A 120,539-nucleotide genomic window follows, 5' to 3' on the forward strand; every position below is an offset into this window, starting at 1 on the left:
CCAAAAGAAATCTGATGAGGTTCGACAAGGATGAGTGCAGAGTTCTGGACTTAGGAAGGAAGACTCCAATACGCTGCTGCAGCCTCGTACCACTTAGCCTCGTGCCTCTTAGCCTCGTACCACTTAGCCTCGTGCTAAGCAGCATTTCTGCAGAAAAGGACCTGGGGATTACAGTGAATGAGAAGCTGGATATGAGTTAGCAGTGTGCCCTTGTTGCCAAGAAGGCCAACGGCATATTGGGCTGTATTAGTAGGGGCATTGCCAGCAGATCGAGGGAAGTGATTATTCCCCTCTATTTGGCACTGGTGAGGCCACCCCTGGAGTATTGTACCCCATTTTGGTCCCCCACTACAGAAGGGATATGGACAAATTGGAGAGAGTCCAGCGGAGGGCAATTAAAATGATTAGGCGGCGGGGCCCATGACTTATGAGGAGAGGCTGAGGGAACTGGGGTTATTTAATCTGCAGAAGAGAAAGGTGAGGGGGGATTTGATAGCAGCCTTCAATTACGTGAAGGGGGGTTCCAAAGAGGATGGATCTAGACTGTTCTCAGTGGTGGCAGATGACAGAACAAGGAGCAATGGTCTCAAGTTGCAGTGGTGGAGGTCTAGGTTGGATATTATTTCACTAGGAGGGTGGTGAAGCACTGGAATGGGTTACCTAGGGCGGTGGTAGAATCTCCATCCTTAGAGGTTTTTAAGCTCCAGCTTGACAAAGCCCTGGCTGGGATGATTTAGTTGGGGATTGGTCCTGCTTTGAGCAGGGGGTTGGACTAGATGGCCTCCTGAGATCTCTTCCAACCCTAATATTCTATGGTTCTATGATTGATCCAGCTCAGCTCTGCTGATGAGATCCTACAAGTTCCTATGTGGCTGAGCTGCTCTGTAACCGTGCAGACTGCATCCAGCTCTCCCTCTCTCGGTACCTGGGGCTGCGCCATCTCAGGACTCTAATTTCTTTGGGTGAATATAGCTCTGGTCCAGGGCAGCCTGTGGGCCGAATCTGCTGCTTAGACTGGGCTGCATCTGCTGCTTATTCAGGAAATGCACTTAGGTCAGTGCTGGCTTCAGTGGGCGCTGGGCCATTGGATAGCACTTTTCATTGTCAGTGCACTCTATGGACATGAGCTAATGAGTCTACACAGCCTCCTGGGGAGGGGACACAGAGCTGTATTCCCCTGGACAGCTGTGGAGACTGAGGCAAAGGCAGGAGAAGACCCCACAAGTCCTGGGCGTGTCTCCCCAGCCTGGCACCTCCTGCTGTCATTTACAAAGCTATGCTGGCCTGGTAGCATTTCACCCCACTCTGCCCAGGGTGAATGACAAGAGAGAGCCCAGGCAGGGAGTCTAGCCTGTTCTAAAAGTTCTTATCCCGCGCTTGTCACCAGAGCATCTGAGCACCTTCCAGTCATGCACTGGGCAACATGACTGACATCTGTGGGGTGGAGCCCAGAGCTCAGTGCACTACCTTGGGGTTAACACATGTGTGGGTGAGCAGAGATTCGGCCCCTAACTCGCTTTAGTGGCATCATGAACGAGGCCAGCTGGGGCTGAGTGTTAGCTCCTCCCCGATGCTCCACGCTCACTCACTAGGCCAGCGTAAGGGGTCTCCGGGCCAGCTTGGCTGCAGCACAGGGACTCAGAGCCAGGCCCAGAGTGCCCAAAGCCCAGGAGTCTCACCCTAGATCTCCAGGAGAATCCCCATTTGCTGGGCAGTTTGGTGCAGTTTACCTCCTACAGCTCTCTATGTAGGCAAAGCAGGATTCCCCATTGTTCTTGATGGAGGAGGGGATTCTCCATTGTTCCCTGTGGCTGGGGATGAGTGTGACCCAGGTGCCCTATGTTGGCAGCAGATGGGTACACAGTTCCAAGTCTATCCCCAGGCACATGCCTAGACATGCCCAGACAGGCATATTTCCCCTGTGATAGCCATCCAGGGATGATGGAAGGTCCCTAGAAGGCTGGGGTGGGGGGTGGGAGGCACAAGTGCCCAAACTGTGGCCCCACCCCCATGGCACCCCTTCCCCCTGAGGCCCCACCCCTTCTACCAAGCCCCTGCCCTTGCACCACCCATTCCCCTTGTGGCCTCGCCTTCATGCCACCCCCTTCTCCCTGAGGCCCTGCCCCCGTGCCACCTCTTCCCCCTGAGACCCCACTCCCTGCTTGCTCCTCTCTGCCCCCTCCCTCCCGTCGCTGCCCCCTCCCTCCCGTCGCTCGCCCTTAAGAAGCGGGAGGGCATAGCCATGTCCTGCTGGCCACCCCGTTCCAGTGCTCCTGTCACCATCTTCACAGTATTTCACCGAAGGGGGCTATGATGAGCAGTCTCTGCTGGGTGCCACGGTTATTGCGGGATGGATGTTCGGGATGTCAGAGTTATGTAACATGCAGGATTTTGTGTACAAAGCTGCTGGAGGGGAAGCAGGGCACACAGGGTGGTTCTCAGAGCTCATGAGGGGGGAAAACAATTGACAGCTTTTGCCCCAGCCCCACCCAGTATTTATAGTTTAGACAAGGCACGGGCTCAGGCTGATGCAAAACACAGAAAAGCCCAAGCAGCCATTGGACAGTGGGGAGCATCGGGGTGAGCTGAAGTCAACGAAACGTCCTAGTTATGACAAGAGACAAAAGGGCTGGAACTGTATGAAAGGAGAAAGAAAGGCACAAGAGGGGATTCTTATGGAGGCAACCCTCTGCCAGCAGGGATGTCTTGTGAAAAGTGGATCCAGCTCTCTCAACTAGACAAGGTCTGTATGGACTGACCAGAAGTCAAGGGGCTGGGTGTGATGAAGTGGGGTGTATAGACAGGTTAGAGGGACCAGTGCATGGGGAAAGAGCAAAACTCTGGGGTAACTCTTGCCAGAGATTTAGCCACACATTCTCTCTGCTCTGCCCCAAGGACTCGCTCAGGGAGCCAAAAGGCTGGGGGTGCAAATTGCCAGCCTGAGGAGGGAAGAGCTGGGCTTGCAGAGTCTGAAGTGGGGCACTTGTGGTGCCAGCAGTTGGTAGTTTTGGGCAAATTTTCCCTGGTCGGGAGAGACAAGGCTCCCTGGTGCTAAAAGGACCGGTAGCAATTCACCATGTAACCCTGAAAGGATCATGGTGATGAGCTGGGAAATCTGTACAGTTTATTAATTCTGGGTAACATGGTTACATTGTTGCTATGAATAATGCTGTATTGTGGACTGGCCTGCTGACAATGTGTATTCACCTTGGGCTGACAGGACCTAGCCCATACCTCCTAAACTAGGGACAAGGGAGATTAATGACTGTGCTTTGACTGGACAGTAGATATGCTAGAAAGAGTAATTACATCAGAAAAAAGAAAAGGAGTACTTGTGGCACCTTAGGGATGGAACCAGTTTTCTCTAACTTCCTTCAACAGGGAGCCGAGGGTTTGCAGAGTGGAAAGGTCCCAGCAGAAGAACAAGGACACCTAGGTAGTGATGCTAGCCTGTAAAAAAAGGACTCACAGGAGAAGGAAGGAGCTGGGGGAGCAGGCTGTGTGTTTCAGAACCCAAGCTGTGCACTGCAGCAGAAGGTCCCTGGATGCCCCAGAGGACTCTGCCCCCAAAGAATGCTCTGGAGTGCCGTGGAAACGGAGACAGGAAAATACATAGAGGGTTTGTTCCTTTTGTCTAGATCTGTGTATTTCTCATGTGATTAAGTACAGAGCAATGGGGTTAGAATCCTGTGCAAAATGTCTGTGTGTTACAGCAGTCACATGCCCCTTGAAGAGATGACCCAGCAGGCTCATACCTGCGGGTGGAGTTCTGGGAGAGGGTGTTGTGTCACCGAAGCACCTCTGTAGTCACACTCTACACACTATTGTAATAATCTTTGTACAGAATATGCCTTGTGAGGTGTCATTTGAAAATTAATAACACATTGATCATCAATATTCTTGTGTGATGTATATACATGGTGGGTAGTAAGAGTTATGGATATATACTAGAATTATGACTAAAGCGTGTTTAAACTAGGCATGTCGGGGAGCTGCAGTAGACAAAGGAATGTGTTGTCCCCATCTGGGAGTTATTTCCTAAGTACTTTGAAAGACAATGAGAATGTATTCACATGTCATGTAAACAGACCCTTCAAGCTAACAAGGGGTGGAGGAGACAGCATGGCGTCTACACCCAGCAGGAGAGAGAAGCTTGGTCTAGGTTTTACTTTTCAAAGAATCCACTGCAAAAGTTTACGGGTCTATAAAGACAGGGATGGGGTGTGTGTGTGTGTGTGAACCTCAAGTGATAAGCAATTGAATCAATGATATTGTATTGCAGAAGTGCACAGCATGAGGTCTTTTCTGAAAGCCAATGACACACTGGTGATTACTATCGTGAAGTATCTGTAGTAAACACCATAGGAGGAAATACAGATACTTCATGATATTATGTTTTCAGGTCTGTGAACAAATGGGGAGACAGGAGGGAATGTCACAGCTATTTACCTGTCTCCTATGTTAATTAAGCATGGTGGACTCAAAGCAATGGAAGCCCCGTTTACATACAGGGGGGAACGGGGAGCCCACATGAGGTCAGCCTGTGTCTTGAAACAAGCTCATTGAACTTAGGAAGATATAAGCAAGGACAGAAGCCATCTTTGGCATCCATCATTAGACCGAGACAAACAAGGAGCTCCAACAAGTTGAGAAAGAGGGGTCCTTCAACCAAGGAGGGGTGTTTAAAGTCTCTGGGATCTTAATATTGGTGAGAAACCACCTGGAACCAAGTCTGTATCTTACTAGATTAAGTTTTAGACTCTTAAATGCTGTTTCATTGTTATTTGCTTGTAACGCCTTATATCTTTACTCCTTTAATTTGGCATCACTTAACCTGTGTCCAATTGTTCATATATTTGTTCTGTTTTTACTATAAGCCATCACAGTGCTGCATGTAAAGAGAAAGGTGTAGTTACCCCAGTTAAGTTAACAAGCCGGTGGGTTTTGTGTCTTTACAGGAACAAATGAACCTTATTATATCTCTGAACTGTACAGGAGAGGGCAGGACATTACAGAGCACATGGTTTGGGGAAAATTCAGCACTGGGGTCCCCTTGCAGGGTGTAACCAAAGCTGGTGGAAGCCAGAGTGGCGCTATAGACAGGCTGCGGGGGTCAGAGCAGCTGACCTAGGACTGTCTAGTACACAGACGCTGGCTCAGGGTGTGACCTGCATGCTGTTTGGCTAGTTGTGACTGTCCCAGGTTGGGAGATATCTCAGCAAAGCACTGTGAGGCACCCAAGGTTGCACAGCAAGTGGTGACACAGCCCCGCACTGATCTGGATTGCTCCCAAACCCCATCACAGGTGTGTTTAAGCAACAGGGGTTCATCTGAGGATCCAGCCCTGGGCTGGCAGGGGCCATGTGGTTGCAGCTCTCAGGAGCGGGTGCTAGATAGAAGATTTGTGCCCCAGGAGTGTGCCCTGAGACTGGGGCAATCCCTGGACTCTGTTCAGACTGGGGTTGTGTGTGTGTAAAACACACCAAGCAGTGGCCAAGACGGGGCGCTCAACTACAGCTGTGATGCGGGTGAGGGAGCCTCTCCGTTGTCCTCCACAGGGGAGGGAAGGGGGGCCCTTAATTGTTCTCTGTGGAGGGAGGGAGACTCTCTGTGGGGACTGCTGAGCACTTTGGTCCTTTCCAAACGTCCAGTCACTAGAGGGCAATATAACCACACAGCTGATGAGTTCAGTCCCCTCCAGCAGGGGACACCCCCTGACACACATGCTGATCCAAACACACCAGGTGGGGCTGACTGGGAGCTTGAGAGACAAGGATCCTGCTCTGCCTGCATCGCACACACCTTGCACACCCACCCCAGCGGCTGCATGCTCACACACTCAACCTCTGCTCCAGGCTTTGCACCACACGTGCCTCTGTGAGTTGTCTCATCAGATTTATTGCTCCTGGGACCCCCTTCCCACCCCCCATCAGCTCTTTAGCACCATAATGGGCCCACGCGTCTCCTCTCGTTGCCATGGAAAGTGCCCAGCCCTGCTCGGCAGCTACCCTGGGGCTGTTGGGAGCCGGCCACTCACTCACTGCTGCACAGCCTTCTTCCCGGTCTCCACCAGCTGGGTGAGGAGGTCCATGAATTCGGTGTGCAGCCGCTTGGCGATAGGCGAAAACTGCTCATTGGCCTGCTCCAGATAGGCCCTAGGGTTGAAGACACCCGATTCCTTAGACAGGCAGGACTTGGCTGGGGAGACGCAGCAGCTGGGGCCCTGCCTGCCTACTGGGCATGGGGACTGCACTCTATTCCATGTGGGGAAACTGAGGCACAGAGGGGGCCTGTGTTCTGCTCAGGTTCACACAGGACTCATTAGCTCCTGGCCCCCTGCTCAGCCTCAGACCATGCTGTGTGCAGCGGACTGGGCTGGAAGTGATCCTCACTGCAGCCTTGGACTCTGCCACTGCGGCTGTTCTCTCCTTCCCATCCCACCTGCCCTGCCTTGCTACTATGGGCTGGGGTGGCATGTCAGAGGCTCTGGAGCAGGAGCAGGGGCAATCTGTTCTCCCAGCACTGTAGCGTCTCAGTACTGAGGCTCCCCGGCTGCGTGTGTGCACCCAGCAGACTCTGCCCATTCTGCACTCCCCACTGCCCCTCTTCCTCCAGGTCCTCCCACCCCCGGGCGGCAGCACCCCCCTCCACACTCCCCATGGCAGCCCGTACTTTGCCTGGGTCTTTATCTCCTCGGCCTTCACCTTCTCTGGCAACTGTTTGCTCAAGTATTCAGACACCGTCTGGAAATACTGGGAGAAGACATCCGAGAGGCTGGAGCTTGGGGTTTCTGCGTCGCGCATCACCACAGCACCTGGGCGGCCCGGAGAGCTGGGTTAGGCCCCTGCCTCATGCAAACTGTGGGGCTGGGGCGATCCGTCAGCCCCATGGAGTCCAGGAGGTAATCCGTAAGCCCCATGGTGGGCGGGGAGTGAGGAGATTCCCTCAGCCCCAGGGGGAAGGGCCCCAAAGATTGTGCCCAGTTCCCTGCGTTAACCCACTAGGCCACACCCATTCCCAGAGCTGGGAATGGAGCCCAGGAGTCCTGACTCTCTCTGCTACCCTCTAAGCTAGCCCCTCCCTCGCTGAAGAGGCTGGCACTGGGTGGCAAGAGGGATGAGATCGGGAGCATACAGGGAAGAGCCTCACTCGCCAGTGAATCTGGCTCCTGCGGAGCACGCGGTATGGCCCATAGGGAGCTGCTGAGGGCTGGAGGTGCGGGACCAGCCCACAATGATCCCGGGGCCAGTGCGGCCAGACCATGCCGGGGGTGGGGAGCAAAGCCCTGGCGAGGCTCTTACCTTCCAAGCTGCACACACAGAGCAGCACCATGGCCAAGACCAAGACCTTCATTGTGACAGGCGCTGCACTCCGGGACCTGCAGGGCAGAGGGGGCTGGGAATCAGCAACTGCCCCAGCCAGTCCCCTTGTCTCTGGCTCACCAGTTGCCAGTCATGCCCCCAGGAAGGGCCTGATTAAGGATAGGGGCCGATCGTGGCTAATTACCCCATTAACAAGGAGACTAGTCACAGGAGCCCAGGAAGGCCATGCGAGGGGGTGGGGGCAGGGAGGCACACCCCCTTTAAGGAAAAGCCAGGAACGCTGGCTGGCCGCACAGGTACTGTGGAGTGCGAGGCGGAGGGGAATGCGGGGCGTAACGGCCAGGCAGAAGGGCTCTGAGTAGGCTGTGTGCAGGGGAACCCCCTCACACGGGCACCGCTGAGAGCTGTAGGGGAGGGGGACAGGCTGCCGACTCCTCTAGCGTGACACTGGCCCTCTGCCCTGGAACTCAGCTTGGCCAGGCCTTGGGGGGCTCTGCACAGCCGATCCCTGCCTCCCCACCTGCCTAGGCCGAGTCCCTGGGGGAAGCAGAGGGCAAGCGGGCACTTACCTCACCCTGCCAGCCAGCCCCGTCCGACCGGGTCCTGTCCACACTACAGTGCCCACCTGTGCTCATGAGGGACAGCATTCCCACCTCTGCCAGGGGAGGGCACTGGGCCAGAGCCTGGATGGTGTAAGTGTCCCTAACCCCATCAATGCTCCCAAGGGGGTGGGTTGAACACACTCCTGAGTCTCCCCGCCCCCTAAGGAACATTTCCAGGGCAATTTGTGTTCATAAAATAAATCACTAATTCCCTTCTCCCACTGCCACTGCTGCCCTGCCATGGCCGGGTGGGGCCAGCGCGGAGCTAGGGGAGCTAGACCCAGGGGAGCTGAGCAGCCTTGGGGAAGGGGAGGCAAAGGAGCTGCGTGCCCCGTGATCAGTGCCAGCGGCCCAGGGAGCAGCACATGGAAAGACACTAGGAAGAGGAAGGAAATAATTCAAGGATCTGTGATGTCAGCTGCCCTGCCCAGGCACGTCCCTCCCTGGTCCGCTCTCCCTGCCCCTTCCCCCTGCTGCCCTCTTCTTCCCTGGTCAGCTCGGCTGCAGCCCTGCATATCCCCAAGCACCCCACTGTCCTGCTCTGCCATGTCCCTGGTCTCCTATGCTTCCACCCCATTTCTCAGCTCCCCACTGCCCCCATCTCTTCCCCCACCAACCTTTGGGCTAGGCCCCCATGCATTTCCAGAGGGCAGGAAGGGCTCCAACAGGGGATGTCTCTGACTCTTGCTCCCCTGGGCCCCCTGGACAGGAGGGTGGGATTTGTCTGGCTTCCCCTGCCTTGGAATGGATCCCTGGCTCAGGCTCTGCCCTGCAGCCTGCGGAGCCCTTGTTGGCTGCAGCCGTGCAGCTGGGGTGGTTGGGGGCAGGGGATCTGAGTCCTCTGAGAGGCCTAGAGAGGGGCATGAGTATCTCAGCCTCATCTTGTGCCTCCCCACCCCTGGGCCAGCTCCAGGGTGGCTCTCGCTGTTGGGTGAAAGAAGTGGCACCAACCACCCAACCAATCCAGTCCTGGGGCAGGATCAGAACCAGCGCCCTGGGGTAGAGGATCTCTCATGTCCATGAGCCAGCCGGGCTCTGACAAGGCAGGCAGGAGGCAGCTCTCAACCACACAGGGCGGGTGAATCTCAGTTAAAAAATCCAACATTAATTCAAAATCTCAAACAAGCTCATTCTTTCTGTGTAACCCCGCCCCCGCCCCGCCCCCGCCTGGCTCTGCAGACAGACTGCCGGGCTGCTCACCTGAGGCCTGGGCTAGAAACTGGTCAGGAACAGCGGGTGCCTTGGCTGGGGCTGCAGGTGCTTATATCCCCCGTCCCGCTGGGCCAGCCTGCGCTGCCCACTCATTGGTCCTCTGACCGGGGGTTCGCTGCTGTGCTGGGGTGGGGAATGTGCTGATGCCGTGCTGTACAATCACTAACTGGCAAATCCCTGGTAAACAGGCCGGGGCTAAGGGTCGCGCTGTGGGGGTGTGCTGGCCAGTGCACAGTGCATGGGGCCAGCCGGACAAACACCGGTGTCACCAGGCAGGGTCTGAGGCACTGGCTAGGGTCTGCTGGGCGCCTTGGGCAGTGCTGCTATGGGCACTGAAGCAGCACGCTCTGCCCCTTTAAGGGGTAGTGGTGCCCGGAGCCAGCAGTCACTGTCCCGCTAAATCCCTGCTTTAAGGAAACATGTTTAGGGGAGCAGCAGACTAGCTGGGGAATGGGGCCAGGTGTTAATCAGGGAGCTGGTTAAAGCTTGGCTGTGGGGTGACCCTAGGAGCAGGGAGCCCCTGGAAGCAGGTCTGGAGCCTGGCTGTGGGTGGGCTGGGGAAGCAGACCCATTGCACAGGCCCAGGGTGGTGAAATCCTGGCACAGGGGGAAGGGTTTGGGCCTGGAGGGGCGGGGGACAAAGGAGATGGTATCTTTATACAGACTTGATAAATTGGGCCCCAGGCAGGGGAACGTGCTAGGAAGGTGGCTGTGAATGAGATACAGGGCAGGAGCAAGGCAGTGGCATGCCAGGCTGTGCCACAAAGGACGTGCTCTGGGGGGGTACCCACTTCGCTGGCATTGTCTCTTCCCCCCATAGTGCCTACACATTAGTAAAGGGGATTGCACAGTGGATCTGCTGCAGGGAGTCAGAGTTGAGCACAGCCCTGGATGTGTCTGACCAAGAGTGAGCTCTGGGGCTGGCCTCACCATAAGGTGGAGCAGGTATCAGGCTTCAGGACAGGTCACTGCAAGGGTCAGGAAGGAATCCCTGACCTGCTCCCCCCTCCTCTTCCCCCCGCCCCAGGTAACACTGTACATCTGGCCAGGTGTATTCGGTGCTAGGGGAGGAATTGGCCATCACGGGTAAAAGCTCTAGATTAGCTGGAGCAGATGGGCTGCCCCAGGAAGCAGATGGGGCAGGCTGGGTGGGACCCAGGGCCGAGCTGGTAAGACTCACTGCTATCTCCTATTCCCCTGTGAATGGGGGTCCTGGAGAGGGCAAGTGTGGGGCTAGTGGAGCTGGACAGGGCAGTGACTCAGCCCTGCCTGTCATGTGCCCCACAAGGAGAGCATTAACCCTTACAGCCTGTGTGGGGCACACAGGCCAGCGAGCAGGGAGGGATTCCAGCTGCTGGGGCCTCGATCCAGGAAGGAGGCTGGAGCCAGCCTGCCTCCCTAACCCTCACTAGCACCTCCTACCAGAGCCACCAGACCACAGGGTCAGCCAGCTCCTAGGGGCTTAGCCAGCATTTGCCATGGGAAAGGGTCCCAGTGCTTAGCAGGAGAGCACGGGGCTGGAGCCCCCCCGGGGGTGTCTGATCTGTGGGGCTGTGGCTGCTGGTGGCCAAGGTTTGCTAGCTGACCTGGAGCCCTGTAGGGGAAAGCTGGGTGCAGGCTGCGGGGAGAAGTCTCCTGCTCCCTGCATGCCACAAGCCCCTGCTCTCCCTCAGAGCTGTCCTGCCTGGACTAGTCCAGCGCACCCCCACTACCTGTGCGCCCAGGGGCAGTTCTGAGCCACAGGGTGAAGGCCAGTGTGGCTTAATCTTATCATTCACTGACTGTTAACCTCCAACATGTCAGGATGAGTCAGCGGGGGCGGCCGGGGTGGGGGGGAGGAAGAGGGGGGAGGATTGGCCCCATGGGACATTCCAGGTTAAGCTGCACAGTGCAGGAGGGTGTAAGAGCACTCATTGCTCTCCAGCTCCTGTCCTTGGAGGATCTCAAAGCCCTCGAGCAGCATTTATTTATCCAGCCCACAGCCCCTGGGGAAACTGAGGCACAGAGCCAAGATGTGACCTGCCCGAGAGGACCAGGAGCAGCACTCCCCCTCCTGTGCCTAACCACTCCACAGAGCACCTAGGAGGGGCTTTCACCTGCCCCTGCCACAGGCCAGTGCCCAGCCACGTGAGGAGCCAGGCTGGGCGGGCCCATGGCAGATGCTCCCCGGTGCAGCCAGCGGAGCGGGAGGCAGCTGTAAGGTTTCCCTGACTCAGACAAAGCTCCTCAGTCAGTAGCAGCAGAAAGTGGCTTGCTGGCTCTCTCCTGTTGTCACATGGCAGGTACCTGGAGCTGGCCCAGTACTAGGGGCCCTGGGGCTTTCCCGGCCACGGGATTATGGGGAGACAAGACCTTGGGTCAGCCAGCAACAGGGCTAGCAAATCCCTGAGCCCAGAAGGGCAAGGCAGATGCGCAGCCCTCGCTTTCCCAAGCGTGCGGCCCTCTGCGGGGGCTGGGTGGAGCCCAGAGCCCTCGAAGTGCAGTGCTACACTTGGCATGTGCCAGGGCAGCCCGGGTGGGGGGAAGGCTCGGCTGGTGTGGGGCCTTGGAGGGGGGGAATGGCCTAGTTTGGCAGCCCCCCTTCAGGTCGGGTGTGGGCTGGGGTTCTGCGCCTGGCCTGGTGGACAGCGCTAGGGCACAAGTTGAGCCCCCCATGCCACTTTGCCTACAGATGCACAGACCCCAACCCAGAGGTGCTGAACCGTTTGCTTTTCCACTGGAGCTTGCGATGGCCATGGGTTTGGCTCACTGCCTGGGTTTGGCCCGATGTTGGCAGGATGACTGGGCGCTTGGGGGATGCACACAGGGTCACCTGCTCAGATCAGGATCTCGCTGACGTCTGTGTGAAGCTGGAGTCACCTTCTGGCACTGATACAGCTCCTGGGGATTCCCCCAGCTGTAACCATGAGCAGAGGCCAGGCCAGGATCCCATCCAGGCCCGGAGGATGTGTGTATAGACAAACCCCTGGGAGATGCTCACTGCAGTGTCTGGAGCGCCTAACTGGGCAGCCTCGTGGCCTCTGTGGGTGGCACCATCATGTTCCTCATCCCTCTCCTCCAGCCATTTGCTCAGACGTGTTGCAGACTGTTAGAGGAGACGCACACTGTGTTCTCACCTACGTGTTGCATCTTTCTTGCTCTGGTTTTCCTTCATTTTAAAATGAAAATCATTGGTGGGTGAAAATCTACTGCTCACTCCTTATGTATAGAGGAGTCCCAGTCAAAGAAAGAGCCTGCAGCATTCCCCGCCCCTGTCCCATTGGGCCCAGTTAGAGTTACCCAGATCAACTTAGCACCAGCATTTCCTGACTTAACCCCTGGCGCCTGTAACCCAAGCATTGCCCTGGGGACAGGTTTGGTATCTCATACAGAATGTGGTCGCAAACAGCTCTATTCCATACCAGCTCTACTCTGTGTTGGCACAGCCCCTCTCCCTGCCCTCTGGGTTAGCGTTATACAGACAAAACTGCACAGGATCATTTCAGGGGACAAGACAGGATGTCACGTTTATTATAATAACACAATTTGATTTAAGACCAATAACTAATATCTAATTACCTACACACCCACCCCCCCCAAATGTTCTGCAGCTGCTAGATAGTTACCAGTCCTGAATGTAGCTTGAGTTTGTGGCTTGGGTTATCATAGAATCATAGAATATCAGGGTTGGAAGGGACCTCAGGAGGTCATCGAGTCCAACCCCCTGCTCGAAGCAGGACCAATCCCCCATTTTTCATAGCTTGTGGCGGCTAACTGGCCAGGAAAGCCGGGAACAAGGAAGGGCTGGGTCTCTGTGGGGCATGCACCCATGCCCTTCCATGTTGGCAGCGGAATGTTACTCTCCAAAGTCTTCCCTCTCACCCGTCCTTTTTGTAGGGTTGAGTTTGGATCCAGAGTCTATAGGTCTTGCTGTGTCACGCTGCCTCTGGGTCCGGTGTGATTGATCACCCGTCAATTGCAGACATGACTTTCAGCCTGGGACTTGGCTTTGATGTTCCTTCAGTTGTACTTTTGTTCTTTTCTTTTGAGGTTGGACTCCTCTTACTTTGTCAGGGCTGTTGTCTGCATCTTCAGTCGTTGGTGTTTACACTTTATTTCACCAGGACGGGCCGGGGCTGGAGGTTGATTCCATCATCCACACATCCCTCATTCACACATCTAAACTACACAAATCAGATTATAGCAGGGTTTTGCAAAAATGAAGTGAGCATTTTAAAATGGAGTTTGGGACAAGTTAAAATGGAGTTTGGGCTACAACATGGACAAGTGTAAGGAATAGCAGACAGAGAACAGAAGTTCCAATACGAACAAGTATAATGAATGACAAACAGTGAGCAGAAGTTACAACGTTGAAGCAGTGCAAATTTCAGCAGCAATTGGATTGAAAGTGAAACTCAATTAGCCAGTTATTGGGGTACCTGGTTCATGAATGAATGTAGTTTCATTCATAAAACTTTGCTTATGAAGTTATATTAATAAAGTGAACAATTAAAATCAATTTCATTGATCAATTCTACATTAGGGCCACCTTCCAACACACATAGGCCTACTCCACCTGCCCCACCAAAACGGGGCCCAGGCAGGAACTCTCCTAAAGCCCAGAGGTGTCCAGGGCCCAGTTTGGGCTCATCCCATTTCCTGCAGTCCAGCACAAACCATCCTGGTCAGGGGCACCTCCAAAGGGCTGTGTGGCTGCTCCCACGCCTGGCTGCTTCCCTGACACAGGGAGAGGCCCCATGTTGAGAGAGGCCTCATGTTCCTCTGTGCAAAGGGCCAGTTATATAAGTGCCAACCCCACACAGGCAGCACCAGGGCAGACCTTTTCTAGACTCCTTCCCCACAGCTGGGAACACACCCAGGACAGGAGATCGCAGGCCCTCGGGGGATACAAGGGGGCAGGCCCTGCTGGGCTCCTGCCCTCAAAGCCAGATAAAAACAAGGGCAGCTCAGAGGCCCTGCCAGGCTTCTCCAGCTTGGTCACTTTGTTTGTTTGATTCTGTTTCCAGGAAAGCCCTGTGTTGACTGTGGGGAGGCAGTGGGCCATGGAGAGCGAGCAGGGGCTGGGAGCTGGCCAGCGAGGGCCCTGCTCCAGCTGGGTCACAGGGTGCAGAGGGTTCCTCTCCTTTATGTGGTGTGGGGGGTTCACTAACAGCCTGGCCTGAGGCGACATGGCCAGGACCCCACTCTGGAGGGGGACCACCTGGTCAACCTAGGGCCCTGTGATCAGGGGTCATGGGAGGAGGTTCTGGGGAGAAAGGGGCTCTCTCTCCCATCAGAACAAAGAGCTGGAGCAGGGAGAAAACAGGTCCCCCTTACCCTTGCTGATGTACGGCACCCTACAACTTCCCCTGCCCCCCAGTTCACCTGCTCCCTCATTCAGCAGCCAGCTCCTGCAATGCTGTGCTCCAGCCAGTTGTAGACCCCCAGCTTGGAAACACCCCCAAACCCAGCCCGGGGCAGGAAACTGCAGCTGCTCAGATCCATTGCTGGGAAGCCCCATGACCATGGATTCTCTGTAATCTGAAGTCTTTAACTCATGATTTGAGGACGTCAGTAACTCAGCCAGAGGTTAGGGATCTATTACAGGAGTGGGTGGGAGAGGTTCTGTGACCCGTAATGTGCAGATCAGACTAGATAATCATGATGGTCCCTTCTGACAGGGTCCTGCAGCCTGTCAATGTGGGGGAGGTGGACAGAGCTCAGCGTGGCTCCCAGACCCCAGCTGCGGCAGGGAGAAGAAGCCAGGGATCGGGAGTGAGGCAGAACCATTGTCCGGTCATAGACCCTGCTCCGACTGGACATTCGGCTTTAATACACATTGATGAGCCTCCGCCCTCTTGCAGGCTCTACCGTTTTTGCTGCCCCAAGCAGTGAAAAAAACTTTCGCCGCCAGCGGCAGGAGAGAGCCAAATTGCCGCCCCCGCGGAGACTCTGCCGCCCCTTTCTTGGAACGCTGGTGCCTGGAGCCGGCCCTGCCTGGGGGGGTCCCAGCCAGGCACAGTCATCAACCCAAACAGAGAGGGGTCACTCTGCCCCTCTGAAAATGCAGCCACCTGGGGGTGAGGGCTAACAGCACATAGCAACGGTGCCAATGGCTGGGAAGAGGGAGTGCCCTAAAGAAAGTGCAGGGGGGGAGAGGGGAGGCTGCCTGGGCTGGGGTTTGTGCAGGCCTCCAGGGGCCCCTCCCCCCTTAACCAAAAACAGTGGGGGAGGGCTAATGACCATCAGGCGCTTCACAGACACTAGTGACCTCGGCCCCCCAACAGCCAGGGGTTGGGGGTCGGTATCACTGCCCCATTGTGCAGATGGGGAAACTGAGGCAGGGAGCTGCAATGGGAGCTGTCCAGAGTCACAGGAGCCACAAGTACCCCTGACACCCAAGCCCGGCTCTGGCAGCTGGTCCCTCCGTGGCCAGTCTGGGCCTGCTGAAGCACGGCAATGGGTCAGAGGGGGGCAAACCCCAAGGCCCGGATCCAGGGTGACGGGCGCTTGGCAACACAAGGGATAATTAACGAGAACAGGTGGTACAAAGGAGTGACCCTGCAAAGCACCCGCGGCCTCAGTCAGCAGCTGCTCCGCTCACCCTATGCCCCCCAAGGCCCCGCCCCACTGACCCGCGCGGCCCGAAGGCACGTGGGGGGCGGGGTGCCCGCTTCCAACATGGCGTCCGAGGCGGCGGTCGCTCCTGTGAAGCCACTTCCTCCGCGGGCCGCGCCCGGGCGCAACATGGCCGCGCCCAGCGAGCTCAGGGTGAGCGGAGCTGAGCGCGGGGGCCGGGCCGTGTGAGCGCCGGGCGCGGGGCAGCAGGGGGCGGCAACACCTAGAGGCACCGTGCGGGGCAGACCCCCGGCCTGGGAGCCCCCCAACCCCTGCCTGGGGAGCCCCCAGCATCCAGCCCCCCAACCCCTGCCTGGGGAGCCCCCAGCATCCAGCCCCCCAACCCCTGCCCGGGGAGCTGCCAAACCCCAGAGAGTCCCCCAACCCCTGCCTAGGGAGCCCCCAGCATCCAGCCCCCCAACCCCTGCCTGGAGAGCCCCCAAACCCTAGCAAGCCCCCCAACCCCTGCCTGGGGAGCCCCCAGCATCCAGCCCCCCAACCCCTGCCTGGAGAGCCCCCAAACCCTAGCAAGCCCCCCAACCCCTGCCCGGGGAGCTCCCAAACCCCAGAGAGTCCCCCCAACCCCTGCCTAGGGAGCCCCCAGCATCCAGCCCCCCAACCCCTGCCCGGGGAGCTGCCAAACCCCAGAGAGTCCCCCAACCCCTGCCTGGGGAGCCCCCAGCATCCAGCCCCCCAACCCCAGTGAGTCCTCCAACCCTTGCCTGGGGAAACCCCAGCATCCAGCCCCCCAACCCCTGCCCGGGGAGCCCCCAAACCCTAGCGGGTCCCCCAACCCCTGCCCAGGGAGATCCTTCTATACCAGCCCCCCAAATCCCTACATCCCCTCCCTTGCAACCCCACTGCCCCCTGCCAACTAGCTCTCCATCCCCCACCTAGGGCTTCCCCCCCAACAACTAGCCCCCCTGTTCCCTCTTCCCCCTTGTCTTGTGGGCAGTTATCCCCTCTCTCCACCTCAGGGCACCTCGTGCATCCCAGCTCCTGTGGGCAGCCACCCTCCGTCCCGGGCTCTGAGTTGTGCTGGCCCAAGGGCCAGGGGAGTGGGGACACGATCTCAGCCCAGCTCCGTGCAGGTGTCAGACCCCGCTGGGTGTCATGTGCATAGGATCCCAGGGGCTAGGGGCAGCTGGGTGTGCTCTGACTGGGGAACCCGTGGCGCCTGTTGATCCCAAACTCTCCGGGCCTTCCCTCCTCAGACTGGAGGCAGGGATTTGAGGGTGGGTTGGAGGGCGGTTACACTCCTGTGTCCCAAGGCCAGGCGGTGTGAGGGGTGATGGGGAACGTGCTGGGACCAGTGCTCGACTTGCACAGACCGCTGCGCCGGGAGGAGCCGCTTACCAACCCGGGTAGCTTCGATGAGCTCCACCGGAAATGCAAAGGTGAGTCTTGGCCACCCCTGGGACAGAGGCATGCTGAGGGGATTGGAGAGTGCGCTTCTGCCAGCGGGGGTGTTGCAGGGACCAGGGCAGGGGCGATGGCTGTGGGGGAGCTCACAGCTGTTCTAGTGTCCCATAGCAAGACTGCTGTGGTACTCAGCTCTACTGTGGGATCGTGTTCTGTGATTGGCAGCGCTACAAGTGACTGTGTGCAGATGGGAGGGAGTTAATTTGTGTTAGATGGCTGGGGATGGTCTGAGCCCTGGACTAGTAAGGGTTGAGGGAGGATGGCGGTGAGGACCCAAGTTGCCTTTCCTCCGACTCATTGTCCTTGTTGAGCTCGGCCCCAGCTGTGGGGCCTGGAGCACAGAGGAGCCAGCTGCCCTGTCTCTGGCTCCGTGGGTCCTTGCGTTGTGTGTCTAAGCCCCTCTCTGTCACATCTCCTTACAGAAGTCTTCCCCCAGCAGATGGAAGGGGTGAAGCTGATCATCAACAAGGCCCTGAGCAGCCACTTCCAGGTCAGTTGAGGCTCGTGCCTCCAACTGCTTTCCCTCCTCCCTAGGACCCTCCAGGCCTTAACTTAGCACCTGCTTCCCCCCTGTGGAGCTGGAGGGCCCCTTCCAGTGCATGCCTTGGCCCCTCTGCAGCGAAGAAAGCCGGGGGGGAAGGAGATGGGGGGTGTGGACATATTCCCTCTCGGAGCTGGGCTCAAACCCACCAACTAAGTACCCACCGACAGGTGCCTGGATTGGCTTGGGTGTTGAGGTGAAGATCTGGGCAGGGGGTTGGCGCAATGAGCGGGGGCTTTGTCACCTCACCCACCCCTCTTCTGTAAGGACACGCGCCCCCTAATGTTTCCTCTGGAGGTGCGGCCTGTGGAGACTACACATCCCAGTGTGCAGTGCAACCAGGCGGTTCACACTGGGTCGCCAACGGAGGGCGCTGTACTCTCTGGAGAAGGGGAGCCACAGCTGGGCTGGGGGGGGCAGTGATCAGGTGGCACTGTCCACGCTGGCTGGGCTGGAAGGAGCTGGAGCCCTTGAGGGTTGCACACGGCATCCTACCCCAGCACAGCCTGATCCCCTTGTGTCCTCCCCAGGTCACCCACACCATTCACATGAGCACAGTCGGCCAGTCCAGCTACCACTTCAACACCACCTACGTAGGGGACCGGCAGCTCAGTCCCACCGAGGTGAGCTGGGACCCAAAGTGCAGGGGGCTGGAGCAGGTGCTGGGAGCCAGGCCAGCATGGAGTGGGGTCTGAGACGCACAGATCTCAGCACCCCACAGCTCCCCTTGTTCTCAGTGGGGGCCGGGGGATCCTCCAGTGTACTTGGTGGTAACTGAGCATGCTTGAAAATCTGCCCATGAAAGCAGGGGGCTGTGACCAGGACTCCTGGGTTCTATCCCTGCCTCTGTGACTTACTTGGATCCCTTCCCCCGTCTCTGCAGCAGGTTTGACCCGGAGCTCCCCGAGCGAGTGGGCAGAGGGTGTATGAAGCATGTCCATGAATGCTGGTGGCTCGCCCTAGTGCTAGGGAGGAGCAGATCCAGGAGAGATGCTAGTGTTGGTCAAGGCCTGAGCCTCTTCACAGGGAGCTGGGTCAGGGTTGGGACCCTGGTGTTTCTGCCCCAGCAGTGCGAGGGGTCCCCTCCTGAGGGATGTATGGGATCCCCACACAGGCTGTGGTCCGTGGCAGGTGAGTGACTGAGCCCCAGTGGAAGATTCCCTCTGCCTGCTAGATGGACGTGTGACCTGCCACCAGCAGCCACTGGGAGCCAGCCCTGCCACTCACCCCCCATCTGGGTTAGAATCCCTGGATCCTGCTCATGTGCGCATCCAGCTGGCACCATCTTGCCAGGTTCTTACAGGGAGTGCTGAGCAAACCAGACGCCTGAGGGACTTATGACCCATGGCGGCAGCAGCGCTCTTCCCCCCCGTCCCCTTCAGAGCGGGCCTGGGGCCACAAGCTGGCTCTGAGTGCCCCTCCTTGTGTGGTGGGTGAGCTCCTTGTGGTCACGCTGCAGTGTGGTGGAGGAGGGCTGGATGCTGCAGGGCCCCCCAGCCAAGCTGCCTCCAGGGCCCAGTGCTGAATGGGCTTCCTGTCCCCCCCGCCCAGTGAGAGAACCTGGCACCTGAGTGCGCCCCGAAGGCCCCAGCACCGTCAGGAGAGGGAAAGGAGCCAGTTCTCCCCTCGTTCTGAAGCCATCGCAGGGTGCTTTGGAGCCTGACTCAGGATACTTGAACAGCAGCCCACTGGCACGGCAGCCACCCTGACGGGATTGGCATGGCCATGTGTGTGGGCCAGGGCTCTGGCTTGGAGGCTGGGCCTGGGCTGTGTGTGTTTGTGTGTCGGTCCTAGGGGTGGGAATGGGGGTCAGGCTGAAGTGTTGGGGCTTAGCCCCCAGTCCGCTCTCTCCTTTTGGAAGTGCTTAGCTTGGAAGGTGCCACCAGGGGGAGCAGGAGAGCCCAGCCTGTGCTCAGTCTGGAGCCCCTGTGCGAGGGAGGCGTGTGTGAGGCATGGGATGGGGACAGAGCTCCAGCTGGGGGGGAGGGGTGTGGAGGCCCCCAGCACAGCTCGTGCTCCCAGGAGCCAGGCTGAGGAGACCCGGCAGACTTGCTGCCCCCTGCCCCCGAGCAGAGTGGGAACACGGCAGCTGGGCAGGAGGGAAGGCGCCCTAGGCAGGTGGCTCCCCTGCTGCAGCCTGGGGCCGCCGGGGCTGCTGACTGCACCATCCCTGGGGTGCGTGCACCTGGTGTGGGGCTCCCCCAAGGGGACCCAGCACCTCCCGGCGTAGTCCCATCCCAGCGCCATGCCTCTTCTCCCTGCAGACCTTCCCCATGCTCGTCGGGGACATCGACAGTGGTGGGAGCCTCAACGCTCAGGTGCTGCACCTGGTGGCGGAGCGGATCCGCACCAAGGCTGTCTTCCAGGTGAGGCCCCGCCCTGGGCCTGCAGGGGAGCGGTGGAGGCCGGGTGTGGGGCAGGGCATGTAAAAGGAATGGCATGTGGGTGTGGCATGGGGAGGCAGGAGGTGGTGTGGGTGGAGTGGGGGACTATGTGTCAGGGGGAGGTGTGGCATTAGGGGGCCAGGGTGTGTTGGAGGCGTGGGGGGCATGGTGTGGGAGAGAGGGTGTGGCATTAGGGGCTGGGCATGTGTGTGAAGGTGGAGCTGGGGGGTTGTGTAGGTGGGGGAAGCAGGGTGTGGGGAGGGGGATGGCTGGGGGTGTGTGGAGGTGGGAATAGGGTGTGGGGGAGTTGTGGAGGTGGGGGGAGCAGGGCGTGGAGAGGAGGGGGCTGGGCATGTGCATGGAGGTGGGGGAACTGAGGGGTTGTGAAGGTGGTGGGGGCTGGGCATGTGTGGTGGGGGCTGGGCATGTGTCTGGAGGTGGGGGAACTGAGGGGTTGTGAAGGTGGTGGGGTCTAAGCATGTGTGGGGAGGAGGGGGTCTTGGTGTGTGTGTGGAGTGGGGGGAGCAGGGCATGGTGCAGAGTCGGGGAGGCTGGCCGCATGTGGGGTGTTCGAAGTGCTGACTCTGCAAGTTAAGCGCTAGGACCTTGGTGGTTGCTGCACTCTCCCAGCCGCTAATCTGGCCACGCTGACCCCCTAGAGCTGTGGGGGGCTGGAGCCCAGCCAGTCCCTGTGCTGCCTTGGGCGCCCTGGGCTGGAAAGGAGAGGGCTGAGGCTGGGGGAGGGGCTCCAGTTTCTCAGCTCCATGCAGAAGCACTGGAGCAATGAGGGCAGCATGGACTAGTGGCTAGAGCAGGAGTGGGAACCAGGACTCTGGGTTCCCCTTGCCTGTTCTAATACTGCCCGGCAGTTGCTGTGCCTCAGTTTCCCCCTCTGTGCAGTGGGGACAGCGACACGGCTCAGCCCCTGTCCCCTGGGGGGCATATGGGGACTGCTCCCTCAGTGTCTGCCCCCCCTGCCCCCCGGGCAGTCTGCAGGGGAGGGGCCAAGTGTTCTCTCCCAGTGCCTGCTGGGCCCCTCGCAGCCCCTATGTGGTGCTGCAGGTTGTGTGATTCCAGCTGTGGCTGTAGCCAGACCCCGCACCCGTCATGGGAGCACTGTGCTTGGGAAGGGATGAAATCCCCTCTGGTGCGCAGCTTCCCCACCCCCTTGAGCACAGTCTACCCAACGCACCCCTGGTTACTGGGTGTGTCCCAGTATGCACCAGTCATGCGGGGCTTAATCCCTGCTAATTGGAACTCCCTGGGGAGGCTGTAAATGCAGGAGTAGTTGGGGGGAAATCTGGGTGGAGCACCGGTTGGGGACAGAGAACCCCAGGACTGAAGGGTGGGGGCAGGGAAGGCTGGGTGGAGCAGGAATGCCCCCCATGATCATAGTGAGCCGGGGGGAGCTGCCCTGGGTTGGGTGGGGACCTGCTTTGGGTTTGCTCTTCTCTGCCAGGGCCTGGCTCTGCTTTCCCCGGTGCCAAGCTGTACCTGGAGCCCTAGCAAGGGCCCTCCAAGGGGCTTGAGGGGAGGACACAGTCAGGTCATGGCCCCAGCTGCTGAGGGAAGGAGAGTGGATAGAGGTGAGATTTACTGGCTGCTCCCCAGTGAGCCCTCGTGATGGCATGAGGACATGGGGTAAGGTGTGGGGCAGGATTGGGTCATGGGGCAGCGTGGGGCATTGGGCAAGGGTTGGGGCAGGGTTTGTGGTGGGGCTGTGAGGCGAGGTATGGGGTTGGGATGAAATGGGGCCAATGGGTGAGGTGTGGGACAGGGCAGAGTGTGAGGCTGTGATGGAGATGGGGCAGGGTGGACAGTGGGGCTGGGGGGAGGCATGGGGCAGGGGCATGTTGGGAAGGGCATGGGGAGTCTGGGGTGGGGTGTGGGGAAGGGGGTGCTGCGCCCCTGGCTAAGCCCCCGCCGCTCCCTGCAGACGCAGCAGGCCCAGTTCGTGACGTGGCAGTTCGACGGGGAGCTCCGTGGCGACGACTACACGGCCACGCTAACGCTGGGCAACCCCGACGTGCTCAGCCAATCAGGTGGGCCCCACCCTGTGGGCCCCGTTGTCCTGCCTCACTTCCTGTCCTTAACTGTCCTGCCACTGGCTCCTTCCACTGCCCGCAGCCCAGGGCTCGGCATGGAGCAGCCCCTGCAACCCCTACCGGGTGTGGACAGCCTGGCGCCCAGCCCCATGGGCATGCTGCTCTGGTGCTAGCAGTGGGGCAGCTAGCTCTGTGCTGTGGGGCTGATGAGCCCCCCCATGTCAGATGGAGTGGGGAGCGTGGGCTAGTGTGCAGGGCTGGGAGTCAGGACTCCTGGGTTCTGGCACCGAGTCGCTGTGACCTTGGGCAGGCCCCTCCCTGCTCAGTGACTCAGTTTCCCATTGGCTGGCCCCGGGAGGTGGCACTGGAAGGCACCACACAATGCCGGACCCTGTCGTCATAGCGAAGGGGTGATGGTTGCGGGGTCCGGCGCTAACGGTTTCTCCCTCTCTGCAGTCATTGTGGTGGCTCACTTCCTGCAGAGCGTGACCTCGCGGCTGGTGCTGGGCGGGGAGATGGTGTATCACCGGCGCCCGGGCGAGGAGGGCGCCATCGTCACCTTGGCAGGGAAGTACACGGGTATGAGCTTGGCTTCGTCACTGCTCCAGCCCTGACTGCGCCAGAGCTGAGCCTTGGGGAAAGGTGGGGAGGCTGTCCCAGTCCTGGAGCACAGAAATGTCATGGGTTGGCACAGCTAGTACCCCTGCTTGGAGACCCAGGGCGTGGGGGGCAGGGATGGGACTGGGGAGCATTGGCTGGGATAGCAGGGGCTGTGGGTCAGCACAGAGGGGCATCGCAGGGGAAGCCTGTTCAGTGCCTACTCGAGCTGTCCCCTCCTGGCCAGGCTTCCACCCCAGCACGCTTCTGAGTGAGTTAAAGGCCGTTCCCAGCCCCTTGCCAGCTTCACTCCCTCTGTATCTCTGCAGCTCTCAAGTGGGTGGCGACGCTGAACATTGGTTATGGCGGGGCCCATGCCAGCTACTATCACAGAGCCAATGAGCAGGTGAGCCCAGTCCCCCTGGGGACTGCCCCCATCCTCCAGGGCAGCCGTGGGGCACCTCTCACCTTGCGCTTTCTCCCCTGCAGGTGCAGGTCGGGGTGGAGTTGGAGGCCAACACCCGGCTACAGGACACGACCTTCGCCTTTGGCTACCAGCTCAACCTGCCCAAGGCCAACATGGTCTTCCGAGGTGAGTGTGGAGCCGGGCCAGCCCCCACTTTTGCAGGGGGCTGGCCAGGGCTGTGCCAGCGTCTCCCAGGGGGCAGGGCTTCTCCAGGGCCATTGGACCCACAAACGCCCTGCCCTCACAGTGCCAGAAGGTGCAAAATCACGCCTCCTCCAACATGGCTGCATGGTCTTGGCGGGAGCCTACTGGGACTTGGACTGAGGATGTTCACAGCTGGAGTCTTCCCAACTCCACTCTGGGCTTTTGGCCTCTGATTCCCTCTGCCCACTTGCTGAGGGCTGACCCGAGCCTGGAGCCTGTCCCGTACCTGCTCTCCCCTCGCTCCTCTGTGCCATGCGGGAACGTCCCAGCTGCCCTGTCCAGCTCCCAGCACCATCTTGGGGCTTTGCAGCAGTGAGCATGGAAGCAGGACACCCCGGCTACCACAGTGCAGGCCTAGAGTCCCTGAGCTACAGGGGAATCTCCCTGTTCTGAGCAGTATAGGGCCTATTACACACAGCAGAGCTGTTCGCATCCCATCCAGTAGGGGGCAGAGGCGAACCACCTGCCTGTTCATTGTGTGTAAGGCTGTATTAGTGAAAAGGGCTAGAAGCCTCTGCCCAGGGTTTTGTGAAATCTCCCATCCCCTCACTGAGCCAGCCAGTCCCCTGACCCCGGGACTGGACCAGAGCCAGCATCTCCTAGAGCGGAAAAGCCCCATATCCCATCTCCCCCGAGCCAGTAAGCACCCCCTACTTCGGGGCCGGACCATAGCTGTCGCCCCCTGGAGGGGAAAGGCCCCACATCCCCCAGGTCAGTTCCTTCGCCCTTTGGCCAGATCAGAGCCAGTGCCCCGTAGAGGGGAAAAGCCCTGTGACCCATTTACCCCAAGCCAGTCGCTTCCCTTTCCCTGGGGCCAGATCAGAGCTGGCACCCCCTAGCGGAGAAAGGCCCCATATCCCCCATGTCAATCCATTCGCCCTTGGGCTGGATTGGAGCTGGCGTCCCCTAGAGAGGAAAGGCCCTGTTCCTGAGGCAGGGCTTTCTCCTGCCTCTGCTGCTTGTTCTGCAGGAGCGGGGCACCAATCTGGCTGTGTGGGGCCAACCCCCAACCGCATTGAGTGCTGGGAGCACAAGGGGTGGAGACAGCAGCCAGCGTGCCCTGTGACTTGTCCCGGGGGCTGCCAGGGGGCAGGAGCTGATCGACGCTCAGCCTCGCCCTGGGAGAGCCCTCTGTCTGTGTCCCCCCCGAGTGCGCTCAGGGCTGCCTGGCTGCTCCCCCCTCTCCCACTCTGGCTGGTGGCTCCTGCTCCATTGGCAGCTCCTCTGGCCTGGGGCTCCTGGCCCTTCGCTCCCCTGATTCAGCAACAGCTCGAGAGGAGCTGGGGCCAGGGAGGAGGAGCTGGTGACCTGGTCCCCAAGGCTCAGGCAGATGGCATGCTGGGGGTCTGCTCATGGCCCCAAGGCCCCAGGAGCAGCCCTGTGCTGGGCTCTGGGGCAGAGCAGGATGGGATTTAGTTGGTGTTGGTCCTGCTTTGAGCAGGGGGTTGGACTAGATGACCTCCTGAGGTCCCTTCCCACCCTGATATTCTATGATTCTATGACCTGGAGTCTGGGACTCAACCGAGGTTTCTCCAGCTGGGAATGGGGGGTCTGAGCTGTGGGGGCTGGGCTCCGGGGCATGGTGTCTCGGCTGTTGGGGATGGGGATACGCCCAGCTGTCCACTGGCTCCTGTCCCCTCCCCTGCAGGCCTCCTGGACAGTAACTGGTGCGTGGGGGGCGTCCTGGAGAAGAAGCTACCACCTCTGCCCGTCACCCTGGCCCTGGGCGCCTTCCTCAACCACTGGAAGAACCGCTTCCATTGCGGCTTCAGCGTCATCGTGGGCTGAGGGGGCAGTGCCGTCGCGGGGCTCCCGGCTCTCGGCCCAGCCGGTGGGGGCAGGGCAGAGCAGAGCCTGGCGCCAAGTGGATTCTGACTGGTTTGCTCCGGCGGGAGCAGGATCCTGGCCATGTGCGTGGGATGGGGCTGCTCGCCAGAACCTGGAGGGGGCGGGGGCCTGCCCACCGCCTTCCTGCCTCAGGGAGCCTTTGTGCCATGGAGCCAGCACCCTGCTGGGGCCAGCCTGCAGCTGGTCCTGCCCTGAGTGGCTGCTCTTGTGTCGAGAGGGCATCTGATGCCTGGTGCCCTGGGTGGGGGGCCCTGTTCTGTGAGGCGGTTCGGGGGGCCGCCGCTTTGTGTGATGTTCTCACTCCGTGTACGATGACTTGGAACCCGATTAAAGTGTTTGAGCTGAGGGGCGGCTGGAGTCAGTGACTCGGGGGTAGGACTTGGACACCCCACCACCCCACCCTGGCTGCTCCCTGGGCCAGAGGACAATACTTGGTCCATCCTGCTACCCCCACTCTGTCCCTTGGCTTCTGCTGGGGCTTGGCTGGGCTGGCTGCTCCCTGCGATCTCGCTCCTCAAGGTAGTTCTATAAGGCTGTTTAGAGCCAGGCCTGGGAGCTCTCTGCTCCCGTAGGAGCCATTGCTGCAGGTTGGGAGAGGTTCAGTGGGGAAAGTACATATGGGGGGGACCCTCTCCATGCCTGGGTCTGCCCCATTGCTCAGGGCGTTGTTGCACAAAGCACCTTTGAAAGTGAGGGGGAGTCCCCCTAAGCTGTGGGCAGGATGGGACCTTGGATACACAGCTGGCTGCCCTGAGCCAACCCCTAGAGGGCAGCAGCACTACGCCACATGGGCTCCAGCCCATGCAAGGCATCTCTGGGCTGGGGCCGCACAGAGTTCCTTGGCTGGCTGGGCATGCAGGGGCCTCTGCCCACCCCTACCCCCACTCCCCGAGGGTGGCTGCTGCACCACCCTGCTCACTGGGCTGGGGCAGAGGGACCCGCACAGGAGAAGGGGCTTTTGTCCCAGCAAGGCCTGCCCTCAGCCCCCTTGCTAGGGGTAGGGCTGGGGGCACAGGGATGTGCCCCCATTCATGGAAGGGCAGGAGCCTGAAGAAGCGTGGTGATTTCCCAGAGAGCTGGCAAGGCCAGGCAGGCTGAGGGGGAGGATGGCAATGCCTGGGGGGAGGACGTGAGTGGGGACAATGTGCTTGGGGTGCCAGGCAGGCTGGGCATGGTGCAGGAGCTCCCCCCACAGCTCACATTAACTCCCTCTTGGGCCTAGAATGTCCCCTCTGCCCACACCTGCCCATGCTGACCATGAGAGCTCCCCCCCCCCGCCCCTGCATGGGCAGGAGGAGCTGTGTAGTCCTCTCTCCCACTCCTCATTTGATTTCTGTTTCTTCCAGCCTCATCTGGCTGGGGGCGCCCCCTCCCTGGCACAGCCCAACCCACGGAGCCAGGATAACAGGTGCAATGGAGCCCAGCCCCACTAATGTTCCTCTGCTGAACCCATTCATAGAACAGTGGGGTTGTACATTTCCCCCCAGGCTGGAGCAGACACTCTGATTCTCACACTCCCCCGTCCTCCCCATACTGTAGGTTTGCTCCCTGCCCCCCAAGCTGGGAGCGCTGCCTGTGGGGCAGAGCACCTGGTTCCTTGGCTGATCTCACAGGACCTGGGTTGGAGAGGCCCAGAGAGCCACCCTCTGTAAGGAACCAGTTGCCCCCGGGGCAGGAGGAGGTTTCCCCAGGTGCAGCCCCTGGTGGCTTATGGCCTCACAAATCCTGCACCTCTGGCCTAACGCTCACATCTGCAGCCAGTCCCCAAAATGCTGCCAGGCTTCTGGGCCAGGAGGGTGCAGCCTTCCTGCCCGGGGGGGGCAGGGATGTTGCATGGTGTGGCTCTGAGACCCACCAAACTCATTGCATACTGTGGCCACCAGCCAGCCATGGGAGAGAAGCAGCTCTGATCCCGGCTGGGCTGGATTTGCACTGGGGAGCTGCAAGGGAAAGGCAGTGCATCAGGCCCTATCAGCTGGGGCTGGAATGTAGCAGTGGAAATGCTGGCGGGGGGGTGGGGGTTGATGCAGTGAGGTCTCCCCATGCCCCAGGCTCACATACAAAGGCTCCCCCATGCTGCATCTTTAATAATAAGGTCATGTACTGCATTTTCCTGCGTGGCTCTCAGGAGCTGCAGACCCAAGGCCCGGCCCTCTGCCCCTAAAGCAGTTGCTGGCAGCATAAGTAGGTTGTTATCCCCTCCGTGCAGCAGCCTGTGAAGGGAGGTGCAGGTGCTGCCTGTGGGTCACAGCTCAGCGGCAGAGCTGGGGGCAGGACTCGGAGGTGTGAGCCCCAGTACAGCACTGGCAGCTCGGGGAGGCTCCTGCTGTTTGGCCCTGGCTGAGCAGAGCTGCTCCAGGTGCTGATGGACAGTTGGTCTCTGCCCCAGAGCAGCACCCTGTGCCCCCACCCCCAAAGCAGTGGGGAGGGGCCAAGCTCCATGCACCTGCTCCTGGCCTCTTTCCCTCTGCTTTCAGGATGGCTGCAATGCGGAGAGGAAGGGCACATGACTGCCCCCAGGCTACTGCAGCCAGCCAGCCCCAGCACTCACCTGCCTCAAGGGCGCCCTACCCACAATTGCAGCTCTGGGCCCTGCCCCAGGGAAGCTGGATGTTGACTGTAAGCTGCAGTTATGGACTCATGCTCGTTCAATTAGCATGTGGTAGGCAGGGCACGTGGCAGACGGTTTCCTTTGAGATCTGAGGCCTTTGCTAATAAGGGCAAATCCTCCCTCGACCTGATTCAGAGCAGGGAGGTGAAAGCAGGTCTTCCCCATGCCCCGGCAAGTGCCTGAACCATCAGGCTGCAGCGGATCCTGGGCCAGGGTTCTCACCAGCTCTTTAGAGCTGTTCCACAGTGTATCAATAATTAACTCTTGGGGCTGGGAGAGCATGAGGCATTGACCCGGGCTGTGGGTGTAGGCCCTGCGCCAATGACCCTGCCTGATTGTGCACTGCCGGGGCTCGGCAGGGGAGCGCCTAGCATGTGAGTCCTGCCTGGGCTTCAGCAGCAGTGAGGTGCTGTGTGTTGCTGGCTTGTGTCCCAGCAGCACCACCAGGGTTAGGTGGCAGGTGAGCGGGGTTTGGGGCATAAATCCCTCTGAGGATCTAGCCCTTGTGTGCGGCTCAGCCCCCCCCCTTCCCCGGGTCCCTGGGTACTGGTGGAGCTGGGCTCTTTGGACACCTCACCAGCTGGGTGGGACAGTGGCCAAGTGGCATGCATGGGTGGGGGGGCATGCCTGGGGCCTTGTGGTGGCATCACAGTGTCTGGCGGTGCTGGGGACAGAAGCTGCAGGGCCCTGGCCAGCGGTGGGGCGATGAGATGGGTATAGACTCTGCCTGGGCAGCTGCAGGGTTGTTCATGTCCATGAGGTTCCCTGTGGGCCCAGAGGGCAGGTCTCCCCTTGGCTCCCAGCGGCTCTCACACATTTCAATGAACTTGATGTTTCCGGTGTCACTTCACATCCCCCTCGCTCCGCCGTGGAGCCATCGCCAAGATGCCAGGCGCTGTGCAGCTACAGAATCCACCCATCGCCCCAGAATCTGCTCCCCCCCCACAGAATCCACCCTTGCCCCAGAAGCTGCTCCCCCCTCCCCTGGAATCCACCCCTCACCCCAGAATCTGCTCTCCCCAGAATCCACCCCTCACCCTAGAAACTGCAACCCCCCTGGAATCTACCTCTCACCCCAGAAGCTGCTCCGCGGCCTGCCCCAGAATCCACCCCTAGCTCCAGAAGCTGCTCCCGCCTCCCCAGAATCCACCCCTCGCCTCAGAAGCTGCTCCCCCCCCCCCGAATTTGGAAATGTGCCGCGAGGGTAATGGCTGCAGAGATGGCTGCCTAGGTCCACTGGGAGCCTGAATGCAGGGCGCTGGGGCTGGTGCAAACTGCCCTATTCATGGCAAAGAGGCATTAACTCTGATGTCCGTTCAAATGCCAGCAGCGCTGCTAACTCTCTCAGCACTATTCATTTTAGCAGTACTCTCATAAGCCCAAATTCCTGCCCCAGGGACCAACACCCCCCCACCTCCCTCCACGTTCCTCTCCTCTCCCCTGAAACCAGACCCCTCCATCCCAACAGGCAGGTTGCTCTGGGAGGAGGGAGCGGGTTGGCTCCCTTGTTTCCATCTTTAGCCCCAGTCAACCCCCCCCCCCACCTTTATGTGCCCTGCGGCTGTGGCACGGTTCTCGCCCCGGAGCGTCCCAGACCAGGCATCCCTGTTTCAGTGTTTGCTCCGGGGTCCTTGCCCTGCAAAGGAGCATTAAGCTCCAGCATCTGCCCCCGTGGCAGCTCCTGTGACCTGCAGGGGCAGCGCCGTGCTCTGCTCCCATGTGCGCGTGCAGCCGTAGGGCAGGGCCTGGCTCCCTGTGGCACCTGGGTGCAGCAGGCACCAGGGCTGGGACCTCACTGATAGGCCTCCGTCGGGTTGACAGAGACTCTGCCCCCTCGGGCCCCAGCTGATCTCGGCCCAGAAGTTGGCTGTTTGGAGCCACAACTGATGACGAGCAAGCAGCGGCTGGCCTGGCACCACGACTGGCGACGAGCCAGCGGGGGCTGGGGGTGAACATGTTCCCCCAGTGCCTGCAGTGCATCCCCCGGGACTTGCCCAGCTCCACACACTGGAGACCAGGGAAACCACCCCAGCTTGCAGCCTCGCTCCCAGGCAGCAGCCAGTGCGCAGGGGGCAGGGAGGGGCCGCATGAGGGAGAAGGTGCCAGGCCTCTTGTCCCAGCACCTGTGGGCTGGCAGGGACTCACCCATGTGGGAGGCAGCTGCCAGGAAGGCTGGTGCTCCCCATGGCCAGTACTCACTGGTGACATACCAGGTGCCCCCGGGACAGGCACAGCAAACAGCAGCACGGGCCACACGCCGCGCACGTGGACGCACGTGGACGCACGGCACATAGAACACAACACTGCACCCAGCACAACACACACTGAACTCGACCACACAACACGCATTGCGCACAGATACGCAGCACACACTGCCCATAGACACAAACACAAAATTAGTCTCCCGGTGCCCACACGACACCCCCCCGGCCACAGCGTCACCGGCACTCCCTGGCCCAGCGACTCTTACCGCAGCGGGAGCTGAGCTTGGGAGCCTTTGCCGGGGAGGGGCGAAACCCAACGCCCTTCTCCCCACCAGGCAGGGGGATTGAACCAGGCTCCCCCAGGCGAGCGCACTAACCCCCGGCTGTAAGGGAGGTGCCACCTCCACCCCGGTGTACAACTAGCCCCCAAGTCACCACCAAAGTGTTTTAGCCAGAACTGGCTGGTGAGGTCACGGCGAATTGTCAGGCAGACTCAGGTCAGCTGACACGGCACTTTTCAGCAACTCAACTTGTCAGCTGAAAAAATGCACCCAGTGCTAAGTGACACACAGAGATATTGACACGTGCACAAACCCTGCCATTAACACACACGCACAGACACAGCCTGCCAGTAACACCCTCCCGCAATTAACACCCACCCACAGACACACACACACACACACACCTGCCAGTAACACACGCAAACCCTGCCATTAACACCCACCCACAGACACAGCCTGCCAGTAACACACACACACACACACACACCCTGCAATTAACACCCACCCACAGACACACCCTGACACACACACACACAGCCTGCCAGTAACACACACAAACCCTGCCATTAACACTCCGGCAACGAACGGAAGTTACTAGATTGCAGGCCCTGATTCTCATGGGAGACTTTAATCATCCTGATATCTGCTGGGAGAGCAATACAGCGGTGCACAGACAATCCAGGAAGTTTTTGGAAAATGTAGGGGACAATTTCTTGGTGCAAGTGCTGGAGGAACCAACTAGGGGCAGAGCTCTTCTTGACCTGCTGCTCACAAACCGGGAAGAATTAGTAGGGGAAGCTAAAGTGGATGGGAACCTGGGAGGCAATGACCATGAGATGGTCGAGTTCAGGATCCTGACACAGGGAAGAAAAGAGAGCAGCAGAATACGGACCCTGGACTTCAGAAAAGCAGACTTTGACTCCCTCAGGGAACTGATGGGCAGGATCACCTGGGAGAATAACATGAGTGGGATGAAATTGCAGTGGGGGAGGTTTAGATTGGATATTAGGAAAAACTTTTTCACTAAGAGGGTGGTGAAACACTGGAATGCGTTACCTAGGGAGGTGGTAGAATCTCCTTCCTTAGAGGTTTTTAAGGTCAGGCTTGACAAAGCCCTGGCTGGGATGATTTAACTGGGAATTGGTCCTGCTTTGAGCAGGGGGTTGGACTAGATGACCTTCTGGGGTCCCTTCCAACCCTGATATTCTATGATTCTATGATTCTATGAAGTGAGCTGTAGCTCACGAAAGCTCATGCTCAAATAAATTGGTTAGTCTCTAAGGTGCCACAAGTACTCCTTTTCTTTTTATGAGTGGGAAAGGAGTCCAGGAGAGCTGGCTGTATTTTAAAGAATCCTTGTTGAGGTTACAGGGACAAACCATCCCAATGTGTAAAAAGAATAGTAAATATGCAGGCGACCAGCTTGGCTTAACAGTGAAATCCTTGCTGATCTTAAACACAAAAAAGAGGCTTACAAGAAGTGGAAGATTGGACAAATGACCAGGGAAGAGTATAAAAATATTGCTCAGGCATGCAGGAGTGAAATCAGGAAGGCCAAATCACACCTGGAGTTGCAGCTAGCAAGAGATGTTAAGAGTAACAAGAAGGGTTTCTTCAGGTATGTTGGCAACAAGAAGAAAGTCAAGGAAAGTGTGGGCCCGTTACTGAATGAGGGAGGCAACCTAGTGACAGAGGATGTGGAAAAAGCTAATGTACTCAATGCTTTTTTTGCCTCTGTCTTCACGAACAAGGTCAGCTCTAAGACTGCTGCACTGGGCAGCACAGCATGGGGAGGAGGTGACCAGCCCTCTGTGGAGAAAGAAGTGGTTCGGGACTATTTAGAAAATCTGGACGAGCACAAGTCCATGGGGCCGGATGCGCTGCATCTGAGAGTGCCAAAGGAGTTGGCGGATGTGATTGTAGAGCCATTGGCCATTATCTTTGAAAACTCATGGCGATCGGGGGAGGTCCCGGATGACTGGAAAAAGGCTAATGTAGTGCCCATCTTTAAAAAAAGGGAAGAAGGAGGATCCTGGGAACTACAGGCCAGTCAGCCTCACCTTAGTCCCTGGGAAAATCATGGTGCAGGTCCTCAAAGAATCAATTCTGAAGCACTTAGAGGAGAGGAAAGTGATCAGGAACAGTCAGCATGGATTCACCAAGGGCAAGTCAGGCCTGACTAATCTAATTGCCTTCTATGATGAGATAACTGGCTCTGTTGATGAAGCAGTGGACGTGTTGTTCCTTGACTTTAGCAAAGCCTTTGACCTGGTCTCCCACAGTATTCTTGGTAGTAAGTTAAAGAAGTATGAGCTGGATGAATGGACTATAAGGTGGATAGAAAGCTGGCTAGATTGTTGGGCTCAACGGGTAGTGATCAATGGCTCCATGTCTAGTTGGCAGCTGGTATCAAGTGGAGTGCCCCAAGGGTTGGTCCTCGGGCCGGTTTTGTCTTCTGGATAGGATACAGAGGGCCCTAGACAAATTAGAGGATTGGGCTAAAAGAAATCTGTTTAGGTTCAACAATGACAAGTGCAGAGTCCTGCACTTAGGATGGAAGAATCCCATGCACCGCTACAGACTAGGGACCGAATGGCTCGGCAGCAGTTCTGCGGAGAAGGACCTAGGGATTACAATGGACGAGAAGCTGGATATAAGTCAACAGTGTGCCCTTGTTGCCAAGAAGACCAATGGCATTTTGGGGTGTATACGTAGGGGCATTGCCAGCAGATTGAGGGACGTGATCGTTCCCCTCTATTTGGCATTGGTGAGGCCTCATCTGGAGTACTGTGTCCAGTTTTGGGCCCTGTGACGAAGCGGGACTGTTCTTAATGTTTCCTCTGAATATTGTGGGGGTGCCTCAGTTTCCCCTATGCAGTTCTTAAGTATCTAGGTGGTGGGATAAGGGTGTATGGTTGTTGCAGAGCCCTAGAGGGCAGGTGTGTGCAGGGGTCTGGACACAGACAATGGCCAACACCCTGTTTCCTGGCATCTGATGGCCTGGCCTGGGTGGGGGGGGAGGGGAAGGGACAAAGACCAGAGGACGGGGGGCTGGAGAGAGTTTCAGTTTGGGGCTGGCTGGGGACATAGAGTGAAGGGCAGACGTGGTTGTCTGGCTCACTGCCCCCCAAAACGGACCCGGCTGAGGGGTCCTGATCTCTGCACCTACAAGCTCTGTGTTAGACCATGTTCCTGTCATCTAATAAACCTTCTGTTTTACTGGCTGGCTGAGAGTCACGTCTGACTGCGAAGTTGGGGTGCAGGACCCTCTGGCTTCCCCAGGAGCCCGCCTGGGCGGACGTGCTGGGGGAAGCGCAGGGAGGGGCAGAGGATGCTGAATGCTCCGAGGTCAGACCCAGGAAGGTGGAAGCTGTGTGAGCTGTGTGTCCTGCAGACAGTCTGCTCACAGAAAGGAGACTTCCCCAGAGTCCTGCCTGGCTTCGTAGGGAGCAGTTCCAGAGCATCGCCCGGGGACTCGGTGACAGGCCCCACACTACAAGAAGGATGTGGAAAAATTGGAAAACATCCATTGGAGGGCAACAAAAATGATTAGGGGACTGGAACACATGAGTTATGATCAGAGGCTGAGGGAACTGGGGATGTTTAGTCTACAGAAGAGAAGAATGAGGGGGGATTTGATAGCTGCTTTCAACTACCTGAAAGGGGGTTCCACAGAGGATGGATCTAGGCTGTTCTCAGTGGTAGCAGATGACAGAACAAGGAGTAGTGGTCTCAAGTTGCAGTGGGGGAGGTTTAGGTTGGATATTGGGAAAAACTTTTTCACTAGGGGGGTGGTGAAACACTGGAATGCATTACCTAGGGAGGTGGTGGAATCTCCATCCTTAGAGGTTTTTAAGCTCAGGCTTGACAAAGCCCTGGCTGGGATGATTTAGTTGGGATTGGTCCTGCTCTGAGCAGGGGGTTGGACTAGATGACCTCCTGTGGCCCCTTCCAACCCCCATAGTTCTGGATTCTGTGATTCCAACACCCTCCCCCCACTATCACACACACAGACAGCCTGCAATTAACCCATACCCACAGACACCCCCTGCCACTAACACAGACGCACACACTGCCATTAACACCCACCCACACACCCCCTGCCACTATCACACACACAGAGACACACACATCTTGCCACTAGTACACGCACCCACCCTCACACACAGACACACACCCCTCACACCTGCTGTGCACATGGACTCACTCACTCTGACCCTTGCTCCTGGCCACGTGTTGGTCATGCCTGGCCACGTGCCCCAGCTCTCATCTGCGCGGCCTCCTGCATCCCCACTGGACGCTGGGGAAGGCCTCGTCTGCACATCCCCCTCCGACTGCACTGGGCACCGTGGCTCAGCTGGCACGGCTGGCCCTCAGTGGCAGGCAGCGGCTTTGGCTCCCTCCAGCCAGGGCTGTGTGCCCACTGTGTGTGTGGGGGGGGCAGTTAACCCAGGGGCAACAGGACCAGGGCCCTGGTGCATGTCCCCAAGGGCGATTGCTGGGCAAGTGGCCAGCTGTGCACGTGGGTGGGGAACGGCACATCCCAGGGCAGCAGACAGAGCCAAACCAGCGGCTGCTGTGAGCCCATCCCTACGGAGGGAGCTGGGCCCAACTCCTGGCAGCATGCCTGCCCTGGGGAGAAGCTGCCACGTGCAGCCAGCCAGTGCCCAGGCTGGGAAGGAGCAGGGCATGGCAGGGGCAGTGCCAGCCCCCCCCCAGCATAACCCCCCTCAGCCACACGCAGCCCCATGCCCTCCCCCCACAGCTGCAGAGCGCCACACACCCACAACCCCACCCCACTGCTCAGCCCCACAGTGCCCAGTGTGCACCCCTGCCCAGCTGGGCACTACTTGGGCTGCCCTCCCTCCTGCAGCGTCTCTGATGCCCCCACACTGGCTCGAGAGCTGCCCATGGGCAGGGCTGGGCTCTGCTCAGTGTCTTGGGCGTCCTTCCACCATTGCCCAGGGCCAAACGGCAGCCCCCGCAGGCCAGGCCTGGCTCTGGGACTAGCATCCGGCTGCGTCACGCCCTGAGGGGGCACCTCAGCAAGGCAGCCTTGGCTGAGCAGAGTGGAGCCAGGTGGGCGTCAGTGACTGGAGGGGAGTGGGAAGCAGTAATGGCGGGGGGGGGGGAGCAGGGGCAGTGATGGGAGGGCCGGGGTCAGGGACAGAAGCCAGGAGGGCAGTGACCAAGGACAGAGAGCCAGTGGGGGTGGGGAGGCTGCCTGGGAAAGGTGCTTAGGGAGAGGGAGGCCTTGGAACTGGGGGAGGGGAGGAGACAGAATTGGGGAGGGGGCAGGGTCTCCCAGCTACCTGAGCGGGCCATTTGACTGGGAGAGGGTGTTGGGGGAGACTGAGTGACACTAACAGACCAATTGAATGCTGAGCCAGGGAGCCAGGGCTCCTGGGTTCACCTCCCACTGTTTCTGTGGGTGCCCTGGGGCAGGTCCCATCCCCGTGCCTCAGTTTCTCCCTGTGTACAATGGGGAGAATGGCCCTGCACTGCGTGGGGGGCCTGCCAGAGAGTGGGGTGAATGAGGGGTGCCAGGAGTAGACTATGTTTTCAATGCCTCCCCCACCTGTGCCCCCCAAGCAGGTGCCTGGCTTGCACCAAGTCACTGTCCCAGAGGAATAGCTCTCAGGTGTAGGTGGGCTCTGGGAGCTGGGTGGGGGGGCTGCCCCCCGTTAGAGGCACAAGGAGAGTGAATAAATAAATGAGGCTTTAATTTGGCCCCTAAAGTATGCTAGTGCCAGACATGTCCCAGGCACCATGGCCCTACCCCTACCCTCCCCAGCAGCCCAGCCTGTCATGTGTCCCCCCCCAAGCTATGCCCCCAGGAGTCACAGTGCCACATCCCTGCCCACGCTGCCAGCAGCCCAGCCCCTCATGAGCCCCCAAACACAGCCATGGAGCTGGCATGGTGGCATGACCTGGAGCTGTAGGGTGGCCATGGGCGATGTCCCAGGTGTGGGCCAGGCCCATGGCTGATGGAGGGAAAAGTGCTTAGGGCAGGGGGTGACACATCACCCTGCATGGTGAAGGGGGGGTTATTGGGGCCTGGGTAAAGCTGGTGCCCGACACCCCCCCCCGCTCTACACTGGGAGTGTTTCGCTGGAGTAAACGGCCGCACCCAGGACAGGTAGGACACCTGGGTCCTTTGCCCACTGACCCCAGGGCTTCTGGGCACTGGCCTATACTGAGGACTCACAACTCCAGCGACAGCCCTCAACCAAACACCCTCCCCATGTCCAGGGCCACGGGGCAGGAGGGACCCAGTCAATAAGACCATGCGCACCCTACAAGGGCAGCTGATCTCCTTGGCCCCCAGCTGGGCCCCTCTCGGCTTCACTGGCTGCACTTTTGGGCTCATGGCAGCTAGAGCCATGGCGCTTGGGAGCGCCAGGCTGAGAAACGAATAGCCAGAGGCTCAAGTCACAGCACTGCTCGGTGCCTCAGTTTCCCTGTTTAAAATGGTCAATCCTGTGCAGGCCAGCGGGCTTGGAGGGCGCTGATCCTGTGCTAGGGTGGGGCAGGGTCAAGGGGCAGGCCGTGAACTGGGGTGGGTAGGACTGAGGGGGGTATGTCCTATGCTGGGGTGGGAAGGTGTGGCAGGACCAAGGGGCAGGCCCCATACAGGGGCAGCCCCTGTGCTGGGGTGGGGCAGAGCTGAGGGGCAGGCCCCACACTGGGGTGGGGGATCAGAGTTGAGGGGCTCATTCCCTGTGGGATGGGGCAGGGCTGAGGGCCAGGCCCTGTATGGAGCGGGACAGGCTCTGTATGGGGCAGGGGGCTCATTCCCTGTGGGGTGGGGCAGTGCCGAGACACAGGTTCTGGAATGGCGCGGCAGGCAGGGGTCAGGGTTGGGGGTGCACTGTATGGAGGGGAGGGCTGAGGGATGCAGGCCTCGTGCCAGGCTCTCTTGCCAGGCTGGCTGCAGGTGCTGGCACATACTGGGCAGGGCCCTCCTCCAGGCATGTGAGCTGCAGTGGGCAGCCCCACCGTGCCTGCTGGGCCCAGAGCAGGCCATGGGGAGTCACAGGGCCTGCCACACTTGTGGGTAGGACTCCCCTTCCTGCCCTGGTGTCTTACTGTCTGCCATGAGCAGCACTCCTGCTCCCAGCGCTGGGCCTGGCTAGGCTCTGGTGCAGACACTGGCTCGAGGTGACACTGGGCAGACAGGCGAGAGCCCCCAAAGCTGCAGGTCCAGCCAAATGGCCACATGCCCAGTCCCACCCCTGCCCAGCTGCAGCATCTAGCATCTGGGCCTGCCTGGGCTCAAGCGTCAGGCTCGGGTCTGGTCCAGATGCAGGCTGGTTCTGGCCTGTTTCAGCCGTGTCCCTGGGCTGCTCTGTACAAGCGGTACTGGCCAGGCAGGGGCGCAGCTGAGCCGAGGGGTCAGTTTTGATTCCTCAGAGCCACAGCCGACCCAGGCTCCCGGAGCTGAGAGCAGGTCGGATTCACTGAGCGGAGGGGAGAGGATCAACAAGTTTGGGCAGCAGGGTCTGGCTGCGGGGCTCAGTCGAGGAGTCCCTGAGCTACTGGGGGGCAGCAGATGGGCCTGGAAAGTAGCGGGGTGGGCCCGGTCCAGTGGGGTCCTGGCCCCAGTGAGGCAGACCCTGTCCAGTGGAGTCCTGGCCCCAGCGAGAGGGGCCCTGGTCCAGTGAGGTTCTGGCCTCAGCGAGAGGGACCCCGGTCCAGTGGGATCCTGGCCCCAGCCAGGGGGGCTGGCCAGCAGGTCCTGTCCCTGGGCTCTAGCTGATGATCTCGGAGAGCAGCGGTGTCATGATGGTCAGGTCCTGGATGTGCAGGATCTGCCGTGTGTTCTCCACCTTGAGCGTCCGCAGCTCGGTCAGCAGCAAGAGCAGCTTTGCATAGAGGAGCCTGGGGCAGAGGGAGCCAAGTGTCAGCCCTGCCTGCCCCAGTGGTCACTCTGCACCATGGCGAACAGCCCCGTCCCCCCTGCCAGGACTCTATTCCACACAGTCTGGGTAAGAGACAGGGGAAACTGAAGCACATGAGGGGGAAGGGACCTATCTATGCACAGGGTCAGGGACAGAACCCAGGAGTCCTGAGTCCCAGCCCCTTGGCTATGAACCCACTTGACCCCACTCCCCTCCACAGCTGGAACTAGAGCCCGGGAGTCCTGTCCCAACTCCCATCCCCCCAGCCCCAACTGGCTGTTTCACAGGAGGTGCATGTGGCTGGAACACACAGGGGCGGGGGGGCTAGACTGAAAACCTTTGGGCTAAGCAGCTGCCCCTTGGGTAGGAGGTGGCTGGGTCCCACTGGGGAGAGGGGCTCCCAGGCTGAGCCCACCCCTTCCCTGGCTAGGGAGAGTGACCCCAGTGTTGTACCGCCCCCACCCGCGACAAAGGCCCTTTCGCTTCCAGCTGCCCAAAGGCAAACCAACCTCTGGCTGGCTGGGGCAGAGGGGGTGCTGGAGAGGGCTGCATATTAGTGATAAGGCCTTGTGCATACAAGTGTGAGCAGGGTCTGAATGAGCTCTCCCCTGACAGCTAGTGGGGGAGGGGGAGGGACTTCAGGAGCAAACTGTATTTCCGTGAACATACCTACTCTGCCCGAGGTAGCCAGCAGACAGTTGTGTAGCTCCAAGTGATCAGCTTGGCTGGTGTTGGGTTACAAATCACCTAGTGAAATGTTATCTTCATTGTATGACTAAAGGGGAGCAGAACTGTACTGAACTTGCCCCAATTGAGGGGGTCACCCTCAGCTGAAAGCAACTCGCTAAGCCAGGGCTGGAAGGCCAGAGCCCTGTGAAAGTCAGAGGGGTAGAGATAAGTGTTCCAGTCAGGAGATGTGGCCTCTTCCTAAGGGCTCTTGGTCTGGTTTAACCTGGTTCTCCCCACTGTCCTGCACTTAGGATGGAAGAATCCAATATACCGCTACAGACTAGGGACCGAATGGCTAGGCAGCAGTTCTGCAGAGAAGGACCTAGGGGTGACAGTGGATGAGAAGCTGGATATGAGTCAACAGTGTGCCCTTGTTGCCAAGAAGGCCAATGGCATTTTGGGGTGTATAAGTAGGGGCATTGCCAGCAGATCGAGGGATGTGATCATTCCCCTCTATTCGACATTGGTGAGGCCTCATCTGGAGTACTATGTCCAGTTTTGGGCCCCACACTACAAGAAGGATGTGGAGAAATTGGAGAGAGTCCAGCGAAGGGCAACAAAAATTATTAGGGGACTGGAACACATGAGTTATGAGGAGAGGCTGAGGGAACTGGGATTGTTTAGTCTACGGAAGAGAAGAATGAGGGGGGATTTGATAGCTGCTTTCAACTACCTGAAAGGTGGATCCAAAGAGGATGGATCTAGACTATTCTCAGTGATAGCAGATGACAGGACAAGGAGTAATGGTCTCAAGTTGCAGTGGGGGAGGTTTAGGTTGGATATTAGGAAAAACTCTTTCACTAGGAGGGTGGTGAAACACTGGAATGCGTTACCTAGGGAGGTGGTGGAATCCCCTTCCTTAGAAGTTTTTAAAGTCAGGCTTGACAAAGCCCTAGCTGGGATGATTTAGTTGGGATTCGTCCTGCTCTGGGCAGGAGGTTGGACTAGATGGCCTCCAGAGGTCCCTTCCAACTCTGTTATTCTATGATTCTATGATTCAAAACAAAGCTCAATAGGCTTCATTCAGAGCCTTTTGTTATTGTAGGTACCCAAGAAGAGCTGAAATCCCTTGTGGTGGGGCAGTGTTTCTGCCCAGCCTGCTGAGGGCTAACAAGAATTACCAAGAGACTGACCCACAGAGGTCACAGCAGAGAGGCAGATGGCAGCAGAAGGTGGGTGGCTGGCAGGAGCAGCCAGCGAAAGTGGCAACCAGTTATCTGGTGGGGCTAGGTGGAGAGGAACGAACGGCTGGCGGGGCAGCTGGCCCGCACAAGTGCTCAGATGGCAGAGCAGCAAGCTGCACCTCTGAACCCTGGGTCCTCACTGACCAAGGACAATCGCTGTGAGTGGGGTGTGGTGAGGGAGCAGAGGGGGGCACAGTATAGGAACGTTTGATTGTAGAACTCAAGAACATGAGGCGGAAGGGTCTGCCCCACGCACGCTGGTGTCCTGCTCAAAGTTTTATGGTTATGAATCCTGCTTGTGGCATTTTCCCTAACTAATGCTGGGTGACTTCCCTCCTCTCATTAAAAGTTTCTTTTCTACACACAGACTCTGTGCTTGGAGAGGGGAAGTATTGCCTCTCAGAGGAGCCCAGGGGTGGTATGTAATTTCCCCAGGTCACTGGGTGGGGCCTCGAACTGGTTCTGTGTTATATTGTTGAAAACGAACCCCTAGATGTTGAACCTGGCCCTGGTTGCTGCTGGCTCCACCTAGCAGAAGGGTTACACAAGTATGTGTGCTGCAGGATGTCATGTGAGCAGGTGCACACAGATGGCCATGGGAGACGTACACTTAAATGGCTGTGATGCGTGTGTCTACAGTTGTGTTAAGGCATGAGTGCAAGTATAAGTAGCTGTGCGATTTGTGTGTGTGTGATTTCTGGGTGCTGGGCATGGATGTATGTGGCTGCATCGGTGCGCAGTGTCCATGCGTGCGGTCATGTGAGCGATCACAGGGGGGTCAAAGTTCTCCCTGTCCTGGGGGAGCAACTGGGGGGGCTGACTCCCGGGAGAGAACTCCAGAGCTGGACACGAGAACCAACCCCAGCGCTTTGGAGTGGCTCAGAGCACAGAGACAGGACCTTGTGAGGGACTGCATAGGAACAAGCTCCCACAGCCTTGGGGTCGGGGGACAAGCTGGGCCTGCCCCAGCTCCCCCAGACTCAGGGCGGGAGGTGGGGGCACAAGCCAGGCCTGCCCCAGCTCCCCTAGACTCAGGGCGGTGGAGACAAGCCAGGCCTGACCCTGCTCCCCCAGACTCGGGGAGGGGAGACATGCTACACCTGCCCCAGCTCTCCATGCAACACAGGCCCACACAGACTGTTCCATGGTTTAGGGTCCATTTCTCTGCTCGGTTCTGCTAAGGAAGCTCTGGTGGTCATAGTGAGCCCTGGTCACAGTCCCAGAGGGGAGTGGCAGCAGGGCCGTCCCCAGTGGGGCCTGCTGGGACCCAGGGCTTGGGCTGGGGTTGAGGACGTGGGGGATCCCCCCCAAGAGGGAAAGGTAATGAGGCTGGACCCCTGGGGGTGCAGGCACTTGGGGAGACTGGAGCCATCGGCGGTGCTGTGAACCCAGCCACCTCACAGGGACGGTTCCTACAATCCTCTCTGCCTGGATCTCCCGAGTGCTCAGCTCTGCTCCCTAGTCCCAGAGGGCACAGTGGGACCCTCTGCCCTGGCCCCAGCCATCTCTGGCTGCCTGTTGCCTCCCAGCCCGCTGAATGGGTGGGTGTCACTGCCGGGGCCAGGGTCCCTGGGGAACATGGTGCCGATGGCACAGTGGCAATCAGTCCCTAGCCCTTGGCCCTTGGCCTCGCCACACCCTGGAGCCCCCATCAGGGCTCCCATGGGCCAGTGCTCAGCTCCCTCCTCCCGCACATGTCAGTGTGACCCCTGCAGGAGCCAGCTTCCCCCAGCTCCTGGGAAAGCCTGGACGTCCAGGCAATGGGCAGAGGCCCCGAACAGCTGCGTCCCCCCACCAGTCCCCATCTGATGGCCTTTGCCTCTGGCCTCCTTCCCTGGGCTGCTTGCTGCACCCGCTAGGCCCAGGACACACAGCGCTCACTTGATCCCACCCCACCAGTGGGGCACGTGGCTGGGCCCCAGGACAGCTGGGTTCAATTCCCAACTCAGCCACGTGACCCTGCGTCAGGGCCTGACACCCTTCATCTGCCCTCCAATCTCTCAGTCCCCAGCCCTACAGGGGGAAGATCTCTCCCGGGGCTGGGTGAGGATAAAGCCCACCCATAAGTAACAGGCCCAGACACCTCAGAGATAGGCCGGGTACACACCTGAGCTCCAGGAAGGGCTCTCCCTGCCCTTTTCTGTGAGGCCACGCAGGCTGGGCCATGGTAGTGAGCGTCCCCTGCTGGGCTGCTCAGTGTCTTGGGCCCTGTTCCTGCCAGGAGCTTCCTCCTGCCCCAGCTTTGCTATTCAAGCTAGTGGGGGACCCTCACTCACCTGCCCGTGTGGGGCCAGGAGGGGAAGAATGTGGGAATTTTGGTAATATTTTTATAATTCCGCTATGTGCCTCAGTGCCCAGGCATTGTGTTGTTCTGCCCTGAGTGTAAAGAGCAGGAGCCATGAGGAAGCTGCCTGGGGTGACACAGATGGATAATTAAGGGCTGGCTGGGAGCCTGGAGAGACAATGGAAACCCCAAGGACTAAAGGCTCCACACCTGCCATTTTCAGTGTGGGGGTCCCAGCGGGCAGTGGAGGCGTGAACTCAGCAGGAAGACAATGGGGGAGACAGCAGGAGGTGGCTGGGAAGAAGAACTGGGCCAGGGTCACACACAGGCACAGGGAGCAGAGCCTGGTGTTGGACGGGTGGCTCGTCTCTTCCCCTTTGCTGCTCTGGGCTACCTAAGGCCTCCCCGTTCCATGCTCCAGGGCATCAATAAACCTGCTCTGGCTGGAAGCGGCTCTTTGTGTTGCTGAGGTGCCCAGGTCCTTGAGGAAGAGGGAACAAGTCTCTGCCCAGGAGCCTGGCTACGCTGGACTGGCTGAGCAGAGCTCACAGGGTGGAGCAGGGGGCCCAGGGCTCAGTCTCGGAGGCGGAGAGGCCACATGGGCCTGCCCTTGTGGAAAATCGGGGCCCCTGGGGGGTCTGGCACACTGACTGGCACTGTCAAGGACTGGTAAAAAGCCAGCATGTGGCACTAAGTCTGTGGACCTGGGACAGGAAGTCCCTTGCTCACCTGCCTTCTGGCAGCGGATGCCATCGGTCAATGTAGCTCTTCAGTGTGAGGGCCATCTTCTCCTGCAGCTGGTCGATGGTGTGGCGCTGGGTGATGCCAGGGTGGTCTGGGAGAAGGCAGCCCTGGCATGAGCGTGCAGGCAGAGCAGGGGCCATGTACCCTGGGGTCGGGGGCACCTGCGTGTATGTGGAGGGCTCAATGCAGGAAGCACAGGGGCGGGAGTTATCCTGTTGTGCAGACAGAGCAAGCCCCGGGGGCTCAGTGCCCACCCCCTGCTCACAGGGCACAGTGAGTTCCACCGGTCAAATGATGGGGCCACGGATATGCCCTCATGTACCATCACACTGTCCAGTACCATGCCCATTGGGGTGGTGCAGGGTGGGAGGCGGCTCAGGGCCCATGGTTGGGGGGGCTCGGGGCTCATCCTGGGGGCCGGGAGTGGGGCTTACCAGGCGAGAACAGGACGATGGCCAGCAGCAGGACATACTCAGCCTCGTGCAGCCTCAGCTTCTTCAGGCTAATGTGGAACTTGAGCAGCGGCTCCAGGTAGATCTGCTGGAACCCGGCTGGAGACAGAGATGGGGGTGATTGGGGAGCTGCGCTAGCTGGCCCAGGGCTCCCCAGTGGGGCCGGGGCTCCGAGCTCAGCTGCCAGCATGCCACAGCCCGGGGAAGTTGGGCTGTTTGGAGCCAGGGCCTGTGCAGAGCTGGGGGGTGGCTAGGAGAGGTGCACTGCACTGCAGGACAGGACAGGGTGGGGAAGGGCCTGCTCCTTGGGGACTGCAGCCTTCCAGCCCTGGAAGCGCAGAGAGAAGCAGGCCGCGGCTCTGCCACCCCTGCCCGGGAGCTGGGCCCCAGGGCACCTAGCCTGGCCCTGCCCTGGGAAATGTCCTCGGCCCACCTGATCTCACCCATGTCACAGCGGGCAGCGATCCTGTGTCCCGTATGCCCTGCGGCAGCGAGTCCCTCGGGGGCAGCACGTGCAGCATTTCCACAGTGTCAGTGCTCAGCCACTCGCTGCTTGGCACTGTGCGGCATGAGGTGCAGGGTTGTAGCTGTGTCAGTCACTATTCCAGCCCCTCCTGCCAGCCCGGGGGTGAGTCCCTCATAGGGCAGGGCACAGTGCTGTGGTGGGGTGCAGGGGGAACCACGGTTCTTGTCAGGGAATTCTAGGCAGGGCAGCCCACATTCCCTTCCAGGGCTCCCCTAGCCCAGGCCGTGGGAGCCCCTGTGGGGGACACTGGGGCCCACTGGCAGGGAGCTAGAAGCAGAGAGAACCCGGGGGAGTTGGGCCAGCCCAGCCCCTGCCCCTTGCGCCAGAGGGACTCACCCAGGGCACCGTCTTGGATGGTGTAGCAGTGCTGGCCGCACTCCCAGGCCTTGGTCTCCTCGTTGAAGACCGTGTTGAACTGGATCTGGCAGATCTCCAAAGTGGCGCCTTTGAGAAGTGAGATCTGGTCATCAATCCGCAAACTCCTTCCCAGAGAGAGTGAGAGAGAGCATGAGAGCAGGCCGGGAGCAGCTGCACAGAGCAGCCCAGGGCCATAGGCGCTGAGGGCGGGGGGTAGGGACCCTGTGGGGGCTGAGCTGAGGAGGTTCAGGAGGGTGGGGGTACACTGGGGCAGCAGGGGATGGGGGCCCAGGCATGTGGAAATGTAGGGCTGAGGGGGAGCAGGTGGGAGGGGGCCCAGGGACATGCCTGGGTGAATAAGGTGCAGAGCCGTGGGGCGCAGGGGGTGGGGGACCCAGGAAAGTGGCAGGGCAGGGCTGAGGGGACTGGTGGAGCGGGGTCGGGGAGCCTGGGGACTTGGCTGAGCAGGGAGATGGGGGAGCAGGATTTGCGGGTCCCAGGGATGTAGTAGGGCAGGGCTGAGTGGGATACAGGGCAATAGGGGAGTGGGGAATGGCCCAAGAATGAAGCAGGCCTGGGGGGGGGAGGTTAAGGGGGTGGGGTAGCAGGGACTGGGGACCTCAGGGATGAGGTAGGGCAGGGCTCGGGGGTGGGACCAGGGATGCAGCAGAGTGGGCTGAGTGGGTTGTGGGGCGGGGAGTTGGGATGCAGCAGGGCAGGGCTCGGGGTGGGAGGAACAGGAATGTGGCAGGGTGGGGCTGAGGTGCAGTGGGGGAGCAGGGATGTGGCAGGGAGGGGTGCAGGGGGGAGTAGGGATGTGGCAGGGCGTTGGGGTGGGGGAAACAGATTCGGCAGGGCAGGTCTGAAGGGGTGAGGATGCGGAGTAGGGATGCAGCAGGGTAGGGCTGAGGGGGATGGGGGAGCAGGGATGTTGCAGGGTAGGGCTGAAGGGTGCAGGGGGGGATTAGGGATGCGGCAGGGTGGGGCTGAGGGGGAGCAGGTGGGAGGGGGCCCAGGGACATGGCCTGGGTGAATAAGGTGCAGAGCAGTGGGGGGCAGGGGACCCAGGAATGTGGCGTGGCAGGGCAGGGCTGAGGGGGTTGCGAGGCGGGGAGTTGGGATGCAGCAGGGCAGGGGTCGGGGTGGAAGGAACAGGAATGTGGCAGGGTGGGGCTGAGGGGCAGTGGGGGAGCAGGGATGTGGCAGGGAGGGGTGCAGGGGGCATTGTGGTGGGGGGAACAGGGAGTCAGCAGGGTGTGGCCAAGGGGGGTGGGGGAGCAGGGATGCGGCGGGGCGGGGCTGAAGGGTGCAGGGGGGGATTAGGGAGGCAGCAGGGTGGGGCTGGGGAGCAGGGATGCGGCAGGGCGGGGCTGAGGGAGATGCAGGGGGTAGGAGCGGGGTAAAGCAGATGCTAGCCGTGCTGAGCTGGGCCTGTCAGACTCTCAGGGTCTCAGTTCCTGTTTCCCACTCCCCCTCCAGCCAGGCAGTTTGAGCCGTCTGCCCCCAGCTGCCCCCCTCCCCGCTCCTCGGGGTGCGGGAGCCCAGCCGTGCTGACCTGAAGGCTGGGATCTCCTTGGCGAATTTAATCGCTTGCTGGATGAGGACGGTACTGAGGTCGGCGAAGTGGGGCAGCATGGAGAAGCTGTCAGGCAGCATGTCCTCCGGCAGGCTCTGCAAGGGGGCCAGGGGGCCGCCCTCCTCAGGCTGGAAGACCCCCTGCAGGACCTGGGGAACCCTGGGCTCCTGGGTGCTCTGAGGGCTCAGGCTGTGGATGTACAATCGCACCGGGGGCTGGGGAGACAGAAGCCCCAGTCAGCGCCTTAGTGCTGCTGCTGTCAGTGGAACTGGCCCTGTGGAGAGGCGGCTGACTCTGGGGTGTGGCGAGCCCCCTGGTGCATTGCCCTGTGATACAGCTGAGCCTTGGACTGCTGGGTGCACCTGCTCCAATTTCCCATGGCCCGGTGGGGTGCAGCCCTGCAGACGCCATGGTTTACGAACCCCAGCGCCGCTTCCACACCGTGGCTGCGGGTCCTCTGCCGAGGCCAATCTCGGGGAGAAGCTGGGACCTGGGGGTCAGAACTTCATGCACAGGATCCGCAAGTACAGACGCTGCAGCTGCAGTTGGGCCTGAGTGAGGAGGGTGCAGACGCGTGGCTGCTCTGGCCGGCTCGGGAGCTCTGCTGGGATCAGCCCAGGTGGTGTCTCTGTTCACCTTCCCTGAATGCCCCTTCCCACAGGAATTGCAGGTGGGCTCTGCCCAGGGCAGCCTGAGCCCACCCCTGGCTAGGATGGGGGAGGGGATGTGGACAGGAGGGAGGAAGAGGTGGGGGTGAGAGGCAGGAGGGAGGGGGGACAGAGGGGATAGAGAGGCAGCTGGGAGGGGCAGGAGGAAGGGGGGGTGGGGCTGGAGGGAGAGGTGGGGGTGGGAGGCAGGGGGCAGAGTGGAGGGAGAGGCGGCTGGGAGGGGCAGAAAGAGCAGAGGGGTGGGGGTGGGGCTGGAGGGAGAGGCGGCTGGGAGGGGCAGAGGGGACAGAGGGATGGGGGTGAGGGGCAGGAGGGAGGGGTGGGGCAGAGGGATGTGACGAAGCGGAACTGTTCTTAATGTTTCCTCTGAATAGTGTGGGGGTGCCTCAGTTTCCCCTAGGCAGTTCTTAAGTACCTAGGTGGTGGGATAAGGGTGTATGATCATTGCAGAGCCCTAAGGACCTCCTGGCCCGGGAAAGGGACAAAGCCCAGAGGAGGGGGGGCTGGAGAGAGTTGCAGTTTGAGGCTGGCTGGGACATGGAGTGAAGTGCAGACGTGGTTGTCTGGCTCACTGCCCCCCAAAATGGACCTGGCTGAGGGGTCCTGATCTCTGCACCTACAAGCTCTGTGTTAGACCATGTTCCTGTCGTTTAATCTGTTTTACTGGCTGGCTGAGAGTCACGTCTGACTGCGAAGTTGGGGTGCAGGACCCTCTGGCTTCCCCAGGAGCCTGCCTGGGCGGACGTGCTGGGGGAAGCGCACGGAGGGGCAGAGGATGCTGAACGCTCCAAGGTCAGACCCAGGAAGGTGGAAGCTGTGTGAGCTGTGTGTCCTGCAGACAGTCTGCTCCCAGAGAGGAGACTTCCCCAGAGTCCTGCCTGGCTTCGTAGGGAGCAGTTCCAGAGCATCGCCCAGGGACTCCATGACAAGGGGTGGGGGTGGGGGGTGACAGAGGTGGGGGCAGGAGGGACCTGGGGGTAGGAGGGAGGGAGGGAGGGAGGGCAGGGGAGTGGGGGTTGGGGGGACCGAGGGGTGGGGGGCAGGAGGGGGGGTGGGAGGGGGATGGGGGCAGGAGGGAGGGGGTGCAGAGGTGTGGGGAAGGGGGGCAGGAGGACACCCTGGGGGGAAAACAGACTCCAACCCTGGCAGATGTGAAAGTTGCCCCGTGCCAGCACGTGGCCCAGTAACCAGCCCGATCCAATCAGGGAGCAGGAATCCCAGCATGTGACTCAGGTAGCCAATGGCAGCTGGGCTCAACCGTGGGGCGTGAGGCTGCCGCAGCAGCTGTTTTGCTTCCAGCCCCAGCGAAGGGGGAAGGCTCTGAGCAGCCCCCGCCGCCCCAGGCCCTGCTGGCCGGGCCGAGACCGCGGTCGAGCTGGATCAGTGTGCCCGGGGCTGGTTCCCGCCGGGGGTGGCTTTCGGGGCAGTGGCTGCCCCATTGCTTGCGGGGGGAGCTGGGTTGGTGTATGGGGGGCTGGTTCCCATGAGGGGGTGGCTTTCGGGGCAGTGGCTGCCCCATTGCTTGCGGGGGGAGCTGGGTTGGTGTATGGGGGGCTGGTTCCCATGAGGGGGTGGCTCTCCGGGCAGTGGCTGCCCCATTGCTTGCGGGGGGAGCTGGGTTGGTGTATGGGGGGCTGGTTCCCATGGGGGGGTGGCTCTCCGGGCAGTGGCTGCCCCATTGCTTGCGGGGGGAGCTGGGTTGGTGTATGGGGGGCTGGTTCCCATGAGGGGGTGGCTTTCGGGGCAGTGGCTGCCCCATTGCTTGCGGGGGGAGCTGGGTTGGTGTATGGGGGGCTGGTTCCCATGGGGGGGTGGCTCTCTGGGCAGTGGCTGCCCCATTGCTTGCGGGGGGAGCTGGGTTGGTGTATGGGGGGCTGGTTCCCATGAGGGGGTGGCTTTCGGGGCAGTGGCTGCCCCATTGCTTGCGGGGGGAGCTGGGTTGGTGTATGGGGGGCTGGTTCCCATGAGGGGGTGGCTCTCCGGGCAGTGGCTGCCCCATTGCTTGCGGGGGGAGCTGGGTTGGTGTATGGGGGGCTGGTTCCCATGGGGGGGTGGCTCTCCGGGCAGTGGCTGCCCCATTGCTTGCGGGGGGAGCTGGGTTGGTGTATGGGGGGCTGGTTCCCATGAGGGGGTGGCTTTCGGGGCAGTGGCTGCCCCATTGCTTGCGGGGGGAGCTGGGTTGGTGTATGGGGGGCTGGTTCCCATGGGGGGGTGGCTCTCTGGGCAGTGGCTGCCCCATTGCTTGCGGGGGGAGCTGGGTTGGTGTATGGGGGGCTGGTTCCCATGAGGGGGTGGCTCTCCGGGCAGTGGCTGCCCCATTGCTTGCGGGGGGAGCTGGGTTGGTGTATGGGGGGGCTGGTTCCCATGAGGGGGTGGCTCTCCGGGCAGTGGCTGCCCCATTGCTTGCGGGGGGAGCTGGGTTGGTGTATGGGGGGCTGGTTCTTGCGGGGGGGTGGCTTTCGAGGCAGTGGCTGCCGCATTGCTTGCGGGGGGAGCTGGGTTGGTGTATGGGGGGGCTGGTTCCAGCGGGGGTGTGGCTGCCCTGGTGCTACAGGGGGGCTGGGGCTCTTACCCGGCAATGCATGAACTGGGAGAAGCCGGAGTCAAAGTGCTTCTTGTGGGCCTCGATGAGGATGCTGATGAGCTGCTCCTGCTCCTCTGTCAGCTCTGCTGGCTCCCCCGCCAGCTCCTGCTCCTGCTGCTTCTGCTTCCGCAGGACCCGGCGCATCTGCAGAGCCTCCTCTGACATGATCACTGCCAGGCCATGGGGCAGGGGTGAGGGGCTTGCCCCAGCAACAACTCCCCAGGCCCACGCTGACAGATGCCTCCCAGCTTCCTCTCCCTCAGCCCTGCCCGAGAGCCTGGGGAGCTCAGCATGGTGCTGCCCCAGCCATGGGTTCCATGGCCCTCCTGGCAAACCAGCTGGAGGGAGCGGGGCCTAGTGGGAGAGTAGGGACTGGGAGCCAGGGCTCCTGCATTCTAATCCCAGCTCTGGGCTGGGGAGAGTGGTGGAGGAGCAGGGCTGAGTCAGGACTCCTGGGTTCATCCTAGAGCTAGGAAGAAACCCCAGCCAGAAAAGGACAGGAGTCTAGTGGGTAAAAAGGGAGGCTGAAACTAGGCTGCAAGGGTTCTCTTCCTGGCTGTGGGACGGAGAGGGGTCTAGTGGGCAGAGCAGGTGCCTGGGATTCCAGACTCCTGGGTTCCAGCTCTCAAGGGGGCTCACCAGTGCCCTTGGGCGAGTCTGCCTGCTCCACGGCAGCATGATGGAGTGCTGTGAGTCCTGGAGGAAGGAGTATGGCCTCGTGGCCCTATAAGCCTGGGTGCTCCTGGCATTTGCCAGGGACATGGCAGCGTGTGTTAGCTGGACGCTCAGCAGTAATGGTAGTAAAGACAGGAGAGTCACTTCCACCAGGAGAGCCTCCCCCTCACCCCCAGTGTTATGGGACAGTTCTCCAGGGGGCCAATGCAGCCCCTGCCAGACAGGGTTGCTTTTAACGCATCAGGGGCACTAGCCACCCTTCTCTGAGCTTGGGCTGCACCGGCAGAGGATGGGGGGACTCGGGGCCGGGCAGGCAGACTCTCCAGAGCCAGTACTGGAGTCAGATAGCAGATACATGCTGCAAATCAGAGACCTTGGCTGCTCCACAGGGGAAGCACAAAGCAGCCCAGTGAGCTATCCACACAACCCCTAGTCCCCCAAGTGAGCTATCCATGCAGCCCCCGTAGTGAGTGATCCATGCAGCACCCAGCCCCCCCCCAGAGAGCTATCCACGCAGCACCCAGCGAGCTATCCAAGCAGATCCCCCAGCCCCCCCAGCGAACTGTCTGCCCAGCCAACTATGCATTCAGGACCTAGCCTCCCCGTGAGCTATCCCCACAGCCCCCCAACAACCTATCTGCCCAGTCCCCCCAGCGAGTTATCTGCCCAGCACCCAGTGTTGCAGGGGCTACTCCTCTGGGTGACGCTCCAAGGCCCCTGCGTGCCCCGACACTGCTGATGGCTTGATCCTCTTCTCCCTCCCTGCCAGCTGCTCGATGGGGATGGGGACAGAGCAGATGCAGCAGAGAGTGGCTGGGTGGCTCTGCTGTCACCAGCAGGGGTGTTGCTGGGGGGCAACAAGGGGTGAGTACTAGGCAACAGTGACCTGGAACATATCGCATGGCACCAGCCCATCGCCTTGCGAGCCAGGACCCCCCGCATGGCACCAGCCCAGCACCCTGCTAGCCAACCCCCCGCATGGCTGTGCTGTGCTGGGATTCCCACACAGCATCAGCCCTGCACTCCTCTAGCCTGGCATCCCCCCACCGGGGCATTCGTTAACGGAAGGTGCCTGAGCCCAGAGGGGAGCACCCCCAGGCTGACAAGGCTGCAGCACAGATACTCCCTGAGTGCCAATGTCCTGGGGAAAGTGGCCCTTGCACCTCCCCTGCCAACCTCCCCAGGGCCAGACACCAGCTGCAGGAGGGCAGGGAGCCGAGCCCTGACTTACTGTCCTTCCTCATGCCAACGGCCAGGCACTTCTGGAGGCGGCAGGCTTGGCACTGCCGGCGCTTGGCTTTGGTGATGGTGCAGTTGTGGGTGAAGGGGCAGGTGAAGCAGACGCCCTTGCTGATGGACCGCCTGTAAAAGAGGGGAGGGCTTGGGGGACAGGAGAGACTCCCCCTGCCCTGGGAGAGGGTCAGGGAGCCCTCCCTGCCCCTCACAGTGAGAACCCCAAGTGGGCATCCCGTTGGACCTGGCACTGCAAGGCTCAGAGCAACTCAGGCAGGCAGCCCCGGCACTCCTCAGCGACCCGCCATCCCCTCCCAGCCTTCTGCTGGCTTCATCCCCAGCCTGCTCCATGCAGCACTGCATCCCTGCCGGGCACAGCACAGCCTGCTGCTCCTGCTCCCCTCCCATCCAGGCACTCGGATGCCCAAACCAACGTGCAGCATCCTTGCTAGGAGCAGGGGCTTCTGGGTCATTTCCAGCTGCAAGGCACTGCTTTGTGGGATAGAGCTGGGGGAGCCGGCTCCTAGCTTCCTCTCCATCAAACCGTCCCAGCTACGCTTTCCCTGACGCAGGGTCGCCATGTCTGTGTGTCTGGGCAGGGGGGCGGGGGGTGCTGGCACAGGTATTGAGCAACACAGACATGTAACATGCCAACACGTTGGGGTGTGCCAGCTCTCTGCTCCCCCGAGATCTGCTCCCTATGCAGATGGGTAGGCCCACACTTCCTATGCTTGCTCTCACACACACAGATGGTTATTCCAGCACACACAAACAGACAGATGGCTATGCCACCGTGTGTGCACACACACACAGAATGGTAAATGGTGCTGCAAGAAGCCATGGGGAAGAGGCTTTGGGCCCTGCCCGCAGTAGTCAGTTGCAATGCCTGGAACAAGCCCATTTGGATCAACCAGGGAGTCTAGAACTGTTTCTTCCCTGAGTGGAGGAGAAGCCACAAGCATTAAAGCTGCCCCAAAGTCCTGAAACCTCAACACCTTTCCCTGAGAATAAGCCTCACAATGAAACAGAGTCACTCTGGGGCAGGGGGATGGGAGACCTCAAAGGAACATGCAGCATGCCGCAGGAAGTGGTGCATGTGGCTCAGCGTGGCACTGGGGCACGGTGCTGCAGGGAGCAGGGTGGGGGAGCAGAAGGGGCACTCGCCCTGCACAGCCAGCGATGACCTCAGTGCCCCAGACTGGCACTAGGGGGCACTGGGCCGCAGGGATCGGGGTGGAGGCACAGTAGGGAGTGCTGTATGGGTGTCAGGTCGCCGGCAGTACTGTGCAGTGGGTAGTTACCCTGGTTAGCCATGCAGGGATGCTGCTGCCCATCAGGGCTGGCATGTGGCTTGGGCTGGCACGTGTCTCAGGCTGGCAGCTGCAGGAGGCAGCCGGTGAGGCCCAGTTCAGTCAGCACATCCCATTACATGACCGGAATCTGCACAGTGGCCTAGAGCAGGGACCTTGCTGAGTGCTGCCGAAACGCAGCCTGGCTGGAGCCAGAGCTGACCTGGGTGAATCTGGGGGGCTGGGCAAGTGGACAAGGGCCTGGGATCCAAGCTGAGCCAGTGCCAGCTGAGCCCTGCAGGGAGGGACAGGCCTGGACAGTCATGCCCAGCAGAGTGTCCCAGCAGCACCCTGCGTCACTGGCACGGCTGTACTTGCCTGGGCATCAGCTGAGATAAACCTGGGGTCAGCAGCAGCAAAGGCTCGTGGAGACGAGCACATGGCCGGCTGTGAGCCACAGGACAACACAGCCACAGGGCAGCTGCCATGAGGGCTGGACACAACAGACACTGAGCCAGGGCATTGCCTGTGTGCACACAAACACATACCGCACCCTCCCCCAACGCACAGACATGCTATGCACACATGCCCATCCCAATGCATACGCATACCTGGGTACACACCCAGATATATATCCCAATGTGCACTCCTGATATACACACGCCAGTGCATAACACACTCCTGCACACCCCAATATACAGACACATCCCAATACACACTCATATACCCCCCGCACAGACACACCCACATAAACATCCCAGTGCACACCCCAAATGTGCACATCAACACACACACACACCCATACACATCCACAACATACACATCCCTTAGAGAAACACCAGTTTACACATACACCTTGTACACTACACCCCCTCACAGCTGAGGGTAACTGCACCTGTATTCCCGCTCTGTGGTCTCTTGAGAGCCCCTTCTTGAGGCTTCCAGCTCCCAGCCATCACCTCACTTGGGCCAAGACCCACGTCTCGCTCCCTCCTGAGCAGCACTTTAAGGCTGCACAGCCCCCTGCGTTACACTATGACATTCCCAGCAAGGCCAGCACCTGCATCACGCCTTCTCGCCAAAGACAGTGCCTGGGCTGTTACCAGGGACCCCCCAGCCCTTCCCCAGCAGAGCACATGTATTTGAAGGACAAAAGCATCCCAGAGGAAGGGTAACGGTGAGAAAGCTGTGCACATGCACTAACCAGACAGGCCCGGCCCCGCCGCCTTTCCAACCTTTCAGCAAGGTTCAGACCTGAATCTGTTCAAACTCAGCCTTTGTAACGCACCCTCTTCCTTTGTCCTCTGTGACTGCCCTGCCCTAAAGCAGTCTCTGCAAACCACCCCAGGGTGGTACCTCTCCAGAGCTGTTTACAATCACCAGGGCTGTAGGAATCACCTCCCCCTGTTGCTGTTTTTAGGTCCTGGCAGAGCTGTGGTAACCCTCTCCCATGGAGCTGCTCCAATCCCAGGTCACAAAGATACAGCAACCATTCATAAACTGGATACAGCACGGTCCCCTGAGATGCTGCATGCGGTCGCAATACCAGTCAAACCCCTACAAACACGCACATCTCACTGCAAACCTCCGCACATACAAGCACATAAGAAAACCATTACACACTACACATACCCTATGCACACATGTATACACACCACTGCACCCCCACACCCTAACCCTCCCTGTTCTGAGGGGTGTTGGGTGTGACCCAGGGCAGTGCCCTGCCTGCGCAGCGCCAATAGGGGGCAGTGTTTACCCTCGCCAGCCCCATGGGGTGGAAAGACTCAGGCCCAGGGAGTTGGAGTTGGCAGGGCGATGGCACCAGGGGGGCCCTCACCTGAAGAAGCCCTTGCAGCCCTCGCAGGTCATGACATGGAAGTGGTAGCCGGTGGCTCGGTCGCCGCACACGGCGCAGATTTTCTCCTCTCCCTCTGGCTCCCTGTCCTCGCTGCTCCCAGCCCCAAGGCTCAGCATGCTGGGGCTGCTGCTGCTGCTGCTCTCCCTATCAGAGGGGCTGAGCATGGCGGGGAAGCTGCTGTGGGGAGAGGAGAGTCAGCGACAGGCCTAGGCTCCAGCAGACCCCACATGACCCAGGTCAGACCATGCCATGTGGTCCTTCCATAGAGGCCAGTCCAGCCTGCTCTCCTGGCCCTCCCCCAGGAGACGGCTCCCCATCCTTGGGGCCCCATTTCTCCTCCACCCTCCCTTCCCCAGGGACAGGCCCCCCGTGGATCCCAGTCACGGAGCCCCCCACTCCCCTTTGTTTATGCTCCTGCAGGCATTGTGCAGTCACATGACAACTTAGCTGTTGCTGTCGGTTGTACGTGGCAGGTGCCCAGATACTGCGGCGGTGGGTGGTGGGAAAACTCCTGATTCATGCAGACACACACACACAGATGCTGTTTCTCTCAAAGCCTGGTCGAGTGGGTTTGGGGAGAGCCTGTATCATCCCAGCCTTCATCGGCCACGGAGCCCATCCCCCACGCTCCAAAGAGCCTTAGGGGGAGCTTTTCTCTGGGCCGCTGGGCCGGGAGTAACCAGAACTGTGCTAACCCCAGCGAGGGAGGCAGCAGATGGCAGCGGTCAGATGGCCCCACTGCCTGTCACCTACCCATGGGGGATCTTCTACCAAGTGAACCGGGCCTCTCGGGGGCCATCTCGCGCCACGGGGGCTACGGAACAGGCAGGACCTGCCAGCAGGGGGCAGCACTCTCAGCTACAGCATTTCTCTGCCCCCAGTTACCCTCTGGCAGCCGCACTGGCCCCACATTCTGCCTCCACCTCTGCAGTGCAGCCCCAGTGCACAGTGTGTTGCTGCCTCTGGAACGCTGCTGCCAATGCATGAACGTGGCTAGCGGCCAGCTCCCCCTCCCACAGCTGAGCACGCTCTGCAGGGAATCCATCTTTTATCCCCCAACTACCCCCATACACCCCTCTGGCTATCCCCATACCCCCCCTTCTATCCCCATACACCCCTCTGGCTATCCTCATACCCCCCTTCTATCCCCATACACCCCTCTGGCTATCCCTATACCCCCCCTTCTATCCCCATACACCCCTCTAGCTATCCCCATACCCCCTTCTATCCCCATACATCCCCATCTACCCCCATACACCTCCTTCTATCCCCAGACACCCCTCTGGCTATCCCCATACCCCCCTTCTATCCCCATACCCCCCTCTGACTATCCCCATACCCCCTTCTATCCCCAGACACCCCTCTGGCTATCCCCAGACACTCCCTTCTATCCCCAGATACCCTCATCTATCCCCATACACCCCTCTGGTTATCCCTATACCCCCCCTTCTATCCCCATACACCCCTCTAGCTATCCCCATACCCCCCTTCTATCCCCATACACCCCCATCTACCCCCATACACCTCCTTCTATCCCCAGACACCCCTCTGGCTATCCCCAGACACTCCCTTCTATCCCCAGATACCCTCATCTATCCCCATACACCACTCTGGCTATCCCTATACCCCCCCTTCTATCCCCATACACCCCTCTGCCTATCCCCATACAACCCCATCTATCCCCATACACCCATCTATCTATTCCCATACACCCCTCTGGCTATCCCCATACTCCCCCTTCTATCCCCATACACCCCTCTGGCTATCCCCATACACCCCTCTGCCTATCCCCAGATACCCTCATCTATCCCCATACACCCCTCTGGCTATCCCCATACACCCCCATCTACCCCCATACACCCCTCTGCCTATCCCCATACAACCCCATCTATCCCCATACACCCATCTATCTATCCCCATACACCCCTCTGGCTATCCCTATACCCCCCCTTCTATCCCCATACACCCCTCTGGCTATCCCCATACACCCATCTATCTATCCCCATACACCCCTCTGGCTATCCCCATACACCCCCTTCTGTCCCCATACCCACCCATCTATCCCCCCCCGCCACACACACACCCTTCTGTCCCCATACACCCCTCTATCTACCTAGTGATCTAGCTTTCTCAGTACATAGCTGGTCCTGCTCACTGCTATATCCAAGCCCCATCACAATGGTTTATGGGTTGTCTCCTCTCAGCCCCTGGGGAGTAGGGACATTTGCTCCCCACTTTACAGATGGGCAGGAAGCCCCAAGAGAGCAGGGGCTGGCTTCACAGAGGGCCTGAGATGCTGTGATGCTGAGCTGGGACAGTACTCACTTTTAAGGACCTAGCAAATCACAGGAACACCCTGCGACCCACCCAGCCAGAGCTAGGGGTCTGGGCTCCCATACACTGAATGGTTGGTTTCAGAGTAGCAGCCATGTTAGTCTGTATCTGCAAAAAGAACAGGAGTACTTGTGTCTCTAATAAATTTGTTAGTCTCTAAGGTGCCACAAGTACTCCTGTTCTTCATACACTGAATGCAGGGGAGAGCCGGCTGATACTGCGACCCACACAGCCAGAGCTAGGGGTCTGGGCTGCCATACACTGAAGGGGGGGAGGGGCGCCTGACACTGTTGCGACCCACACAGCCAGAGCTAGGGGTCTGGGCTGCAATACACTGAAGGGGGGGAGGGGCGCCTGACACTGTTGCGACCCACACAGCCAGAGCTAGGGGTCTGGGCTCCCATACACTGAAGGGGGGGAGGGGCGCCTGACACTGTTGCAACCCACACAGCCAGAGCTAGGGGTCTGGGCTCCCATACACTGAAGGGGGGAAGGGGCGCCTGACACTGTTGCGACCCACACAGCCAGAGCTAGGGGTCTGGGCTCCCATACACTGAAGGGGGGAAGGGGCGCCTGACACTGTTGCAACCCACACAGCCGGAGCTAGGGGTCTGGGCTGCCATACACTGAAGGGGGGAGGGGCGTCTGACACTGTTGCGACCCACACAGCCAGAGCTAGGGGTCTGGGCTGCCATACACTGAAGGGGGGGAGGGGCGTCTGACACTGTTGCGACCCACACAGCCAGAGCTAGGGGTCTGGGCTGCCATACACTGAAGGGGGGGAGGGGCGCCTGACACTGTTGCGACCCACACAGCCAGAGCTAGGGGTCTGGGCTCCCATACACTGAAGGGGGGGAGGGGCGCCTGACACTGTTGCGACCCACACAGCCAGGGCTAGGGCCCAGGGCTCCCATACACTGAAGGGGGGGAGGGGCGCCTGACACTGTTGCGACCCACACAGCCAGGGCTAGGGCCCAGGGCTCCCATACACTGAAGGGGGGGAGGGGCGCCTGACACTGTTGCGACCCACACTCCAACATGCTGGGGAGAGCCACCTACGCCAGTCAATGGGAGATGCCAACCGAAGGGGTGTGAGCTAAGCCATGCCCCCTCACCAAGCTAGGCACCTAAGCCCTGGCTGCAGGGAGCTGCCCAGCTCTGCTAGCCAGTCACCTGGGAGCCCCGCACATGGCGTCTGGCACCTCAGGCCTTTCTGGTGAGAATGAGAGAGGCAGGTGTCTCGCTCCACAGCAAACTGTCCAAGGAGGAGGGGCAGCAGCAGCTGCTTTATTCATACTAGCCCAGTGGGTAGAGCACTCGCCTGGCTGACCTGGCTTCAAGTCCCGTCCTAGACCAAGCCAAGCATCACTGCAATGTGTGTGCAACGCTCTGTGCCCACCCAGCAGGGGCAGTTTTTGCTTCTCGGGCTGGACCTGCCCTGCCCTGCTGGAGTCAGGAGGAGCCCAACCTCTTGGTGCCTGTTGTGCTTGGTCCCCCTCGTCAAGGTGAAGCAGGCTGCTCTGGGAGCCAAGGTGACCTGCCTGGCTGTGGGGAGCTGTCCCCACAGTCCCCTCCCCGACCGGGTTAGTCTGGGGCCCATGCGGGGAATGTTAACCCAGCGTGGGGGAGATTAGCCAGCCTGGAGAAGGCAAAGTTCATTAGAAATGGGCAGCTGTCCAGGGCTGGGAGCACCAGGCAGAGATCGGCACCCAGAGGGGGACAGAGGGGGCAGGGAGGAGGCTGAAGGCCTGGGCTGGGTGGCTCCCCCAGTTGTGGTGGAGCAGGGGTAGCTGCGGAGCTCTCATGATTCCCCAGAAATCACTTGTTCAAAGCCCCCTTTCCCGACCAGAGACCTGCCTTGTCAGTCTCCCCGCTGTTCACTCACATTGGCCCCAGTCCCTCTCACTCTCCTGAGCAGGGCTGAGCCCAGCCAGGGGGCCCTGGCTCGCCTGGGACCCCCATTGGTGCAAAGACCCGGGGACCTCGCCTGGCTGGCCCTGAATCAAGAGGGGCATTAACTTCAACTCCCTGTCTCTGTCCCTTCTTGACGCATGGAAACACAGGCGGAGACCCTGTGCCATCCCAGCCCCTCAGCCTAGCTGCCCCCCGCCCCTCCCTCCCATCCCGGGTGCCCGCTCACCGACGGTGTGGGTTGCGGGTGTGTGGCTGGGAGCGGGTGGGGGGCTGTCTCCCAGGCTCCCCGCAGGCCGGGACTCTGCTCCCTCCCCAATGGCATTCACACAGACAGATTCGGATTGATTTATTTCACAGCCTGGGTGGAATTTGAACTTTGAACTTCAAGGAGTGGAGGCCAGGAGCAGCAGGGAAGGGTGGCAGGGAGTAGCTGTGGGGTAAAGGGAGGGGGGAGCAGCTGGAGGGTAAGGGAAGTGGGAGCAGCCAGGGAGAGGACCTTGGGCACATGGGGACAGTATGTGACCTCGCTGGCCCCTGAGAGGTAACACACTGGGGTTGACACTGACACACGCACTCTCTCTGGGACTGAAACAGACACTCTGGGATTCACACACACACGCACTACTCTCTGGGGCTGATACTCACACACACATACACACTCTGAAACTGACATGCTCTCTGGGGCTCAGACACACACGGGGATGACACACACTCTCTGGGGTTGACACACACACACCGGGGCTCACACACACACTCTGGGACTGACACACACACACCGGGGCTCACACACTCTCTGGGGCTGACACACACTCTCTGGGACTGACACACACACACCGGGGCTCACACACTCTCTGGGGCTGACACACACAGGGGCTGACACACACTCTCTGGGACTGACACACACACACTGGGGCTCACACACTCTCTGGGACTGACACACACACACTGGGGCTCACACACTCTCTGGGGCTGACACACACTCTCTGGGGCTCACACACTCTCTGGGGCTGACACACATACTGGGGCTCACTCACACACTCTCTGGGGCTGACACACACTCTCTGGGGCTTGCAGCCTCCCACTCACACTCAGCCCAGCCTGACGGGTGGAAACCCTTGCCCGACACCCATTACCTTAATGTCCTAGGGCTGAGAAGTCAGCCCTGCCTGTCCCCTGGGCACTCCCCAGTCACAGACCCTTGTGGGAAGCTGGACTGGGGGAAGTGCCAGGCCAATGCTGGCAGTCTGAGAGGGAGGTGTTTGGCTGTCTCCACTCATGGGTTTTCAGTGCCCGCATCCCAGCAGGCTAGACCCAGCCTCCTGCCCCTGGCAGACCCCAGCATCCACTGGCACTGCCCTTCCATTGCTCTCAGCTCAGAGAGTGTGAAGCTCCAGGAACTCCCTTTGCCGCTCAGGAATGAGGATAGACTGGTTCAGTTCCACCAGACCAGGCTGGGCCGGGCACTGGGGCCTGCCCAGGGAAGGGGGAGCCAGGCTGGGGTTGGTCATCAGGGCCTGCCCAGGACAGGGAAGCCAGGCTGTGGCCAGGCACCGGGGCCTACACAGGGTAGGGGGAGCCAGGCTGAGGCTGGGCACTGGTGCTCCCCCAGAGATCTCTGAGCTGAAGCCCTGCTCTCTGGGTCCGCAATGTGAACTCCATGCTCTGAGGAATCTCAGGTTTACACCAAGGGCTTCAGGCTCAGGGGGTGGGAATGGGCCATGGTGCTTAGGTCCTGGCCATGCAGGAACACGGAGAGACTGGAACCAATCTGTGGCCCTCAGGGCTGTCCCGGTGTGGCACAGCAAGGCAAGGGGAATGTCGCAGCTGCAACAGGGCTGGAGAACAGACACTCCTGCTCCCCTAGCACAGGCCCTGCCCTGGGCTATGGAGAATCAGTGTGGGGCCATGATACAAGGTGGGGGCAATTCCAACTCCATTCACTAGGGGGCAGCACTCTGTCTGTCTCACATACACCCACCCCAGACACTCCATTGTCATCTAGACCAGGGAATGAAGGAGGGAGAGGGAGTGGGCAGATTTCCAAAGGCGCTCAGCACACTAGGTGTCTGCTGGGATCTCCTGACAATCCCTGTGAGTACGGAGCCCTTCCCCTCTCATTTCCCTTTTTGAACCCAGGCCGGGGCAGTTGTGATGAAAGCACTCGGCATGGGCTCGTTGGGAGCCCATTCGGAATGATCTGGGGGCGGCCAGTCTGGCTCCTGGTGCTTGCACCAGAGATGCACCACTACATGGACTGAGCTCTCCCTCCCCAGGCTGGAGGAACAGTAGGGGTGGAGCTGCCCCATCCTGGTGGTGGAGACACCCCCACAAGCCATGTTCCAGCTACAATTTGCATCAGGAGATAAGCATCCCCGAGAAGGGCCTGGCTCCAGCTCCCGCCCAGTGCTCTGCTGGCACTGGGGAGAACTGCGCAGAGCAAACTCTGGCTGCCCTGATTAATGCTCCAATCCCTGGGCGATCAAGACCAATTTCCTGCTAAAGAAACTTTGAAAAGCTTCATTAATCTGCACCGAGCAGCTCAGGGCCGTTCCACTCTGCCTAGCTCCCCCCGTCCTCGATGCAATGGCTCAGGCCAGGACCACAGTTTGTTTGGAACAGGATGTCTTTATTTTCCCATGACAGTCCCATTCTGTCCTGCCCCCACCCCTGCCCCATGGGCCCCCGGGACTCCGCTTTTGCTGGGAAAAGGCCATGAAGCCTGGATCGCTGCAGCAGCAAAGGAGCCGCTGGCCAGCTTTTAACAGGGGCAGCCAGCCCCCCCGGAATGGTTAAGGCCGGGCACACAGTGGGCACTACCTGCCTGGGCGGCGGTGGTGGGGCACCGTGGTGAAGATGCAGGGGCATCTGTCAGAGCCAGCCCAGAGCCACGTAGACCCCACACCCAGCAGGCATGGGACACTGGCATCTCCATGTGGGGAGCTCAGTGCCTCTGCAGACATGAATGGATTTACCTTCCCAGCCCTCGGGGCATTATCCCCACCACAGAGGGGAAACTGAGGCACAGAGGGGTTCCCACATCGAGCCAAGAGGATGAGGCACACAGCTCATTAGCATTTGCCTGCCCAGTGCTCTGAGACCCTCAGGGGAGGGAGATGCTGCATAGGAGTGTGAAGGCCTGATAAGCAGAGACACTAAGTGATTGTTGGATGAATGAGTGTGTTGGGGGGTGTGTGTGGTATGAAGGTGTGTTCAAGTGCAGCGTGTGTATGAATACAGAGGTGCAGCGTGCGTGTGTGTGTGTGTGCAGGCAGTGCCAAGAATGAGCATGCCTGACTGGAGAGGGACTGGGGAGCTGCTGGCAGAGTGGGCAGGACCAAACCCCTCCAGCTTTGGGGCAGGGCTGGGCCTCCAGTGGCTCAGAGAGCTGGCTCATGGGGAGGTTCGGCCCTGCTGGTCTTGGTGGCCAATGTGTCTGTCCCCAGGTTCACCTGGATGGGGCGTGCAGCTGCCGGAGGGCAGACAGCGCTGCCTGTAGGAGACCCCAGAGTGAGTTGGTCTTTTCCTCTGTGTGTGTGTCAGCCCTAGTGAGTGTGTGTGCCAGCCCCAGAGCATGTGTGTCAGCCCCAGTGAGTGTGTCAGCCCCAGAGTGAGCCCATGTGTGTCACTTTGTAGGAGGACAGTCAGTGTTGAATGTCGATCCAAGTGTGAATGTGATGGTCAGTTTGAAGCCACTGTGCTGTTTGTACCATGGGGTGAGTCTGTGCTGCGGGTCAGCTCCCACCAGGCCCAGGCTGGGGTTGAGCATTAGGGCCTGCCCAGGGCAAGGGGAGCCAGGCTGGGTACTGGGGCCTGCCCAGGGCAAGGGGAGCCAGGCTGGGCACTGGGGCCTGCCCAGGGCTAGGGGGGCTGGGCTGGGCTGGGCACTGGGGCCTGCCCAGGGCAAGGGGAGCCAGGCTGGGCACTGGGGCCTGCCCAGGGCTAGGGGAGCCAGGCTGGGCACTGGGGCCTGCCCAGGGCTAGGGGGGCTGGGCTGGGTACTGGGGCCTGCCTAGGGCAGGGGAAGTCAGTCTGGGCACTGGGACCTGCCCAGGCCTGGGGGAGCCGGGATTGAAGCTGTGACTGCAGTGAGCTCAGAGAGGAGGGGAAGGGCAAGTGGCTTGGACGAGCAGCACAAAGCCTGTTGTCTATGGACAAGCCCGATACCCCAGCAGAAGTGGTGGGACCAGGGCTGGGTGTCCACCAGGCCGAATACCTCTGCCCGGCAGCTCCAGGCTAGAGCACAGCAGAGGAGCAAGGCAGGGAGGAGACAGGGCGTGTGGCACTGGCAATAGCAGGGAGCCCTGTGGCCTGCTGCTGCCAGTGGGAACCTTGGCACCTTCCCTGACCTCGGTGCCACTGCATGAATTCTTTATCAGCTGCAGCTTCTGCCTTAAATTAAACATGAGGCAAAAGCAGCAGCCGAAGCCAGACACCACTTAGCCACATCCAAATGGGTGAGCGAGTGCTACCTGGGAGCAGGAGCCAGCAGAGCACTGCCAGGCTCAGCCCTAGACAGCCCACGCAGGGGCCATGGGAGCAAGTTTGCTGGGCAGTAGGGGAGATCAGGATCCCCCTGAGGGCAACTCCACTCAATTCAGCCTACAGAGCTCAGCTCAGGCTCCAACCTCTCTGAGGTTCCTGGCTCCTCTTTGTGGGGTTTATGCCAGCCATGTGATCCAGACCCCCCTCCCAGGGGATCCAAAGCAGGGCTGTCTCAGGACAGGGGATGTCATAGCAGCAGGACTCCATTGCTTCCCCCTCTTGCTGAAGGGCAGCCCCTGCTGTCAGAGATGAGATTCCCACCTCAGGACAGCAACCCTGGCAGTGTAGCATGGGGCTCTAATTTTGGCTCCCCACTCTCTGGAGCACCCCTGGAAAGGGTCATAGAATCATAGAATCATAGAATATCAGGGTTGGAAGGGACCCCAGAAGGTCATCTAGTCCAACCCCCTGCTCAAAGCAGGACCAATTCCCAGTTAAATCATCCCATCTGGGACATCTGGGTCCTGTGCTCCAGAGTGACACACTTTGTTTTCTTTAGTATTATAATTGAGCTCAGTAACTAGGAGGTTAATTACCTCACAGAGCACATATGAAACTGGGCCTGACAGGAGCAGGGATTGAACCTGCAGTCCCCAGAGCGCTGGCCCTATAGCTTGAGCTAAAGGGCTAACTCTGTTAGCAGAAGCTGTTATCGGTACTGGCCGCTAGGGGGCGCCACGCTCTCACATATTAAGCCGGTGCATTACGTATGCCCGTGGGTGGGTGCTGGATTCTTTTGGGGCCTGAGCTCCTATTGGCGAGAAGTGCCTGAGGATGATACACGGTTGCAACTGAGGTTCTAGCTGGCACCTGTGCAGAGTTAATTGATTTGGAGCGGGATCTGTGCAGAAGGACAGGATCAGTGGCTGCTGCCTGAGAGCTGGCATTGAAGCTGGTGAGATGGGCTGGTCAGAGCCTCTGGATTTCACTAGGTTTCATCACTGTCTTGGGGAAGCCCAGAGGTGCAGTGTGATTTCCAGTCCCAGCACCCATGGGAGTCCTAGGGAACAGCTGGAAAGACAAACAGGAGCCACGTGTTACCCAGGGGGGGCCCACAGAGCCCCTGGCATCCCCCAACCTCTAATCTAGTAACTTGTTCAATATAATATATAATCAGTATAATCTGCTCAAGGTCAGGCAGCCAGTGAGAGCTGGGAATTGAACCCAGGAGTCCCGGTGCCCCTCCCGAGCAAGGGACTCCTGAGTTCCATGCCCAGCTCTGGGAACGAGTCTGACAGAAAGGAGTGCGGGGAGGGGGCACCAGGACTCCTGGGTTCAATTCCCAGCTCTCACTGGGTGCTTGACCTTGAACAAGTCACACAGCTCCATTTCCGCCTGCACAGGGCCGACAACCCGGCCCAGAGCGCAGGGGCTGGGGGGGTTGGTTCACCGCAGCGCTGGGGAGCCCCGGGGAGCTAGAGGGGCGCCCCGTTGGTAGATGGGGGCTGCACGGGGGCGGTTAGAGGGTGTCTGCCCTCGGGGCTGCCTGCACAGAGGAGATCGGCGGGTTCTGGGCGGTGCCAAGAAGCAGGAAGGAAGGGGAGGCGCAGAGGGACCCTGCGCGGGCTGGAAAAGCCCCTGCGGTGCTCTCCGTCTCCGCTCAGCCGCCTCCTGCGGAGCCGGGCCGGGGCGCCCCAGCCAGGGGCTGGTACCCAAGGGTTATGTAACTGCGACAGCCGCTCCCGGAGCCCCCCAGCTGGGTCGCTCCGGAGCTTGAGCTCCCGGGAGCCCGAGGGCTGTGCTGGGGGCAGCCCGGCCGCAGCCCAGGGGAAGGGATCCCGTGCGGGGACAGGGCACGGCCACAGCCCGGGAATGGGGGCTCGGGCCGTCTATGGAGAGGGGAGTGGGGAGGGCTGACCCAGCCGAGAGGCACCTGCCTGGGCAGCCCCCCTCCGTTCCCCCCCTCCCGCTGCCCGGGCGCAGCCGCTCCCTCCCATCCCCAGCCCCCTTCCCCCACCTGCCTGGACACAGCCCCCCACCTCACAGTTCTCAGCCTCTCCCCAGCTTCCCGGACACAGCCCCCCCCAGTTCTCAGCCTCTCCCCAGCTGCCTAGACACAGCCCAGACCCCCTGCCCACCCCCCCAGCTGCCTAGACACAGCCCAGAACCCCTGCCTGGACGCAGCCCCCCACCCCACAGTTCTCAGCCTCTCCCCAGCTGCCTGGACACAGCCCAGACGCCCTGCCCACCCCCCCAGTTGCCTGGACACAGCCCCCCCCAGTTCTCAGCCTCTCCCCAGCTGCTTGGACACAGCCCAGACCCCCCCAGCTGTCTGGACACAGCCCAGACCCCCTGTCCACCCCCATGAGCTTCCTGGACACAGCCCAGACCCCTGCCCACCCCCATGAGCTGCCTGGACACAGCACAGACCCCCCGCCCACCCCCCAGCTACCTGGACGCAGCGCAGCCCCCTCTCGGTCCCCAGCCCCCCTTCCTCCCGGCTCCTGTTTACTCTCGGCCCGCCTTAGCCTAGTTTGGAAATGCAGCAGACCGCTGCGCTCCCCCATTGGCTGCCCGGGGCTGTCAGTCGGGCGCCGCGCGGGGTCCGGCCATATGCTATAAAGGCGGCGAGGTCTCAGCCGGCTCTAGACCCGCGGAGCCGCGATCGTCGCGCAGCGTCTCCGCCAGGCCCGCCCCGCGCAGCGCCATGAGCCAGGTGAGGGTCTGGGCCGGGCGATGGGCGGAGGGGCTGCGGGGAACCCGGGGGACCCTCTGCCCCCCAACGGGCACCCGCGCTCAGCTCCGTGGGTTGGCTCGAGAGATGCTGGCGTCGGGGGCTGGTGACCCCTTCACCCCTGGCTGGTCGAGGGGGTGGGGGAGCCGCTTCCAGAGGGCTGGGCCCCCCGGCTCAGCCCCCACCCCCTTAGCATCACCATCAGTGAGCCCCGTGGCTCTGGGGCTCTGGCCCCACCATTGGAGACAGGATCCTCCCTAGCTGGTGTCTCTGCCCCCTTGCAGGGGCTGAGTGTGCCCTAGGGGGAATAGAGGTGGGCACTGGGGGGTGGCTGGCCCCAGGTCTTCCCTACCTGGTGACAGCGAAGCCCTGGGGAAAGGCTGCTGATCATATGGCTGGACGTGGAGCAGTCAGAAACCGGCTGGGCAGAGGGCAGCCCTTCTGAGACCCTGGGGTGCCCCTCCCATCACTGCCTGGGCTCTGTCCCCTGATGGATGAGTCCCTGTGGGTGGCTGGGGGCCAGGGGAATCCAGCACCCAAAGCCTGCTGTGTCCCGAGTCCACCTGCCTGACTAGGCAACGCTGCATGTGGTGGGGATGCAAGGGGGGAGGTGACCTCCCATCCCAGCTACACCCTCGGCAGGTAACGCCCCTCCCCCACCTACACAGCGGCAAGTGTGATTAGTGGTATCCTGGCGACCAGAGTGCTTGGTCCAGGTGGAGCCGGCCCTGGGCTCTGTGTGCATGGCTCTGGTGCTCAGTGTGAAAGTCCTGCTGGTCCCAGGCTTGGTCACTCTTGGGACAGCTCCACTCCAGCTTAAGTCGAAGTTTAGCACCAGCCCGGAGCTGCTGGGGATGCCCTGGCACCCTAACCTGGACCCACCCCAGCTGGGCTCTCCCAGCCGCAGCTGAACACTTCTGGGCTGACACTTGTTGGGGGGTGAACATAAGGCTGACGTCACTCTGCAGGGCTCCCTTGAGGGCAGTAACTGCAGAGGCAGCCCTGGGCTAGCCGGCCTCCGCCCTGCGATGCTGTCCTGCCAGCGCCAGGCGAGGGGCAGGTAAATGTGCAGGTGATAGGAAGATACAGAGAGAGGGGTCTTGATGGGGCACGGGGCTCCCTCCCCTGGGGAGGCGAGAGCAGGTGGGCAGTGCTCAGGATCCCTACATCCTGTCCTAGGGGCAGAGGAGGCTTCTGTCTGCATGGCTCATACAGCCCTGGGCAGCAAGTGCAGCCAGTTAGTGCCAGTGGTTTTGGGAGCCGTCATGACCCAGGCACAGCCAGAGGGCCTGGCAAAGAGCACCCTGCAGTGACACCGGGTCTCCGGGGCCCTGAATGGAAGCGGGTCTGAGTCTGTTCCTGGCTCTGTTCTCAGAGCGTCTCCCTGTGGAGATGAGGCAACAAAACACGAAGTGAGAGTTCCAGGCTGTGGTGCGTCTCTAAAGGGAGACCGTCAGAGCAAGGGATAGGGATGGACAGATGGAGAGAGAGACATGCACCTGGAGTGCAAGCCCCAGGGTTGGGCTTTCTGACCCAGCTCTGCCCGTTGGCATGGAACCCCCAGAAGCTCTTTGCAGACAAGGTGTCACGGAGTCCCTGGGTGATGCTCTGGAACTGCTCCCCATGAAGCCAGTCAGGACTCTGGGGCAGTCGCCTTCCTGTGAGCAGCCTGTCTTCACGACACAAAGCTCACACAGCTTCCACCTTCCTGGGTCTGACCTCGGAGAATTCAGCATCCTCTGCCTCTCCGTGCGCTTCCCACAGCAAGTCCGCTCAGGCGGGGCTCCTGGGGAAGCCAGAGGGTCCTGCACCCCAACTTTGCAGTCAGACTCTCAGCCAGCCAGTAAAACAGAGGTTTATTAGACGACAGGAACATGGTCTAAAACAGAGCTTGTAGGTGCAGAGAACAGGACCCCTCAGCTGGGTTCATTATGGGGGGCAGTGAGCCAGACAACCACGTCTGCACTTCACTCCATGTCCCAGACAGCCCCAGACTGAAACTCCCTCCAGCCCCTCCTCCTCTGAGCTTTCCCCTTTCCTGGGCCAGGAGGTCACCTGATTCCTTTGTTCTCCAACCCTTTAGCTCTCACCTTGCAGGGGGGAAGGGCCCAGGCCATCAGTTGACAGGAAACAGGGTGTCAGCCATTGTCTGTGTCCAGACCCCTGCACACACCTGTCCTTTAGGGCTCTGCAATGATCATACACCATTACCCCACCACCTAGATACTTAAGAACTGCATAGGGGAAACGGAGGCACCCCCACACTATTCAGAGGAAACATTAAGAACAGTCCCACTTCGTCACACAAGGGTATTAAGCTTTTCCTATAGGAAGCTTGTGTAGGGTCCTGCTGAAGTCAAGTAGCAGCTTTGAGCCTGTGGGGTGATGCAGAGGTGGAACGAAGTGTGGCTGCAGTGTGGATCCCCCTGGGCCTCATAGCATGTGGGGCAGAGGGTGGCTGCTTGGCTGATTCTCTGGTGCCAAAGTCTGCCTGACCCACTTGCAGTACCTGACCCCAATGCGCCAGGCTCTCCTTCACCAGCTGCCTGCTCCAGCCCCACTAGCAACAGCTCCTCCAGTGGCCACAGGCTGCTTCCCGGCTGTGTGTTCACCAAATCCCAGGTACCTGTCACTGTAAAGGAGGGAGCAGCACAACGGCGCCTCCTGGGGGACGGAGCACTCCTGCCTCTGACAGCTGGCTAGAAAAAAACAGGGGTGTCCCAAAATGCCTGGATCCCTCCAGGCTGACCCTGGGGCCGGTCCCTGCATGGTCATGCAGCAGGGAGGGGCTCAAGCAAGGGTTGTTAGGACACCTGGGTTCTCTGTCCCTTGCACTGTGTGAGCTCCCTTGCTGGGCTGCTCCTTCTCTGCTGGGGGGTGGGGCGCGGTGCCTCCCTGCAAGCTGAAGCTTTGCCCAAGAAACTCTCAGACTCCCCGCCATGCCCTGCGTGGCAGGTGCTGTGGGTGGGCAGCAAGTTCACTCTCTTCCTCCTGTGTCTCAGGGGTTTTCTTTCCTGTGTTGGCCACAGGGACTTCCCAGCTGCCTGTACGTGCGCCCTCCCTATGAGCTGTGCGGCACAGTGAGAGGGGCCCAGAGCGCCACCACCCTGCTCCAAAAGCCCAGGCCCTGACGTCTGAGCAGGAGAATCCCCATCAACCATTAGCAGTGCAGAGCTGGTGACCTGGGTTGGCAGGGCTGAGCCCATCTAAGAGAGGGCAGTGGTAACATGTGCAGGAGCTGGCATTGCCCAAGGGGAGGCCCTGGCAGTGAGGGGGGGGTGTGGTGAGGGAGAGGTGTGTGTGCATGGGGGAGGGGGGGGAGGGCACTGGAGGGCTGGGTTTGGAGCAACTGCCTATGTAGGTCTCCCAATCACAGAGATCCCCCTGATCAGAGGCCCCAGTCACATGATATGTCTCCTGGCTACAGATGGGCTCCAGCTCTGACCCCAGCAATTCCAGCTCCTCCCGCTCCCTGCTACAGGGCAGACACCCCCTCCCTCACAGATGGGATGCTCCCCCCCTCCCCCCCCAACCCTAACCTGCTGATCCCTGGGTTGCTCAGAGCATGGTCCCCATGGCTTGATGGGTGAACCCTGCCATACCATGTGCCTCCTGGCCCCACTTGCTTCTGGACCACAGCTGCTCTGATCACAGCCACAGCCCTGAAGGGAACAGGTGGGGCCTCCCTCCTCCTGTCTGAGGCAGTGTGTGTCTGGGGGAGCTGCTGCTCTGGGATGGTGCAAGGAGGAAGAACATAAAAACGGCCACACTGGGTCAAACTAAAGGTCCATCTAGCCCAGTATCCGGTCTTACGGTAGTGGCCAATGCCAGATGCCTCACAGGGGATGAACAGAACAGGTAATCATCAAGTGATCCATCCCCTGTCATCCATTCCCAGCTTCTGGCAAACAGAGGCTAGGGATACCATCCCTGCCCATCCTGGCTAATAATCATTGATGGACCTATCCTCCAGGAACTTATCTAGTTCTTTTTTGAACCCTGTTTGAATGCCATGTTCCTCCGCAGCTCACCTGTTCTGCCCCATTAACTGCTCTGCCATGGCTGAGCCAGCAGCCTTCATTGGAGGAGCCCACGGGGCTGTGGGTTGGGATTGAGGGGCACTGGTAGAGCTGGGGGTGTAGAGTCCCAGGCTAGGCACTGTGGGTCAGGAGTGTGGGGCAGTGGCAGAGAAGCAGGTGTGGAAGGCAAGCAGAGTGGGGCTGAGGGTTGGGATTACGGGCCAGCGGTGGAGCTTGCCCGGTGCCTCCTGCCCCCTTTGTGGCTCAGCTCAGCCGCCTCCATAGGTGCCAAAGCTGCCATAAGCTGTGGGAGACCCAGTGCAGGGAAGCACAGCATGTGCCTGGGGCTCTGAGCGGCTCCCCATGGGGCTGAGTGTCGCTCCCTCAGAGGAGTCTCGCACTCTGGCTGTGATTGGCTCATTCTTCCCCTGTGGTGGTGTCCCTGGCTCTGACGGGTTGTCTGTCCTCTCCCCTATGGACTCTCCAGGATGGGCACACCCGTAGGCTTGCTCCTCTACCGTGAGTGCTGGCAGGCACTTGCTGGGACAGAGGGAAGAGAATCTCCCAACTGTCCCAGCTATTTGGGGAAAGTCCTGAGCTGACCTCCAGGGGTGAAGCAGCCTGAGACGTGGGGTCAACTGGATTCAATGGTTCCAGCCTTGAGCTCTGTGGCTGGGGCCGGTCTCTCTCCTGCTGGCCGAGTTGCTGACGATGCAGCCCTGGTGCTGCCTGGGCCTCGGCGTGGTGTTGAAGACGTGCCGGGAATGGATCCAGTAACGGCTCTGCCAGCTTGCATCGGGCTGAGTCTGGGGCGATGGGTGTCTCTGAACTCGAAGCCTGAGGACTTCACTTTGGTGGGCCTGAAGTGGCATGTATCTGGGTCTGGCCATGGATGGAATCAGAACCATCCCTTGTGTGTCATAGGCCCTGCACCACTTGCTGCTGCCAGAGATGCTCCCTTGGCTCCTGTTGGGACAGCAGGACAGGCGCTCCGTCACTGCCACTGTGTGAAGTTCTGACTGGCTCTAAGTGGCCTAGTGACCACGCTGGGTGGCTGGGGCAGTGTTACAGCACTGACAAGGGGGCCTTTGGGTGGGATGCTACGTCCCAACAGCTCTGTCCATACTGTAGCACCATGGGCACGCAGCTGCCTCTGGGGTGGAGCAGCCAAGAAGTGCATAGCAACAGCCCAGCAGTGTGGGGCCGGGGGGTGGGGTGGGGGGAAGGATGTTGTGCAGAGCCCCTGCTCATGCCCCGGGGATCCAGCTGACATGTGTGGAGGGCAGGCAGGGCTGGTCTGAAGGGCTGGCTGAGCAGGAACTGTAGTGTTGGGAGCTGGCAGAGCAGCAGGGAATGGCTCCGGATCCAGTGCTGAGATTCAGACTCCAGTGCCCGGTGCCCCCCAGCACTGGTGGGCTCTCCAGGCTTCACAGGGCATGTGGGGGGAGGGGGCTGCCCATACAGGCCCTGGTGAGAGGAGTGGAGGGGGCCCCAGGTGTTACCTGCTGGAGCCCATCTCCATGGCAACCAGCACATGCACAGTTGCTGTCTCCCCCCATGCTGGGCTCACAAAGGGGGTTCAAAGGCTCCCCCAACACTGCCAGCCACTGCTGCTCCCACACCACCTTCCTCCTCGTTTGGGGTGGTGTCCTGCATGCTGATCAGCACTGGTCTCTCTTGGGGCTGTCACTGGAGAGACACTGTACAGACATTGTCCCCTGCCCCACCCCTTACGCTGCCCCCTGCTGGGAAAGGCTGGGACTGGCGTAGCCTGGAGCCCCCCCGCCAGCACTCCTGCCCTGCTCCCTGCAGTTCCCCATGAACAGGGATGAAAAGCCCTTGGCAAGCCCTTGCTCATCCTGGCTAGCTGTGGTCAAGCCCTGTTCAGATCAGGAAGGGAGGGAATGTCGTCTCGTGATTAGGGCAAGAGCCTGGTGCTTGGGGCTCCTGAGGCCCATTTCTAGCTGCGGGCTGATGTTGGCTGGCAAGTCTGTTCCCATTGCCCCTGGCTGAGGGCTCAGAACTTCTCTGTGGCGTGCGGTCACCAGCCAGGGGCTGGTGCCGAAGGGGGTTTGTAGTGGGCCTGGGCAGGGGGTTAGACAAGCGGGGTAAGACGCTGCCTGTTGCAGGATGTGAGCCCCTGGCATGAGCCCACTGGCCCTGGCTCAGCCCCGCAGCACCCAGTCTGGCAAGGGTGCAATAGGAGGGCATTGTGGGGTGCCCAAAGCCAGTGCCCCTCCTGTCTGCCAGGGCAATACCCCTTCTGCATGCTCTGCTGGGCACAAGGCATTTGTAGGCAATGGCACTCTGCTTTGTCGAAGCAGGTGCGTAGCGAGTTCTCCTCTGGTTCAAGTGGCAGGGCCTGGGCTTTGGAGCAGGGGCCAGGGCCCTGATGGTGTGAGCATCAGTGATGGGCAGCTGCAAACTCCGGGGCGGGGGCTTCCTGTTCCCAGGCCCTGCCTGCGGGGGAGGCTGCCTGGACAGACTCAGCTCTCCCACAGCAGGGGCTGCTGTAGGGGGTGGGGCAGGAGCACTGGCCATGTGGGGAGCTCCTGGCTACTCCAGGCCTAGCAGAGCTCACTGCATGCCTGGTGTAGTAGGCGCACTGGGAAGCACACAGCTGTCTTTAATCACCTAGAACAAATGGCTCCAGACAACGGTTCTGTGACTGAGCTGAGTCTGAGATGGAAAATCCCAGGCAGGTAGCAGAGCATGTCCCCAGAGCAGGGGAAGCCGGCTGTGCTGCACGTGGGGGGGAGGGGGGACTGGCAGCCTCTAACTGCAGCAATCCGTCATGCGGAAAAATACATCTGAGCTGGGAGCACCTGGGGGCAGCGCTGCGAGGCTGATCCGGGCCAGGGGAGGTGAAACCCGGCCCAGTGAGTGACAGGTTGGAGTGGGGCGGGAGGGGGAAGCTAGGGGGATAATGAAGAGCCAGCCATGCAGTGCTGGGATCCTGGAGTGGGGAGCCGGGGGGTGGGGGGGGTTGGTTATCTGTCAGCAGCTGGCAGCCTGGTGCACTCTGGCTTTTAGGGTAATTAGGAAGCCTGTCCTGGGAGGGGGGATTTTCTCATGCTGAGCGGCTTATTGGTCGAGCTTCCCCAGCCTGCAGGGAGCAATGGGCATGGTGCCCAGGGGGAGGAGGCTGACACCCCTGCATCTCCAGGTCTGGGCTCTCCGCTGTGCTCGTCAGCAGAGTGGAGGGACCCCTGCCCCATCCCTCTTGGCCTCCCCTTCTCCCTGGAACTGTTTGTCTTGGATGCTGCATCCACCGTGCCACGCATGGGCCCTTTTCCCATATAAGGGCAGCTTTGATGTCTGGACCCTGGGGCGTGTCAGGGCAGGCTTCAGAGCTGGGCAAAGGGTTGTTACAGTCGTTCGGCCCTTACATGTGCTCACAGCAGCTCAGGGCTCTGCGACTTCCATCAGGGTTGGACCCCTTTTTCTGGGGCAGCCCAGGTATGCTGCCGAGGGGGGCTCTTACGCCCCGGAGCAGCATCGCTGACTCCTCTGCTCGTCCCGCCTCTGGCTAGCCTACCCAGCTCAGCTGCGCTTCTCCAGGGCTGGCTCTGCCTCCGAGGTTCTCCGTTACAGGCCAAGCTCCTGCCCTTTCCCTGTGGGCTACTGAGGCAAGTCCCTGGGAACTAGGCTGAGCACTGGGTCTGCTTGGGCTCATCTCACGTGGTCACGGGGCGAACCAACCCCCGCTGCCCCGGGCATGGGGAAAATTCTGCACTGGATCCATCCATGCCGTGGGGGGCTGGGCTGGGGGCTGCAGGGACAGCAGGGCTCATGTGCCACAGGTTTCAGGGCAGGGGTAGCCAGCGGTCAGGAAGGGGGTTTCGCCAAGGGATAGCAATGCATGTGGCGCACGGTGCCCATCTCTGGGACCACTGGTCTGTGGCACCTGTGGCCGGCAGTGTTCTCCAATGGATACAGCACCACATGGGCATGTGGGAGACCTGGGCCTTCAGTGTGACCTGGGGCAGCGCCTTCCCCACTGTCTCAGCTGTATCATGGGAGGGGAACGGCCCCAGGTCTGTTTAGTCTATTGGCCTCTGAGCTCTTCAGCACAGGGACAGGCTCTCGCTGGGTGTTTGTGCAGGGCCTGGTGTCCTGAGAGGCCCTGATCTTGGCAGGTGGGGTGTCTCGTGCCTTGGGGCACCCACAGCTAGGGCAGGGGTGTGTCTATGTGATGCCAGGGGGGACCCTGGTCTCAGTCGGGGGGGCTGTGCGTAGCACAGTAATATACCTGGATGGCCCCACACGATGCCCCTGTATTGCTCAGGCCCCTCTGGGGTGAGAGGCGCTCCAGTTAGCGCTAACAGGTGTGGTCCTTTAGCTCAGGTAGCTGCAGAGCCTTGCTGGGATCCCCACAGCTGCCCAGGCAGGGCTGTTGCTGCCAGTGGGGGCCCATCGGGGCTGTGCTGCTCCACGACCCCCTGGCCAGGGGTAATAGCCCCATGCAGACCCCACCCTGCTCCCTGGCAGGACCAGGAGCAGCGAATGCACAGTAGCCCGGCCTGCGGGGAGGGCTCCAGTGCCACCTAGTGCTGGGGTGCAGCTGTCCCCCGCGCTGGGCCGTGGGGCAGGGGAGTGGAGTCGAGCCCCAGGCTGTGCAGAGGCTGATAGTTATCTCAGCAAGGGGCTGCGTGTGTAATGGGAGCCTGTCACAGGCAACAAAGAGCTGGTTTGCTGCACGGAGCTGCCAGCTTGTGCCCCGGGGGAGAGTCACAATGGAGTGGAACCAAACTCCTTCATGAGCGCTTTCTGGGGTGGGGGGGGGGAGGACATGCCCTGAAAACAAAGGGGAGCCACTCTCTCCCTCAACTCATGGGAGAAGGCAGCAGCACCCACCCCTCCCTGCAGAGGGCACTGCGGGGAGCAGTGTAGACTTTTGCGTTCAGTGACGGTAATGTAGGGACCCTAGTGCCACTCTGGGGAGCTGAAAGGGGGATGGGCAGGCTCCCAGGGGTGTATAGGGCAGGTTTAAGCACTCTTAGAAATCAGAGGGTCGCTGTGATGTCAGTGCTCCCAAGAGCAAGGCCGGGTGGGGGGGTGGATCAACAGCCAGAGACGGACCTCCTGCCACGTGACTGGGTATGTGACCAAAGCTGTGTGGGGCAGGTGGGAGCCGGGCTTCTAATGAGATCAAAGCCAATAGAGAGATCGCTAAGCGGGTTAGAAATGAGCCTGGTGAATGGAGCCGGAGAGGGGGATGGGGAGCGGGGCCTGGCCCTGGCCCTGCATGCGGAGCCCGAGCACTGGGCTCCAGGCAGAGCAGTGGGGGAGGGGGTACCCCTCCCCACAGCCTCACCCATAGCCCCAGCCTTCCCCTGGGGCAGGATGCCAGGACTCCGGCTAATCCCCGTCCTCATTTCACCTCCCACCCTTCCAGCCCTGGTCCTGCAAGCGGTTCGGTCCCAGGCAGGGCAGCCCTGTCAGCCACAAGGGAGGGGCGGGATGGATCCTTCCCCAGCCTTTAGTGGGGGGGATGAGCTGCAGACAGAGGCAGCCTGCCCTGGGGCATCTCCTTCCACTGTGAGCCCCTCTCCCTGCACCAGGGGTGGCTCCCCCCACTCTGACCATGTGGGCCATGTGCCCCCCACTCTTCTCCCTGCCCCGGTGCAGCTCCCCCAGCCCTGACCCTGTGTGCTGCACGCAGGGCTGTGCTCTGGCTCTGCCTCCACTGGCATTTGCACAGTGGGAGTTAACAGCTTCATTTATCATACCCCCCCCCCAGGGGAGCAATAAACAATCAGCTGCTGTAGCCACACAGCATCCTGCGGGGCGGGGGGGGGGGGGGGGGAGGAGGCCCAGGCTGCAGCATCCCATCCTGGGGCTGGGCTGGGGGCACTGAAGCATCCCATCCTGGGGTGCGGGGCGGGGCCAGGGGGCTGCAACATCAGGTCCTGGGAGGAGGGCAGTGACCAGGCTGGTAAACACAGTGCAAGCAGCTTGGGGCCCTAGCAGGAGAAGCTTGTGTCTGATGTAGGGCAGGGCAGGAGCCCAGGTCTCAGGCAGAGTGGGAGGAGCCCCCAGGGAAGGGGAGGCCCACAGCCCCAGGCTACTGCTGCCCGCTGCTCTTGGGCATGGCTGTGGATCATGTCCCTGCCCATTTGGCCTCCTCTCTCTCCATCAGCCCCCGGCAGCTCTCTCTGCTCACACCCCACCCATCCCTGTCCCTCTGCTCCAGACACTCTGGATCCCAGGGCCCAGCTCCATGGCCCCATTCGGTGTCAGGGGGAGGGGCTGCCATATAGGCCCCTAGGAGCAGCAACAGGGCCTCCCTGCCTCCAGGGATGGTAGCCAGGGTGGCCGGCTGGGGGCCACTGTTCTCCTGCCTCTGGCCTCACCCAGTGCCTCCTGTGGGGATTGGGAGAGAGCCCCTCACTGAGGTGCATGGGACCATCCACTCTTTCTGGCTCTGTCACTGGTGTTATGTACCCCAGGGAAGCTGTTTTTGTGAATGGTGTGTGTGTGTGTGTGTGCGTGCAGGGCTGGTGCAAGGAGATTTCATGCCCTAGGCGAAACTTCCACATTGCACCGCCCCCCCCCACCTCACTGCCCTGGGGCAGCTCTCCCCGCCACCCCCTCCCCTCGGCTCAGGAGCCCCCCGCGGCAGCTCTCCGCCGCCCCCTCCCTTCAGCTTGGGGAGCCGTGTGCAGCAGCTCCCCGCCGCAGCTCACCTCTGCTCTGCCTCCTCCCTGAGCACGCTCCACTTCTCCCACCTCGCGGCCCCAATCAGCTGTTTGGCGCGCAAGCCTGGGAGGGAGAGAAGCAGAGGGGGGCAGTGCTCAGGGGAGGAGGAGGAGCAGAGGTGAGCTGGGGCAGGAAGCGGTTCCCCTGGGCGCCGCCCCACCCCAGTACTTGCTGCAGGCGGCCCTCCCCGCGCCCCCTTGACCCAGCTCCCCTCTCCTCCACCTCCACCACCATCAACCACTTGGTGCCCTAGGTGACCGCCTAGTTCGCACCGGCCCTGTGTGTGTGTGAGTCTCTTGGCAGTGGGGCCACCGCCTCCCCAGAGCTTTCCACACAGGGTGGATGGGGGAACGCAGTAGAAGTAACATGCCTGGACCTCAGAAGGGCTGGTGACAGTCCCACGTGATATTCTCAGAAGTAAACGGGAGAAATGTGGGCTCGGCGGAACTACCATTAAGTGGATACATAATTGGTTAAGCGACTGCAAACAAAGCACAGCTATTACTGGAATGGTGTCAGATGGGAGGGAGCTCTCAAGCGGGGTTCCACAGGGGTCTGTTCTGGATCTGGTGTTTAACATCTGTATTAATGACCTGGTTGTAGGAATACAGAGCACACTGATCAAATTTGCAGATGAGACAAAGCTGGCAGGGATGGCAAACGCTTATGAGGCTAGAGCTAAAATGCAGAGGGATCTTGATAAATTGGAGAATTGGGCTATAGACAAGAGAATGAAATTTAACAAAGACCAATGTCAGGTGTTACACTTAGGGAAGGAAAACCAAATGCACAAATACAGCCTTGGGGATGCCTGGCTTGGCAGCAGCACTGCTGAGCAGGATCTGAGAGTTGTGGTGGTGGATCACAAATTCAACATGAGTCAACAATGCGATGCTGTTGCAAAAAAAGCAAATGTAATTTTAGTTTGCGTTAACAGAAGCAAAGCCTGCAAGTCACGGGAAGTGATAGAACTGCTCGACTCCGTGCTGGTTAGGCCTCTACTGGAGTAGTGAGTCCAGTTTTGAGTTGGTCACCCCTGTATAGAAAGGATGTAGAAAAGCTGGCAAGGATCCAGAGGCAAGCGACAAAGATGATCAGAGGGAGGGAATGCAGGCCATCTGAGCAAAGACTGAAGGAACTGGGTATGTTTAGTTTGGAAAAGGAGATTAAGGGGGAATATGATAGAGGCATTCAAATACTTGAAAGGCTGTCATAAAAAAGATGGAGAAAATTTGCTCTCTTGTCACGGAGGGCAGGACAAGAGGCAATGGGCTAAAACTATAGCATAGCAGATTTAGATGAAATCTCAGGGAAAAACTTCCTAATGGTAAGAACAGTAGTGCAGTGGTTTTCAACCTTTTTTCATTTGTGGACCCCTAAAATATTTTGATTGGAGGTGTAGCCGCCTTTGGAAATCTCAAGCATAGTCTGCAGTCGCCCGGGGGCTGTAGACCACAGGTTGAAAACCACTGGTGTAAACCACCCAAGACAGATGGCTCCAGTCACCTTTTGGAAACCTCCAGTGAAGGAGTTTCCATGACTTCCGCAGGCAGTCTGTTCTGTTGTCCTAGTGCAGTGGTTTTCAACCTGTGGTCTGCAGACTATGTTGGAGATGTCCAAAGGGGGCCGTACCTCCATTCAAAAACCCCTGGTTTATCTCATTGTGGGGCCTCAGGAGCCCAGCTGCAGCCCAGGGCCCCTGTCCCGTTCCCACCTTCACAACTGGCTGCCTCACCAGAGAGGGCGAGGCCTGGGGAGACCAGATCACTTTTGGGCTGAGGCAGGTTGGTGGAAAGCAGGGTGAGGGGAAAGCCTGGCCCTGCTGCTTGCCCTGGGGATAGCAGAGCCCCCCACTCCAGTGCTGCAGGCAGAAGGGGTCATGGGTCAAGCCTTGCGTCCACCGCCCAGCCCCAGGTGGGTCCTTGGGGTGTCTGGGCTTCTCCTCTCCTGCTGCCGCCCAGGCTGGGTGATGGGTTGATTCTCCCTGGCTGGGGTTTGCAGTGGAAGCTGTCTCACTGGGCACTGAGCTGCTCATCCCTGGTGGTGGGGATCTAGTTCCCCCAACGCATATCCCTCCCGGACATCATGCTGTTGGCGCTCACTCTCAGGGGAGCCAGGAGCTGGGGCACTGGTGGAGGGGCTGGTTACTCAGTGGGATCCAGATTTCTGGCCATTGGCGTTGACCAGGAGCCGAACTCTACAGCACACCATGTGGGTAGAGGCAGAGAGCTGCAGGTTACTGGGGAGTGCTGGGCCCTGTGCTGGCTAGACTAGGGCCGAGGATTCAGCAGAAGCCGAGGGAGGGAGAAATGGCCCACTCTCCGTTAGCTCCACAGAGTGCAGATCAGGCCCATCTTTGGCCCCAGCAGTGCCATAACACTCTGGCTGACCACATGGGCCATGCGTGGGGGGCGGGGGAAGCACAGAAAGACTGAGCTGGGGCCTAGAGCCCTGCTGGGACTGCTCTCTCCAAGCCAGGCCGTAGGGAGCCTCTGTGTCGTGCCACAGGCTGGGAGCCAGAGGACCATGTTTAATGTGTAATGAAAGAAGGGCCGGGGCTCAAGCATTTTTTTTTTTTAACTTTCATACCTGACGTAGTAAGCCCAGAGGTGCCAGGGCTATGAACTGCCAAGCCCAGAGGTGATGTGGCTAAGCCCTGGCACAAATTAAGCACTGGGCACAGGGTCTGTCTGGGTCCAGCAGCATCCGTGGAAGATCCATGGTGCAGCTGATATCCCTGCCAGCGCACACCCTGAAGCACTCTGCCTGGGGCAAGGCCTGAACAGCAGCCACTAAAATTAGACAGTTTTAAAGCAGCAGGGTCCAGATAATTTGCATCCAAGAGTTTTCAAAGAGCTGGCTGAGGAACTCACTGGACTGTTAATGCTGATTTTCAGTAAGTCTTGGAGCACTGGGGAAATTCCAGACGACTGGAAGAAAGCTAATGTTGTGCCAGTTTTTAAAAAGGGCAAATAGGATGACCCAAATAATTATAGGCCTGACAGCAATCCTCAGCAACATGCTGGAGTGGCTGATACCCAGACTCCGTTAATAAAGAACTGAAGGAGGGTAATGTAATTAATGCAAATCAACATGGGTTTATATAAAATAGACCCTGTTAAACTAAGTGGATACCTTTTTTTGATGAGATTATAAATTTGGTTGATCAAGGTAACAGTGTTGATGTATAGACTTTGGTAAGGCTTTTCTCTTGGTACCACTCAACATTTTGATTAAAAAACTAGAAGGATATAAAAGTAACATGGCACATATTAATGGATTAAAAGCTGGCTACCTGATAGGTCTCCAAATGTAACTGTCAATGGGGAATTCTCATTGTGCAGGGGTGTTTCCAGTTGGGTCCTGCAGGGATCAGTTGTTGGCCCTGCACTATTTAACATCTGGAGTAAAACATAAAATCACCACTGATAAAATCTGCAGATGACACAACAATTGTGGGAGTGGTAAATAATAAAGAGGGTGGGTCACTGATACAGAGCGATCTGGGTTTTGGTTGGTAAACTGGGCACAAACAATGTGTTTTTAATATGGTTAAATGTGCACATCTAGGAGAAGAAATGTAGCCATACTTACAGAATGGGGGAATGCTGGGAAGCAGGGACTCTGCCCAAGATTTGGGGGTTGTGGTGGATAATCAGCTGAGCATGAGCTCCAGGTGGGACGCTGGCCAAGAGAGCGAAAGCGATCATGGGGTGCATAATCGGAATCTCGAAAGGAGCAGAGAGGTGATTTTATCTCTGTCTTTGGCACTGGTGCAACCTCTGCTGGAATCCTGTGTCCAGTTCTGGTGTCTCTAATTCAAGGAGGGTGTTGATAAATGGGAGAGGGCTCAGAGAAGAGCCACGAGAATGATTAAAGGAATAGAAAACGGGCCTTATAGTGACAGTCTCAAGGAACTCGATCTATTTAGCTTAACAAAGAGAAGGTTAGGGGGTGAGTTGATCAGTCTAGAAGTACCTGCATGGGGAACAAACATTTGACAATGGGCTCTTCAGTCTAGCCAAGGAAGGTCTAACACTGAAATGGCTGGAAGTTAAGCTAGACCAATCCGGACTGGAAGGAACGGTAATTAACCATTGGAACAAGTGACTGAGGGTTGCAGTGGATTCTCTGTCACTGGTCAGTTTAAAATCGAGCTGGGAGGTTTCTCTAACAGCTCTGCTCTAGGAATTAGCTGGGGGCAGGTCTCTGGCCTGGGTTACCCAGGGGGTTAGACTAGATGAACACAATGATCCCTTCTGGAATGCGTGACAGGTCTTTGCAGGACTCCTGGGAGTTGCTGTTGAAGCGTGTAGTGGGCAGAGCTGCCTCCCTGGCTGAGCCCCTAGGATCCCAACTGCCTGCCAGATGGAGCAGTCGGGGGGGAGGGGAGGCGCGAGTGTGCTATATAACAGAGTTTCACATAAAAAGAAAAGGAGGACTTGTGGCACCTTAGAGACTAACCAATTTATTTGAGTGTAAGCTTTCGTGAGCTACAGCTCACTTCATCGGGTGGAGGTGACTGACTTGATGTGCTCCCTACCGGCACAGCCAGGGGACGCTCCTGGCTGGGACTGGCTCAGTGCGCTCCCTACCGGCACAGCCAGGGGGCGCTCCTGGCTGGGACTGGCTCAGTGCGCCCTCTACTGCCACAGCTGGGACTGTCTCCCCGCTACCTGCCTGGCCTGGAGGATGCTGCCTATTGGTCCCGCTATTCGAGTGGCTGCGTATGGGGAGCTGATGGGGCAGGTCCCAGTTTGCACCTCAGCTGCACAGTATGTCCGGCTGCTGGGTGTGCACAGACTCTGCTGCTTGGGCAAGCCAGCAGGGTCCTCCAGGCACGCGTGGGGTGAGGCCCTTCACGACCAGGACTGCTAGAAGATTATCACAGCAGAGGCAGGGAGCTCTCAGGTTCTGATTAGAAAACACAGAGACAGGGGTGGCCCCCACAGGCTGTGATCCATGGTCCCCTCCCCGCCTGTGCCAGTCCCTCTTTGCTGGCTGCATGATCCACGCCCCGTCTCCAACAGCTGTTACCCCAAGCCCCCTGGTATGGGCTGCTGGCAGGCAGCCATGGCAGCTGTGTGCCAGGGCGGGTAGTGCCAGGGTGCCGGAGAGCCTGGCTGTGCACAGTATGTGCTAACAGGCGCCTTCTCTCCTCTTGCAGCTCCGCTCCAATGAGTCCCCAGCCCCCAGCCAGGCTCCCGGCAGCGAGGAGAAAGGTGAGTGAAGAGGCCGCCCTGCCGCAGCTCATGGGGGGGTTGGCGGAGAGCTTGCCGCTGTGCCCAGGCCCCGGGGGGAGCAGGGGGGCAGTGTGGTGTATGAACAACTTACATCCAGCGCTAGTTACTATGCGCCCTCTCCCATTCCTGGGTCCATGTCGCTGGCACCATGGCTGGGCGTCACCTTGACTGCTCTATGCCGGTGTGTCCATGTCAGGGACTGGCCCAGGGCACCTAGCTGGGGACAGAACCGGTTTCATTTCAGGGGAGCAGCTGTTCGAGGTCAGGCCTCCAAAACCTATCAGCCCTGCGGTCACCTGGGCGCTGAGAAGCACTGGGCAGAAGTTAACCGCCCTTGGGGGTGAGATGATGCCCCGCCCTTGTAAAGTGCAGGCCTTGGCAGGGCTTAGAAACTCACTGGTAAGACTCTGCCCTGGCACAGACCCCATAAGTGGATGTAACAATCTGGTGGCTTCCCCCGGGGCAGGGCTCTGACAAATGCTTTCTCCAAGACTAAGGAAATTCCCAGAGCAACAACTTTGGAGCTGTGCTTGGACCCGTCCAGCTCCACGTTGGAGTCGCCTTGCCCTCCTTCCCGTGCCATGGTGTCCCTCAGCACAGCTCAGCGCTGCACGGCTGCCACTGGATGCGATGTCCCCACACCACGGCATGTGCAGCCAAACTGCATAGACCCACACAGGCTTTCAGCTCCTCTGGCTGCTCCCATCCCTCAAGCCCTGTGCCCCAGCGGGTGTGTGACAGGTTGGGTTACAGAAACCCCCTTAAGAATTGCCACCTGGTGGGCTGAGACTACCTCTGAGCCCATTTTCCCTCTGGCAGCTTGGGACTTCAGTGCCCTGCCTGTTTGAGCCAGACCCGCTAGCCTGCTGCACACCCAGACCCAGGTCTGAACCATATCCCCAAACAGCTGCAGGCTTAACTGAAAACAGCTTAAGAAGTGTTCCTGTCTCTAACTCTCAGATGTCCAACTTCCAGTGGGGTCCAAACCCCAAATAAATCTGTTTTACCCTGTATAAAGCTTATTCAGGGTAAACTCTTAAATTGTTTGCCCTTTATAACACTGAGAGAGAGATATGCACAGCTGTTTGCCCCCCTCCCCTGGTATGAATACATACTCTGGGTTAATTCATAAGTAAAAAGTGATTTTATTAAATACAAAAAGTAGGATTTAAGTGGTTCCAAGTGATAACAGACAGAACAAAGTGAATTACCAAGCAAAATAAAATAAAACACACAAGTCTAAGCCTAGTACAGTAAGAAAACTGAATACAGATAAAACCTCACCCACAGATGTTTCAATCAGCTTCTATCACAGACTGGACGCCTTCCTAGTCTGAGAACAATCCTTTCTCCTGACAGTCTTTGTTCCAGCTCAGGGGGTAGCTAGGGGATTTCTCCTGGCTGCAGCCCCCTTTATTCTGTTCTACTCCCTTATATATCCTTTGCATAAGGCGGGAATCCTTTTTCCCTCTCTGGGTTCCCACTCCTCCTTCTCAATGGAAAAGCACCAGGTTAAAGATGGATTCCAGTTCAGGTGACATGATCACATGGCACTGCGAGACCCCAAAGCCTTCATTCCTCAGAGCCTGACTCACAGGAAGGCCTGCCTGCAACCAGAGCCATCCAGTCAATTGTCCTGATTGATGGGAGCCATCGAGATTCCAAACCACCGTTAATGGCCCACCCTTTGCATAATTACAATAGGGCATCAGTTATGTTTCATATTTCTAGTTTCAGATACAAAAAGATACATACACACAAATAGGATGACCACACTCAGTGGATTATAAGCTTTGTAATGATACCTTACAAGAGACCTTTTGCATGAAACATATTCCAGTTACATTATATTCACACTCATTAGCATATTTTCATAAAATCATATAGAGTGCAATGTCACAGGGTGTTTCCAGAGGCAGGGCTCAGGGGATCCAATACAGCAGAAAGAGGGACACCCCCCTGCAAACACCCCAGGACTCTCATCTGATTGGCCTGGGGCAAAGCTGGTTTGAAAGAGGAAGCTAATTCCCAGCGTAGTTGTGCAGGGACTCCCGTTCCCTGGGGGGAGACAGAGCTGCCCCTGGCTTCCCCAGCCCGCGTCTGCAGGGGGCCAGCGAGCAGCTCCCCATGGTGCGGCAGCGGGACAGGGATCAGCCGGTCTTACTGCTTTCTCATCTAAGCCAGCCAAGTCACTGCGCCTCACCAGCCCTGCCCGGGCGTTGGTACTGGTGGCATGAGAGCTCAGCAGAGCATGGCCCTGCCCTTCATGGCACGTGCCTAGCAGATCCAACCATGGGGCAAAGGGGCAGAGTCGTCCCCTCCCCCTGACTCCGTGCACTTGCCATGGGGAACATTGAGTCCATTTGCCATCCAGTGGGCATATGCTGTAGGTTGGCACCAGCGCAGCCTCCCTGCCAGCTGCACCCGGCTTGGACTGGAGGCAGGCACAGGCGGGATGGAAAGGGGGGACTTACAGCCCCGGGTCTCCCCTGGTTTTCTTTCACCCTGGGGAAGAACCCTCTTTCCTGGCTGCAGCCTCTGAGTGCTGGAGCTGCCCCACAACCGTTGCACCTCGTTAAGTGCTTGGCACTAACGAGGGGCACGCAGAATGCCAAGCCTGACCCGGGCCCTCAGCGCCGCACAGGGAAATCGCTGTGACGAGCACATGACTATTGAGGGAAAAATTGGTGGGTGCTCTGCACCCACTGGCAGTCAAGCTCCCCTCCCCTCCCTACCCCACCCCACCTCTGCCTCCTCCCCTGAGTGCGCCAGGTCCCCACTCCTCTGCCTACCTCCCAGCGCTTGCCGCCGCCAAACAGCTGTTTTGCAGTGTAACAAGCTCCAAGAGGGAGGGGGGAGGAGTGGGAATGCGGAGCGCTCAGGGGAGGAGGTGGGGCCGAGGTGGGGATTTGGGGAAGGAGTCCAATAGGGGCAGGGAGGGAGCGGAGTTGGGGCAGGGACTTTGGGGAAGGGGTTGGAATGGGGGCAGGGCAGGGGTGGGAGGGGGCGGGGTTGAGCCAGGGGCAGAGTGGGATCGAACTCCCACCGACGCCAGTAGAAGTCGGCGCCTATGTGTGGGGCATGTAGCTGCCATTTTTGCACTCTCTCTCCTCTCTGTGCCAGCCTGCAGCATGCCCTCCCCCACACACCATGGGGAGCTGCCCCCAGCGTCCCTTCACCCGGCCTGCATGCCACGCCATCCCTGGCTGCTGGGGCCATGGCTGTGTCCTGGGTCCCCGCTGGGCCTCTCCCCTACACATCCAGGAGCCTGGGAGGGGGACACTGCCCACGCCCTCTGGGCACAGGCAGCTGCTGGAAAAGGTTGGGTTGGGGGACTGGAGTGCCTCTCCTGGGGGACAGTGAGAACGGCCATACTGGATGACACCGTGGTCCATCTAGCCCAGTTTCCTGTCTGTACACATGGCCAGTACCAGAGCTTCAGGGGGTATGCACAGAACAGGGCAATTATTAAGTGATCCACCCCATCTTCCCCTTCTGGCAGTCAGGGGGTTGGGTCGCCCCAAGCAAAGGGTTGTGTCCCCGACCGTGTGGGCTTCTAGCCATTGATGGACCTATCATCCAGGATCTTAGCCAGTTGTTTTTGAACTCCAGCTATACTTCTGGCTGTCACAACATCCCCTGGCAATGAGTTCCACAGGTTAGTTGTGTGTTGTTCCCTCGTTTGTATAAAACCTTCTGCCTGTTCATTGTGTGAAGGAGTAAAATAACACTTCCCTAGAGAGCAGTCAGATTTTATAGACTCTATCAGGTCCCCCTTAGTTGTCTCTTTACTGAGCTGAACAGTGCTAATCTTTGTAGTCTCTCCTCAGCTGGAAACCGTTCCAAACCCTTGGTCACCTTTGCTGCCCTTCTCTGAACCTTTCCCAGTTGCACTATTTCCTTGTGGAGATGGGGTGACTGGAACTGGACACAGTATTCAAGGGTGGGGACCCCCTGGATTGCTGTAGTGGCGTTCTGATATTTTCTGTCCCTTTTCTAGAGAGACAAGGGGGCTGAGGTAATATCTGTTGTTGGACCCACTGCTGCTGGGGAGAGAGGAAAGCCAAGCTCCTAGGACCTTTCCCAGCCCTGAAGAAGAGCTCTGTGGAGCTGGCAGCTTGTCTCTTTCGCCAGCAGAAGTGGGTGCAAGAAAAGCTATCACCTGGCCCACGCTGCCTCTCTAACCTCCAGGGAGCAGCCTGGCTGCGGTAGGTCCCAACCTCCCTAGCCACGGGAATGCTGCTGCACGTGGAGTGGACATTTCCAGAGAACTGTCTGAGGGGATGCCAAGACCTCGTTTGGGGGTGGAAGTAGCTAATTTAGACCCCGCCAGTGTATACGTTGACTTTCCCAATGTGCATTACTTGGCATTCATCAGCATTAACTGAGCAAAATCAAGGATGCTGATAGGGGAGGCAAAGCCCATGGGAGTGGGGTGGGGTACTTTCTATTGCACCCAGAGTTTTGGGGGACCCTGGGCAGTGGGGGGCTGGTCCTGTGGGGGGCTGGATGCTGGCAGGAGTTGCAGGCTAGCACCCCTTGCTGCCCTGAGCGGTGTGGGCCCCTGCGGAGTCGCAGGGGTGACTGCCAGCTGGTTCTCCCTGCAGCCAAAGCCGGGAACGCCAAGAAGGTGGAGGAGGAGGAGGAGGAGATAGACATCGACCTGAACGCTCCCGAGACTGAGAAGGCCGCGCTTGCTATCCAGGGCAAGTTCCGCCGCTTCCAGAAACGGAAAAAGGACCCCAGCCCCTGAGCAGCTCTCCTGCCCCATCCCCACAGTCCCCCATCCCCCTTCTGCCAGCACAGCCCCGTGTTTGCTCGCTCCTGCCCAGCCCAGTGTGGGCTGTTGGTATTTTGCACGTTCTATGTACCTGGTTTCGGGGGACGAGGGGCTCCCCAGACCCAGCTGCACCCACATGCCAAGCTCCTGTCTGGGAAAGCAGGGCATCCTCTTATAGCCATGATGTCGGCACAGCAGGATCCTGGTGCCATCCTCACAAAGCCATGAAGGGGCCATGGGCCCTAGGATGGACAGTGTCTCTTGGGGGCCTCGGGCCGGAGGCCAGCATGGGGGCAGCCCTGGGAGAGTCCTGGGCTGGAATTCAGCACCAGTCAGGCATAACTGCCCATCAGCCCAGGCCAATCCGACTGCTGGCACGATGGGGTCTGCTCTTGAGCACCCACCATCCTAAGGGGCTTCCCATCAACCCCGGCCCATTCCCCAGGGACCCTGACCGGGACAGTCAGAGGCTCAGGGCCAGATGGGGGGCAGGGCTGCAGAGCCAAGGAGAGGGTCAGGAAGGGGTCCAGAGCCAGGCAGGGGGAGGAGAAGGGCCCTAAAGCCAAATGGGGGCGGGTATCAGAGCCAAGTGGGGAGTGTGGGCCCAGGACCACGAGGGGCAGGCAAGGCTGGTGGGGGAACAGGGCCTATGGCCAGGCCAGGAGGGGGAAGGGCCCTAGGCTATGGGGAGTGCTGCAGGGTGCCCCCAATCCCATGAGACTAGGCCTGACTTGCAGCTAAACAGGTCAGGCCCCACTCAATTTCCGGGGTCCCTCTGGGGTCAGGCAGGGGAGGGGGTCTGGGGCCAGGATTGGGGAGCGGGACAAGGTCACCTTTCCCTCCAGGATTTTCTTAGGCAGCATGGGGGCCGGAGGCAGCTGGTGACCCCTCCCCTGGGCTGGTGTTGCCTGGGGCCATGGACAGAGGTGGGGCGGGGGGAAAGGAGGGAATATCCAGGCCCTGTGGGGGAGCAGGAGCCAGGGTTTGATCTGTTCCGGTCGGGTGGGGAGCTCCTGTTCTGAGCCCCACGTAGCGAGCACAGGGTGTATTGGCGCCCGGCTCCCTGGAGAACCCTCTCGCGATGCGAACAATGGGGACTCCCCCCCACCCCGACTGGGAACAATGGAAACCCCTCCCCCACTATAAACAAGGGGAACCCCCCCGACTAGGAACAGTGGAGACCCCCATCCTCCACTGCGAACAATGGCGACCCCCTGTCCCCCAATGAGAACAATGGGAAACCCCCACCCCCCACTGGGAACAATGGGGACTCCCTTCTCCTCCCCAACTGGGAACAATGGAGACCCCTCCTCTCCTACTGCGAACAATGGGGACTCCCCCCTGAGTGGGAACAATGGAGACCCCTCTCCCCCATTGAGAAAAATGGGGACTCCCCACCCTGGACTGGGAAGAATGCAGCCCCCTGCCCTCACTGCGAACAATGGGGACCCTTCCTCCCCCACTGCAAACAGTGGGGACTCCCACCTTGAGCACAGTGGGTGTGGCTGGGTGCCAAGGTGTGGGGAGGGAGGGCCCTGGGGGCGCTAGGGATTGGGGAGAGGCCGCCAGCGGGGCACAGCTGTGAGCAAGAGGAGGTACCAGAAGGTGGCTGGGATTGACGGGAGATGAGGGCTGGGTAGGGAGAAAGGAACGAGTGAGCCAGAGCTGGAGGGGGTGGCATTCCCCAGGGGGGATAGCAGAGGGGAGCTCCAGGGACTGGGCGCCCATGGTGCACCCCCCCACCCCCCCAAAAAAAATTAAGAGAGGCACCAAGTCCCTCCCAGCCTAGGCAGGAACCCTAGGGGCTCCCCTCTCTCCCTTCCAGGGCCCCAGTCCATGCAGCATCTCAGCCGCTTGTCCCCCTCCACCCATGCCCTTCTCAAGCCTTGGGCTGACACCGTCCCACCGCTGTGCCCCCTGCTGCTGGCACAGCCACCCCAGCACTGTAAGCCCTCGGCGTTCCCCAGCATTGAATTCAACCCGCCTCCACCCCAGCCCACCGGGAGCTGCAGCCCGAGCACCAGGGAGCGCCGTTTGCAGCTGTGAGCGATCGGAGGGGCCAGGCTGCACCGTGCCCTGGCCGCAGCGCTGCGGGGAGAGCTCCTGCCTGGGGAGACGATGTGGCCCGCAGTGCGGACACAGCTGCTGCGAGGACTGGCTCTTTTAGCATGTTTACGTAATAAAACGCCTGGGAACAGTGGCCGGCCCGGCGTGTGCTTCGTGTGGTGCTGGGGCTGGCTCAGACAGGCCGGGCAGTGGCAGGGTGCAGCGCCTGGGCCAGCCGGATTGTCCTGGCCATGCTGGGACCCCAGCAAGGGGCCCAGTCGCTGCTGGTCTGGGCTGTGGCCATGCAAAGTAAAACCCACAGGTGGACCCGGGCTCTGGATGGGACCCAGCCACTGAGGGGACGTCAACACCACAAAACCCCTGCGGTGGTGGCGGGTCTCAGAGCCCAGCCTGGGGCTTGCGCTAGGCCACTGACACAGGTATAGACTCTGCTGCTCTGTCTGGAGCACCCCCTTTGCCACCCCGCCGGGCACAGCTACCCTGCCAGCTTAAGTGCCCTTGCGCGAGCCCAGCAGCAGAGCCAGGCACTCAGAGGCGCCGCTGCCGGGTGGGTTTTGTTGCCAAGTAGACGTCCCCCTAGTGACCAGGGGCACCGTGTCCCCAGAACCACCCAGCCTCGGGCCACGCAACCCAGGGCTGAACAGACCCCCTCGGTGCTGCCCGTAGCGGTGCTCTGCTGCCATGGCCCAGGGCCACACTCCCAGCTCTCTGGGGCCGGGCGCACCCCTCCGCATTGGTTCCTGGGGCACGGCCCACCTGTGTCGCGCTGCAGGCCCATCGCCTGAGCTAGGCACAGGGTGGCCCAGGGCCCTTCGCCCGGCTGGGCAGGCAGCCCTGGGACATTGCGCATGCTGAGGGTTTCTCTGGCCTGTGGGCAGACGAGCCCCACAGTCCCATCGTCCCTTGGGCCGTCCCTGGGGTGTAGCAGCTGGGACGAGCATCTCTGCTCTTATGACGGGGCTGTCGCCACCCCAGGACTGATGTGCCGCATAGCGCACACACAACGCCCACAAGCCTGTGCGGGGGAGCCAGGTGCCCCTGTAGGGAGGCTGAGCCCCAGCATGGTGCACCTGTGGAGGGCAATGGTTTGAACTAGCTGTGCTGTGAGCACTGTGTTACCCCAGTGCACCAAAGGGGAAACCGAGGCACAGACCGGGACAGTCACAGAAGCTGCCCTGGGCCATGCAACTCCTGGCCTGTGCTCTTGCTCCTCATGGGATTAACATCCAAGCTCCTACTTCCTTATCCTCCAAACATGTCGCAGGAGCTGCCTGCCTGACATGGTGTCTTGTGAATCACAGGACTCAGCAGCAGGGTTCCTGGGTTCCAGGGCTGACTGCGCTTGACTCGCTGGGCAGGTCGTGATCCAGCCTGATCGCAGTTTGCCCCTTTGTTACATGTGCCCCCATTTATAAGCCACTTTCAAAGCCTCAGCGGTTGAGCCAGGCCATATGCAGCTACTTTCTCCCAATGCCCGGCATAGCAGTCAGATGCCTTCTTCCCGCTGTGGCCCACCACCCCAGCTGGTGGCCTGGGTGAACATTTCAGGTGCTTTCTGTCAGTTTGTTTCATGCAGGCCAGGAGGCTGGCTGGCCCTCGCAGTGAAGGCCCCATGGCCCCAAAGGCGTGTCTGTGTGGAACACACCACGCTCCTGAGCTACAGATGAGGTGGAGGAGGAGATGCTTCTGTGGCAGAATGAAAAAGAAGGCTGGGTTGGGTGCTCAGCTGTGTCATAGGCCCTATACTGTTAACACCTGGGGGAGAGTCTCCTTTAGTTCCAGTAGCAGGAGCCCCTGGAGGGACAAGAGAATGGACAGTCTAGCCAGTGGTTCCCTGTGCAGCCGTAGCATCCCAGGGTGCCCGATTTGTCCTACACGCTTGCTGAGCTGCACAGCTAGCTTCAGTACGGGCCATGAGGTGGCAGCTCCTGCCTGGAGGCTGGGTCCTGTGTCACTGGGGATGGCTCTGCTCCTGCAGCCTGCCCCTCTGCCCAACTGGTGTAAGGCTCATGGGGCCAGGGCGTGCCCGGCCCTGGGGCTCTGCAATGGTGCCAATTGCACTGCATTGACTGGGTGGCCCTTAGTACTGGGGGGAGACCAGGGGAAATCCCCTGAGAAATGCCCCCGAGTCTAGGCTCCTCCGGGGGCAGAGAGTATGACCTGGGAAAACCGCTCTGCATGGCCCAGCCACGGTGCCACGTCCTGCTTAACGTCGTGTTTGTTCAACGCTCGGCCTGTTTGCCTAGCCTAGCCCTGAGCCAAAGCCTTCCTGGGGCTGGAGCCAGCGCCCTGCGTGTCACATGTCTCCCCGGGCACATGCTGCACCTCCCCCTCCTTACCCCCCCCCCATGTATTTCACCATGCACATGCCCACCTCTACATGCAACCCCCGCCTGGAGCACATGTGCGCGCCCCCCCCCCCCCGTACTCCCTGCTATGAACCCCCCATCCCTGTACATGGACACGTACCTCCTAGCACACACACTGCACCCATATATGTGCATGCACACACCTCCCCCCAGCCACGTTTCTGCACACACGCATGCCTGGACAGCCCTGTACATGGACACTCATGCACACACCCCTCTCACCACACGCACTGCACAGACCTCTCCCCCAGCCACATGCTTCTGCGCACGCACCCCCCTGATGCAAACGAGCCAGCTGCAAGAGTCACCCCGCCCCTGCTCCCCTGGCCCATACCAGACTCATTCTGCACAGGGGGAGAGGTGCTCCACTGGGCACCGGCCCACCAGCTCAACGAGTAGAACCACTAAGGGTGCCCCTGCACTGCCCAAAGGGGACGCTACCCTGAGCGAATGTCCAGCCCTGGGCTGGCAGGGTGCTGGGGGGTGGGGGTGAGGCAGCCCAAGCCAGGCAGGCTGCAGTGCAGCCATAATTAGGCTCATGGCTTCATGCTCTGTCCTGGCTCAGCTGCAGACCCCCAGCACAGCACAGCCCGCCCATGCTGCAACAGCCCCTGCCTTGAAGTGGTTTCCATCATATCCAGGGTTTACGGTTTGGTTCAGTGGTTCTCAGCCCCCCTGTATGGATTGTTCCAGCCCCCCTGCATGAGGCTCTAGCCTGGAAGGGGTGGGGTTCTGGGGAGATGGGATTGGCTCCCCCAGTAACTAGCTCATGCTCCTCCAGTGCTTTGGCTGGAGGCCATGGCTGCTACCCCTCAGGTCCTGGGGGATTTCACATGAGCCTTTGTCTGAGGAGCTGCTCCATAAACACCCCCTCCCCGTAGCTTACAGCTACACAGCCTCCCTCAGCCCCGCCCTTCTGGCAGCCAAGGTGGGGAGGGGGCACTGGGTATACCTGCCCCTGAACCCCAGCAATGCTGCCCTACAAGGATGACATGAAGCAGGCACCCCTGCAAACTACTTCGCATGATGCCGTCTGCACCCTACCTGGTATGTACGTTGCCAACGCTGTAAAGTATGTGCAGCAAAATCCTGCTCCCCAATAATGGGCTTTGCCACCCCTTCGCTTCCCGACCCAATTATTCCAGCCTGGCCCCTGCAGGGCTGCCAGCGTGGGAGCAGAGACTAGAGCCCAGAAGCAAACCCCATTCAGCGCCCTGAGCCCTCTCATCCTGCCAGCGTCGGCTTTCCTTCCCCTCACCTCTGGCAGCCCTTTAGCTCAGGCCAAGTGACTCCGTTGCCAGGGGTGCTCTGACCCTGGGAGAGCTGTAAGACCCAGCATCGCGCTGGCTCCCTCCCTGTCCCATAGCCCAGCCACGTGGGTTTCGGTCTCTACGCTTTCCCGCAGCATCTGTCCAGCCCAGCCCAGCGTTCCCCTTTGTGATAGCGAGGGGCCCCTAGCCAAGCACAGGATACCTGCTGAGCTGTCACAAGTGTTGCAGACACAGGCAGCCCTGGCCCTGGCCTTAGCCCTGCTGGCCTTTTTGGGGCTTCTGTATCACATGGCCAACTCCCAGCTGTGTAGCCTCCTGCCCTCTCCTCTGCCTCAGCAGTTCCCGTTACCCATATTTCCCTCTCTGCTTGAACCTGGGTGGTGCAGATTGCTTGATGGAGGATCTGGGCAACAGGAACCATGGCTCTGGGTGCCCCACTGAGAAAACAACAGGCTAGGAGCTCGGGCACTAACAGTTAAGGGGCAAAACAGAAGAGCCAGCAAGTGGCCTTGGAACAAAGCCAAGCTGGTGTTGAGCCGAGTGCCACACAGCGATGGGTGCACTGGGGTTGCAGAGATATCCCAGACAGGCTCAGGAACCCTTAGACACCCATCGCTTTGGGCACCTAACTCCCTTGGGCTCCTTTGTAATCCCCAGGCCTGCCCTTTCCTCATAGGTGCAGCCCTGGCCTTGTGTGATGTGGATTTTGAGTCAGTGTAGGATGCAATCACGCCGTTTTTGGTCTCCCTTGGCTCTGTGGCTGCTGGTAGCCCCCCCCCGATGGAGAGGTGAGGACATCCTGGACCAGGAAGAGTGGGCTGGATGTGCCTGCCTGGCCCAGCAGCCACTGCAGAGGTTTGGCCTTGGGCTGTAACTAGGGCTCCTAGGCACAACAGTAATACAAATAATCAATTCAGCACTGAGGTAGATGAACAGTGGAAACATCAGAGACAAAAAGCCTGAGCCCCAGCTCTTCCCCTCTGCACCTCACGGCCCACCAGGGCAGCCTCGCCTGCAGGGCCACATGCCACGTCACACAGGAGTCCAGCTACAACCCCCAGCTCCAGCAAGTGTTAACACCAGCAGGGAAACTAACGGGGCGTAAACCCACCAAACACTCAAGGAGGACGGCACTGTGCCGCAGAGCTGGGCTCGGAGCAGCAGAACCAACAGGAGGACGTGCTTTCCCAGCCACTTTTAAACACAGCTTGCTTGTGGGTGAGTTCCTAGTTCAATAACAGACATGATAGCAACCGGGGAGGCCCCTGTGTTACCAGGCATTCAAATGGCAGCATGTTACAGCCAACAGCCCCATGGCCAGGGCCCTCCCTGGGAGAGCCATATTGAAGTCCCTGCCTGGAATCAATCAGGCACATCCCAGCTGGGTGCTTCATCACAGGGCTATTCGAGGGGTCTCTTGTTTTCAGAAATGCCCTGGAACCATCCCACCGTGCGCCTGTTATATACAGACACGTTCCCACAAAAGCTACTGCCTCAGTGACTTGGCATTGAACTCCCCCCCGAACACTTTTGGACAATTCGCATCCAGCTCTGCCTCTGAGCTGCCGTGTGACCAGGGCCATTTCACTTCACCCCTCTTGGCACCTCAGTGTCCTCTCCCACCTCTGGTCTTGTCCCTTTAGACCCCGAGCAATTTGAGGCAGGGGCTGGTTTCTTACTAAGTTTGTGCAAGGCCTGACAGTGGCTGGGGCCTCTACCTGCCATTCTGCCCCAAATAACTCAGACGAGGTTGGGGCTGTTTGCCAGCCCAGCCTGGGAGCTCTCAGTACACCAGCAGTCCCCCTCCGCATGTCTTACCATGGAACACTAACCCCCCTGCAGCCCTACAGGGGACATCTCCCCCCTTGCAATTGAAACCTGGCAGAACTGATGGCAATTTCTGCTCAACCACCAGCGCTGGCAGGGGCTTTGCAATGTGAGCAGCAGGGCACAGGGCCCTGCAGGAACCAGGAGCCCCCACACAAGGATCAATTCACACAGGCAGCCACTGGTTGGGGGAGCCCAGCTGGAGACCTTGTGCTGACTGGGGCAGGTTCTCAGCAGCTTGGGAAGACCAGGGCTCTGCCGGGCTCCCCAAACCCAAGGCACCTGAATCCAGCAGCCACCTGAAAGGCTGGCCGTGGTCTGCTGAGCAGGCAGGGGACTCACAAATACAACAATTTGCTTAAAAACATTTTTTTTTAATAATAAAAAATAAAATCAGTCGTGTGTGTCTTGCTCCACCTGACCCCTTAAGGCAGAGGGGCAGGGCAGGGGCCTTTCCACTCTTGTGTCCAAGCTTGGCCATGCAGTGGGGGACATGAAAAAACAAGTCACTGGTCCCCACCCCTAACACACAAAGCACTCGCAGCCCCCAGCGAGCCTCAGGGCAGCTTTTTATGCGGTGGAGTAACTGAGAGGGCAGCAGCATTTCAGGTGAGAAGAGGCCCTGCCCTGCCCCCTGTGACACAGGGGAATCCAAGGGGTGGAGGACCTGAGGACGCCATGGGTGCCAGGGCAGAGTGGCGCGTGGAAGGCCAGGCCAGAGAAGAGACGTCTGGGTGTAGTTTCTCCCAGGATGGTCAGACAGCTCAGTCCAAACACCCCAACACAACTGCCTGCTCTGCAATGGGGTGGGGCAGCAGGAGCAGAGCAAGGGGGTGTTTGCACTGAGGGCCCCCACAGGGGTTGGGGGGTAGGCACAGCAGTGGTGTGCTCTGAGCCTCACCCATGCCCGCTCATGCCATGCCCTCCCCCCGGTGGCTGAGCAGATGGAGCTGCAGCCTGGGGAGATCGCTGAAGGTGGCATGGCACTGGTGGCAGGAGGGATGGTGCCTGCGGAGCCGCATGTGCTGTTTCAGTGACCTCTGGTACGCAAAGCGCTTGGCACAGACCCCACAGATGTAGGGGCCCAGGGGGGGCCGGCCTCGCCTCCGCTTCTTGGGGGGCTGGCCTTGGCCTTGCTTCATGGGGGGGCGGCCTCGCCTCTTCCCCTGGGGGACAGGCTCCAGCTCCTCGTCCTCTTCGTCCCCGCTCTCCCCTGCCCAGTCCTCCCCAGAGCTTCCCCCGGGGTCGCTACCCTCCCCTGCTCCCTGCTCCGTGTATGTCACCTGGGGCTGGGACTGCCGGAAGTTGTAGGGTTTGTGCCACGCTCCCTGCTCAGCCCAGAGCTCCTTGGAGGGGCCTGGCAGCTGTGGAGGGACTGAAGGGGGTGGTGGGCCTGAGGGAGGGGGGGTCTGCAGAGGGGCTGATGGTGGGGGGGGCTGCAGGGGCTGGGATGGGGCTCCCACTGGCAGGGGCTGTGCCTCGTTCCCCTTCTCTGCTGCCGTCCTGCTGCTGGTGAGCTCACCGTGCTGTCCTCCTGCTGGCCCCTGAGCTTTGGCTGCAAAGCAAAGAGGAGACAGGTCAGGGAGGTGGCGGGTGGATGACCCTTCCTGGTCCAAATAACAGCCCCTCTGAATGGGCAGTGAGGGCCCAGCCCCCAAGGAGGAAGCATGCTCTGGCAGGGGAGAGGAGTTAGACAGAGGATTCAGCCCCTGAACCCGATGGAAAGGGGGTCCCCGATGGAGGTGAGGGCCAAATTCTGATGTCCCAATCTGTGCACCCCCATGACTTCAGCAGGGAGTTCTGGGGCTGACCCCCAAACCTTTCCCCCTTAAAAGGCCCCCCTCACTGCCCTCCCCCCAACTCTAGGCAAGGAGAGCTACGGTAGAGCCTCCCTTGCTCAGAAAGGCATATGTGCTTGGGGCAATCCTCCATATTTCCAGTGCTTTCCCTGGGCCCCAAGTGACATGAATCCAGCCCCCCCAGGCAGGGAGGCAATCGGCTCGTTTTGTGGTTGGCACATCCCCTCTTTCCATGCTCAGCACAGGGCATGGCCCAGCCCTAGCCAGGAAGGCAGGGCAGCCATCTTGCTGGCACAAGCCACACCGAGCTTTTGTAACAAATGGGGCCCCACGAGAATTGCTCTGGGGCCCGACCTCCCTGCAGTAGCTGACAGCGGAGGCTGGGAAGCAGGAGCCGACCTGCCCGACAGTGAAGCCTTGTGCCCTGGTGTCGGTATACGGTACCTGGGGCTGGGCGCAGCACTCGCATCCTTCCGGGCACGGGTCCTTGCAGAGTATGTGCGTGGGTACTCCCGGCTCTCGTGCCTGTGTCCCTGGGGGGCACGACCATCTGGGGTGGGATCTGAAGGATGATCTTGGTGCCCGGAGGCAAGGTTGCCGGGTTCAGTAGGATCAGACTGTTACTTATCACTCCTGTGACTGGGTCTGAGGGAGGGATGGTCAAGGGGACTGAGACAGGGGCCAGGGCCATCGGTGTAGTTGAGCTGTGGGGACTGAGACAGAGGCCAGGGCCTGAGACTGAGGTTGAGCTGTGGGGCCTCACTGCTACTTGGGCTGGGGGCCTGGCTGGGATGGAGCTTGGGGGCCTGGCGGCTATTGGGGCTGGGGGCCTGGCTGGGGCAGAGCCTTGGGGCCCAGTTGCTAGTGGGGCTGGGGGCCCAGCCTGGGGACAGCCTGGGGGCCCAGTTGCTAGTGGGGCCAGGGCTGCGGGCCTGGTTAGGGCGGAGCCTGGGGGCCCGGCCGCTAGTGGGGCTGAGGGCCTGGCCAGGGTGGATCCTGCTGTCGAGACAGAGTCAGGGACTCTGACCATGAGTGACGCGGTCCCTGGACTCCTGGTGTTGTTTTGTGCCGGCCGGGAGGCCTGGGGCTGGGCCTGGGGCTGGGCCTGGGGCTGGGCCCGGGGCTGGGCCCGGCAGAAGTGCCCTCCCGTGTACTGCACCCCGCAGCGCGCGCAGGTCTGCGGCCCCCTGTGCAAGCTCTTGTGGAAGAGCAGCTTGAACTCGAGGGTGAAGACAGCGCCGCACTCGTCGCACACGAAGGCCTTGTGGCGACGCTGGTGCAGGCGCAGCAGCATGGGGCCGGCGAAGCTCTTGTCGCAGTCCTCGCAGCGCAGCAAGGGCTTGGGGGCCAGGGTCTGGGGCTGCCCCACGTGGCTGCGGATGTGCGCCAGCAGCTCTGCCTGCGACACAAAGCTGCGCTTGCAGTCCATGCAGGGGAAGGGCCGGATGCCCTCGTGGCGCCGCAGGTGCTCCTGCAGATCGGGGGCCGAGGCGAAGACCTTGGGGCACTTGGAGCAGCTGAAGGGGCGTTCCCGGCCCCCGCTGTGCACGCGCTGGTGCTTGGCCAGGTTGGAGGAGTCGGTGAAGGACTTGCCACAGGCATGGCACGAGTACAGTGCCTCCCGCGTGTGGATCCGCAGGTGCTTCCGCATGTTGCTGCTGTTGGCGAACTTCTGGCCGCAGGTGGGGCATGGGTAGACACGCGGAGCCGTCCCTCCCTGGGGACCCCGCTTCCTCTGCCGCTGCGGAGGGGGCTCAGCATCTTCCTCCTCCCCCTCTGCTGAGCTCTCCTCCGTGGAGCCACCAGGGGAGTCTCCCTCCTCCTCTGCTGAACGCTCCTCTGCAGGGCCCCTGGGTCTCAGGGAATAGCCCCCCTGGCTGTCCGGGACATCCTCCGAGGACTGGGCAGGGGAGGAGGGCGAGGAAGGTGGCACTGCTGGGCTGCCGGCCTGGCCCTTTACATCATCTGCAGAGAGAGGCACATGGTGAAATGCCCATCCTGGTGAGGCTGCATCTGGTGGAGCAGCTTACCTGGCGTCTCAGCCTCCCCCACCTCTTATGCTCTCAGCCCAGTTCAGCCATTCACCCAATTGCTCTTCAGCCCTACACCACTAACCCACGGCTGCCCTCCAGACCCTGCTCTCAGCGCCTCGGAGGGGAGCTCAGAACGCAGCCAAGCCCAGAGCTGGTCACTGGTGGATGAGTTAAACACAGGCCTCAACCCTGACAAATGCTGACAAGGGAGTCCTTGCGGGGACAGAACGAGGGCACTGTTCCCATGCCCCTGCGTTACCACCACCCCACTCCTGCCAGCTGGCCCAGCACAGCGCTCAGATGCCCAGTGGGGATGGAGGACAACACCTGAAGCCCCAGAGCCAGACACTGCTGCTCCCCCAGACAGCTCGGAGTGTGGCTTTGCCCGAGATTGCACATGGGTCACAGAGGAACTGCTACTGAGGCCCTGTCCGAGTCTCCATCCTGCTCCAGCTGGGAGGTTCTCAGATGGTGACACCTGGAGCAGAGCCCCCCGCCCAGGGAAGATACGGGTGATCTCAGGACAAGGGTCTACACATGAGATGGGGTTTCAGCCACAGACCTAAACAATCAGACTGACCACTTGGTGCTTGAATCCCACCAGAGACAGCCAGACAGGAAAGGACCCACGAACTCTCCCCTGACTTTGGGAACCGAACCGATCTCCCAGTGCAGTTGACTCCCCGCAGAACACATTTCTTCACTGGCCCCTCTCCCTCATTCTCCCACATGCTTCCTCACTCTGTTCACACTTACCGCCCCCTTGTATGCCTCCTCCTGTTGGGGGTGGGTGGTGGGCAGGGAGCGCTCGCCTGGATCCCTGAACCGGGTGCTGGATACAGCCTGCCGGGCCCCTGCCCTCCCCACTTCCCCAGCATACAGCCTCGCCCTGTGCTGCCTCCTGACACATCCAGCTGTGGGCTCAGCATCAGGAAGCGCAGCCCCCAGGTGGATCCACCCCCAGCTCCCAAGTCCCTCCCCTCAGGGGTCCCTTCCCCTTCCCCACAGCTGTGGGTCTCACGCTCCTCTCCAAGGGGAGCTGGATTGGAGAGAACCAGCACTGCACATGTGCAGCCTCATTCAGCAGGGGCCACCCCGGGGCTGGCCAGGTGGGGGAGTCCTCGCCACCAACCCCCACTGGTCACAGGGGTGGCAGGAGCCTAACCCCAGTTCTGCAGTAAGGCCCTTCCTGGCTCTGCCCAGAGAACAGCCTGGGATGCCCTGGCACTGGGCACGCAGCTCAGGACCCCGTTCTGTGCCAGTGCTCAGCCACAGTCCAGGCTCCACGCATGAGCACTCGTCTACATGGGAAAGCGATACCGGTATAAGCCAGGTGTAAAGTGCAATGTAAAGTGACAGCTGCACCAGCGCCCCCATACAGATCCCCCCTCCTGGTGAAGGCTGCATCGGCGCCCCATACGGATCCCCCCTCCTGGGGGATGCTGCATGAGCGCCCCATACGGATCCCCCCTCCTGGGGGATGCTGCATGAGCGCACCATATGCCCCCTCCCCACCCCCGGTGAATGCTGAACCAGCGTGCCATATGCCCCCCACCATTAACACTCATGCTGGGATAATGGGGAGCGTTCAGCTTGTGTCGCTTTGGAAGGAGTTTAGCTAAAGCCCTCCAAAGTTACTTTTATCCTGGAGCCAGAGGGGCCACAAGGGGGTTTGCACCAGTCTAACTGCACTCATTTAAGCACAGCGGGGAAGCTTTTCCACACGGACATGCCCTGAGGGAGCCCTGGGCTCCTTCAAGTGTGTGCTCCAGGGAGCTCCGGCCACCTGGCAGATGAGATAAATCCTGCTCAATCCCATGGCGGTCTGGGGCCTCCCTGTCAGGGCTGGGAAGGGAACAAACAGAGACCCAGGCAAGTAACAGACTAGCTCCCTGATACTCTACAGCCTTGGGAGCAGATTCCTTCGGTACAGGCCTCACTTTGAGCCTAGGAGGAGTCCTGATGACCTCTGGGACTGACCATGTGCTTCTTTGCCTTGCTGAACTGGGGTCTTGCTGTCTGTCTGTCTAGGCTTTTCCCCTAGTGCTTCCCATACGGTCACAGCCTGGAAGCAGGAATATCTGTACCAGCTATGAAAACACAACCAGACACCTGAGCTTGTGGCATCAGCATTCGCTAATTCTGAGCGAGCAGCTGCATGAGAACTCACTGCATGGGCACCATAGCATCTGTTAGCGGTAAAGAGCTCTCCCCTTTGAGATCTGCCCTTGGCTATGGGAAAAAGACAGTTACCTTTTCCGTAACTGGTGTTCTTCGAGATGTGTTGCTCATGTCTATTCCACAATAGGTGTGCGTACTTGCCATGTGCACTGGTGCCGGAAGTTTTTCCCCAAGCAGTACTCGTAGGGGGGAGCTCCCCCCCCCCCGTGACCCCTGGAGCAGTGCCTGCCTGGTGCGGTATAAGGGGGGGGCTGTGCTTCCCCCACCCTCAGTTCCTTCTTGCCAGACAACTCTGACAGAGGGGAAGGAGGATGGGATGTGGAATAGACATGAGCAACACATCCTGAAGAACATCATAGAATCATAGAATATTAGGGTTGCAAGGGACCTCAGGTCGTCATCTATTCCAACCCCCTGCTTGAAGCAGGACCAATTCCCAATTTTTGCCCCAGATCCCTAAATGGCCCCCTCAAGGATTGAACTCACAACCCTGGGTTTAGCGGGCCAATGCTCAAACCACTGAGCTCTCCCTCCCCCCAAGAAAAGGTAACTGTTTTTTCTTCAAGTGATTGCTTATGTGTATTCCACAATAGGTGATTCCAAGCTATATCTGTTGGAGGTGGATAGGAGTTCACAAGTTCTTGGGATGGAGTACTGCCCTGCCGAACCCAGCATCATCCCTGGCCTGGGAGACGATTGCATAGTGTGAGGTGAATGTGTGAACCGAAGACCATGTGCCGGCCCTATAGATATCCTGGATGGGGACATGGGCCATGAAGGCAGCTGATAAGGCCTGCGTCCAAGTCAAGTCTGCCCTCACAACAGGCGGCGGGAGAACCCCTGCCAGCTCATAACAGGAACGGATGCACAAAGTGATCCGCTTAGAAAGCCGCTGTGTGGAAATCGGCTGACTCTTCGCCTGCTCAGCCAAGGTGATGAACAGTTGTGAAGACTTTCTGAATAGCTTGGTCTGCTCGAGGTAGAAAGCCAGAGCTCATCTCACATCCAGCATGTGGAGATGGCGTTCCTCACTAGTCACGTGAGGCTTGGGGCATAGGACTGGCAGAAAAATGTCCTGACCCATGTGGCTGGCAGAGACCACCTTCGGGAGGAACACGGGGAGCTGGACCTTGACCTTATGAAAAAACGTATACGGTGTTTTGGGCCCTGAGCTCCAAGACCCGCCTGGCCGACGAGATAGCTACCAGGAAGGCCACCTTCCATGAGAGCCGAGACCAGGAACACGTGGCCAGTGGTTCAAACGGGGCCCCCGTGAGACGAGCCAGCACCAGGTTTAGGTCCCACTGTGGAACCAGGGGGCTTGGAATATGGGTAGAGACGGTCCAAACCCTTAAGGAACCGGCTGGTCATACCATGGGAAAACACCATGTGCCCTTGCACTGGGGGATGAAAGGCCGATACGGCCGCCAAGTGTACCCTGACTGACAAGGGTGCCAGTCCCTGGGCCCTCAGGTGGAGGAGGTAATCAAGGATAAGCTGGACTGGGGCAGCTGTCGGGGAAACACCCTGGCCTGCCACCCACCTCGAAAACCGAGACCACTTCGCCACATAGGAGCGGCGAGTGGAGGGCCGTCTACTTTCGAGGAGGACGCGCTGAACCCGTTCCGAGCATGTCCTTTCCTCGCTACTGAGCAGCCACACCATGAGGTGAAGCGTTGCTAGGTTGGGATGTAGGTGGCGACCCTGGTCCTGAAAGAGCAGATCCGGGTGGAGTGGCAACTGCCATGGCGGACCTACCGCCAGCCCTGAGAGGGTCCCATACCAATGCTGCCGGGGCAACGAGGAGGACCCTGGCTTTGTCCGTCTTTATTTGCTCCAGGACCTTGCTGATCAGAGGGAACAGGGCGAAGGCGTAGAGGAGCTGGCCTCACCAGGACAGGGTAATGGCATCGGAGATAGTGCCCCTCCCTAGGCCCCCCCGGAGCAGAGCCAGGGGCATTGTCCATTCTGCTGGGTCGCAAATAGGTCCACCTGGGGAGTACCCCACCTTCGGAAGAGCTGGTGAGCCAATTCTGGGTGTAGAGACCACTTGTGCAGAGAGGAAAAATCCCTGCTCAAGTGATCCGCCCTCACATTCTTTGCCTGTTGATATAGAACATCGAGGCCATGTTGTCCATGAGGACCCTGACTACCTTGCCCTCCAGGTGTGAGCGGAAGGCCATACATGCCAGTCACACCGCCCTGAGTTCCTTGAAGTTTATATGAAGGGGTAGGTCTTGTAAAGACCACAGGCCTTGGGTCTGAAAGTTCCTCACATGGACCCCCCAACCCAGGTCCAACGCGTCGGACACCAGCTCCAAAGATGGGGCCCTGACTCTGAATGGGACCCCTTGGAGCATGTTGGTTGGGACTGACCACTACCGCAGGGAGGTGATCACAGAGTTCAGCATGATGAGGACTTTGTCCATTCTGTCTGTGGCCTGGGAGAACCGCGAGGCCAGCCAGAGCTGGAGGGGCCTCATTCTGAGTCTGGCGTGACAGACCACATATGCGCATGCAGACATGTGACCCAGCAGTTGCAGGCAAGCCCTGGCTGTTGTCACTGGGAACCTTGTGACTGAGTCGATGAGCCCTTTCAGGGTCTTGAAACTGTCTGGTGGGAGAGAGGCCCTGGCTGATGTCGTGTCCAGTAGCGCCCCGATAAACTCTATGCACTGGACCGGGACTAACGTGGACTTGGTGCTGTTTATCAACAGGCCCAGGGCAGTACATGTGGACACGAGGAGCACCATATGATCCCTCACCAGCGACCGGGAGATGCCTTTGACTAGCCAGTCATCCAAATATGGGAATATTTGGACCCCCTGGTGTCTGAGGTTGGCCACTCCCACTGCCATACACTTTGTAAAGACCCTGGGGGCAGTGGACAGACCAAACGGTAAGACCGTGAATTGGTAGCGACTCCATCCCACCATGAAACGGAGGAAGCGTCTGTGCCCCTCAGATATGTGGAAGCACGCATCCTGTAGATCGAGGGCAGCGTACCAGTCCCCATGATCCAGGGAGGGGACGATGGAGGCCAGGGAAACCATGCGGAACTAGAGTTTCACCATGTAGTGGTTCAGGCCTCGCAGGTCCATGATGGGCCTGAGCCCCCCTTTGGCCTTCGAGATAAGGAAATACCGGGAGTAATACCCCTTGCCCAGGAACTCCTTGGGCACCGCCTCTATAGCTCCTAGGTCCAGGAGCCGCCCCACCTCCTGCAAAGCCTCACGCCATCTCCTCAGCCTGGAGGTGGAGCCTTGCTGCCACCGTTTTTAGGAGGTCTTGGTGAGCCCAGTAGTCCTCCTGAGGGACGGAGGGAGGCGGGGCCGCAATCAGCTCCTCTGCGCAGGGCGAAGCCAATGCAGTGCTTTGGGTGTCGTCTGGCACCAGAGGATCCACCACCTGGTCGGACTCCGGGCACAGTACCGAGGACACAGATCCCACCAACCTTTTTCTGGCTGTCTAAAAATGGACACCGACAGTGCTTCTGAGGCCCCGGCCACTGAGTGAGCCCCCATCAGGGGCTGTGCCGGAGGCCACAGTGCCCACTGGCCAGCCATGACGCTTGGTGCCATTGCGCTTGCTGAGGCACTGGTGGGGCTGGCTGGCTAGCCTGGCGTGTAGATAGGCGGCTGCGAGGGGAGGCCGGGCTGGCGAATGATCCGCTGCTGCCTCTGGACCAGGAGAATCGGCGGTGCCGGGACCTACGTTGGCCACAGGACCGTGATCTCGACGCGGAGGAGCAGCACCGACGGTAGCAGCTGCTCTGTGAACGGCCTTGATGGGTGGACCCGCGTTAGCGAGATGCTGGCGATTGACGCCCAGGGCTACAGTGCCTTGGCGGGAACTTGGAACGGGAGTCCGAGCAGGAACGACATTGACGATCGTGCCGCAACCGACTGTGGTATCTCCTGCGAGACGAGGACCATTGGCAACGTCCCCCACGGTCCTGTCGATATTCGCTTTGTAAAAACGAGCAGTGCCGGGAGTCCCAGTCAGACGGCACCCATCCGGACAGTCTGGCCAGCGTTGAGGGCGATCCAAGTGGACTGAGCCCTGAACGGTCGCTGGGCAGTGAGGGGTGTTGGGAACGTTCCCTCGACCGAGACCGGTACCGGGCCGGTGGCGACTACAGTGATCCCAGCGACGGCTTGCCCCTGGAGCGTGCGGCCAACATCAGTGGAACTCCATGCACCAGCATGGACATGACGTCCCTGGCTGCCTGGAGGGCTTTGGGTGTAGATGGCATCTGGACATCTGGAGAGGCCTGCTCCGAAGGGGCTGGGCTACTCCGCTCAGCGTGAGTCGGAGGCCTAAAGCCCGATGGGGCCTACCCTCTGTCCCAGACTTCCCTTGGTGCCGTTGCGAAGAGGGAGTCTTTCCGGTCCTCTTGGCGTGCCCCGTGGACAGGGAGAGGTGCTGTCTGCATGATAGTACCGGACGCTGCGGTGCCGGGTACCGATTGAGTGGTGTGCGGGGGTCGGGGCCAGCGCTGACTCCATCAGGATGGCCCGGAGCCTAATGTCCCTTTCTTTTTTGGTCCGGGGCTTGAAAGACTTGCAGATTTTGCACCTTTCTCCCAAGCAGCACAGACAATCTGCATGCGGGTCACTCCTCAGCATAGAGCGCCTACAAGAGCCGCATGACTTAAAGCCTGGGGCACGGGGCATGCCCCGGCCCGGGCTCAATGACTAACTAAACTAACTGAATTAGCTAGCTAACTACCTACAGGTACTACTGAACAAACGAAGAGTTCTGGGGATGAGCTGCAGCAAATCATAGACTATCAGGGTTGGAAGGGACCTCAGGAGGTCATCTAGTCCAACCCCCTGCTCAAAGCAGGACCAATCCACAACTAAATCATCCCAGCCAGGGCTTTGTCAAGCATGACCGTAAAAACTTCTAAGGAAGGAGATTCCACCACCTCCCTAAGTAAAGCATTCCAGTGTTTCACCACCCTCCTAGTGTCAAAGTTTTTCCTAATATCCAACCTAAACCTCCCCCACTGCAACTTGAGACCATTACTGCTTGTTCTGTCATCTGCTACCACTGAGAACAGTCTAGAGCCATCCTCTTTGGAACCCCCTTTGAGGTAGTTGAAAGCAGCTATCAAATCCCCCCTCATTCTTCTTTTCCGTAGACTAAACAATCCCGGTTCCCTCAGCCTCTCCTCCTAAGTCATGTGTTCCAGTCCCCTAATAATTTTTGTTGCCCTCCACTGGGCGTTTTCAATTTTTCCACATTCTTCTTGTAGTGTGGGGCCCAAAACTGGACACAGTACTCCAGATGAGGCCTCACCAATGTCGAATAGAGGGGAACGATCACGTCCCTCAATCTGCTGGCAATGCCCCTACTTATACATCCCAAAATGCCATTGGCCTTCTTGGCAACAAGGGCACGCTGTTGACTCATATCCAGCTTCTCGTCCACTATAACCCCTAGGTCCTTTTCTGCAGAACTGCTGCTGAGCCATTCGGTCCGGAGTTTGTAGCGGTGCATGGGATTCTTCCTTGTTGTCCTTGTTGAAGCTCATCAGATTTCTTTTGGCTCAATCCTCTAATTTGTCTAGGGCCCTCTGTATCCTATCCCTACCCTCCAGAGTATCTACCTCTCCTCCCAGTTTAGAGTCATCTGCAAACTTGCTGAGAGTGCAATCCACACCATCCTCCAGATCATTAATGAAGATATTGAACAAAACCGGCTCCAGGACCAACCCTTGGGGCACTCCACTTGATACCAGCTGCCAACTAGACATGGAGCCATTGATCACTACCTGTTGAGCCCGACAATCTAGCCAGCTTTCTATCCACCTTATAGTCCATTCATCCAATCCATACTTCTTTAACTTGCTGGCAAGAATACTGTGGGAGACAGTGTCAAAAGCTTTGCTAAAGTCAAGGAACAACACATCCATTGCTTTCCCCTCATCCACAGAGCCAGTTATCTCGTCATAGAAGGCAATTAGTTTAGTCAGGCATGACTTGCCCTTGGTGAATCCATGCTGACTGTTCCTGATCACTTTCCTCTCCTCTAAGTGCTTCAGAATTGATTCCTTGAGGACCTGCTCCATGATTTTTCTAGGGTCTGAGGTGAGGCTGACTGGCCTCTAGTTCCTAGGATCCTCCTCCTTCCCTGGAGCTCAGCAGTTCCAACGCCCCTTAACTGGCGGCAAGAAGGAACGGAGGATGGGGAGAGTGCAGCCCCCCTTATACCGCGCTGGGCAGGCGCCGTGGGGGGGGGGCGCTCTCCCCTAAGGGTATTGCTAGGGGAAAAACTTCCGGCACCGGTGCACGTGGCGAGCATGTACACCTATTGTGGAATACACATGAGCAATCACTCGAAGAAGAACTGGAGGTCACAGTCACTGGGGTAATGCAGGAGAGAAGAATGGCACTATAGACAAGTTTGTCCAGTGCCTGCGTAAAGGGGCTGGGGCCACAATACCAAGCTCATCATCATCATCACCTGGGCTGAGGCCTATGGATACAACACACAATTACTACTCTCCAGTGACTAGGCCAGACCCTCCCTGTCCCTGTCCCCTGGGCCATCATTCAGAGCAGCACAAAGCAGGAGAAACACGACCAGCTCCGAAAGGCAGCATTATACGCTCATGGACCCAGAGGGCCCCTGGGTTTGTTAAACATGTCTCACATATTCGTGATGGGACCTCTCCTGAGCCGACTAGCCCATGCGTGGCACAGGGACCCCAGGAGCACAGGGCTGTGACAGCTGCTCACACCAGACTAAAAAAGCCAAACTTGAAAGCAGAGTAGCCCAGCAGTTCTCAGATGCCCGGCTACCCGCTGAGCAGGATTGCAGCAACCAGACACTTTCCAGCCAGACACAGCTCACAAGGGAGCAATCTTGTAACAATGGATGCCATTGACAAAGCTATTTCCTTCAACACAGGCCTCATACAGGCCAAGCAACATGCAAGGTAGCACACAGCCCAGCACGGCAAATCACCCAGGAGAGAAACGCCACTGAATGGTCTGTGTAAATGCAGTGAGAACCACACAGGAAGCCAACAGATGATGGTACAGCGTGTGCCAGAGAAGTTTGCCATTTGAATGCACTGGAGTGCGGAGGCTGTCAACACTCTCATCAATTCATCCCCAGCATGCGGGAAGTTAATGGGTATCATTTTCTAGTACCATGTTCAATCGCACCATTTTCAGGTCCCTATGCAAGTTCCAGCTGAGTGGGGACGTGCATTCGCCCAGGCTCACTCTAGATCAGACTGATAGGGTGGAGGTTTCCTGCCTGGTTCCTAGCTTCCAGGCAGAATTGGCAGGAGTGCTCAGCACTTGTCTAACCTAGCTCCCGCTGAAAGCTGGGGGCTCTGGGAAAACCCAGGCTGGGAGCACAATGCACACTGGGCAGTCACCACAGCTGCACATCCAACTGCATGCCAAGAGCCAGGCAGAGGCATAAACGGAAGTTTACAGGCACGACCGTGGCCACTGCCTGCCTGATTCTGGCATCTGCATGTGTAGCGCAGACGCACGGCTCTGGCGTATGTTGCTGGAAATCAAGCCCTCTTGCTACATTCTGCTCAGTGGCTCTGCTCCAGAGGAGCTGATGCTGGGGCCAGCACAGCCTCGCTGCTATAGGGGGCTTTTCCTTTAACACTTAATGGCTGTTTTTTAAAAGCCTACGGACAACAACTTCCCAAAACCCAGCCCAGCTCCACAGCTGCCTCCGTGGCCGATGCCGTTTCCTGTTCAAAGAAACCTAATTCAAGGGGCTCGGAGGCTTCCCCAGCAGTCAGCAGGGCTCCGAAATAATGGGCTCATCCGACACCGAGAATCGGCAGCGCCAACTAGCCCCAAAGGTTCCAAAAATCACAAGAGCGAGAAACAACAAAGCCACGAGGACTCTGGAGAGACGCTTAGTTCTCCACCGGCCCCGGGCAGAGCACGCGCGCACCACAGCACAGCCTACTGCTGCTGCTCTAACAACCTAAAACGCCCTGGGCTTTATGGGTCCGGATGCTACAGGGATTTGGATTCCTGGTCCCCAGTTCCCGCTGGCTCAGTGGCCTGGTGTCCAGCCACGCACAAGAGAAAGCACCCCAACAACTCGCTCCTTGGCTGACAGGCTCCCAGAGCGGCCAAATGACCCTCTCTGTCCTAGTGCCAGAAGCTGGGGGAGCTGCAGAGGAGACAGCTCTTGTACCCTCAACAGCCAGTTTAGTGGGTGGGCCACAGGAAGCCAGTATTAGATGGACAGGGAGCTGATTTGCACCTGGGGAGGGGCATGCAGGGGCATGAGGGTGAAGGCTGGAGCAGGATCTCCGCAGAGGGGAGTGGAGGCTGCAGCCCAGAGGGGCCTGTGGAGGCCATGGCAGAGTGGGGAGAGGGAAAGGAGTGTTTAGGGTCCAGGTTGAGGTTCTGCGGAGGCCGGGATGAGGTGCAGAGGATAGGATGTGATGACCAGAGACAGTTTATGCTGAACACTAGGGAGTTCTTTCCCACGACAAGGTCTATGGGGCTGGGAATCTTCTCCCAGCTATGGGGAGGGAGCCCCATCACCTGGGTCGTGGCTCAGTCACCGGCTCCAGAGCAGCACTGCTCAGATGGATTACCAGGCCTGTTCCGTCGGCACCCACGGTTAGTGCCATTTGTGCTGAGCTCGGGAAAGCTCCCAGCGCCCCGTGGCACCAACCCCGGAGACAATCTGGCACGTACACCCAAGCGACACCTGCGAGACTGAAAGCATCCACCCTCCAGAGCCGTCTGCATGTTAAACGCCACAGGGCGCATGCTGCTGCCCGCGTTATCCCGACAGACGGCGGGGCAGAGCTGCCTCTGCAGCTGGAGCTCCCAAGTCCCCTCCCATTGGGCAGCGAGCTCCACACTTACCCAGCAGCGAATGAATGCTGCATCTGGCACGTGACACAAGGCTGGGCTTGGCCCTTGGCGGTCGCTCAGAAGCTAGCGAGCTGAGTGGTTAGCGAAATGTCAGGGTCTCCTGCGAGCAGGGCTGGGCAAGGATTCCCTGAGACACAGGGCAGAGCTCCTCTGTATGAACCCCAAAGGCTGCTGTGCCCAACTCCCCTAACCTCAGGATCCCAGGCTCAAGGGGCTGCAGCAACTGCAGAGCACAGAGAGTGCCAGGCAGAGCACCACAGCCCCCAGATCACTCGGCTTCCCGCCTGCACCTCCCCTGCTGAGCCCCCTCCTCTCTCCCAGGCCCTTCAAGATCTGTGCACAACAGGCCACTGCTCTCCCACCCCCCCGGAGGAAGGTGTTGCCTCAGGCCCCAACAGGGATCCCCGTATGCATGTGCTAGCTGCAGAGCTCCAAAAGGGAGCTGGGTATGCCATGTACCTCCCTGAGTCTTCGCCCAGCAATCTCCCTCTACGAGGGACCCCCAGGTGCCCAGCTGCACTCAGGGCCCTTCTCACAGAGCTGGGCAGCACCGTGATGGCAGCAGATCAGACCAGGTCATCCCTCCTCCTGCCTTGCTTGTGCTGGCATGGCAGGAGCCCAATGGCCCCTTCTGAGCTGTGGCAGGGGGGCTGAGCAGGACTCAGGTCACCCCAGTGACATCCTCTCCCCCATCACCTGCTTCCAGAGCCTTGCTCTCCACCCTGTCTGCGTCGTAGGCAGGGTCCTCCCAGATGAACTCGTCGTCCAGATCCATGGGGTCACCCTGGCACCATTTACCTGCACAGAAAGCACACTGGGTGGGAATCTGGGGGTGTCTCATCAGGGCAGGAGCTCAGAGCAACACCTGGCCCTGCCAAAGCCACCGGGCAGGGAGATGCAGGGGAAAGGGCAAGCCACGCCCAGGTGGGTCTCAGGGATTAGGGGCACATCTCTGGAGCTTTCAGTGCCTGGCTCCTCTCCCCAACCCTGGCCTGGGACCCACCTTCACTCTGCTGGGCTCTGTGCGAGTAAGCAAGAATAGGAAGTGGCATGTTGGCCTCAGAGCTACTATACAGTCCTGAGCCAGACCAAAGTTGGGGGAGCACTGGGCTGGGAGAGGGACTGGGGCTGGGCAAGGGGAGAGGTAGGAGCCTTGGGGGTGTCTGAACAAAGCAGACGTTCCCTGTTATGCTAGGAGGTCCAAGGCTGGGGGAACTGGCTACTGGAGAGGGACTGGGCCAAGCAGCATTTAAACCCAGACTGGACAGAGCCCTGGGGACGGTCTGTAGGGAACCATCCTGCTGCTGCCGCAGGTGATCTGACAGGGATCACCCCGCTCTAAGTTCCCTGGGCTGTGGAGCCGGACAGCCCACAGGGGTATGGGCACCATGCGCCGAGGGCACCTACTCTTCAGCAGCACAGAAGAGGCCGTGTCCTCCAACTCCTCATCCTCGGGCCTGAGCTCCCACTGCTGGATCAGCTCGTTGATCTCCGCATCCAGCTGCTGGGCCTGCTCGTCGAGGCTGCTGGTGCCGCCCTGGAGCTCCAGAGCCGCCCGGAGAGATGGTTCCTGGGCCACGCTGGAGGCCTGGCGCGGAGCTGCGGGAAGGAGGGTGTTAGAAGGAGATGGTCAGTGTGTTGCTTTGCTCAGCCCTATATGCCTTTTACCTCCCCATCACTGGCTCTGGGTAGGGACACCGCTCCCCTCTGGCTGCTGGATTTTGGCACTCCCCCTTGTAATAAAGGGAGAGGCAGGGAGCTTCTGAGGTAAAATCTCCCCACGCATGGCCTGGGCCCCAGCTTGACCCCACGGCAAGGGTGCGAGCAGTGCGCAAGGCCTTGTTCAGCCACCTGCACTGGGCAGGGCAGATCCCAGCCAGTGCCCAATGTTGGGAGCTTCATGCTCGGCATGCGCATTGGGGTCTCTCGGGGGGTGGCCATTGCCCTGTACCCCCTAGCATGAGGGGTCACGTCTGACGATGCAGAGGAAAAGCGAAGCCTGAGCTGCCACAAGGCCGGGCAAAGCAGCAGACAGAGCCCCGGGAAATTCCCTTCTTTAAAGAAAGAAAACTGGTCCATTTAACAGGGCAGGCTGGGGTTTGCAGAGCCCCACAGAACTCATCACATCCCCCATGCCTGCCAGCACCGCAAGTAGTGACATGGGGCAGTTTGGGAAGTCTCCATTCTTGAGTTTTGCAGGGGAAGGGGGTTCTCACGGCCCCCCTCTGCCCCATGCTAGCAGGAAAGCAGGCCCCCTTCCCCGCACAATTTGTTATAGTGGAGACATTTTCTCTCTGGCATTCAACTACAACAAAACCCCTCCACTTCTCCTTCACACTGAAATCCCTCAGGGCTGACAGCCCCCCCAGGGGTACTCCAGGTCAGGCACAGCCAGAGCGTCACCCAAAGAACACATGAGGCAGCAAAGGCAGCGTGGTCTGGTGGATCAGGGACCCCAGGTCTAATCCCGGGGAGAGCTCAGCCCTCTGTCCCATTTGGGGGGGCAGAGAACCTCAGGGCCAGTGTCCCTACAGGGAGCAGAGCCCCAGGCATAGCCTGTGGATTCTAAGGCCAGAGAGGAACATTGTAACCACCTAGTGCAGGGGTTCTCACAATGAAGTGTCTGGTGGCCGCTCTGACAATTTTTCCTAAAATATTTAATTTTAGGAAAAACAAATAAATATGCGCATACTCATGTCCAAATTATTATTTATTTATTTATATAGGAGTTTACTTTTATTGTTGAGTCTGCAAAAAAAAATGAAGTAATGTGCAGTTGTCTCTGTTCTTTACTAGACCCAAACAGACCAGGAACACAAATAAGGTGCTTTGCATGTTTTGATTTTTTTGGTTGATTTTGTTTTTGTAAAAACAACGAGGAGTCCTTGTGGCACCTTAGAGACAAACAGATTTATTTGGGCATAAGCTTTCGTGGGCTAAAACCCACTTCATCAGATGCATGGAGCAGAAAATACAGGAGCAGGTATACGTACATGAATGTGTGGGCCCCTTACTGAATGAGGGAGGCAACCTAGTGACAGAGGATGTGGAAAAAGCTAATGTACTCAATGCTTTTTTTGCCTCTGTTTTCACTAACAAGGTCAGCTCCCAGACTGCTGCGCTGGGCATCACAAAATGCGGAAGAGATGGCCAGCCCTCTGTGGAGATAGAGGCGGTTAGGGACTATTTAGAAAAGCTGGACGTGCACAAGTCCATGGGGCCAGACGAGTTGCATCCGAGAGTGCTGAAGGAATTGGCGGCTGTGATTGCAGAGCCACTGGCCATTATCTTTGAAAACTCGTGGCAAACCGGGGAAGTCCCGGATGACTGGAAAAAGGCTAATGTAGTGCCAATCTTTAAAAAAGGGAAGAAGGAAGATCCTGGGAACTACAGGCCAGTCAGCCTCACCTCAGTCCCTGGAAAAATCATGGAGCAGGTCCTCAAGGAATCAATTCTGAAGCACTTAGAGGAGAGGAAAGTGATCAGGAACAGCCAGCATGGATTCACCAAGGGAAGGTCATGCCTGACTAATCTAATCGCCTTTTATGATGAGATTACTGCTTCTGTGGATGAAGGGAAAGCAATGGATGTATTGTTTCTTGACTTTAGCAAAGCTTTTGACACGGTCTCCCATAGTATTCTTGTCACCAAGTTAAGGAAGTATGGGCTGGATGAATGCACTATAAGGTGGGTAGAAAGCTGGCTAGATTGTCGGGCTCAACAGGTGGTGATCAATGGCTCCATGTCTAGTTGGCAGCCGGTATCAAGTGGAGTGCCCCAAGGGTCGGTCCTGGGGCCGGTTTTATTCAATATCTTCATAAATGATCTGGAGGATGGTGTGGATTGCACTCTCAGCAAATTTGCGGATGATACTAAACTGGGAGGAGTGGTAGATACGCTGGAGGGGAGGGATAGGATACAGAAGGACCTAGACCAATTGGAAGATTGGGCCAAAAGGAATCTGATGAGGTTCAATAAGGATAAGTGCAGGGTCCTGCACTTAGGACGGAAGAACCCAATGCACAGCTACAGACTAGGGACCGAATGGCTAGGCAGCAGTTCTGCGGAAAAGGACCTAGGGGTGACAGTGGACGAGAAGCTGGATATGAGTCAGCAGTGTGCCCTTGTTGCCAAGAAGGCCAATGGCATTTTGGGATGTATAAGTAGGGGCATAGCGAGCAGATCGAGGGACGTGATCGTTCCCCTCTATTCGACATTGGTGAGGCCTCATCTGGAGTACTGTGTCCAGTTTTGGGCCCCACACTTCAAGAAGGATGTGGATAAATTGGAGAGAGTCCAGCGAAGGGCAACAAAAATGATTAGGGGACTGGAACACATGAGTTATGAGGAGAGGCTGAGGGAGCTGGGATTGTTTAGCCTGCAGAAGAGAAGAATGAGGGGGGATTTGATAGCTGCTTTCAACTACCTGAAAGGGGGTTCCAAAGAGGATGGCTCTAGACTGTTTTCAATGGTAGCAGATGACAGAACGAGGAGTAATGGTCTCAAGTTGCAGTGGGGGAGGTTTAGATTGGATATTAGGAAAAACTTTTTCACTAAGAGGGTGGTGAAACACTGGAATGCGTTACCTAGGGAGGTGGTAGAATCTCCTTCGTTAGAGGTTTTTAAGGTCAGGCTTGACAAAGCCCTGGCTGGGATGATTTAACTGGGAATTGGTCCTGCTTCGAGCAGGGGGTTGGACTAGATGACCTTCTGGGGTCCCTTCCAACCCTGATATTCTATGATTCTATGAAAAGATGGGAGTTGCCTTACCAAGTGTGAGGTGAGTCTAATAAGACAATTCAATTAAACAGCAGGATACCAAGGGAGGAAAAATAACTTTTGAAGTTGTAATGAGAGTGGACTATTTCAAACAGTTGACAAGAAGGTGTGAGTAACAGCAGGGGGAAATTAGGTGTACGTTTTGTAATGACCCAACCACTCCCCGTCTTTATTCAGGCCTAATGTGATGGTGTCCAGTTTGCAAATTAATTCCAGTTCTGCAGTTTCACATTGGAGTCTGTTTTTGAAGTTTTTTTGTTGAAGAACTGCCACTTTTAAGTCTGTTATTGAGTGACCAGGGAGATTGTAGACGAGCTAGCTAGTAAATCTGCTACTCTGAAAAGTTATATTTGTATATTTGTTAATATCACTTTTCACAGAGGACTTACCCAGCCCTGGCAAGCTGAGGGACAAATTAAGTCCTACACAGGGAGGTGGGAAGGTGTCGGGGAGGACCAGGGGCAATGCGGGGTGGGCCCAGGGCTAGAGCCTGAAGCCGTGCGGCTGGAGGCTGAAGTCCGCCGCCATACGCCAGAGCCTACTGCCCATCACCACAGGGCCGAAACCCAAGCTCCACCACCCCTGGGAAGGTGGGAACTCACACTGGCCGCCTGCTCCTACAATGTTTGTGGCTCCAGAAGGGGGCAAGGACCAACCCCTGCAGGTGGTCCTGAGGAGGGGCAACTGCTTTGCCCCTCCCCCCATCACCACCCAGCAGGCTGTGGCCACAAGAAAAGCCCCTGGTGGCTGCATGTGGTCATGGTGGCTGCATTTGAGAAACACTGACCTAGTCTGATGTCCTGTGTCACAGGCCGGAGAATCTCACCAGGCAATTCCTGTGGCAGGCCCAGCAGCTGTGTTTGAGCCAGAGCATGTGTTTTAAGAGCCCCCCAATCTCAATGTAAAGACTCCAAGTGCTAGGGAACGCACCACACTCCCAGATAAACTGTTCCAGTGGTCAACAGTCTTCACCTTATTTCTAGTCTGAATTTAGCTAGCTTCAGCTTCTAGCCGCTGCATCTTATTCTGCCTTTAAGAGCCCCTCAGGCAGAGAAGTACCCACATTGGTTCTTGAAAACCACGATTAAGTCACCTCTGAACTTTCTCTTTGATAAACTAAATGGATCAAGTTTCGTTTGTCTCTCAGACAGGTTTTCCAATCCTTGAATTGTTCCTGTAGTGCTTTCCTCAACGCTTTCTAATTTGTTAGCATTCTTGTGGCTGCGTGGACAGCAGAACGAAACCCAGCAACCAGTAATGGCCCCACTAACATATAACCTATACAGAGGCGATAGCATCTCTCTACTCCCACCCGCTAGCTCCCTTACACACCTGAGGATTGCGTTCACCCTGAGCTAGAGCATCGCCCTGCGAGCTCACATTCAGTCGGATTCCTTCTGCCATGACCCCTCAGTCCTTTCCAGTGTCCCACATTCCAGGACACAGTTCCCCATTTTATACATGACCCACACTCTGCAGGGCCTTGCATGGGGCAGTGTTAAAACACGAGCACCCTGTCCCCTTGCCAACTGGCCCAGATTGCTCTGTGGAACGGATGGGTCATTATCCACAATGAATCAGTGGACAGGTGACAGCCACGAATTTTCCCAGCTAAGATTTTATGCTTTCTTCCAGATTGTTGTTCAAGCTCCTGAACAGCACTGTCTCCATACCAATCCCTGAAGGACCCTATTAGAAGAGATCTCACTGGAGGATGATTCCCCATTAATTTTGAGAGCGATCCTTAACCAGTTTTTAATCCATTTAATATGTGCGACATTGTTCGCACTGTTCAAAAATCAACGGGGCCCTGATCTCAGCTAAGGCCTCTCGGCATACTGGAATACATAGAGCAGACTTTCCAGCTCCTGGAGCATTTCCCTCCCATTACCACACTAACAGCAGCTTTTGCTCCCCCCAACTTCAATGAGATCAGGATCGGGTCCTTAAATCCCTAACTGCAAGACCGTTTAATCCCCTTTGATCTGACAGTGCATTACTTTTCACAGCCGAAAGGTTCTGGGTTGATAAGGTTTAAGAAAATTAACTAGCTGCCCTTTGTTACTGTGCTAAAATTGGGTGCGGGGCTTGCACTGAGCAGGTAAGAACAGCCTGCATGGCAACTCCAATCCTAAGGCTCCGGGGATGCAGAAGGCTGCATGTGCTGATACGAATGCAAGATCGGGGCCTAAGGATGACAAGACCTTCCCCTGGACCAGCAGCTTTGTTACAGCCTAGGGAAAAATTCCACTTTCAGCTCCACCAGTGTCCATGGAGCTGAACCCGTGTATGGGAGAGTGGAATGTGGTGCTCCTGCAGGCCCATTATTTTCAGAAGGGCTCAGCACATGGAGCACCGAACCCTTTTGAAACTCTGGCCATAAGCATGGTGCAATGGGAGCTGCCGAGCCCTTCAGCAAACCCAGTCCCACGTGTCATTTAGAGGAGGAACCGAGCTGAGCTCTCTCCTGATGAGTGCAGCTGATCCACATGGAGGCCCAGGGACACTGATGGGACTGAGTGAAGCTGCCTGATCGCACTGGGCTGCCTTGGCATCTAAAACAGTCCATTTAAACTATGAACAAAGCCCCAGTGTTCCTGCTCCATGGAAGGATGGCTCCAGATGCCTCAAACTTCCAGTATGTAGGTGGGCACTGTCCTGCCCCCTGTTGGCAACACCCGTGGCTCCTCCTGCTAATCAATCAGAGTCCGTTGCCAGGGCTGTAACAAACCGCAGGGTCCAGGGCTGGGGCACAACTGTTAGGAACAGTGAGTTTTAAAAAGGGGACATTGCTTTATTTTTAAGCACCCCTCCCTTGCTGCGACACTGCTGGGGGGCACTAAGGGCTCCATCCCGAACCCCTTGCTGAAGCCCTCAAGAGTGCAGGGTGCTTGTGGGGAGTTGCTGTGTATGTGTGGGGTGGGGGGAGAGGGTCCTTGGCTGGCAGCGAACACCAGGCCCAGCTGCTGTTGCATCACATTAGTTTTAAACATTGTGAGTGTTACATACAAGCTTTCCGTGTGCCCCCCTTAACTCAGAGCCCTGTGGGATCAAGCCCTTCCGATCCACCCCGGGCGCTCCACGTCAAAGTGCTAGAAGTGAGTTCTGCCCTGCTGCAATGGCGAAGGAAGCTGCAAGGGGTCTGCTGCAACCAGCAGGGGGTGGACACACCTGCCTGCAGGTAAGGAATTAAAAAGCCAGGATACACCCCACACCCACCCACTGAGGTTTTCGCAAGCAGGGCCCTGTCTTTCAAACCAGCGAAGTCCTCTCCAGCTGCAGCAGCTCACTGCAGCCCCATACTCACTGGGCTGGGGTCCATGCAGCGCCGGACACACCATGCCAGTTCCTTGCACGTAGTCTGAGAGGGGAGAGCGCTCACCTAGGGCTGGGGTAGGAGCATCACTCTACCTCCCATCTGATAGCGGGGCACCCTTGCTGCTGCCCTTTCTTCTCCGCTGCTGCCTGCAGAGCTGGACCTTCAGTGAGCAGCCGCCGCTCTCCGGCCGCCCGGCTCGGAAGGCAGCAGCGCAGAAGTAAGGGCAGCAATACCAAGCCCCCTCCTGCAACTCCCTTTTGGGTCAGGACCCACCATGTGAGAAACGCTGGTCTCCCCCGTGACATTAGATCTTCTGTGTACTTTTACCCTCTACTATACCAATTTCGGGGGGGCGGACCAGATTTCACAGTCCATGTGTTTTTCATGGCTGTGAATTTGGCAGGGCCCTACCCATGTGCAAACCAAGGCCTGAGAGATGGGAGCGGGAGACACCCCTTTATGCCAGAAAAGAGCAGAGCCTTCCAATTACCCCCGCCCCCAGAAAGAGCAGTGGGAGGAGGGGCAGCAGCTCAGCCAGTTGCTGGATGGGACCTGGCCCCACACATCAGGGCAGGCTGGATTCCAGCACTGGGGCTCAACCCCATCTTTGCTCATGTCCCCCCAGAGGGCAATAGGGTCAGAAGCCTGGTCCCCTCTGACAGCCCATTTCTGAACTATTCCCCCCATGGCTCCATACACACAGGGGTGGGGGTCTCCCTTACCTCCCCCCCCAGACACCGCAGCCCCCCTGGACGGCCAGCGTGAAGGGCGGATGGGGCTGGATTGAGTAGGCACTGCTCAGCTCCCCTGCCCTACCTCCCCAGGGCTGTTGCTGCCATGTAACGGGCATGGCCAGGGAACCGCTTGCTGCTCCATCTGCTGGGGAGCCCAGCACAGCAACGCCCCAGCTGAGCCTGGGGGCAGCAGAGTCCTGTTGCATGTGTGAGACAAGACACGCTGGGGGCAGGGCAAGGCCCCGGGGGGGGCGGGGGGTGGGAGGGAAAGAGGGAGGGGTGACCTGGCCCCCAGTATGGTGGAGAAGGAGCAAGGGCTTCAACACTCACCAGCGTCTTTCATCTCAGGCCTTTGTCCAGATGAGGAAGTGGCAGGTGTTAACTCACACGTGTCACCTACAATGTTCCCTCTAATTTTTGGCAGGCCGTGAGCGCAAAAAATTTCTTCTTTGCAATTTGTGCGCGCGCGTGCGGTGTTTCACCTTGTGCACGGGGTTTAGGATCGGAGGGCACGCACACACGTGCACAGCTTCGAGGGAGCAGTGGTCACCTAGCACCTTCCATGTCTTGATCTGGAAGAGGCCACTGATTCAGCCTCAGCCCCAGGGAGGCAGGGAAAGATCACCACCCCCTTCCCCGACCTTTGGACAAACTTGATAAACTAAGGCACAGAGAGGGGCAGTGACTCCCCCAAGGCCACACAGAGAGCCAGCAGCAGAGCTACAAATAAAACCCAGGAGTCCTGGCTCCCACACCCCACTCTGACCACAGCCCTGTCCCCATTTCAGGAGGGTCAGATCCTATTTTCCAAGCAACCCTTCCCCACTCTGCCCCTCTTACTTCAGGCTATTTCCACAGAGTTCAAAGGTGTGTCCTCTCTCTAAGGTCCTCCAGCTTCCCAGCTCCCTGCGGGGGAGCTCATGGGTCTTTTTAACGCAGTGGTGGGTGGCAAGAATGCCCCTCCCCCTGCTCGGTCCCAGTGAGATGTCTCTCTAAAGCACCTTCCCTTGGGATGTACCCCAAAAAGTATCTTCTCCCCATGAAGGACATGCACCATCTCAAATACCCCCTCACCCAAACACTAGGCTCTCCAACCTGATTCCCCGGCTGCCAGGCCAGCTCCTGCCTCCCAGGCCTTTCAAACCCTCGCTCTCCCCTCAGGAGGATTGTAATCCCATCCAGGAGTGCTCCTTGGCTTTCCAGCTGCCTGGGACAGAGAGGAAGGAAGCAGTTTGGACAGGAGCCACCAGAGACTTATCTCAGGAAGAGAAGCATGACCACTCCTGAACCCCCCACAGGCCACCACCTCCCTCCCACTGGGAACTGCATTTCCCTTATCAGCTGCCATCACTTCCTCCTAGTGACAATGAGGGTGGGGGTGTCTGCTCAGCTTCACCTGCCTCACTGGCAGCTCTCTCCCCACTCCTTCCCCCCCAAACCCAGAGCCCTTGGGGAAGGGCTGAAATTCAATATCCCTTTGGGTGGAGTGCCATTGTCCCTATGCTGGCTCACTCCCTGATAACCTGCAGGGATCCCATTGGCTCCAGCTAAGCAGGGTCAAGCCAGTTCAGGATTTAGAGGGGAAACTGAGGAACATCTTGTGCTGCATGTGGTCAGGCCCTAGCTAAGTCCATACCTAAAGCACGGTGTGGAGGGGAGACCTCTGCACGGCCTCTAATCAAGCTGAAACACTGGACTGACCGTGCAGCACACGCTGCAAGGGGACACGGTCACAGCACGGTTATAGCAAGGCTACAGCCTAGGCCTTCACCGGCGCTCTTGCGCCAATCCGCCAGCATGACGACTGGAGCAGGTGCTGTGCCGCCGTCAAAGACATCAGAGCTCAATCCCGGGCACTTGTGCTCATTGAAGATCCCGGGGTACTTTTCATGAGAGTCAGGGCACTGCCAGGGGTCAGTGGGGGTGGGGTGTGAAGGCAACAGGGCTGCACTGTGCTAGGACTCCCATGGGTGCTAGAACAATGGCGGGCGAGTCACAGAAGTACTCAGGGGAAGCCTAGCTCTAAGGCCAGACTCTCCCCTGGCCCCAGGAGGAAGCCGAGCGCATGGAGCCGACAGCCTGGGGAGGAAGCAGTTCTGCTCGCAGAGGAGGAGAGAAAGAGACACGCAGCTGGACCTCAGCTAGGCCCAGGAAACCTGTTCCAAGGCACACTCACCTGCTAGTGCTTTGGCTGCACTTGTTCTTTGTGGGGCTGCCTGCAAGCTGCTGCAGCTCGACACTAAAGGGTGTTTAATTGCAGCACAGACATGCCCAGTGGCTGTCTACTGGGGCTATTAAACTACTACAGCCCAGCCGGCAGCGCTGTACGAGATTCACCAGCTCAGAGGCTCATGGGCCAAACACACAGGTGCTTTGTTTGGATTTAAACTTTTCTCCCCTTCCCACGCTCGAGCCAGGGGTTGCAGCCCAAAGCAGATGAGGGCTTGGAGTCTATTCCCAGATGTGCCATGGACCTGCTGCAAGCCCTGGGGCACAACCCCTCCCCCTCGGCCTCCATCTCGACCCTGCATCTCATCTTCAACTGTGAGCTAATCGGGGCAAGCGCTGTTTTCTTGTTTTAAGTACACACAGCATCTAGCAGAATGGGGCCCTGATCTCAGGTGGGGTCTCTGAGCTCTACAAATAAATAATAAACATCCCGCCATTGGGCTAC

General features: G+C 59.1%; 5 protein-coding genes across 9 annotated transcripts; 2 read left to right on the plus strand and 3 right to left on the minus strand.

Annotated features, from left to right (window-relative positions):
• Positions 1-5,882: 5,882 nt before the first annotated feature.
• Positions 5,883-9,233, minus strand: APOA2 (apolipoprotein A2). The gene is made up of 4 exons (XM_073323392.1): positions 9,125-9,233; positions 7,302-7,378; positions 6,673-6,814; positions 5,883-6,155 (listed from the first exon to the last, which is right to left on the minus strand). The coding sequence occupies exons 2-4, from the start codon at positions 7,351-7,353 to the stop codon at positions 6,038-6,040; spliced, it is 312 nt and encodes a 103-aa protein (XP_073179493.1). The 5' UTR covers positions 7,354-7,378; positions 9,125-9,233; the 3' UTR covers positions 5,883-6,037.
• Positions 9,234-15,779: 6,546 nt separating this feature from the next.
• On the plus strand, positions 15,780-25,585 carry TOMM40L (translocase of outer mitochondrial membrane 40 like). The gene is made up of 9 exons (XM_078850469.1): positions 15,780-17,130; positions 17,578-17,645; positions 18,227-18,319; positions 19,961-20,062; positions 22,017-22,122; positions 22,582-22,704; positions 23,052-23,128; positions 23,212-23,314; positions 25,041-25,585. Exons 1-9 carry the CDS (start codon positions 17,025-17,027, stop codon positions 25,178-25,180), a joined length of 918 nt encoding a protein of 305 aa, XP_078706595.1. The 5' UTR covers positions 15,780-17,024; the 3' UTR covers positions 25,181-25,585.
• A 10,549-nt stretch (positions 25,586-36,134) lies between these two features.
• NR1I3 (nuclear receptor subfamily 1 group I member 3) lies at positions 36,135-65,642 on the minus strand. Of its 5 annotated transcripts, none has more exons than XR_012156069.1 (11): positions 65,579-65,642; positions 63,997-64,197; positions 54,376-54,573; positions 51,248-51,378; positions 49,330-49,511; positions 46,069-46,304; positions 44,493-44,638; positions 43,613-43,729; positions 43,164-43,269; positions 38,907-38,984; positions 38,133-38,217 (listed from the first exon to the last, which is right to left on the minus strand). XR_012156069.1 is itself a non-coding variant. In XM_073322533.1 (10 exons), exons 2-10 carry the CDS (start codon positions 64,071-64,073, stop codon positions 38,088-38,090), a joined length of 1,323 nt encoding a protein of 440 aa, XP_073178634.1. In that variant the 5' UTR covers positions 64,074-64,197; positions 65,579-65,641; the 3' UTR covers positions 36,135-38,087. The 5 variants fall into 5 exon arrangements, 3 of the variants coding, with proteins under 3 accessions (XP_073178634.1, XP_073178636.1, XP_073178635.1); XR_012156068.2 differs by having other exon boundaries at positions 38,907-39,108; XM_073322533.1 differs by lacking the exon at positions 38,907-38,984 and having other exon boundaries at positions 36,135-38,217; positions 65,579-65,641.
• On the plus strand, positions 64,632-88,804 carry PCP4L1 (Purkinje cell protein 4 like 1). Its single transcript, XM_073322536.2, has 3 exons — positions 64,632-65,842; positions 81,749-81,803; positions 86,432-88,804. The coding sequence occupies exons 1-3, from the start codon at positions 65,834-65,836 to the stop codon at positions 86,575-86,577; spliced, it is 210 nt and encodes a 69-aa protein (XP_073178637.1). The 5' UTR covers positions 64,632-65,833; the 3' UTR covers positions 86,578-88,804.
• Positions 88,805-94,553: 5,749 nt separating this feature from the next.
• LOC140902536 (uncharacterized) lies at positions 94,554-97,029 on the minus strand. Its single transcript, XM_073322711.1, has 2 exons — positions 96,382-97,029; positions 94,554-95,693 (listed from the first exon to the last, which is right to left on the minus strand). The coding sequence occupies exons 1-2, from the start codon at positions 96,965-96,967 to the stop codon at positions 95,050-95,052; spliced, it is 1,230 nt and encodes a 409-aa protein (XP_073178812.1). The 5' UTR covers positions 96,968-97,029; the 3' UTR covers positions 94,554-95,049.
• Positions 97,030-120,539: the final 23,510 nt, after the last annotated feature.

This window comes from Lepidochelys kempii, chromosome 24 (assembly GCF_965140285.1).
Source record: "Lepidochelys kempii isolate rLepKem1 chromosome 24, rLepKem1.hap1, whole genome shotgun sequence".
In the NCBI taxonomy this organism is placed as follows: Eukaryota; Metazoa; Chordata; order Testudines; family Cheloniidae; genus Lepidochelys; species Lepidochelys kempii.

Bases quoted from the DNA above. Each gene is read 5' to 3' on its own strand.
- PCP4L1 (XM_073322536.2), top strand. The intron at 81,804-86,431 runs GTGAGTGAAGAG...TTCTCCCTGCAG, and splicing joins TCCCGGCAGCGAGGAGAAAG to CCAAAGCCGGGAACGCCAAG.
- NR1I3 (XM_073322533.1), bottom strand. From the start codon at position 64,073: ATGCCAGCTCTCAGGCAGCAGCCACTGATCCTGTCCTTCTGCACAGAT. The intron at 46,305-49,329 runs GTAAGAGCCCCA...CTGTCTCCCCAG, and splicing joins CCCAGTTCATGCATTGCCGG to CCCCCGGTGCGATTGTACAT. The intron at 43,730-44,492 runs GTGAGTCCCTCT...CTCTGTCTCCAG, and splicing joins CATCCAAGACGGTGCCCTGG to CCGGGTTCCAGCAGATCTAC.
- TOMM40L (XM_078850469.1), top strand. From the start codon at position 17,025: ATGGGGAACGTGCTGGGACCAGTGCTCGACTTGCACAGACCGCTGCGC. The intron at 18,320-19,960 runs GTGAGCTGGGAC...TTCTCCCTGCAG, and splicing joins GGCAGCTCAGTCCCACCGAG to ACCTTCCCCATGCTCGTCGG. The intron at 20,063-22,016 runs GTGAGGCCCCGC...CGCTCCCTGCAG, and splicing joins GCACCAAGGCTGTCTTCCAG to ACGCAGCAGGCCCAGTTCGT.
- LOC140902536 (XM_073322711.1), bottom strand. From the start codon at position 96,967: ATGGTCAGAGTCCCTGACTCTGTCTCGACAGCAGGATCCACCCTGGCC. The intron at 95,694-96,381 runs GTACCGTATACC...TTTGCTTTGCAG, and splicing joins AGTGCTGCGCCCAGCCCCAG to CCAAAGCTCAGGGGCCAGCA.
- APOA2 (XM_073323392.1), bottom strand. From the start codon at position 7,353: ATGAAGGTCTTGGTCTTGGCCATGGTGCTGCTCTGTGTGTGCAGCTTG. The intron at 6,815-7,301 runs GTAAGAGCCTCG...CGGGCCGCCCAG, and splicing joins CTGTGTGTGCAGCTTGGAAG to GTGCTGTGGTGATGCGCGAC. The intron at 6,156-6,672 runs GTACGGGCTGCC...CTTCAACCCTAG, and splicing joins GAGATAAAGACCCAGGCAAA to GGCCTATCTGGAGCAGGCCA.